The sequence below is a fragment of the Dipodomys merriami genome, unplaced genomic scaffold (genome assembly GCF_024711535.1).
Source record: "Dipodomys merriami isolate MVZ:Mamm:240054 unplaced genomic scaffold, mDipMer1.0.p SCAF_81, whole genome shotgun sequence".
In the NCBI taxonomy this organism is placed as follows: Eukaryota; Metazoa; Chordata; class Mammalia; order Rodentia; family Heteromyidae; genus Dipodomys; species Dipodomys merriami.
Window position 1 is genome coordinate 977,433 of NW_027206413.1, and position 112,568 is coordinate 1,090,000.

The following is a 112,568-nucleotide window of genomic DNA, read 5'->3' on the forward strand; positions in this document are numbered from 1 at the left end:
CAAAGTACATTACATGCATGTATGCAAGTATCACAAGGAAACCTTACAGATAGCTAATAAGCTAGTGAAGATGAAGTTTAGCTTGTGAGGCAGCAGCTACTCTGAGGGATGGTTCTCCGACGTTGCCATTGTCCACGTGCCCTGGTGGCTTGTCCCGTGCGTCCACGGAGCCTGTGGCACGGCTGCTCTGGGCGGAAATGGAAGGAGCGACAGTGCGATAAACACAGTGCTTATCAGACATGCTGGGACCACAGAGGCGTTGGTGAGGGCTGCAGTTCTCATCTTTGGAGAATTCTCATTCTCTCGTTTGGACCCAAGGGAGTCTTAGGGGATCTATAACCGCAGCCAGAGACCTGGATGTATGAAGACTTCCATCTCCGTGGGCTTCAGTCGGTCCCATCTCCTCACCCACTCCCCCTGCAGAGGCCCTCCCTCCCCTTGGCCTGTGCCTAGGAGTTCTGCCTTCGACAAGCGGGGAGGAAGAAGAAGCAGGGAAGAAGATGCAGCCTTTGCTGACGTTCGGTGGTTCACTGGAGACAAGAGTCTTAAGACCTTTCGTGCCCTGGCTGGCTGCAAATTGTGATCCCCAGATCTCAGCCTCCTGAGTAGTTAGGACTACAGGCATGAGCCACCTTCCCAGCCCACACTTCACTTGATGAAGCTATGCAGCTGCAAAGTCTGCAGAGGTCCAGTACATTATGGTCTGGGCAACAGTGGTGTATGGAGCGAATGTGTGTGTAAGTGTTTGTGTTGGTACAGCCCATTAGATAGAAGCTTTAGTTCAGTTCCTCCTCTGAGAAGGCACTCTGTTGTGTTCAGGAGTCCTGATATACCTTTAGTTCTCCTAAAACAGAATAAATAAAAGCGGGTACTCACTGAAGTGAATTGTGCTGAGAACTGTTGACCTACAATATTTTCAGTGAGAGCCACCCAATATTGGAGAGGCTGCAAGGCCCAGGAAATACTCCTCAAAGGTCTTACATTCATATACATATTTTTACATGATTTCCAAACAAGACCATGTATGTATTCACATGTTCCCAATGAAAGGCAAGAAGGAAGATGTCCATCTTAGAAGTTTCAATAGGGAGCTCTTTCTACCCCTAGAGGGTTATGAGCTACTACTCTTTAATAACACAGTGAGCTTATGAATCTATGCAATACAGAAATGTTATCTTTGGTTGCGAAATTTTTGTTTGTCTTACATGAATATTTTAATTAGTTATGTTTTCTTACATTTCTTCATTAAAGTACATTTGCAGAAAATGGAAGACCCACCTCAAGCCTCTCTTGACCTCTGAAAGGTCTCTGCTATACAGACCTACTTGAAAGGAATATTCTAGGTTAGTAAGTGGCTGATTGTAATACTCTATAGGTTACTGGTAATTTCTGAAAGTATGGGCAACTGAGGACACTGAGGATGGATTTTAAATTATTATCTCCATTTTTAAGTTGATTCATGACAATGCATGTTTACGAGGTACAGTGTGACTCACTGATACTTTCAGGGCATGTGAATGCCCTGAAACGCACTTTCTGTTTGCCCTAGCCAGACTTGAACTGGTATCCTATAGATTTCAGCCTCCGGAGTAGTTAAGATCAGAGGCATGAATCTTTGTGCCTGGATAAGAATAGAAATGGTCATTCAGGTATTAACTACCTAAAAAGGATGTAAATGTAAGCACGTATTTGTTCATCTCTAGCCTCACCTCCTAGGCTGTAAATTCTGTGGCGGTAGAGAAAGTGTCTGTCATACAGCACAGAGGCCAGTGCATAGAGTTTAATATGCATGTTGCATGCTTGAATAAAAATAGACCTACTATCATTACTTTTAAAGTACATATTTTGGCCACCAGAGATTCTGACTTGGCAATAATAATAGAAAACCCAGCCACTCAGAGGGCAGAGGGCAGAGAGCAGAGGCCAGTACTGCAGGGCTGTGGGGGACAGAGAGGACATTACTTCATTTCTTGTTAAAGAGACTTGAGTGGCTTCCAACACTTTGTTATTCCCAGGCACTACAGAGCAAGCCAAATGAATGGAAAAAGAATTATTCCCTTGAAAAGCTATTATTAAACACCAACAAAGGGCTCTCTTTTTATTCAGATAGCTACAAATTAATTTTTATAGAAAAAAGTGCTTAGTTCCACATGGATTTGCAAACAAAGAAAAACTTCTTGAGGTCTGAACATTGCCCAAGTGTACAAGGCCAGCGGTAGGAGCGTCCCCTTGTAATTAAGTGTGTTTGAACACGTGCTTTTGTAGTAAATCCCCAGGCTGAAAGATGGCCTGGCCGCCTGGATTCTTGCCACGTTCCTGCCAAGGCCCTCTGGCGGCCTGTGCCACCAGCCGGCCCCCCGTAAGTTGAGCATCCTGACTCCGCCGATTAGTTATGTGCTGGCTATTCTCGGGTTTGAACTCCAGATCTTGTGCTTGCCAGGCAGAGGCTTTACTTTCTGAGCCCGGCCCACACAGTCCTTTCTGTGGTTGTTACTTTTGGATATGTCTCTTGTTGCTGGCAGTCTGGACTGCCCTCTCCTAGTTGTACTATTGCATAGCTACTCTGTGCCACGGCTGTTTGGCTTATGAGTTTGATCTGGGATCCTTCCAATTTTCTGCCTGGCCTGGCCTCCTTGTGTCGTCCTCCTGACTAGCCGGGAATTATGGGCATGAGCCCCAGTACCTGGCTCCAGCGGCCTCACTTTGACCCCTGCCTTTTGGCTTTTCTTCCCCTCTTAGAAAGTCTGACTCCTGCTCCCTTTAGTCCGGCAGGGAGATCTGGTCAGTGGATGACTTGTGACTTTCTAGTGCCTAGCTAATTACTTTCAGCAATCAAGTAAAATTCTATGTCTTTGTGGGGTTTGCTTTGAGCACGTGTGTGCACACGCGTGCACACACACACACACACAAACCAGAAATTTAGTCTCTTACTTTGAAATATGTAGTGTATTACCATTGACTATAGTCACTGTTGTACAATAGATCTCCAAACCTGCAATGTCTTACCTTTGATGATCAGTTTCCGATTCCTGTTCTGCTCCCATGACGCCATCTTCCTCTTTTTCTGGTCTCTGCGCTCAGCTCTTAGGTTCTATGTGTGAGTGTGACCACTTGGTGTTTGTCCTTCTGCACTGTCTCATTTTGCTTTTCCTCATGTCCTCCGTATTTATCCATGTGGTAACAATCACAATATTCCATCCTTTTAAACAAGGAATGCTATGTCCGCATATACCTCACATTTCTTTATTCATCCATCTACCGATGCCTGTACAGGTTGTTTTCAAATCCTGGCTGTAGTAAAAAATGCGGAGGTAAACGCATTGGCGGAGTGATTTTAATTTGTTTGGATCTATACCCAGAAGTGGGAATTCTACTTTGGGAGTTTTGATGAACCTTCATACTCATTTCCATAATTGATATTCTCAAAACAATTGGCAACAGTTCTTTTCACCTCTCTAACCCTTGGTATTTGTCATCATTTCAATAGAACTCATCCTAACACACGTGAGGTGCTATTTTGTGGGTTTTACTTGCATTTCCTTAATGATTAGTGGTGTTGAGAGTTTCTTCATTGATCACTTATCTATAGTTTACTTTCCTGCCTTCCTTCCCTCCCTCTCTTTCTCCTTCCCTATCTCTCTTAGTACATAGCCACGGGTGGTCTTAAGTTCACGGGCCTCCTGTCTCAGCCTCTCGGTGCAGGATTATGGACACTTCAGGCTCATTCCTTCAGTCTCTTGGAGGCAACAGTATGGTTGGATCTTAATTTTTTTTTGACAGTCCAGGGGTTTGAACTCAGGGCCTGGGCACTGTCCCTGAGCTTCTTTTGCTGAAGGCTAGCACTCTACCACTTGAGCCACAGTACCACGTCTGGCTTTTTCTGTGTATGTGGTGCTGAAGATTCGAACCCAGGGCTTCATGCATGCTAGGCAAGCACTCTACCACTGAGCCACCTGCCCAGCCCCAAGATCTCCATGTTTTTAAACCCACCAATCCTCTGCATCTTAATCTATGTGTATCCAAAGTAACCATTGATAGATGGTTTGCTCCTGCCACTTATTTTTTTAATTTTCAGATTGTCCTATGGGGTCCATGCTCTTTTTTTCCCCCTTTGTTGTCTTCTTTGGTGGTTAGAGTTGTTTCTGTTGTGGGATGCTTTTAGTCCTTTTTTATAATACATAAAATTGTGATAGATCTTTTTATGGCTACTATGAATAAATACCTCATACTTGTCTTGCGCACCTCACCTTCCGATTCCGCCTTTCTACACGCCAAACAATCTACTGCTTCTAGAATGCTTTTGTTCTCCCAGTAACGCACCCCCTGCAGAGCGGGGAGTGAGACGGGGACAGCCTCCGTGGCCCGGAGCTGCCTGACATCCTTCCAACTTGCCCAGCCATCCTGCCTTCCTTTTTTCCTTCCCTCAGAATGAAGGCACTGCCGTGTGGGCAGAGACGAGACTGAGTGTGAGGCTTGGGTTGGTGAAGGGTGTGCTTGGATCGGTAGTTGTCTTGGGAGGAGCAGATTCACTTCTGGGAAGATAGTTATGGTAAGATTCAGCCAACACTGTTGGCTGGGGAGGCTGGCAGTCTCTTTTATCTGCTCTATACATTTAAAATCATAACTGTCAAACTTTTAATAAGAAAAGATAACAAGGGAAAAGTTTGGATTTATTCTGTTTCCTCAGAAGTTCAATTTACAGTGTAATATTAAATTCTGGGCACAATTTTAGCTACTATTGAAGTTTTAAAATGTCTTTCTATCCAACTCAAAGGCCATTGTTAATGCTGATGTGTTTCCTTTGCTGAGACACGTTAGTGATTTTTGTTTCCTTGTTGAGAGTTTAGGGAAAGTGCATGTTTTCAGAGCTGGCCAGGTCGGACGGTCTCTAGGTGAGGGAGTAGGAGGTACTGCCGGAACATGCCTTGTAAGGGAAATCTCCAGTAGCCGAACTCGCTCGCAGAGGTCTTGAGAATATCATATTGTAAATATTCTGCCTACTGCCTACTTTATTTAGCCTTGAAGTGCATACTTCAAGCAGTGTTTAAAGGAGAAAAGACATCATGTCCAAATGTTTCAGGAGATGATTTAAGTGAGACATAAAGAACACAATTCTGATTATGAAGTGTTAGTGGGACCTAAAGAGAATGATTAATGATGAGCTTAGATCATGTGACTCTTGAGGAAGCTTCTTTAAAAGGCTAGAAACAACTCGGCTGCCCGGGTCAACATCTATGGTATATGAGCCAATGACCTTCATTAAGAAAGTAAGAGGTTTAAGTAGCAGCGTCCCTGCCTGGCTATGGACGGTAATTCCCAGAAGCCCCAGAGGGAATAACGCTCAGCTCAACACCAGAAAAAGAGCAACTAGCAGAACAGGGAGAGCCAGGAGCCCGAGCGGCCTTGCGAACAGGCAGGGCTTCCAGGGCCCTCGAACGGCCCGCGTGGCCGTGGGTTTCAGTGTCCGGTCCCACTGGGTCAGGATGGCGTGCCTGGCGCCCGGCCACTTCCCTGGGCCCACCAGCCGAAACTGGTAGGGGCTGCAAGGGCCAAAGAAGACTTCCAGGGCCAGCCTGGGATCTGTGAGAAACAGCCACGGAACGCTGGGCTTTGCCCCGACGAAGGCGGCCAGCTCGTCCATGTACGTGATGTAGTCTGTCTGTATGGTCTCGCCTTTGCCAAACCTGGAGGAGGGAGAGGACGCACACTGTGAGGTCACCGTTCGCTCAGGGCCCGGGACAGAGACCCACTTCTGCTCTGTCAGTGACATGGGTTCAAGGTCGACGGAGGGAGGAGAGTATTACTGCCTGCGAATCCTCTACTCTGAACTGTTATCAAAGAAAGCTCTTTGGATCTTATGTGGAATTTCCACCACATTTCAGGGAATTGATAGAACTTTTTTTTTTTTAATCTCTGTTAACAGATGGATAAATTGTCCCTTGCTCAAGTCATGGCCACTGAGCTCATCAGTGGGAGAGTAGAATCCAGTGTTCCGGATTTGTTGTGCGCTCACTGAGGCATGTTCACTACTGGCACTGTTTGAAGTCATGTTTGCATCTCAGGTTTCTGGGTAGAGAATAGAAAGTCTACCTTCACAGCTCCCCAACTCCTTTGCTGACTCGTCATCTCTGGGTCTCCTGTGATGTGTGTACTTGCAGGGGACACGGTGGGGTAAAGGTAATTCTGTAATCGAGACCCTAGTCCTTCTCTGTCCCCCGCATCGTGCACTCAACAGGACTTCACGCAGTATCAGGTGCGGATATTTCTTGATGGCTGGATGTGACTCCTAGCTGTCACCCTAATGCCTTTATTTGGCCCAATTTTACACAAAAATGGAGCCAACTTCTGATTTTTCTATGCTAATCCTAGACTTCTACCACAAGGGTAGTCTTACCATTTGAGTTTTTTCCCCATTTTCTCATTAATATCATCCATCATATCTTTCACAGAAGGCAAAGTACAAGTTCCTGAAAAAGAAGGATGGACGTGAGGACAGTTAATACATTTGCGATAGTAATATCCTCTCACGCTTCTTTCCTAATGAGCAATAGCAATATTTTCAACTTTCGTCACTATCGGAAAAATAAAATCTTGAGCAAATAAACAAGTGATTATTTGGAGACAGATATACAATTCTATTTTTAATCTTCTCAGAATTGATACTTGTCACAGTTATAAAAAAATGTTAGGTAAAATAACTTTGTACTGTGTTCTTAAAGCAGTTACCTGAAGTTTAGTATCCGTTTCGGGGATTCTATTCTACTCCATCATGTTTTAAAGACATTAATTTAATAAGTCATAACAAAATAAAAGGGAATTGGCAAGGTATTTTGAAGATTTGAGAGACGGTAAGAAAGAATTTTGCTTTGCCAGAGAAAGGAATTTCGAGAAGATAAGATGTAGGATTTATGAGCCTCGTGTTTGTCTATGGAGGGCCAATCATTCTTGGATGTGACGGAGACACATGAGGAGCCTCAAGATGGAAGAGACACTTTGAGGGTTGCTTCAGGATTTTAGGCTGATGTAGGTTTACAGAGATTTCTGAAACACAGACCCCAAAAACGTTTATGTGGCCAGAGATGCTTCAAACTTGTGATGATTTCTTTGGCATTCCCTTGGAGCCATTTTACGTGAGATTAGAACTTATAGCCAAGGTACGATTGCTCAAGTGACTTACATAATTCCCCGATTCCTGCAATCATTGGACAGCTTTTGTAGAGAAGGCCTAGTTCCAGATCCTGGAACCTATCTTTCCTTAGGCAGGAAAACAGTTTGAGAAGAAAAAGAATGTTGGCAATCGTCCACCAGCTGCTGCCATGCGCTGCTGTCTGTGATAGTTCCCCTTGGTCCTAGGACTCTGTTTTATTTTTACAAAGCTAGATTGTTTTGTTCTCTGTCCCATTTCTCCCAGGACTGCAGCTGCCTTGGACATTGATTAGTTATCAATTGCCTCGTTTCCTTTTCCAGAGCTGACAACACTTGTCCTCATGGACAGTGAGTGTCCCACCCTTTCATTCCAGTCTCCTTGGGCTCAAACCCTGGGGATCGGAACCCTGAGAGGGGTCCCCTGCTCCCCGCTTCCTGGCTGTGCCTCTCTGGCCAGCCTCCCCTCTGAGGTCTGCACATCTCTGCCTGGAGGAAGAAAAGGAGATTCAGGGAGACCACTATGTGCAGGACCATGCTGGTGCCCAGAACGTACACTGTCCGGGTCTGTGTTCCACCGTACAATGAGGAATCTTTAAAGCCCCAGCAAGTCAGAGTTGGAACTAGAAGCCTTAGACATGGCTTCCAAAGAGACCAAGCCTCTTCAGACTCTCTGATCCAGAAGGTTTATAACTTAAGGTTTAACTAAACTTTGTGCAATAAATTTAACATCTGTATTTTTTCTTTGATCCTGACCCTAGGTAGTCTTATGATCAATATCTGTCCGCAATTCACAGCTACACTGAAACGTCACAGTGAATCGGACTTCAGTGCCATTGCTGGAAGATGCTGTTTTTCTTGCCTCAGCCCAAGCAAATTTAGTGCTCCCTTTCCCTTTTCAGAATGTAAGAAGTCACTGTCTTGTATCTTATAGACTGACATGGACTATACCCAATACATTCCCATCCTGATTGTCCTTAGCTAATACATGGCAGGGAAGAAACATGTACCAGAAAAAAATCACAGAAAGCCTATTTTCAATGACTGTGGATATTGCAGTTGGCATCCAGTTGGCATCCTGGCTTGGCATTACTTTATCTTCTCAACTTTCAAACACTATAATTCTGCTCAGTTTTGTAATCACAATTTTACCAAGTTGTCTCACGTAGAAGATGGAAATGTCTGGTGCTTTGTAGTTCAAGGAATCATCTTGGACAGTTATCAGCACTAAGGAATTGTAAGTGGCAGAAAAGTGATAAAATCTCCCCTAATAATATCTCACTATTATATATGATAACCAGCATGACCTGCTATAAATTGCTTATAAAATATAACACCACCCTGCATCTTGCATATACATTTTCTAATTTGGGGAAGGGAAGGGAAATAACAAAATGCTGGACAAGGATACAGGTTGACCCGTTGTAACAATGAGACGTATAAGACACTATGTTGAAAACGAACTTTACAACTTTGGGGCTAGGGGAGGGGAGAGTCGGGAGGTGGGAGGGAAGGGATGGTAGAGGAAAACAAAGGAGGAGGTAACAATGCTCGATAGGAAATGGACTCATGACCTTACTCATGTAACTGTAACCCCTCTGAACAGCATCTTTACAATAACATACTAAAACATATATTAAAATTTAAAAAATAACAATATAACACCAAAGAATATAGAGTTATAGGTTCTCAAAACTGGATGGTTCTGTTTTTTCATAGTTACTGATTTTTAATATGTTTTTTACAGTTACATGATAGGGTGTTGAGTGCATTTCCTATCCAGCACCCTCCCCTCCTCTGGTTTTCTCCTGCCTTCCCTTGGGGCAGGGCGGGTGCAGCTGGATGGGGGGAGGGGCGGGTGCAGCTGGTTGGGCCTCTTGGGGGGAGGGGCGGGTGCAGCTGGATGGGGGGAGGGGCGGGTGCCGCTGGATGGGGGGAGGGGCGGGTGCAGCTGGATGGGGGGAGGGGCGGGTGCAGCTGGATGGGGGGAGGGGCGGGTGCCGCTGGATGGGCCTCTTGCAAGAGGACTGTTGCTTCACCCAGGCTCAGGCAGCCTCCTCACGAGCCCCCTGGGCCAGCGGCCTGTTCTCACCTTTGATTACTTGCGCTGCCCAGCGGGCCTGGAGGTCTGTGGTGGGGATGGCAGCCCCCAGAGACTGAACAAGGCCAATCACAGCCATCGTGGCCTTCTCTAGCTGGGGTGGGAAGATGCCTTTAAACAAGGTGATCTCATTGTTTCTGCTTTGGAGGATGGAATCGCCAAGAAAGGGGTAGGCGTTGCTGTAGCCTGTAGCAAAGATGACACCGTCGATGGCCTCAAACACGGTCCCGTCTTCAAATACAGCCGAGGTCTCCGTGAACTCCTTCACGTTGGGCTTCACAGACACAGTACCACACAGGATGCGGGCTGGGAGCTCATCATTGAACACGGGCTCTTTCCTCAGGGCTCTGTGTGGACGAGAGTGAGAATGATTACAACACTGTCTAATTGATATATACATATAATATATATATATATATATATATATATATGCAGATTATTAAGGAAGGAAAAAGCTACCAAGATGTTTCTCAGTGAGCCACAGAGAATCACCAATCAAACTGGAAACACAACTGATGCATGAGAACATGGTGAGCATCATTTGTCCTTTCTCTGTTTTCTCTAACTTCTCTCTCTCCTGTCATTGGGCTCCTTCCACATTTCATATAAACACCCATGCCTAGTCCCTTATGAAAGCCAAACTCAGGGAAAATCCTAACATAAGAATATCCTGTAGTTGAGTATTTTTTTTCTTTGCGCACTTTCACCTGTAAGCATCTAGATCCTCTGGACCTTACTTTTCTCATACTTAACCTGCTCATAGTGATATGATGAATTTTGCAGTCCCCAGACAATACTGAGTCCTTAAGAATGCTATCTGCTATTCTTGATAAACTATACTCCCGTAATATGCTAAACCTAAATAGGAGGAAGAAAGTGAGAGGCGGGCAGCTCGGTCTGGGCTCACGGAGGGGTGAAGTGTGTCTCCCTGCCTGTAACAGCACCCGCAGGTGACGGGAGGCGTACCCAGCAACTGCAGAAGGCCCCAAGGTTCTGGTCCTTCAAGTTACATCCAGAGTCTGTCCGCTTCTGCTTCTGAAAGTTTTATTTTTCTCGCTGAGTAGTTGTACAAAGGACTTGCCACTCACCGAAGTAGTATCTGAATCTGAATCTGATCATTCTCTCCCAGCCCTCCAGCCTCACCCCTTCCCTCAAGTTTTGTAGAATATTCCTCGAATTTGATACCGACATTTCCCCTCTCCCTCCTCTGCTGGCTGATTGCTACTGATCTGAGTCCAAACAACTCACCTCTGCCGTCCGGAATTTTGACAATACTTTTAAAAGTTAATGTTGCTGTTGTTTTAATTTCTACTCATTCCCTGGGTCCCTACACTCAAGGACGACATGGCGGCCACAGCAGCTTAGAGAGATCACCCATACCGCTTCCACGTCCGGGTGTCTGTGGCTTCTTACTGCTTCTAGAGTAGAAGCAAGGCTCCTGGCAACGTTCACCAGGCCCAGCACTGCCTAGCTGTTTTCCCGCCTCTGAGGTATCTGTTTTCCGCCTGCTGCTTGCCTCGGGTCTCTTTTCCAGAGAGAGAGCCCCTTGGCAGTCACACTAGCCGTGCCCTTGAAGAGAGGATGGCTTCCCTCAGTTCCCTGGAAACCCTTCCCCAGACGCCCCTCCTCCCCCCAGGCCTTTGCTCTGAGGACTGCTGAAAACTGTCCTGAGGATGACTTGCTGCCTTTCCTGCCTGTCTCCTCCCAGCACCCCCCCCCACACCCCTTAGACCTTCCGCCTTCTTCAGTAGTCTTTCCTGCTTAGATCATAGGTTCCATGGGGATGTCTGCTTGTTTCCTTATTGCTCTGCCTACAGGACCTAACATATAATGAGCAATGGAACTAATATTTGTTGAGTTAATGATTGCACTCAGAAGGAAAAAGTTGGGATCTTTATCTCATATCCTAGTCATTTCTTACAGAGTGGGCGTAGGGGGAGATAGAGGAGAAAGGGAAAAGGAAACTAAAGACACAGGCTTGTAGCAGTGGTGGTTCAGCACCAGGATGATGAGACTCTTGCTTTGCTTAATTCAACCTGGCAATGCATTAATGGGAGGGGGCAGAAAAATGCCCGAAGAACTAGGGGCTCTGGAATACACAGGTCTTGATTTGCTTTGAATGTAGCTTCTTTCTAGATGTGGGATTTTGGCAAAGTTACTAACTACATTGACCCTCAGTTTTCTCATCTCTAAAACAAGTGTTCGAATTGAGCCCTCTTCATAGTTGTGAGCAAAAAGTGAGGTCACAGTGTTCAGAGTCTTGGTAGACGCCGGACAGAGGCTGTGCGACCCATGACGTGCGTCAGACAGGTTTGCTACTGTTGCTCTGCGTCTAATTGCTGAGCTATTAGATAATATTCCACTCTGCTGAGGTGTTTTATGACTTTCCACCTGTGCAACTTGGGAGGACGTGCAGAAATCACCTCTAATATTTGTAGTTCTGTATCCTTTGATACAGGAGAGGCGATTACTACACAGAGACTTTGCTTTAGGATTGCACTCAAGCTAAGGTCGCTGACATGGAGATGAGCACCAGCAGGCTTAGCCTGTTGGGCTCTGCCTTACCCATTCAAAGGCATCAAGCCATAGTTCTCGTGTTTGTATCTTGCATTCATCTGTCTCATGTACCACCAGTCGGAGATGGCTGTTGGCAAGTTGTTCTTGAGGAAGGTTTGAAATCGCGTGATCGTCACCATGTCCCAAGGAAAGCCGTTGTCCCAGACGCGGCTCATCACCCATGATCCACTTCTGGAGCTGATGATGACCTTCAGAAACACCAATTCCACCGTGAAAGGGGTGACTGCTCACACTGGATGCCGGAAGAGGCTCCTCACACTCACCCCCTTCAGGAAGGGGCTGATCACCCCGGCTCTTGGGAGCGTTGCCATTGTGAGGTCCAGGGGAGAGGAGAGAAGAAGAAAGGAGAGAGGAAGGGTGGGTGAGTGCAGTCGTACGGCTCAGTGTACACAGGTGACAATGTTAGCACACACGCATGCGCGTGTGCATGGGGGTGGAGTCGGGCGGGTGGAGGAAAATGACAGAAGCGCTGGCACTGGTCAGGATGTGCTGTACTCACACAGTGGCAGTGCATCGAGACCCCTTAGCACAACTACATGAAAGGTTAGTTAAGACAAGACAAATGATTAAAGAGAAACGTCGTTTGGGTGGAAGAGCTGAGCATTTCTCAAAGCCTTGAGCCCTTTTCTGGGTGCTGCGGACCTCCCAGGCTCATACTCTTGCTCCACTCAGAATAATTCCAAAGAACGTTTTCAGTGTAAGGCTAAAGGACGCTTCCTTCTCCTCCTGTAGAGCATGGATGCCGACAGGATAGGGGACTGACCACTGACTCTAGTCATCTTCCTTTAGTGGTTATCTTACTATGGCTGTCTGCAAAGACTTGACTCTGATCTCCTTCAGTTCTCTAATAGCGTTTCCTCACTTCTAACACAGGAGGGAATCAGATCCTCATGCATCTCACTTGCATGAGGACTCAACGTGAATGTGGGCAACGCAGCTAACCCTGCCTAGCCTGGAGCATGTGTTCAATCAACGCCCATTCCCTTCCTCTCTGCTATAAGACATAGTTTTTCAGCATTTCTTTATGTTTTCTTTTTAAAAAAAACAAATTTAAATAGAATATATTTGTGTATAAGGGAAGCTAGCTAAATAAGAAAGGACTGCAGTGCCAATTAATTAACCTCAAAGTCTTAGACACTAGTCTTCTTGCTTCTAACAAGTTTTCATCGTATCCTTACTTGGTACAAGGAGTATTTACGTGATTTATCTTTCTTTATAGAGAATCCAAATTCTTTAGCCTGTTACCAAGGGCCTTACACAGATTTTGTAAGCTGACATCAATCTTTCTTTCCTGACTCTGATTTTGGAATCAGAAAAATATGAATCTCAGTTCTCTAACATTTCTCTGGCTCAAATGCTAACTCCCTGTCTGATTTTCAAGAAAACAGTTGGCATTTCAGTCCCTCGGTTATCACTTCTATAGAATGAACATAATAAAATGAATTGCTTTCTTCTCATCATCGAAGGAGCTTATTTATATTAAGGTAGTTGAGAAAAGTATTAATGCATTTTACAAATTGTTCTTATGAAGAATATGCACTTCAACTATGCAGTGCCGGTTCATACCTTCATGCTTTGCTGATACCGTTTTCCCTTCACAGACAACTTGGGCCCTTCCTCACCTTTATGATTTATAGTTACCTTTTAAAGACTGGCTCAGTTTCCCCTTTGTGAGGCTTGGGTCTATAATCATTTAGACATTTGGTGTCTGAATTGCTCTCATTTATTCTTTATTCCAATAATAGCTCAAATACTACTGTGATGCATTACCCTAACTCTTTCTTAACTAGATCTCACTACTTCCTGAGAGACTGGAGTTTCTTTGTGTGTCTCCCTATCGAGTATGATGTATTGACAGAGTAACAGGAATACCTTTTCCTATCGTGTGTCCTAGCATCTCCTTTGTTTCCATTGCACATAACATCACGGCATGAGGTTGGACATGCATTGGGGATGCCCAGGAGACCTGCTGAGGGTGAGCTGTGCATCAATGGGCGCAGCATCTGGAAACACGATTCCTAAAGTTTGACTTCTGAGCAGTCAACCTCTAAAGAATCTTCCAAAGCTCTAAAGGTCCTGCACTGCCTCTCTAGCCTTCTCAGCCTCTCTACATTTCTCAGCCTCTCTAGCCTTCTCAGCTACTCTGGCCTTCTCAGCCTCTCTACATCTCTCAGCTTCTCTTCATCTCTCAGCCTCTCTACATTTCTCAGCCTCTCTGGCCTTCTAAGTTCTCATCTCCTCACTCTCAACCCTACCGAGCTGCAACCGAAAAGCCCTCTTTTAGTTTTTGCAGACACTAGGCTTCTTACTTTAAGACCAGCTGCCTGGAGCCATCTCCTGATACTGTGCCTTTCTCAGCGTATGGTTTGCAGCCTACATACCAACCATCAGCTCCAATGTGAAAAGTAGAAAGACTTCTACTACCCACACGCTTTCAACAAATACTCATAGAATGGATGTCTGCACAAATGAGTTAGTATGTGGATTTACACATGACTGCTTAAGTCAAGTTTAAACGGGAACAAAGTAGGTTCCATTTTATCTGTCTGATGGGTGAGTAACCCGAGACTCAGAGCAACTGAAAACTTGCTGCTGGCTCTCAAAATCGAAACCATAACCTTTGAAGGTCCAGAGCAGACTGTTGGAAGACAACAGTCCCACGTAGTTACCTCGTCCCACCCCATCGCATGTGACACCTGGCCAATGCAAACACCCTTCTATTGCCTGAAGATTGTCTACTGGGGATGTGCGGTGCCGCACCTGCTCGGCGGTGTGGCTGAGTTCGGTGGCAATGTCACAGCCCGAGTTCCCCAGACCGATCACCAGGACTCGCTTCCCCCTCCACACGCCTGGCTCCTTGTAGTCCCTGCTGTGGATGCACTTGCCCTTAAAACGTTGCAGTCCTGAGAGAAAAGAAGGAAGGGCGTGCATTGGCTGGATTTCCATTAAGAAAGCCCACCACATTTCAGAGATGGGCTTGTGGCTGAGTCACATAAATAAGGAAATTAACACCTCAAATAGCTAACGTATGACAGAAATGTGTTTGAATTTACATGACATACTTTAAAAAAGACAGGGCCATGATTTGGTATGGTTTAAATACATTCTCAAAAGGATATGTTCTAGAAGCTTAGTTCCCAGTATGGATGGATGGATGGATGGATGGATGGATAGATAGATAGATAGATAGATAACTATATAGTTATAGATAACTATATAGTTATCTATCTATCTATCTATAGAGTTATATAGATATATCATGTAATCCCCCCTTTCCATCCATGCTGATACCCTGTCCGTTTTTTCTACAGCCAGGGTGCACTGAGAAAGGCAAGCTCCCCATAAGTGCAAGCCAAATAAATCTCTTTATAACATACCCAGCCTTGGTGTCTATTATAGTAACATGAAAGAGACTAATTCAGACATCATCAATATATGCATTCTTGTCAGACACCAGCCTAAGTTTAAGCCACACCTGGAAAGGACTCCTTTGGTAGGTTAGGGTACACGTGATGCCCAGAACAGATCATTACAGCATCAAAGACAGATGATTCTTTTTTGCCATCCTTTTCAGTGGTAACGTCCCATTGGCCAGTAATTGAGAAATCATCACGTTTACTTATTCTGGTTACAAATGTCTAAGAGAAATAAAGAAAGAAAACTGGGCTGATAGGTCCATTTGGCTTAAGAAAAAGAATTCATTAGTAAGGTACATTTTTACCTATTCATAATTACCTTTAAATAAATAAAAGCATTAACTTATACACTATAATATATTATAGCATATATAATTGTAAGTAATGATGTACATCATATGATATGATATATAATATGCTATAATATAATTATATGATATGCTATATATAGTGTATATTATAATTCTCTAAATCTTGGATTAGAGAAGCCACACTTAAAATGTGAGCAAATTATGTAACTGTAACTCCTCTGTACAGTATTTTTACAATAAAACCATATTAAAAATGTGAGCAAATAAGAATGGGACACTGGAAAGGAAGATTAGGAATAGTGGAACAGACACGATTCTCCTCACTGACATGCCAACTGCGTGTGTTGATGGCGTCTTACCTCAAATCGTATGTATTTCAGAAGGTTCTTCTCTCTGGCAAAGGTAGTGATATATTCCTGGAGCTTACTATTGTGCATGAAGTTGGGGAAGTCATCCGGATATGGGAAGTCAGGAAAACACATCATCTCTTTGGAGGAGTTGGTGAAGACTGATTGGTAAATGCTAGCTCTGCCCTCTTCTGCATGGTCCTGGGGTGAACAGGTTCAGATGGAAGAACTTGTGAATGAGGGCATCGTTTCTGCTCAGGACCAGTGCCAAGTGGTAAATGACTGAGTGGCTTTTATGCATACCAAAGACATACATCAATTAATTTCACTCAAACAATTGATGCTTATCTGCGTAGCTTGTCAAGGGAGTTTAGAATATAAAATAACATGCTTTTTTCCTGAGAGAAAACAATTTCTTTCTGTTTTTAGAGTATTGGAACTTGAGTGAGGGCCTCTTGATTATGCTCTACCAGTTGGCTTTTGATTCCAGTCCTTTTGTTTTTAGGTTGTTTTCAGATAGGGTCTCACATAGCTGGGATTATAGGTGTGCATTTCCATCCCTGGCCTAGTAAACCATTTCCTCATGTCCTTTTCAGAAATATGCCATTAGGACCCTTTAATCCCCCCCCCCACCTCAGACAGTTAAATATGTGAAGGATATGTCCTACAGCTCACCTTTGTGTGATTTCCATGTATCATTTCGGAAACATTTCTGGTCAATTTATAAACGCAAATAATGAGAGATGGTTGCCAGCTACTTCTAGGATTTGCAAATGTGTCAGTATTAAAACTTAATTTAAGCTTAAAATGAGGCTTAGGATTTCTGTCAGAACACGGATGAACAAACACAACAGTGATGCTCACTAGACACTGTATGGAAAATGAGCTGGGTGTCTTGTGTCTGGGGACGGGAGGGAAAGTCTGGGAGAGAGTGACGGAAGGGGAGACATGGAAAGGAAGCGTACTCATTACTCATGTAACTGTGACCCTCGGTGTGTCAACTCCACAATAAAAAAAGTCATATAACCAATTTGAACCAAGCACATTAAATTTTTAAGTATTGCCACCTTTTGGACATTTATGCAGATAACAAAATTACGACTTCCAGAAATGTAAAAATCCATGACTTGGTTATATATAGTAACTCCAGGAAGCTATGGAATGATGCTAATAAAATTGTACAGGAGATAGTAAGTGATCAGAAAAAAGAAAAAAGGGAAGGGAGCCGAGGGCTTTAAAAACATACACGTAGCTTCTCCTCTCAGAAAATTTGCTTTCGGTGATGAGGAACTTTGAATACTCTCCAAATAATCCGAAGGTTCAACCAAGTTTGGCCGTCACGGTGTGCAGCAAAAGAAACAGAAGAAGCTAATGAAGAAGCTAACGCGGTGCAGTTACTGTGCAGAAGCACATCTTTGGACAAGTCTGTTGAGGCTGTGAGCTCGTCAGTGCAGATGATGAGGAGAGGGCCAGGTTGGTGTGGACGCCTGTAATCTCCGAGGAAGGGAGGGTTCTTTGAGCCATAGAGCAAGCTCAAGGCCATCTCAACTATGAAGCAAGATTGTCTCAAAAAAACTTTTTTTTTCTTAACAAAAAAACTGGTGAAAAGACTAGAAGATATCGAATGGGCAGAAATCTCGTTGGGCAGGGATGACATTGTTCAGAGCTGTTAGGCACACACATGACGTGCCCGATTGAAACTCCTCTGTGCCACTATTTAAAGATATTAAAAATATAAAAAAAAGATTTCAGAGGAGAAACAAGCCATCTGGTTAGACGCACAATGAAGAAGATGAATGGTAATGCAGCTTTCTTGAATTGCCAAGATCCCTCCTGACAAGACCGCAAGTCTGGGTGAAGTGTCTTTCATAACCACCCCTCGGCCGCAATCCATTGACCTGCCTGGATCTCAGCCTGATGGCCATGGTGCAAGACCAGACCGCAGGCCCACCACTCCAAGAGCCTCATTTGGGTTTATGAAACTCCAAGCGGTCAGCACGCCCAGGATACAGAGTTTTCGTGCAGAATCAGGGTAGTTTCGTCATGGCAAAGCCCACTGTGGTTGCAGCTCGATCGTGACAAAGCAGTACCGGGGCATGAGCTTCTTGGTTTGTTTTAGAAAGCCATGGGAAACAGAACTCGACCACGCATCTTCAGTCTGTACACTTAAGAAGGGAGCTGAAGGCATTGGTAGCTTTTAGTGAGTTTAGGAAGTGTGGCAGGAATGCCATCGATACAGGAGGGAGGGGTGTGAAGGAACGAATTGGTACAGATGGAGCATCTCACTTTGGGAGCTCCACCATGACACAAGTGGGAAATTCCACAGCTGGCATCCCAGGCCGGGTCACCTGCAGCCACACTGTCACTACTGTATAAAGCTCCCCTCAGACTGCGAGGAAAACATAAACAAGCTTTATGCGTAGACTTGGATTTCATCGCCAAGATATCGCCTTATGTGACATAAATATTCCAAAATCTGAAAACCACTGGCCCTACCTACTGCACATAACACTCAACTTGTAGATAGAAAAATCCAGAGAAAGCAAAAAAAAAAAAAGATAGGCAGAAAGCCTTCGTTCATAAAATCTCATGCCCAAATCTGTCATTTACTGGTTCATTGTTTATGTTGCTGCTGAGAAAGGAAGACATCTGGTCTCCATCTTCCACCGCCTCAGAAAGCACTTTGATCTGTGAGCAAAGGCGGGAAACGTCCTTCTCTTTCAACCAGGGTTGAAGTAAGAACTAGATGGACACAAGGAAATCCTGTAGGAAATAGCTACAAAATATAAAGTAACTTCCCCCTAGTTTGTGACATGTCCAAACAAAGATCTCAGTGAGAGCTAACAGGAATGGAAAGAATGTAGAAACTAAAGGTCCTGGCAGTACATTATAAAGCAATGTACTCTTCTAACACATCACACAATGTGAATACTAAGTCCGTGACTGCACATCCCAGTTCTGTTTGAGAAACACTGCCCTTCCCAATGGTCGTTTGTGGACTATCGTCTCCCTCTTGCTGGAGACACGTTTAAGGACACTGGGAATAACCCAGTGTTAATTTCTTGTGGCTGCGGTGATAAGTTGCTTGGAATTGAGAGCCTAAGACCGGGAATGTGTTCTCCCTTGCCTATGGAAGCCAGGTGTTGGAACTCAGAACGACGCCCCGTCGAAGGCAGCCGCCAGGTTCATTCCCAGAGGCTCTGTGCGGAGAATCTGTTCCTTGCTTCTCTAGCTTCCGATGAATGTCAGCCTTTGCTTGGTTTTTGTTTTCTCTTTTGAGCCATTGAGATGTTGGTGTTCTTTGGCTTCTGGTTCCATCATCCACTTTGAGAGTCATAGCATGGCATCTTCAAATCCCTTTTGTTCTGATACAATCATCACATCATGTCCTCTTTTTACCCCTCTTTTAAATCTCCATCTGCTTCCTTCTTATAAAGGGATGTATTATGGACAAGCTGGCTAATCCAAGATAGTGTCTTCCTCTCAGGATTTTAAAGTAAATCACAGCTAAGGACATCTTTGGTTTCCTACAGGGTGGCTCATGCAGTTTCCGGGGCTTAGGGAGTGGTTAATGGATACACACATGCGTGTCTCCTGGGCAGAGTCCTCATTTTGCTTTTAGTTTTGTGTTTGTGTGCTGGTACTGGGACTTGAAATCAGGGTTTTGCACTCTCACAGATGACTCTCCACCACGTGAACCATGTCACCAGTCCAACATTCTGTTGGTTAATTGGCGATGGAGTCTTGAAGACTTTTCTGCTTGGGCTAGCTTTGAACCATGATCCTCTCATAGCTAGGATTACAGGTATGAGCCACCAGCCTCAGATGAGTCTGTATTATAAATATCCACTGTCAAATTGGCATCAGAAAACGATGAAGCTTGCAACTCTCACTAAGTATGCAGTGTTGTAAGACTGAGCCAATACCTGAAGGTTTCAATTAAATACTTTTTGGCAACATTTTATTGTACAAATCTTTGAGTTACTGTGGGGGTAGGTAGTCCGATACACATAGATAGCACACAGTGATCAGATCAAAATAGTGAAAATGTTCATCTTCTTAAACTTTTCAAAACCATTTAATTACTACATAATACATAATAATTGTACTTGTCTGGGGGTATAGAGTGATATTTCAAATTTCAGTACGTACCTACAAATCAAGATAATGAAGCCTCCCATCTCCTTCCCGTCACTTTGTGTTTGGAGACTTCCAGCTCCTCTTCTAGTTACTTATGAAATATATGTTGTTATTCTAGAACACTGGCACTTCTTCCTTCTGCTTAGTTGCATTTGAGTTCCTATTCTCTAACCTACTACCTACTCCTCTCCCAATCATCCACTTTCTGCTCTCTAGTAATTACTCTTACAGATCTTAAATACTCACGTGTGAGAGAGCGCATTCAGAATTTGTCTGTCTGTGTCTGTGTCTGGTTAACAGAATAGCCTCCAATACAATCCCATCTATGTTTGCTACAAATGATGGAATATTATTCTTTTTCAAGGTTCAATGATATTCCATTATGAATATATTTGTTGGCTATTTCAATTTCTCCTTTTAAGACACGTATTTTCATTAACCTTTTCTAACTGGGTATTTTTGGTTATTGAGTCTTTGAAGTTCCGAATACATTATGGATACGAATCCCTTAGTAGATGCGTAGTCTGCAGTTTTTATTTCCTGTTCTGTGAATTGTGGCTGCACTCTGTAGCTTTCCTCTGCGCAGCAGATTCATTTCACATAATCCCATCTTTGTGTTTTTTGTTTGTATTTCCCGAGCTTCGAAGTCCTAGGGACAAAAGCAACAACTCTGCGGCTCAGCCAGGAGCTTCCTCCCGCATAGTTGAGTATGCGCTTTTCCTGGGCAACACTAGACCCATTTATGGCTCCCTCCAGCCTCCAGCCTCCAGGGGTTTCCTGTGAGGCAGCTGTCACCGCAGGAGGCAGCAGGACTCGCCAGGTCTCAGAGGTTATAAAAGTCACCCGAGACAATGCCGGCACTTCTCTCCTGTGAGGAGGGGTCTTGCTGGCCCCTTTATTGTCAATACATCTTCTTTGTTCTTTGTACCTGGATGTCTACGTGGTTTTCTGGCAAAGTTTACTCTAACACTGCCTATGCTTGAAATATTTCCCCTGTATTTTCTTCTAGTAGTTTGAACTGGTCTTCTATTAGCAGCTCCAGGTCTTACATTTATGTCTTTGATCCGTTATAAATTTATTTTTGTACAGGGTGAAAGAGATAGGGGTCAAGTTCCATCTTCTGCATGTAAATATCCGGTTTTCTCATACCACTTACTCAAGAGGCAGTGTTTCTTTCAGAAACTTGCCAGGTGACTGTGAAAGAAACTGGGAATAGCTGCAAAAATAAAGCCAATCCCAGCGCTGGTGGCTATGCCTGTAATCCTAGCTACTCCTGAGGCCGAGGTCTGAAGACTATGATTCATACCCCAGGTTATTTTATCTCCAATTAACCACCAACAAGTCAAAAGTGGGGGTGTAGCTCAAGTGGTAGAGTGAAAAAGCAAAGGATAGCACCTTGTCCCTGAATTGAAGTTCTAGTAGTGGCAAACAAATAACAAAATCAAGCCAAAACAAACCTTGGGAATAAATTTAGTCAAGGACCCGTAGGGGCTACTACAGTGGGTATGATCCAACTTCCATCAAAGAGATCTGACTCCAAAAATAAAGAGGCCTCTTGTGTTCACAGATGGGAGGAATGAATGTTAATATGTTCACTCCAGCAATCCCCATTAAAACAACAGCATTCATTACAAAACCGGGAAGAAATTCTAAATTCATGTGGAAACACCAGGGACCCTTGAAGAGCCTCTGCAAAATGTAACAAAATCGATAAAGGTAGATGACTTTAAAATGTGCCACCAAGCTTGAGTAATCGAAGTTGGATGGTACTGCCACAAAAGTAGACAGACCAGATGGAAGAGAGTCCAGAGTCCAGAAATAACTCTGCGCGTTTGTCACCTGATGACAAAAATGCAGAATAAAATAAAATAAACCCGTAATACCACCACCACCACCAACAACAACAACACATCTGAAACTTCAAAGCCTTTGGTCTGAGTCAGCAAGAGGACCTTGTCAAAGTCACGACTTCGGAGTGACTCCTGTCCCTTTATTATAGGCAATGGCTCTGATCTGCGGCAGCTCTTGGCAATGATTCTTCAGAGGTGTACTTTGTTCACTGGGATTTTTTGAAGCCAGCCTGTGCCTGCATGCACATTTAACTTGCAGGGAGGTTGGTTTTCAACCAGCTCCTGATGTTCTACAGTGTGGATTTCAACTCAAGGAGGGGTCATGGCTGCCGGGCAGCAGGTGGGCGCCAGGCCCAGGGAGCCTGCTTTCCCGCTGCCCTCTCCCTCCCCGTGGGCCCCAGAGCTGCCTACTCACTGAGAACTTCCACAGGCCCCCGACGTCCGCGCTCCTCTCGAAGCAGGTGGGCTCCAGACCCTCCTCCACACAGCTCCTGATGGAGGCCAGGCCGCTGACGCCGGCTCCCACGATGGCCACCCGCTTGCCCATGTTGCCTGTGCAAAGGCCCAGAGAGCATTTCCAGCAGCAGTCTTGCCCACACTTTAATTTGAGACTGATTTTGGGTTAGAGAAGAGTGTCCCGTCGTACCCAAGGAAAAGAACATTAATTCAGTACTCAAATTACATGTTGCATGCTGCTGATACGTAAAGAGAATATTTTCTCCCCTCCCAAAAATGGACCATTTTGTTTTCACTTAGCCCTCTAAGAGATTCACAGGAGCCCTCTACCCTACCTCCCCACCCCGCACCGTGCATGTTTGAGCATACAAATGGAAATGTGTATACATAAAGAATGGCTCCTCCAGTCTCTTTGAGGACTGGCTTCAGAATGAAAATCTGAAGATGCTTAAGTTTCCCTTATGCCTTCTATTTGCATCTAATCCAAGCGCATCTACCTTTAATTTTTAAAAAGGTTTTTTGGTGGTACCAGAGTTTGAACTCTGTTCAAACTTGTTAGCTAAGCACTCCACCACTTGAACCGCGCCCTGGCCCTTTGTGTCTCGTTGTCTGTTTCTCACGTCGCGTCTTGTGTTTTGCTAGAGCTGGCCTGGAGCCGTGGTCCTCTTCCCCTCACTCCTGCCTCCCTGTGGCTCTAAGTGTGTGCCAGCACGACTGGCATGGTTTTTGAGATAGAGTTTCACTCACTTTTCCTGGACTGGCCTCAGACCGTGATCCTCTCATTTCTGCCTTCTGTGTAGGCCTGGTTCTCCTGTACTTTAAGTCGCCTCTAGATCACTTATAGTTCCTAATGGAATATAAATGCTATGTAAACAGTCATTCACTATATTATTTAGACAGTAAGGGCAAGAAAAATGTTGTGTGCATTCAGTGCAGATTGAACCTTTGGAGGCCGAATCGTATTTTCCATTCATGATTGATCCACAGATTCTGAGGGCTACCTCCACACACACACACACACACATCTCTATATATACTCTACCTGACATCATATTATGAATATTTCTATTTCAGTATGCCTGGTAGTCATTTCCTTTCTTTTGTTAATAGAAGTAAAACCATTGCCTTAAAGCAATTTTTCCCATTTCCTAGTATTTTCTTGGTCCTGAGACTGCTTTTAGCATCTACTACTACTACTCTATTTTTTTTTAAAGATAAAGTCACAAAGCAATGAAAGAAAGAGATTAAGAAGGGGAGACAAGAAGGGAAGGAGAGAGCAGCAGACAGAAAGAGGTACTTGTGTGCTGAGAATCATTGTCTATGAAAAGTTCCTAAATTACACGTTATTCCCATTCCAGCCACATTAATAGGAAAAACATCACATTCTCTTCTTACCATCCCACCTCCTCTTTCCTCTTAGCCTGCAAATGTCACTCTTGTTTGGAATCCTACCTTTTCTTCACCTTTCTTTATTCTGAGTGCCCAGGCTGAATCTTGAAGGAGGTTTGAAAGAAAAAGGTGCTCTACTGAGTCCACATTTGAAAGGATTATTGCAAAAAGGGAGGAGCTGTTCTTAAAGAGGTAGCCATTTCTTAGCCCTCTAAGGAGAGAGCACACCCCGGTAGGAGGTGGGGCTAAGGGCCAGACCTCACCTTCTCCCAGCTCCTCCTCTCCATTGGTCCCAATGAACACGGTCTGCTGTTACACTGGTCCACCCACTCCTGAGAGCCAGGCAGTGTCTGGAGGTGACACTGTGATTCTTCTCCATTATTCTACTGTGCTGTTTCAAAGCAGGAACAGGGACACTCATGGAGATGGCCACATCCAGATGCAGAGATGGTTTGCCATGACAGGGCTTGGTGGTCTGAATCAACACAGGGAACCATGACTCCCCCACCAGGAACAACCTCCCCCCCCCCCCGGCTTTAAAAGGGGCAAAGAAACCCAAGACCTTTCACAACCCCTCCCGCAGCTACTGTCACGAGACCGGCTGGGACACAGCCTTGCCCCGGTGACGGTGAACACTAAGGTCCTGTAGTCTTAAAGAAGGCAATGAAACATTTAAACAACTAAGTAGTATGGAGACAGCCAGAGTGTCCATCCATGATGAGTGGATAAGGAAAGTCTCCCTCACACACATCCACACACGCCTTAACCACGAAGAAGAACAGTCATGTCATTTGCAGGAAAATAGATGGAACTGGAGATCATCATGTCCAGTCACATAAAAAGAAACAAAAAGAGCTTAGGCAATACTGATAAAGTTGGAGAAAACCTGGGTCACACAGTTGTTTGGCAGGCAGTTGTGCAATGAGATCAGCAGTTTGTCCCACTTTCTTTTAACCCCTAAAATCCCAGGTGGCCCCATGTACTCTGCAGTCAGCATGCTGTTCATAGGGCTTAGAGGAAGCCAGCGACGGCCCGTGCGTGCTTCTCGGTAAACGTGCTTTTGTAGGGTGAGGCCTAGGAACCAGCCCAGGAGATCACATGGACTAGGTCACATCGTGTAGCACCCCGATTTCCCAACAAGACACCCCAACACTCCGTCAATTAGGCTAGGAGTCTTTATTGCCGCCGCCACTGCCCTCACCCTACCAACACAGTAAAGACCAGCAATAAAGACATCGCTCAGGTTATTAAAGGCAAGGTCCCTGGGGAGGGGGCACCACTCGCAGGGGTCTGTGGGAGTTCGCTGATCCACAAAGAAGCAAGTTACAGAAGCACAGCTGGCAGGTAGGGATTAAAGATGGCGATGACCATTCCAGTCATTCCGATAACCAAGGCCCCAAGTCACAGGGCAAAGTCCTTATCCCAGAGCTTCCACCAAAGCAGCAAGTGAGTGAAACAGCGATTGCGGTCTCCATACAAAAAGAAGTATGTCCTCAAAGCAAAGACCCCATTCCAAACTTCTCACCAATCACACCCCAAATCAGACAACCGTCCAGGTTTCCTGGCTCTTTCTGAGTTTCACTGTTATATACCAAATTCCAGTAACCTGGTGATTAACTCCCTAATATACCCAGGCCCTCACCTCTGGACTTTTCCTTTTGATGACTCTCCGGGAGTCTTTCTCTACGGGGAGATCCCGCCTTTCAAGGTCTGCTCTCTTCTTCCTCACTTTGCCAGTTTCAGCAAGTGCCATTCCTAGGGTCTGTGTGTATGTTTCTCAGATTACCTGGGGCTTATTCGTCCCAGTCAAATTTCATTCTTCCTTGGCCTAATTAATACCCTAGTGGTTTAAAGTAACCTGGTTCTAACGTAGAACAAAGGGAGTTTGTTGCCAGCAGGGCTGACAGGCCAGCTCTCTCACAGGAGAGGGGGAAATGGTGCCAGGCTGTGTTCAGAGGCGCCCTTATACAGTCCTGGGAGAGAGGCAGGGGTAGTCTGTGAAGGCCTTGCCGCTCCCCTCTTGGCCGGATCTAAAGATGGAACAGGAAGAATTGACCCCACCCAGTGGTCCCAGGCCCATACAGACGCCAGGCAAAATCCAAGGCGTGTGTGAACTTGTTTGAAGTGCAGGCCGGGCAGCCCACCGAAGCCCAGCTGTAAACATTCCTCTGGGGGCCCATGTGAAAGGCCCCCACCTCCCTTGACCTGGTGGCTTTTTCATTCACCTCTGCCTCCTTGCTCGGACCTCCTAAAAACCCAGCTCCTGGCAGAAGGAGAGGTAATATAGAAAGCAAAATTTCTCACGTTAAAATTTTTGCTTGTGACCAAATCAGCCCAACAGGTAACATTTATTGTTCAATATAGTCCAGGAATGTTGCCATGTTTGTGATCATAGTTTCCTCATTTCATCCTGCTTTTACTTTTAGGCAGGGCTTCTAGTCATCACCCCCAACCCCACCCCCGTGTACACGTGTGTAACTGAACCTGAATTAGGTGAAAACTCTCCCCAAATTGGAACCTGTAGGTCAGAGTGAATATTCAATCCCTATTTCCCTCAGTCCAGAACTTCTCCTAAGCATCACACCAGTTCATCAGTCTTTATTTCCAGGGGGGATGAAATTAATTAATAGCTTTCACTTTTCTTTTTTTCCAAGACCAGAACTCCAACTCTTCAATGATAAATTCTTATATATGCCTACATTTCTGCTTTAGAGAGCCTCAAAATCCCCGTTTTCTATTAGGTCCCTTTAGGGCATAATCTCTGAGCCCACCTTCATTTCATACATAGTTATTTATAGTTATACATGCATTTGTATGCTTATTTGTTCAATGTTATTTTTGCAATACATAGTAAATGCCATGAGCAAGGGCATATTTCACTTGAAGTTGTACTTCTGGGAATGTCTGGCAGGAAATATTTGGTAAATATTAACTCAATAATAAATGTAAGAAATTCAGGGCAGGAATCTGTGTGGAAGTGGAGTTGAACCTGGGTGCTCTTCTGATGACCCAGGGGTTACCATATTTTTTTGGTCTGTGACCAGTTCTTGATTAAGGATGACAATACACCTGAAGACATTTTTTCATTTTAACTAGGGATCTTTTTTATTTTTTCAACAAATAAAGAGATCATGAATGTAACCAATATAAAAGGCTTTTAATAATCAGGATCTTCATACGAATGAATGTAAGGTAATATAGCCACAAAGTATGAAAACCTCATCGTGAACCAAATCAGAGTGGAAACAACAGAGCTGACTAAAAGTTGGGTAGGTTCAATCAAAGTATAGATTTAAACCTCTGGACTTCCAATGACAAGCTATGTGTCTTGGAAAATTATTCCAGTGTATTCTGGTCCTCTTCCTCTTTCTCCTCCTCTTTCTCTTCATCCTCTTCTCTCTGTCTCTGCCTGTCTGTCTGTCTCTGGTTTCTTTATTTATTCAAAGGGTATTAAATTACCTTCAGAAGGTTTCTATGTAGATTGTTAGAAATAAATTTCTTCGCTCTTGCGAGGAGCTTAACAAATGTTCACCATTGTATGCAGCTTAGACATAGAACATACTCTGGAGATGAGAGTGGAAAACTCAGAGGCGCTTCAGAGCTAGGGATGTATTTATTATGATCAGAGCCTAACAAAACATTCAAAGCATTTTATAAACCAACATTAATTTCCTGACAGAATAGTGTTTTAAAGAAATACGTTCCTGCTTAGTAGAAACCTCATCAGCATTTGAAATTCCTGTGGATTTCTCTTCAGTGTCTGGTTTCTGTCAGGATTATTTTATAGATGTTTTCAGCAAATGCATCTGCAAAGTGATTGATGTGTTCTGAGTAAGGAAGGAGCTGAAATACTCCCAGATTCCTTGACATTATGCAATGACTTATGTAATTAACACTGTATGTATTTGGGGTCATGTGTATTTATGACTTAAAAAAATCTTTTTGTGAAGCATCTTGTGAAATCTTTCCTGGTTTGTTTATCGCAAAGGATGCCATCTTTATTGTAGCTATTCTAAGTCTACACAAGTCCTTCTTTTTGGGATTTTTCTCAATCCTATTAAGAGAGAATGCTTTTAGTTACAGAAAAATGACATTTTGTATTTGTGATTGGAGAAAATGAGAATAACAGACATGACACTGTATAGAACCTAAAAATAGGACCTAAAAATATCAGGAGTTAAATTCTGTCACATTGGGTCATAGCTTAGTGATTCTGGTCTCACAAATATATTTCTAATCATATATTAATATTATAGGGCTTCAGATACCATGTTTTTAAGAATATCCAAAAATAATAACCATTATTCTTCCCAGATACAGAGTCCTGGTTCACTCTGACTGTGTCCATGTCTTGGAATCTACTCCAACTCCTCACCTGAGTGTCTGGGTGCTCCACACTGAGAAATCACCCAAGTGTCCAGCCAGGCGCATAAGAGGGGGAGATAGGTCTGCCATAACACCAAGAGTTCACAACTCGCTGCAACAGCAAAGCTGACTTTTTAATACCTGAGTGCCACCCTGCAGGAGCAATAAAGCGCAACATGAAAAATTGTTAATGTTTCTTCTGCTTATCATCCATTAATGAGAACTTTAACCCAAATCTAGCCTCCCAACTGGAGTAGTTTCTGGTCATGTGACCTGTGGGGACAGTCAACAATGGAGTGCTTTCCTCTGTCTTGAAATTGTTTCTTAGTCCTACCTCATATGGTTCACTACCACTGCACTCCGTGTTTAGAAATTACACATCCTCTCCCTTTGAAAAAGAAAGGAACTCGCTTCTCGTTATGCACAGGTGTGCCAACAGTGCATCTGCAGCTTTAGAAAGTGGGTCCATAGATTTGGGCTTCAATACCCCAACTGGCTTTTAATCTGGTGCCATTTACTACATGTAATAAGAGCACAGGGTGATCTTCCCTGCACCTCTGAACACCAGAGCAGCCAGGACCTGATGGTAGATACTTTCTCGTTAGTCTAAGGCCACCTAAGGTCACCAAGCAGGAGCTCACGGGAGCGCCTGCCGGAGCCTGGCCGTCTCTGGCACGCCTTCCATAGAGGAAGGTAGACCGTCGCCTGCCAGGCCAGGTCTGGAGGACCAGGGGCTGAGGCAGGAGGCCAGGCTGGGTCCGTCTTCCCGATGCTAGGCGGAGTGGGACTGTGGCCTGTCACTTTTTAAAATGGAAGTAAATTTCGCATCACATCACATCAATCACTTTCCTGTATTGTTATTGTTATTGTAAAGGTGATGTACAGAGGGGTTACAGTTAAAATCAATCATTTTAAAGTGTAAGATCCAGTGGTATGTAGTACCCTTAGAATGTCATTTGTCTAGTTCCAGAAGGTTCTCATCATTTCAAAAGCCCTTCTGCCCATTCTCTGCTCCGCCCGGTCGTGCCCCAGGCAACCTCTAATCTCCCCATGCCTGCAGATTTAACTGCTCAGGACATTTCTTACAGTTTGTGGCTTTCCACCAAGGATGATATTTTCAAGGTTCATGGGTAGGGACGCTGTCCCTTGTATAACTACATGCATTTGGTCTGCATCCACTTATCTGAAAGTAGATATCTGAATTGTTTCAACTTAAAAAAAATTACTCTTGTGAGAGATACTGTCTGAGGCCAAAGGAACTCTAGGCAGGTTCTGGGAAGAGCCAAACTGGCGGTATTCCAGGCTTCATTCTCAAGTATCCTAATGTAAATGACCCAGAGTAAAGACTGTTTATTGGGATTAAAAACACACCGACCAAAACAAAACCTCTGAAACACAAAGCCAGTCCAAGTGCTTTTGATATGAAAACTGGCTTGATGCTCAGTGGGAAACGATATTCATGAACAGGAGTGTTTTGTGAACTGGACAATGTGAGGTTACCTTTCTGTCCCCAAGGTATGCAAAGGTTTAGCCAGTCTTGCTGAGCTTTATGCTTTTCATCTGTAAAATGGGAACAGGATTAGTATCCAACAAGTAAGATTGTGGAGAAGAACCAGTCCGAGGATGCTCAGGTTTTTTTCACTTCATATTGCTTTGTTTGAGGGTGAATAGGCTTAGTGTGCTCAGTTGGGGCTTGAACCAAATAAAGTAAAAATAATTCAGAGGTCCTGGGGAAGTCAAGGAAATACAGAACAAGGAAATGGGAGAAAGAGGAGAGAGAAGAAGGAGATGATGAAGGAGGTTATTGCATGGGTCGGTAGTGAGAGAGCACTTCAGATCATTGAAGAATTTATAACCCAGAACAAACTGACTGCCTCCGGACGCCAGTAGGGAACATTACGACTGACCATGAAATCTCCATGTCAGAATTTCACATCCATTAGCGTTTAACCCTCCCTCAGGCCTCAGCTCTTCCCAAACCTCCATTCCTACACACAGTTATACTGACAGACCCCTCAGTTCTCTTCTCCACTTTTACTGTCTTAATATGGCCACCAACAACACATTTATCCTCCCTTTCCCTCCCTCTCAAGCCCATCACCTCCTATGCCAAAGTCTCTAGCAGCATGCCTTCTGGCGGGTTAGAGAGGAACAGCACACTGTGTCACTGGACGTTCCCCTCGGAACAAGAGCCCTGCCCATACCACCTAGATAGCTCTACTGCTATTTAGAAAAAGCTCAGTAACTTCTTGATTGACTTGACTCCAAAAGTCTCTCAGCAGCAACATTTCATTTCTATACTCAACTCTCCATATCTGTAGATTTCCAGAGGAGATACATATTTCTATCTATCTACCTACCTACCTATCTACCTATCATCTATTTATCATCTATCTGTATCTTATACGAATGCTTTTCTACACTTGAGCACCAACTCTCCTCCCATACTGAGGGATGACCGTATGTCTCTTCAATCGACTTGATGGGCTTGTGATACAGAGAGGCTGCAGACTTTTCCGATGTATATGTTTTAATAGAGAATTAAGAAAGGATAGTTAAATGTTCTAGCATTCTTCAGAAAAACATCGACAAATGAACTCAGGTTATCAAGGGGGGATTCCTTGCTCTTCTGTGGTCTGCCCCAGTGTGTGACTGCTCTAACCGAACCTCTAGCTGCACAGGAGAATCTCTCATTCTCTAGATAATGATGTCATCATCATTATCTTCTGCAAAGCCTTCTTTGTCACTCTTCATCTCTTTAGTGTCACTGTCACTATCTGTTAGGTCCATGTTCCAGTTATAAAGGGGCTTCAATCTTTTGGTGTAGATAAACCTAAAAATTCTCCGAAAGTTTTTCTTGATAGTGGAGGAGGTCATTTTGTAGGCGATTTCTGTTAGAATGTGGTGGGTCATCTCTGCCAGGTCCCGAGTAATGGGGTCTTCATCCCAGCGCAGTTTGTCGATCACTGTAACAAGGAGAGGGGTCCTGGGTGACCGAAGCAGCTCCAGCCCTGAGCCCCCCTGCCACCTGGCAGAGTGAGCCTGCCTTCTCCTGTTGCCCACTCTTCTCGGACTATTAGCAACCCATTCAAGGAAACCTGGGAGGACTCACTAAATGCCTGCCTGCACCTGTTATGTTCTGAGCATTCTGCTCAGCAGCAAAAACATGTATTTATTCACAGAAAGGCCCCTAAATATATACACATTATATATCACACAATATACATCACATTAGTCAATAATGAAAAAGTTGGAAGAGATCTAAATGTTTATCAGTAGGGAACATCTTACATCTTAAAAGTTATGCTGATCATACAATGACCTCATACACATACTTTAATATACTGAAGTAGGCACGTAGCCTGTGGTATGGGGAGATGTCTGTGACACACAGGCAAGGTTACTGTCCACTACAGTGGGAATTCTCCAGGGAAAAAGGTTTTGGCCTCTTTGATGCTGTAGCCCCAGCCGTGAGAATGGCGCTATCATACAGGAGAGGCTAGAAAACGATGTGCTGATGGGGACTCTGCAGATCCCAAGGGCTGTGGGATGCAAGGTCTCCGACAATCACAGGATTAATGGACTAAGAGAAGCAGAGTGGAACAGTAAGAACCAATCCTCCCCCCAACCAGCCACCGCCATTACCACCCTCATTCCGTCCTGCATCCTTATACGGGTCTCATATGTGACTAAAGGCACAAATCACTAATCTGTTTTAACCTATATATAAAGAGTCCCTGATTACCTTCACACTCACCTTCAAACATGACTGCCATTTCATCTTTGAGTAGGAAATATTCACCCAATTTTGCCAAGTATCCTATGATTGAAGTAAAATGAAAGTTATCTCAAAACAGGTGAAAATGTGGTATGCGGTGTTGCGTACCTGCTGTGCTTTCTTTAAAGCAAAGGTAGCTCTAGATTATCCTTGAGCCATCTTTTCATGCCTAAAGTTATCTCGATGATTCATCGCAATGTATGTGTGTCAATGGATAACTACAAAGTGATTTGTAAAATGTTTTGATTTTTTATGCAAAAAGAAAATAAAGTTTGTGCATTTTGTGTGTCTCCACCTTGTGTTCTTCAGTAAATGTTTACATGTTTTCTTCGTTGATAAACATTTCAAGGTTTATTTTATGTCTCCCCTGTTGTCCTTCCTTTTCTCTTTTATTTCCTCTTGCCATGTCTTTCTCATTCGTGTTCTTCTGTCTTTTTCAGGAGTTCTTCCTTCCTTCCTTCCTTGGTTTCTACCTTCTTTCTCTCCCTTCTGAGGTTCTTCCCCCCATCCTTCCTTTTCCTATTTTTTTACTCCCCATTTCTTCCTTATTCCCTTTCTTCTTTTTTATCTACTGTAAATGGGAACTGTTATTCTAGTGTATTTTTAATGTGTTGATTGCTTCTGTGTAAGAAAGTTATTGATTTAAATAATTTTAAATGATTTTTAATAGTTTAAATAATTCATTTTAAAATTAACAATGTATGTACAAAGGACTATATAGAATAGATGTAAATTTTAAATCATTGCAGCAAACTGAGTATATACTCATGCTCCCTGTAAAAACTTGCTTATCTTTTACTCCTCTTTGGAGTTTTCATTTTCAAAATATTTATGTGTATTTCTATATTTTTCATACTTGAAATCTTATTTTTCCATGTGCTCTTATTGTCCTACCTTATATTTCTATAAGCTTTTTTATTCTACTTCGGAAATTTATTTTCAGAAGTTTTGGATTCACAGACATATTTATCATGATTTTCATCTGCTCTGTAGAAATTTCTAAGTTTCATCTTTCATTTTCTCTCTGGATGTACCTTTATAGAAAGTTTATACTAGTTCCCTTTAAAAATTATTAACTTAGGGATCTCACAATTAAAAACCAAGATTTATTTCTGGAAAGCTCCAGGATAGAATTTAAAATAGTAGGGATCTTACTTTTAACTTTGAAATAAATGCTATGACAGGGCTTTCTGTGTATGTGTGTGCCTATGTCTCTCTGCTCCTCTATACAGATTGTGAGTTCTAGTGACCATCATTGTTCAATTTGTCATCTCCCCTGATCGATAGTCACCTTTACAAATATGACGTGATCATGTGACACTGTTGCTCACTTGAGATCCCATGTGACTAATGGGGTGGATGGAAAATCCTCCTACCGAGCTGGGAACTCACTAACAATCCCTCGTTCCAAAATGAGGGATTTAAAATTGTAAATCTTCAGTGAGCATCTTATGGGGAAATGCTTTGGTTAGATTTTTTGAAAAATCAAATACGTTAGCTGCACTCCCCTAGAAATCTTCCTCGAAGCCCTGTGCCTGCACTTTTGAAAACTTTACTGGATTTGCTAGTTCTTTCTCCTTTGTTATCCCAGTTTTGTTGAAGCTGATGATGGTGTATATTTTTTGGATTGGAATTTTTGAGGAGTAAGAGAGCGAGTAGTGGTGTGTACAGTTAAAATATGAAATCTGTCATGTTGTATATTTTTGGTGTAACAATTTAGTCTGACTCACTGTGTATTATAAAAGTAAACTTATTCTTATCACATATGCTAATCTCTACTTTTCATAGATAGCACCAAGTGTATATCATAAGTACACAAAATTTATAAATTTCAAATGAATGTTTCTAACTTTCACCCTATTCTGAACTGTTAGAGACAAATTAAGAAATAGAAGAATTAAATTTACTTACCAACTAAAATAACTGCTCCTCTCCTCAGATAGACTCGGGAACTTCCCATGAACCCTAAGGTGTCAGATATTAAATCTGTAATTTGGTTTTCATTAGAAGCAACCTGAAAAAGAAAAGTAGGAAAACATCATCTCTCAATTGTTGAAAAGGTGTATTTGCTGCTTCCAAGGAGACTTTAGGACATAAGAACTTAATTGCTTATGCTAAATCAGGATGAATTTTTAGACTTTTTATGTGTGGACTATGTACACTGCTGGCCACTTGCAAAGACTAATCTGCTTATGATTTGACAATCCTACATCAAACAAATATCACGACTTTGATCATCAAAGTGGTATTTCTAACTGAGCTTAGCATTCTTCCTTCCCTACTTGTCTACCATTGTCCATGCTGGCTTTCAGAGGGCCAACTCATAAAGTGGTGGCAAAATCATTCCAACCTTCCTTTGGTGGTCTGGAACGCTCTTCCTAATTTTACATCCATCCAAGTTTCCAAGTATGTGGATTGAAGGAAGGGAAGATGAATGGCCAAGATTGAGGGAGAAGAAATATGACATCCCAATGGTCTCTCATATTTCGAGCCCTTGATATAATGAGCCACCTTCCCCCCCTCACACCTTTCATAACTTTGAATGTTCTTGTGCACTATCTGTAACTCGTATGGTAGGAAAAGACAGAAGGTGACTTACAAGATTATTACAGATGTTGATGACCACCAGCTCAAAATTGTAATTCTCGTCTTTAAGTAAATATGATATTGACCACTTCAGTTGGGAGGCACAGATATCTAGTGTGTATTTGCATGCCTGTGAGATAAGAACATGTCAGTGAACATCATCTGATTTTACATTAAACCTTTCTTTTTTCTTAAAGAAAAACAAGACCAGTGGTCTTACTTTGACTACTCTCTGTTCCTTATCTTCCAGAAACAAGATTAGGGGCACTAGGCCTCCAAGGATCACGTGGCTCAGCATCCATGTGTACTGACTCATATCTCTAAGTAGTTCTCCAAAGTGTCGAATGGCCATGCTCCGAATGCCTCCATTACTCTGGAACACACACACACACACACACACACACACACAAGAAAGAAGGCCGCGTTTGAGCATGATTGTACAGCTTTCTATCCAGCAGCATGTGGGTACGCTCTATCAGGTTCATGCTCACACACATGGAATCATTACAATTTACCTTTACGAAAGAACTTCTTACTTATTTATGCATTGTTTGTTTGGCAGTACCAGGGTTGGAACTTGCTTAGCCAGCTGCTCTGACTGCTGAGCTATTACTCCAGTCTTGTTTGTTTTGCTTATGTTTTGAGATAAGAGCTGGCTTTGCAGTGACATTCTGCCTACACCAGGCTTCCTGTTGTAGCTGAGGTAACAGATGTACACCTTTGTGGCAAGGGGTCTTGCCCATTTTCCTGCCTGAGCTGGCCTTGAACTGTGATCATCCAAAATTTAGCCTCCCAGGTAGCTAGAATTATGTGTATAAGCCAGAGGCCTCCAACTCTTCTTCTTCTCTTTCTTCTTCATTTTTTTGGATAACAGAATAACAAGACATTGTTATTGTCTGTTCGGTCACGTGTATGGATACAGGTATGGGGTACTCTCCAGGAAGAGCCTCTGCTCAACTTCTGAGGAAAGAGAGGCTGACTGTTCCTTTAAGGGTGAGGGAAACACTGTGTATCTTGTTTTTGATGACTGTGGATCTATGGAACTTCATCAACATATTAAAAACTAGAGATATCTTTATTTATTTATTTATTTATTTATTTATTTATTTATGTGAAAATACCATACAGAGGGGTTACAATTACATGGGCAAGGTAATGAGTAAATTTCTTATCGAGCATTATTGTCTCCTCCTTTGTTTCCCCTTCCCATCCCTTCCCATCTCCTCCCCCCCCAATAGATTATATCATATACTAATAAAGGTCAATAAAGGTGGTTTAACACTAAGCAAAGAATAAGAACTTTCTTGATTTTGATTTTAACTTAAGTTTCGCTTGTACAGCACTCACAATAGACATGACATAAAAGAAACCTAAACCTAAGTGCTCATTAATAGAAGGATGGATGAGTAATACATAAAGTAGCACTTGAATCCAGCCAGTCCTGAACAATATATAGCCCCGAAGCTAAAATTTGTCTTTTTCCAAAGACAGAGATTTTTCTTTGATTCTCCTTTCTTATGAACAAACTTTTCTAGAATTTAGTTGCTTTAAAATAAAAGACCTGGAGCTGGGAAGGTGGCTCTGTGGTAGAGCGTTTGCCTTGCATGCATGCGGCCCTGGATTCGATTCCTCAGCACCACATAAGCAGAAGAAACTGGAAGTGGTGCTGTGGCTCAAGTGGTAGAACGCTAGCCTTGAGCTGAAGAGCTCAGGAACAGCACCCAGGCCCAGAGTTCAGGCCTCATGACCGACAAAATAATAATAATAATAATGATAAAAAGATCTGGCAAATATCATCTCCCCTGCCTCAAAGAAAAGATGGCTATGGGTTACTCTGGGACATAAAGTCATCCCCTCAGCTGGACTTCAGCTGTGACAGGAACCTAATGGGCGTGTGTACGGAACTGTCCGACTCACATGATCCATCAGAGGACAGTAGCTGGAGGCTATGTTGGTGCACAGCGAGGAATAGGTCACCTTGTCCAACCTGCCGAGCAGCCTTCGGAGGGTGAGCAAAGCCCGGATGACCACTGTCTTCTCTTTGGAAAGGAAGGCCTCGAGGATGGATGTGATCAGGCTGCAGGCGCTCTCTATCTACACACGAGAGGAGCGGAGTGGTGAGGCTGGAAGCTGTCGAGGGGGCTCGGGGTGAGGCTGGGCTAGCCCTGGCTCGTTTGCCAGATTGTGACAAGCTTGGTAAACCCTTGCTTAAAAGTTGTGTTAAGTGAGGTCAGGCTCAGGGAGACAATGGCTACGTGTTTTCCCTCTTATGTGGAAGCTGGAATTAATTCACAAATAGATAAGTAAATGCTTTGGGAGGTGGGCAAGTGTGCGCAAACGACTCAGGAGAGAACTCAAGCGGTATAATTTCTTAGAAAAGTGAAATCAAAGTTCAGCAAAATAAACACCAGCGAATGGGTACTTGCAAGGTGGGTTGGGATCCCGAGGAAGGAGGGAGGTCAAGGAGTGAAGAAACGGGCAGGAGCAGGTAGTCGGGAATGGGATGCATACTGTACAAAACTGAGAGAAAGGGGGGCGGGTGGGGGAGGGGCGGGGGAGAGGTGGGAAGGCGCTGTTGGTCACTGGCGCTGCGTTCGTGAGCCGCTTTGTCTCGCGGCAACTTCTTTGTACAACCTCTTAAATGTAATAAAAATATTTTTAAAATGGTTATTGAAGTCTCAAATACATACATTGTAAATGATGAAAGTCAAGTTAGTATTTTGGGAGCCTGTTACTCTCTCACGCATTCAAGGGGTGTTGGTATATCATGTTTGTATGGTGGGTTACTGTGCTTTTCTGCACAGCTCCATCTTTAGGAAAGTGTGTGTATACTGGTCCTGAGGATTAAACTCAGGGCCTGGACACTTGTCCTTGAGCTTTTTTGTTCAAGGCTGGTGCTGTACCACTTCAGCCAAAGCTCTACTTCTGTTTTTGGGGGGTTTTTTTGGTGGTCAATTGGAGTTAAGAATCTCATTGACTTTCCTGTCCTGGCTGGCTTCCAACTGTTGTCCTCAGACCTCAGTCCCTGAGTAGCTAGGATTACAAGTATAAGCCACTGGTGCCTGGCTTCATATTAGTTTTCAATTAGCCATGGTGGGAATATTTACAGTGGAAGATTGGCCTCATTTCCAGATATCTGGTTGCTAAGTATTTACCAACACACCACTGACCTTTCAGTGTGGCCTGTAAGTTAGATGGCAGTGCATGTTTAGACCACAGAACTAATGTCAACTCGTGGAAGTCAGCTTCAGATCAGAGTCAAGGAGAGTTGAAGGTGAAGAAAAGCAAAAAGACATCAAAGAAGAGAAAGGCCACAATTTTTTCAATGAAAGGAAATGAATAAGGTTATTTTTAAAACAATAACATTATGGGGAAGATAAACATGGAGTTAAGGACTCCATCAGTGCCCAATTCTGCCTCTGTCGAGCTGGAAAGTTGCTACTAACCGTAGTGACGCGTCTACCGGCTTCACCCCACTGTGTTCTTGTCCCTCTCCTAGCTAGCCACCACATAGGTGTTAGTAACATGGGAAACGGTTTCATACAAAACAATAAATAACATAGTGCTTACTTAAAAAAACAGCAAATGTACGCAGCTAACAATGTACGCAGCCTGATTTAAAGCAGATAAGACCATGACTCATGCCATGCTAAATGCAAAAATGAATATTCATTGATAGGCTTTCAGCTTTTGGAGATTATGTTCAACAGATTAGCAGTGAGTAACAGTGTATAGAACATCTACAAATTACAAAACAGAGGGGCATGTGGAAATTCCATCACCTTGGATAGCGAGAAATACTCAGGTGAGTTAGTTAGAAACAATGTAAGGCAGTGATTCTCAACTTTAGTCGATATTAGTGTTACCCACAGACTTGTAAAAGCTCACACTGGTAGGCCCCACCCCAGAATACCTGATTCTATACACTAGGGATGATTTTGACGTTGGCAGTTAAACCATTTTTTAAGCATCACTGATATCAAATATTCCATAAGTGCTCATGGTTGGTATGTCTTTGAGAAGGGTAAGGCCACTAGAGAGCAGAATGTTCAGTAAAGACTGATTTAAAGAGGTCACTGAAAAAGGGAAAAAATACATGAATATGTAGAAATGATGGAGGAAAATCAAACAAGTGGAAGAAAATGCTAGCTTGTGTACTATGAGCTAGAATTAATGAGTACACAGGTGCGTATTAGAGGAGAAATGGACTGATGTGTATTTGGTTTGGGCTATAAGTAGTATATTTGTGTAGGGTCAAGATGGTAAATTCTGAATGCCATGAGATTTTTGTGGAAAAGAGTACGAGATGATAAAGCCATTGGTATTGATTTTCATCTTCTTTGTTCAACTCAGTTTGAAAATTGAAAAAAAAAAGTAAGGCTTATACATTGTTTCAGCTCTATAGAAAGTGCAAAACACCGTTTTAGTTGTGAAAACATTGAGCAATATCAGAATATAATTGTGTGGTGCTGAGGGACAGAAGCTACACTTACTTCATTTATAACTGGTGCCATGCTGGCGATTTTCTGAAGGCTCAGTTTGCTAACTTCAGGGTTGGAATCATTAACCCAGTCTCTGAAGAGAACCAAAAATTCTTCTGGGAATGGGTCCTTGAAGAAGTTATTCAGAAGCTGAAAGAAAACAGTTAATAAGTTAATGAGAGGAGTCGGATCTTCATGGCATGATTTCTGCTTGTTCTAAAAGTGAAGACATGTAACTTGAGATGGGTGGGGTTGGGCTAAGATGGAATGATGGAAGGTGACAAGATGCATTGTACTCAGAGATGGATATGTTTAGTTGAAATCTCTTGTACAACTACTTCATTGTAGTCAGATTGGAGGGTTTCTTGACATGAAGGTCTCAGGTTACCTGGGTTACTAAGAGCATCTCACTTAGGGCCTTGGACCTAAAGTAGGAGTCATGTCTGCTACACTTATTTTCAAAGTTTCCAGGCTAACTGCGATTACCCACTGTCAGATACTCTACCACCTGGAAATATCCCTAAGCGTCTAAGATAAATGGCGGGGTTTGTTTTTTTTTTTTGCCTATTCATTTCTATCTGGGTCCAGCAGAGAGACCCCAGCCATCTGGTTTGTAGCAGAATTAACAACAACGCTTTGTGAATTCCCTCCCTAGCTCCACCCACACTGAAGAGCAGAAAACACTTCCAAGTGCATTTTATGAGACACCATTGCTTTCATGCCAAAGCTAGAGAAGGACACTGAGAGAAGAGAAAAGCCGTAGGCCTACATCTTTAACAAACATACACGCAAAACCTTTTAAATACATCCTAGCTAACAGAACTGAGCAGTCTACTGAGAGACCACGCTCCATGTGCCTGGCAGACAAGGATGACGCAACCTGTGAAACTTAAAAGACAGATGCATCCTGCGACCAGAATGAGGAATAGAGAGACAGGGTCATTTCCAAAGTGTGAAAATAACTTGACAAAGTCAACATTCTTCATGTCCACGACTCTCAAAACTACATATGGAAGGACATACCTCGCTCTACTGCCATTCCATACTCAGTGATGAACTCTTGAACGCTTTGACCCTAAAATCAGGAACGATCATTCCCACTGTCCCATTCAGCACTTTCATTACAGTGTTGCAAACCCTCGACAAGGCGTATAGACAAGAAGAAAGAAGTAACAGGCATCTCAATCAGAGCAGAAAAGGTAAAATTTTCTCTGTTTGCAGATGACATGAACATATATATCAAAAAACACTAAAGAATTCATTAAAAAGGCTACTGAAAAACAAACAAGTTGTAGTTTATACGATCAACACACGACAACCAGTTTCATTTCTATATACACAATAAAGTATCCTAAAAAGATCAGGAAAACAATCTCATTTACAATAGGGACTGCAAAGTAAAATAATAAGGTAAAAACTTAGACAAGGTAGTGAAACAATTGTATTGAAAACTATCAATTGTTGATGAATGAGTTTGAAGAAGGCATATATGAATGGAAGTATATCCTCTCTTCATGGATTAGAAGAATTTTCAATATTGAAATGTCTACAGCAGCTAAAGTTGAGTACAGATTCAGGATAATATATAGAATCAATATTCTAATGGCATTTTTGCAGAATGGAAAAACATCCAAAACATTCACATAGATCTACAAATGGTTCTGAATAACCAAAGCAATGTTGTGAAAGAAGAATATATCTGAGACTTATTTTTGTCAGTTGTGGGGCTTGAACTCAGGGCCTGGTCACTGTCCCTACACTCTTCAGCTCAAAGCTAGCACTCTTATCACTTGACCCACAGCACCACTTCCAGTTTTCTGGCAGTTAATTGGAGATAAGAGTCTTCAGGACCTTCCTGCCCAGGCTGACTTTGAACTGAGATCCTCAGATCTCCGCCTCCTGAGTAGGTAGGATTACAGATGTGAGCCATCAGAGCTGGAAACTATGACCTTTTCTAATTTAAAAAAAACCTACTAAAATGACAGTATCAAAACAGTATGATGCTGACATGAAAACAAACACAAAGATGAATAAAACAAGAACAGAAAGCCCAGAAATGAAGCTACCTATCTATGGCCCACTAGCAAGATTACACATGGAGAAAAGATAAATAAAAATGTCATTAAATGGGAAAAGCAGGACATCCACATGCAAAGAATGAAACTGGATCCTTACTTGGCTCCAGATACAAAATAAAGTCAAAAGAGATTAAATATAAGATTTGATTGTATAAAATTCCTAGAAGAAAACAGGGAAAACACTCCCTTAAATTGATCTTGCCATAGATTTTTATTTTATTTTTTTAGTATATGACATCAAGAACTCAAGCAGCCAAAGCAAAAGCTTAGCCTAGGCTGGCCTTGAATCACAATCCTCCCAATCCCAGCCTCTCAAGTAGCTAGGATTTTTCCAACTGATTGTCCAACTGATCACTTGTATTTTGGTATGCAAAAGGATTTCCTCAGTTCAGTTGACTCTAAGTTATATGACTCCATGCTTTCATTTTTAGTTACCTGGGAAATTCCTTTTTGTTCTTGTATGGATGGATGGATGTGATTATGTATGTGTTTATTTAATCTTTCGGTAGTTGTACAAAGAGGTTTCTATTCAACATGGCACTTTACGAGGGCGGTGCATCTTGATGAATGTCGGCTTTTCATCATTGCTCATCTATCCCCACCTGACCCTCAAGCTAACTGGATCCATTTTTACACATGCACAGTGAATATTATACCTGCATTTACCCAGGAGGGAAATTTCTTTTTATTCTCCATGATAATGTGATGTATCTTCTAGATCCCAGATGCACTGCTATTTTTGGCAAACTCAATTATCCTAGATGTTTTAATGAGCATACAGAAACATACGAACTGGTACTATAAAAATAATTTATATTTCTGCAAAGTTATACTTTGCTCCCAGAAAGCCATAATCCAGCCGCTCCTCCCCTCCAGCCTTTGCCTCAATTTAATGCTCTTTAAATTCTCTTGGTGAGAACACATAGGAGAGGGCGGGGGGAAGAGGGAGAGAGGAGAGAGTACAGGGTAGAGTTCGATTAAGTAAGAAAATGTTGTTCACATTTTCCCATTAAAACTTACTTCAGTGAGGAATATTATTGTGATGATACTGTCTTCTGACCTTCTAGGACCTTCCACTGAGGTCTTGTAGAGATAATGTAAGGTCTCCGGAAACTGTGGAAAATTATGTTCACTGAGAGTTCTACGGAAAACAAAGAACAGGATTAGCAAAGAATGAAGTATGTTCTGCATTAGCAAATACCGATAGTGATAAAGGGACCTCATTAACCTCCTACTTGCTCCTGCCCCAATGAAAAAGAAACGCTGTTCCCTAATCTGTACTCCACTGAAGCCCACTGTGGTTTCTAGACACACGCTGGGGAATTAGATATGATCGCGTCTTCCTGCAGTATTTCTTTTCTTAATGTTACCTCTCTTTCTTGTCTTTCTCATCCTTTGCTGTATGATGAAAGGCCTGTCCTAAGATTCCATCAATACTTGACTAAAAGGAGAAGAAATAAATATCTTAAATATTCCAGACTCACTGCAAGATACTGTGAAGATCATGAGTCACCTTTGTGATTTTACATCAAGTTTGTCCTTTTCTTTTTCCAGTACAGGGGATTAAATTTAGGGCCTTCTACTTGCCACTGAAGAACTCCACCACTTGAAACACACCTCCTGCCCCAAGCTCTTTCTATGAATAGTATAGTGAAGAAGAGAGTTTGGGACTATTAGGGTAGGTCAGGACAAGAGACAGTGACTCTGATTCATAAAGCCATTTCCAAATACTCAGGGAGGGGACGGGTTTCACATTTGTTCTGTTGATGGGCCTACATCAGGTTAGGTTGTTAGAGGTGGAGTTGGGAAGGATGGAACAACAAAGTTTCCATTTTAAGACTCCAGGTTGCTCTTCTAAAACCATAGTGTGCATAAAGAATCATATAGACTATACGGGCAACTTGATAATAGGAGATTCTGAATTTTTACTTCTAAGGTGATATAGTAGTTTTCTTGGTCTTTTGAGAAAGAATACCCAAAAGTACTAAAAGCTTCTTGCAGGACAAATACATACCCCAAAATTTAAATAGTAAGAGGTATTCTTGCAATGGGTGTAAAATAAGATGTCACTTTTAAAAGGAGCAAGAACCAGTGGGCTAGAAAGACAGCACTTTGTGGGTCAGTCACAACTTCAAGTTTCTGTCGTATTACCAAGGCCCTATATCTTGATTTTTGATCAGAAAAAAAATCTGATCCTATAGTCAGAACTCTGGTATTCACTAAAAGGATAATTAAAAAACTATCTTTTCAATATAAGGAAAAGGAAAGCTCTCTTCCAGTATGCTTTCCAACATTCCCCTCTTACAGCAGGAGCATGCCAGTGGCTCATGGCTGTCATCTTAGCTACTCAGGAGGCTGAGATCTGAGGATTGTGGTTCAAAACCAGCCAACCAAGAAAGTCTGTGACACTCTTAATATCCAACTAACCACAGAAAAAGCGGCAAGTGGCACTGTGGCTCAAGTGGTAGTCTTGGGCAAAAGGAGCCCAAGTAGTCTTGAGCAAAAGGGGCCCAGGGACAGAGCCCAGGCCCAGAGTTCAAGCCCCAGGACAGGCAAAAAAAAAGCAAAAAGCAAGAGAACATCTAGAATTGTTGGATATCAGCAGATTAGAAATCCTTTTACATCAGAGGAGAAAACCACAAAACAGATTTACTATTAGTGTTTTGGGTCTGGAAGAGAACCCTGTTCTATGGACATTGAGTAGCTGAATATCTACATCAGCAGGTGACAAGAAAGGGCAAGTTATCCCAAAACAAAGCACTTTAAGATGAGTAAGAAATAGAAATCAAGTGGGAATCAGATCATTAAGGTGTTTACAAGTTGGCATCGATGCTGATGTGGTTCCCACATGGCCTGCCTGAAGGTAGGATAGAGACCAGGAGAGTTGCACAGAGCCCCGTCCTTACTTGGCAATGAGGTAGACCCCATGATGGTGAAACAGTACTTGGGAAAACTGGTTCCAGCAATTCTTTTTCTTGAGAGCAAGATCCACTTCCTGCAGTCCAGAACAGTTCAGCAAAACTCGCAGGGCATCCCGGGCAAAGCTGAGGTCCCAGAGAAGAAGCAGCATCAGGAGACTGTGAACTTTACCTAGCAAGTACACATCACCTGCCTTTTCATATGATTTTGGACAGGATAGAGTTTCAGAGAAACATATTTCAGAGACTTGATCCTGTCAGGTGTTTTGTTTAATTTCCCTTGATGAATAGTATGTGGGATATGAAGTTGGAGTGTCGGGAATAAAATTTAGGGTTAATCATTTAACAGCTAACTAGTTAGCTTGTTTGCAAGAGATGCCTTTGCCATGCGATGATGTGCTCAAAGCATCAGTTTTCTTGGGTGGGTGCCATAGATCAGTAAGACAGTTCTTACTGATTCGGCAGCAATTTGGTGGATGTCTGCTCAAAGCACAGGGAGTTGACGTGCATTGTAATAGAACTTTATGCTGCAGACCTCTGCACCTGGCTTAGTCACTCCAGAGTAGGCTCACATTTTGACTGAGGTTTTTCTTCTACTCTTGTGGGCCTGAGGAAATGACTAAAGCTTGCTCTGTGCAGACAGAGGACTTAGGTCCATGGGTCCACACAAATCACCTTCTCAACTGTGAAACAGCTTTCTAGTTCACAACACACTATTATACACCACTTTGATGCATACGTGCAAAGTTCTGAGAGGTCGCTGTCAGAGGAGAAGTAAATGGCAGAGCCTGAATGTGTCTGGCTTTAGCGCCAGCCTCTCTCCCCTCTCTCATTGGTCTGTCAGTGAGTGTCGTGTTCCAAGTTTCTTTCTATGATGCACAAAGCCCTTAGGGAAGGTGCCAATGGGCAGGCACACGGGAAACTTATTTTTCTGATGACATTCTACCCTTTAGAGGAAAGAAAGGTGGTACAGTCCATGAATGCACAGTGCAGAGGAAGGGTAAAGAATCCCACAGGAAGGCGGGGGGTGGCTGGCTGTGTGTCTCTCACTCAGTCGGAAGTAAGCAGCACTTGCTCACAGAGGTCTGTCCTGCGGCAGCACTCGGAGCTGGCTGGTGTAGAACAGCTGGAGCATGAGGGCCATCAGCAGCTGGGGGAAAAACTGGGCCACTGCTTTCTTATAAGACCCCACAGGCAGGAACGTGCACAGGGCCTGGGACGCCTGCAAGGCAAGGGAAAGGGAATTAAGAAGGTCACCACGTCCCTATGCATACCTAATCTTAAGAAGCCGTTCCTCCCTCCTGGCCCTCAGCGGGGAAGGGGCCTCAGCTCCTCACGCAAAATCACCCACTCAATAACAGCTGCTGTGGTAGTTGGGAACGAGTGACCGTGGCAAGTATTCTTTACTAAGGGGCTTCCAAAACACACTAGTAGCCCTTGTTCTTCTAGCCAACCCAGCACCCCAAGGTTTCCTGGCCATGAGGAATTGTTGTACTAGTCACCCACGTCCTCTCTGTACTCGCCCCCAGGAAAGTAGGATAGTGAAAGGGAGGAGGGCCAGGTCAGTCAACGATCATTTGACCGACACCCCACACACTCCTGCGATTCCCAAGACCTCACCCTTATGAAGAAGTACCATTTCCCCCCTATTCTTCTTCTAAAAGACCGGGATTTATTCTGGGCACGGAAAGTCAACGATGATGGAGATGAGAGCGATTAGGCCCTAGCTTAACTACAAGAGTCTCTATGCTGGGTGGGCTGTTGACTTCCTCTCTAGTGTCATCTCCCACACTTCGCTCTTGCTCTGCGTTCACTGGCCCCCCAGGGAAGCCTTGGTCTCTGCAGAAATGTTGCCCCTCTGTCTCCCAAAGGTCGATGTCAGGCCCCTCCCCCTCACACAGCCGCAGCTTTGGAACAGAGGCACCCACGTCCATGATGCTGCCTTGGCCCAATTCCCCAAGGCATCCCTGTAACTGGGCTTCTGCCCTACAACACACTCGTTTGTTCCTGGGCTTTGCGCAGCGCATTAGCACTAGGATCAGGGCCAAGCCCCCGTAACCCTGGGCTGGGCGCGTGTCAGTCAGTAGGACTGAGTCTGCGCAGCAAGAAACTCCATGACCCAGGAGACCACTGAGAAGAAAGACCCCTCGTGTGGGTTACCGCCACGGGCATCATGTTGGTGGCATCGAGAGAGAAGCGTCTTCTTTCCATCTGGGTCTCCTCCATCTCCCCAGGCTTCCCTTTGAGGATCAACAAGATGGTGCTGAGCACGTCGGGGGCGACGCTGGACTCGTAGCCTGCCGCTTCCCACATCAGGATCACCGTGCTGCGGACACAGAGGCCACCACCTTAGGGGAGCCGCGCCGGAAAGACAGCGTTAAAAAGCCCAACACAAATCAAGGTTCACTTTCCAAACAATCCTAAGTGTATCGTCCTTGCAAACCAAGGATTTGAATAGCATCGTGTACAGCATACAGTTTGCACGTTCATTTCCTGCTGCAACTGAAATACCTCTCCAGCTCAGTGTCAGCACCGACCAATTCTCTGCACCCTGTCCTCTCTACTTCTCCACTCAGTGACCTTGTTAACACTGGAATAGTAACAATTAAAGATTATACAAGTTTAAGCCCTAAATAAATAAAATCATGAACAAAAAATTCTGAGCTCAAATGCATGAAATAGTTTGCCAAATGTCACATGTATCTATCATCTATGTATGTATGGATGTATCTGTCTGCCTACCTGCCTACCTATCTACCCACACACCCAGCTCTGTCTGTCTCTTGTCTGTTCACTCATCCATCCATGTACCCACTTGACAGTACTGAGGAGTGAACTCAGGGCCCATACTTGCTAGAAAGCTATTTTAACAGTTGAGCCATTCTCCCAGTATTTCCACTTTTAGATCATTTCTCTGTCCGGTCCCTAGAAGTCCAGTGCATGCCGCCTCACATGGCTGAGTTCTTCCCTCTTGACTTTGAATGTTCTATCTTCTTTCCTTTCCATACTTTCCCTCCTGATTATCCTTACTGCCATCTACCTGAACAACCATTGCACATCTCTAGGTCAATATACTGCTGATACTTTGTCCAGCTTGCTTGGCTCTGATGTCTATTGCTTGGACTTCCCTCAAAAAATAGATAAGCCAACGCTGTGGAACCTGTGACTGAACTGTTCTTATTGGCAGGGCTCCCGAGGACCTTGTGGGCATCAACACTCACATGCCAGCTTGCATTTTCTTACCTTCTTGTTGATCAGATGGTTTCCTGTTTCTCTAACTTTAACCTAACTCCAGATCCTGGCATTTTCCATCCCTCATCTGTAAGGCCCTTAGAAACTTCTTTACACTGTTAACTCTAAGCGTGTCTTCATTCTCTACCTCCACACCACATACTGTTTCTACTATTTTTTATCATATGTCTATATGAGTATATTTCTTCCAAAAATGACAACCACCACAAAATCGAGGGCCATAATACTTTACATGCTTGAATGAGAAAACACTTGAGTCTCATGAAGTTCTTTTAAAATTCTTTGTGAGTTCAAACTTCCCCTTGACAGTTTTTCAGATAGAAAAGGAAGTTACATAAATTGTTTAGAACTTCGTTGATTTCACAGCCCTTTCAGAAGCAGTAGTAACTCATTAGGTGTATGACAGCTTAATAAGTAAAAGAATATGTTCCTATTTTACAGATAAGGAAATTAAGCATCAGGGATTTTTAATCAAAAACTTGCCTCATGTTACAGAGACTGTAAGGGTCAAGGCTGGAACATTGTTTTGATTTGAAAGGCTGTCCACTTATACTGAACTTTGTAGTATTGATGTGACCCCTTCCTTTCCAATGGACAAGCTAGAAGTGGAGTGCTGTGCTTTTTCTAAGCTCTGACAGTGTGCCCATTACAGCCCTGCTGGCCCACAGGCACGCATTAGTATTTCTTCTTAAATATATTTTTTGTTTGTCATGGGGCTTGAACTCTGGGCCTGGGTTCTGTTCCTGAACTCTTCAGCTCAAGGTGAATGCTCTACCGCTTGAGCCACAGCGCCACTTCTGGTTTTCTGGTGGTTAATTGGAGATCAGAGTCTCACGGACTTTCCTGCATGGGCTGGCTTTGAACTATGATCCTCAGATCTCAGTCTCCTGAGAGGCTAAGATTACAAGTGTAAACCATGGTTGCCCAGCCTTAAGTATTTCTTTTGATCTTGGATTATGGGCTTCTGATTGGCAGGGAAAAGGAGACTCCCAATTATATGTACCATTTTTTCAAATATTTATTTTATTGTTAAAATACTGTATCTCTCCTCCCTAAATAAGAAAAAAAGAAAACATTCTATGTTTGTTTTTTTCCCCTCAAGAAAAATGAGTAAATTTACAAATGACAAGAAAAACAAGAGAATCCATTATCACTTTGAAGAGAGTTTGTTCTTTAGGATAGGTAACAAAACTGGTTATATAATAGCAACACATCAGTACTTTGGGGGTCAAGCATGGTATGGAGATATGAATGGGGTCTTATCCAGCCTTACAATTATGCTACTGGATACAAAAGAGATCTCTTTCAGAAGATGTAAGTCAGGCCTGAGTGTGACAGATGAAGGTCCGAGCCCCTGCCGTCTGCAGTGGTGCCTGTGAACAGACCTGTGTAAGGGCAGGATTGGGGAGCCTTACTTGTCTGCTGGGAGCGGGTAGTCCATGAGTTGAAAGATGACTTTCTTGGGTGACGTGCGTGTCAGCAAGGTGATAACCCGCAGGAGAGCATGTTTCATGGTGTGGGAAAAGTTGTGACTGATTTGCTGATAAATGTCATCCACAATCTTAGATACCTGGAGGAGAAATTCCATATGTCAGCCAGAGTCTGATGTCACCCTTAAATGGAAGCATTTCTTGAATGTGAGACTTCAGTCTCTCTTAGAATAACCAAAGGAGCAATTAATACAAATAAATACTAGCAGAAATTATATTTACATGTATCACAAAATACAAAATATTTATTTAGATAAGGAATAGAGCCATGTATTAACAGATACTGGTAAAATTCCCATTTACAATGTGTTTTGGGAAGCTAAATTTCCTTAAATACTTATAAGCTTAATTAAGGAAAACCTGCTTGCAACTCAGATCTTTAGAGGAGTCCAAACAATTGAGCAAAATAACAGTGGAAGCATTTGCTTCAATTAAAAAAAATTAAATAGTTGAATCTGTAGATTAAAAGAATCTGTATAGGGCTAGGAAGGTGGCTCAGTGGTAGAGCGCTTGCCTTGCATGCCTGAGGCCCTGGGTTCGATTCCTCAGCACCACAGAAGCAAAAAGAAAAAAGCCGGAAGTGGTGCTGTGGTTCAAGTGGTGGAGTGCTTGCCTTGAGCTGAAGAGCTGAGGGACAGCGCCCAGGCCCAGAGTTCAGGCCCCACGACCGGACCCAAAAAAAAAAAAAAAAAAAAAGAATCTATATATTAAAAACTAAGAGGAATAACCCAGAATGTATAGACTGAGCCAAAAATCTTAATGATTCATACATATTATGTTATATTATTTTCCTTTTTATTCTTTCTTGAACAAGGAAAGTTCTATCTAGACTTGGAGTTTATGTTAAATCAATGATACAACAGAAACAAAAAGAAAAGCTGTGTTAAATAGCCAAGATCTTCCTGCACCAGTTGTTCCCCAATATAAACTCAAAACGAGATATTAAGCTGCTGTTGTTCTTTATGGGCTGTTCACTCTGGGGACTGGGGATGCTTTGTGCAGTGGCCTTTCTGTTGAAAATCGACACACCTCTACTACAAGCCAGAAGGGCTGCCAGGAGTTCACCTGTAAGAACGACAATCTCTTAATTCCCAAGGGCTTGATGTACTACATATACAGTGTAGAGGATTTTCAGGGCTATTTTTAACAGTGCACGGTATTTTTCAGAATAATTGGCTTTAGAGTCTCGTATTCTTTGAGGGGGGAATGATTGTAATTGTTTGTGGGGTGTTGGGTGAGGAGTGGTTTAATGGACAAATGCCGCTTCTTCTTCCGTTTCTGTGTGGTTAGTGACGGACCGTAACGTAGTTGAATGTATCTGTCTTCCCTGTTTGGCCTTTTCTTCTTCTCTAAGGCATCATCTTGTATTCCTCTGAGTGCCTTTTCCTGTTGGGTCAGAGGAGAATTCCGCTTAGCCGGAGATGACTGCGGACTTCCTGTTTTCCCCTCTGGTTGTGTTTGCCCTACTGAGTGTTGCTGTCTGTGGCAGCATTGAGAATCTTCAGTGAGGTGTCACGTCTCCTTTCCTGCTTTTCATGTGAAGTAAGCTCTCGCTGACTTTTAGCCACAATTCACAGCTGGGTCAGGAGATGGACTGAGCAGTCAGCTCTAGGCCGCCACCAGGGCTGCATTCCTGGGCTTGGGCCTTGGGTCTTAGGCAGTCATAGGTCAGGGACTGCGGGCCTAGTCCCTGCCCGAAGGGTGAATTCCACCCCTCTGCTGTGGTCTCTGCTGTTCTGAGATGAAGAAGGCCCTTGCTGGGTGTAGACCTCTTGACCTTGAATTTCACAGCCTCCGGAACGATAAGAAATGAACCTCCAAGAGCGCTCAGGTATTCTAGTGTAGCGACACAAAAACAGACTAAGAGACCCACCTTTTCCGTCTTTCCTTACCCACCATTAAGCTGAAGGTAAATAACGCTTATTAGTAGACTATGTGAAAGTTAGGAAGTGAAATAAAAGACAGTTGAGGTAGTTTTGTGTGTTTCTGTTCCTCTAGGTAGACTGAAGTGTGTGTGTGTGTGTGTGTGTGTGTATTCATGTATAAGTTATAAAATACAAATTGCATTATTTTGATGATCTACATTATGAGTTAAATATCATTGTATTTATACTTACAACTAGAATATGACCAGCCAGATGTGTGATAATTCTAATTTTTAATTGCCTCTATTTATAAAGACATTAATAACAAATAAGCACACAATGAGTAATTGAGAATGAGAGACTATAGAGAAAAGGAACAAAAAGCTTCATAAGCATACTTTGCTTTTTTATATTTCATTTTTGCACTGGCCTCACAAATTATATAGTTAGCCCCACATCAAACTAAGTGTTGTTGAAAATGTTCCTTAATTGCTATACAGGGGATTTCAATCACAACTGTGCTTTCTTAAGGTTATCTTTAAAAAAAAAAAAGAAAGAAAGAAAAAGCAAAGCAAATATGGCACGATATTATGACAGGTGAGACTTTTCTATATGCTTGAAGTATCTTGCCAGAGTGACATAATAGTGACATATTATAGTGACATAATAAAGAAAGGCAAGAAATGGACACACAGCAAACCACTTCAGAGAGAAAAGGTGGCCTTCTCATCGTGCAGTGCGCGCCTCACCTTAGTGACCTTCTGGGCGTGAGACTCCAGCGTTAGCTTCAGGATGGCTGCCGCCTCAAATGCAGTCACATGACTAGGTGAAGACAGTTTCTTCAGGAGACTCCACACGAAGTCAGTCAGCAAGGAAGGCATTAAGTACTGTCCTACACTCTGCAACCGAGAGAGATAGGGCCTCAGGTCTCATACACCAGCATAAAAAGGACAACAGCTGAACTTTGAGAGGGATGCAAGGGTACACAAATGTATTAACTGAAAGGGAGAGTCAAGGGAGAAATCAAACAATGCAATTCCTTAGAAAGGCAAAGTCAAAGTTCGACTGAACAAACACCAGGAAGCAGGTAGAGTACTCACAGGGGTGGAGTGGGGTCAAGGCGAGAGGAGCAGATGAATGGAGAAGAGAAGGGGGAAGAGAAGGCAGTCAAGACTTCAATGTGCATCCTACCAAATTAAGCAAAGCCAGGGTAGGGGTAGGCTGAGAGGTACTGGGTGGAATGTTGGGAGGGGTGATATTGAGTAAGATGCGTTGTATACATAAACTGCTTTGTTTAATGGAAACTCCTTTGTGCGGCTGAAGATAATAAAAGAATAATAAAAAAAGACAACTAAACTCAGACATTGTAGGGGATGCTCAAGAGCCAAGCAAGAACACTAGATTTTCATGAACCATACTTCATAAAGTCCTTTCAGTGATTAAACGCAAATAAAAATACTTAAAACGACGTCTGTAATCCTAGACTGAATATGTTTAGTTTTTCTTCCAACTTTAAAACAACTTTGCTGTCAAGAATTATTATGAACATCTTCAGCTTTTGTGAGTTTGTTCAGATCAAAAATAAGTATGGCTATTGGAAGATTCAGGGGTGGTGGGAGAGAAAGCCAAGGGAAGTTAAGGATGTGAACTTTTTCTTTGAGGGAGATGAAAAAGCAGGAGGGAAGGGAATTCTATATTTCATGACTAGGGTATCAGAGCTGCAGTGAAAAGAAAGCCTTTTTAAAGTTCGAGGAGTATTCATAGATCATACAATTTGAACACATGTAAGTATGAATCTAGAAGAGATGAATGAGCCACATTTCTTCTTTTGTCTTCATAAGAAAAACATTATCTTTCCATGAAGAGATGATACCCAAGGTAATTAATAAAAGCTTTTCTGCATATTCTTTAAAGGAATGGAGTATTGCTCTTTTATGGTCATGACCTCTCCCACTGAGGGTGAGGGAGATTAATCTTAGAAAGCTATAGAAGAAAATGAAGAGGATAATAAAGGTTTGGTGAAGTAGACTGAAGATGATAGTTTTCTTGAGGAAAGTTAGCTTTGATTTAAGAAAATAAAATTTTAAATATCATATAATTGGGAAAGGAGAATATTCTCTTTTGGATAATTGCTGACTCAACAGAATTTTTACTCTAATGTCTGTCTGATAATTGAAGAAGCAATTATTGGTAGAATAGCTAACACAAGAAGATTCTATCATGTGAGGCTATACACGTGACAATAGTATCAATGAAAATTGTCTCAAAGGGTAGTTTGCTTCATCAGCTATGGTCTATATATAGCTCTCCAGAAGCAAGTTTCTATGTCTGATTAACACTGAATTCAGATGAGAGAGAACACCAAGATGGGGCGGGGGGGGGGGGGGGGGGATAAGCCTCATGAAACACTGGAAAAGGCCAGTTCATGTTACGCTACATGCTCAGCCTTCCACCATCCCCACACTTCGGTCATGGGGGAGAAACACTGCCTTTATCTGTGCAGTTTGGTGGAGGAAGCCCTCAGCCTTCCCACCATGAGGGACCAGGAGGCCCGGGGGCCACCCTCACAGTTTTGTGAGCTACTGGCTTCCACGTGGAGGACTAGGAGTCCATCCGCTTGACAGTTCAACCGGGCCTGGCACTGAATAACTCCAAGAGCCGCTGAATCAAACCTAAGTACTTTGAAGAAATGGAGAGGGGATGGAGAGCTATAGAGAGCCTCATGATTCTCCCAAAGATTAGGACAGTATAAAGTCATTTAGTACTCATGCTTATCATGTAAACGCTTTTTTATTAACTAGCTCTTTTAAACAAAAAAAAAAAAAACCCACATCATAATGTCATTCTGATACTATGATAGTATTGGGAAGACTGAAAATGGTTAAATGGTTAGCCTTACTGATTTTGCTAGATAATCAGAAATCCTCTCCACTATTTGTTAGGATAGGGACATGCCCAGTAGCCTGGCCTGGCTTTTGACTTGAAACCCTTCTGCCTCCAGTCCCAAACGCTGAATGACAAGAATGAAGGCTATGAAACTCCCCATTTTTAGGGAACTATATATGAATTAAACAAAAACAAGTTTAACTAGGAAATACCTACCTCATTTATAAGTTACACCATTAAATGAGATCATAGAAACTGCTCTATGGGTAGCAGTAGACGAATTTTACAAATAGGAGTGAAATCCAGGGACAAGGTATTGTACTTCCCTGTTGCCTCACGAAAATTTTTAACTATACGCAAGATACTTAAGAACGTAAGCTTTGCTTAAAATAAGTCACTGCGAAGAGTAATAACATGTATGAAACCGAAACTACGGGGAGAAAAGTAAGGTAAGATACCTGAGCAATTTTAGTTTTGAATTGATTCATGGTTTGGGATAGGACTTGTGTATCTAAAGAAAGCAGAAAGTCGTGACTTCCAGGTCCGTCATTCTTGGTACTTTTTGTGGTATTCGTGCCTGCTGTGTAAAGGAAAAGGTTTTCAGGATTATTTGATTACTAGTTCCATCTAGGACAGGGGAAGACTTTGTTCCAGCCTTCACTTGAAAGCTTGAAAAGCCTCAAGGCCATAGTTAATGAAAGACAAGATAGCGGAATTGGGACAGATTAGGTAAGCTAAGTAGAAAAGATAACTAAACAGGCTACATGAGATTTTGGGATGGAAATAGAGAATTAGTAAAAACTGCTGGTGAGCACTCATAAAGCCAGTAAACCAAAGCAGTTTAGTTTAAAGCATTACATCTCTTGGTAATTATACTAAGGTTCTGTGGGTTTTCAGCTTTAGGAGATGCTGATAAAAGACAAGTAGCTCTTTGAACTATTCTTTTAATTATTCTATAAATCTAAAATTATCTCAAAATACAAAGTCAAGGAACTGTGTTTCCCCAAAGTCATTTAAGTAGACTATAGGAAACTAGTGGTTTGAGAGAGCACAAACATGTCACAACTTTGAAATGTATGATGATATTGAAATTAGTTATGATCCGGACAGAAATCCTTTTACTCTCTTACTGTACACTCTTCAAAGCACACCTCAGAACCAGTGAGTTAGTGGTTGGTGGCTTTTGTGTCTTGATACTTATTCAGTATCTGGGACCATTTATCACAGCAAGTATACCTTCAAGTTGATGTTTTGCTGCTCATGTTTGTTGATTTTGCATTTTTGTTATCTTTATGTGATAGCATCCATTCTTTTTACAACCATGCATCAATAGCTTCAGAGAGTTGTAGGGGTATAAAATTTGAGACAGAAATGTTAATGAATTGGGGCTGGGAAGGTGGTTCAGTGGTAGAGCGCTTGCCTTGCATGCACGAGGCCCTGGGTTTGATTCCTCAGCACCACATAAGCAAAAAGAAAAATAGCCAGAAGTGGCGCTGTGGCTCAAGTGGTAGAGTGCTAGCCTTGAGCTGAAGAGCTGAGGGACAGCGCCCAGGCCCAGAGTTCAGGCCCCACGACTGGACCCCAAAAAAATGTTAATGAATTAGCTCAGAATTGCTAACACAATGTAAACTGAGAAGAGTAATCCATTAAAAGGAAAAATCACAAGAAGCATGTACTATTGAAAAGCTGAATTTTTAACAATTTGTTTGATGAAACTATAAGGAGGCGCAGCAAGAACTATGATGCTTGTTTAGTGACATTTCCACAGAGGGTTTCAGGACATATTTAGTAAACTGAGTGTATGGATTAAAAAAAATTACTACCACAGACTTTGTGTCCAGAAACCTAGACTTAAATGCTAAAGAGCTGTGTAAATTTGGAAAGTAAATTAAATTCTAAAAGCCTCAATTTGCTCACTAATAATGCTGAAGTAATGAAACAGCAGTGGTAAAGATTAAAATAAACAAAAACAATACTTAGAACAAATACGAAAGTTTCAATAAGCATCTAACAAGAAGAGATATTGTTATTGCTCTCCTTGTTATTGCCACTGCATTATTGTGACAAATTAGAAAAATTACCTGTAACAAGGTACATTAAGTAAAAAATTTTAAATGCAAAAAAAGAATTTTGTTTGTTCAGTAGCTAAATAAAAATATAATTTACCCATAATATTGCAAGTAGACAAGTAAAAAATGAACATATATATTGCTTAAAACTGCCCCATCTTTTTTAACCTCTCAAACTTGCTCTCTCTATTTGTCTCTGAGGTGCTATTGGCCTACTTCCTGTATCTCCTTTCTGTCAAATTTGAGTCTTCTTATTTTATTTAAATGAAAAAGCATATCCTCTTTTGAATGAGACTTTAGTCTGCAGAACTATTGCAATGGGTCACTGCTCTTGTCTGGATCAATAGTTCATTCCTTTTTGCTGATGAATACTATTTTACTATATATATATATCACAAGCCATTCACCCCCTTGACAGACATTCATATTGTTTTCAGTTTGGGTTGTTACAAATTAAAGAACATCATCATTTATAAACATATATGATGATATAAACATCATCATATATAAGTTTTCATATGGAGATTTTTTTCTTAGGTAGATAGCAACTTCTACAATGATTAGATCATGTTGGTCAATGTTTAAACTTTTAGGATACTGCCAGATTAAATTTCCTGAGCAACATCAAAGTATTGGAGTTCCAGTTGCTCTATATCTTTAACAACACATTTGTGGTCATTTGTTTCAATTTTAGGCATTTTAATGCATTTGTATTGGTATCTCATTGCAGTTTTAATTTACATTTCTTTTTTTTTTTTTTTTTTTTTGGTTGGTCGTGGGGCTTGAACTCTGGGCCTGGGCGCTGTCCCTCAGCTCTTCAGCTCAAGGCTAGCACTCTACTGCTTGAGCTACAGAGCTACTTCTCGTTTTCTGGTGGTTTATTGGAGATAGGAGTCTCACAGTCTCTCCTGCCCGGGCTGGCTTTGAACCGTGATCCTCAGATCTCAGCCTCCTGAGTAGCTAGGATTACAGGTGTGAGCCACCTGGCTTAATTTACATTTCTTTAATGATTATATATGAACATCATTTGGTGTACTTTGTAAAATGACTATTCACATTTATTTTAACTCTATTTTGGTGGTCTATTCTCTTACTGAGTTTTACATGTCCTCTGCAAATTAGAGGTATGAGACTTTCATCACATATGTAATTAGCAAGTATTTTCTCCTAGTGTATGGCTCAGCTATTAACTGCACCTTCCAAAATAGCAGAAAGATTTATCTTTTTAAATTTGTGTTACTATTGTATCTAAGAAATCTTTTCCTTATGCAAAGCCCAATCCTAAAGATTTTTTTTCTAGGTTCAGTTTACATTTAATTTTGTTATTTTGAATTAACTTTTTAAATCTATTTTAAAATATGAGATTTAAAAATATACCCCATAAATAAAATATTTCTGAGATACAATATGAAATTTCAACACAGGTATACAGTGTTTCAGGTAACTGGCATTTTAGACCCTCAGGCGTTCATCATATCTTGTATAAGAACTTTCAAAATTGGCTGTTCTAGGTATTTTCAATTACTCATTAATTGTCAGCCATAGTTCTCCTACTCTGAAAAAGCACATTAGGAGATATTGTTAGTGCATTTTGTATCCATTAACCTTTTGGTCTCTATGTTCCTACCACCCTTTCTCAGCTTTGGTAACTACTGTTCTATTGAGTGAAAATGTGTAGTATATTAGGTATGGATCAAAGCGATTTTTTGCTTTTATGCTGAAATTAAATTGAATTTTGACAAAGGCATCTTCTGCACTAATTGAGAGGATCGTGTGGTTTTTCTCCTTGTTGTGTTGTTTATATGTGTTGAAGCTTCTATGGATCCCTGTAATGAAACCAATTTTCTCATGGCATTTGACCTATTTTATGTGTTGTTTAATTAGGTTTACAAGTATTTTGTTGGATTCTTTTGGCTCTATGTTCATCAAAGATACTGTTTTACAATTTTTTCCTATTTGTTTTGTGCTTATCCAGTTGTGATATAAGCATAATGCTAGCTTCCTAGAATTAGCTTGGTAGTATGTTGACTGTACGTTTGTCTTAGACAGTCTTTGTTATATTTATTATATTTTCCTTGGGTGGGAGATCTTATATTACCATTTCAGTTTTACTGCTCCTTATGCATCCATTCCTGCCAGATTCTCCAATTTATTGGCGCAAAGGTTTATAAAATGTTCCCTCACAAAATTCTGATCTTTGCTGTTTCTGTTGTGATTTCCCCTTTTTCATCTCTAATTTTATTTATTCAGGTGAGTTCTTTTCTTCTCTTGATTAGGTTTTCTAAGGCCTGTCCATTTTGTTACATTTTTCACAGAACTGACCTTTTATTTTGTTGGTTTTTAGTTTTTAGTCTCTTAATTAATTTTTGATCTAATTTTTTTATTGTGAAAATACCGCACAGAGGGGTTACAATTACATGGGCAAGGTAATTAGTACATTTCTTATCAAGCATTGTTGCCTCCTCCTTTGTTTCCCCTTCCCATCCCTTCCCATCTCCCCCTCCCCATTCCACCTCCCCCCCCTACCGGCCAAAGTTGTAAAGTTCGTTTTTTGACATAGCGACTTGTACATCTCATTGTTGCAATGGGCCCACTTGTATCCCCATTTAAACAACGTTTTTCCCTTCCCCTCCACAAATTATACCAACATCAAATACAGTGAAAACAGGGGTTATACCGTGGGGGAGGGACATACAAAGCAACAAAGAAATCATCTTATAAATATGTTAGAAACAATCGCAAGAAAGAAAAAAAACATTTGAATACTTATCTTGGGGTTCATTTTGCCTAACATCAACTTATCTGACCATTTCTACTTGTCTCAGACATACACTAGTTATTGCAAATAAGGGAAACCATGGGACCTATGTTTCTTGGGCCTGGCTACTTCACTTAATATAATTTTTCCAAGTCTTTCCATTTCCTAACAAATGGGGTGATGTCATTCTTTCTGATGGAGGCATAGAATTCAATTGTATATATATACCACATTTTCTTGATCCACTCATCTACTGAGGGGCATCTGGGTTGGTTCTATATCTTAGCTATGGTAAATAATGCTGTGATAAACATAGTTGTGCTGGTAGCTTTAGTATGTTCTTGTTTGTGAGCATTTGGGTAAATGCCCAAAAGTGGGATTGCTGGGTCATAGGGGAGCTTTATGTGGAGTCTTCTGAGGAACCTCCATACTACTTTCCAAAGTGGTTGAACAAGTTTACATTCCCACCAACAATGCAGTAAGGTTCCCTTCTGTCTACATCCCCTCCAGCATCTCTTGTTATTAGAGTTCTTGATTATAGCCATTATAACTGGGGTGAGGTGGTATCTCAGTGTTGTTTTTGATTTGCATTCCTTTTATGGCTAGGGAGGTTGAGCATTTCTTCATGTGTCTATTGGTCATCCTTCTTTCCTCTTCAGAGAAGTTTCTCTTTAAGTCTTTAGCCCACTTATTTATTGGGCAGTTGATCTAATTTTTATTATTTCTTTCCCTCTACTAGTTTTGGGTTTGTCCTGTTTCTGTTTTCCTGGGAGCTTGAGGTGCGTCATCTGAGTATTGATTGGAGATGTCTAATTTGTTGGCCTGGGCACGCGTAGCTAGACACGTTATTCTGCCTTTGCCCTGTCCCAGAGGGGCTGACATTTCATGTGTTTATTTATGTTGAATTCCAGAAACAGCCACACACTGATCACTCAGCAAGATATTGTTCAGTTTCTGGGATTCTGAATATTTTCTGTGATGGCTTTTGCTGTTGAGCTACAATTTTATTCCACTGTGCTCTGACAGGATACAGGGAGTAATTTTGACTTGCTTGAATTTGCAGAGATAAACCTGCCTTTAAAAATGTCCTATGGGTACATTTTATTTTTCCTCTCCCTCCCTGGCTCCACATGGCATGCCTGACCCCACCATTCACACCAAACTAACGTAAGTGTTTGAACTGACTATACTGTTACAAGCGTTTCTTCACAATGCCAAAACTACTGTTTTGAAACCACATTTTAGAAATGGGAGCTATAGCTCTTGAGATAGGACGAAGAAATCCACAGGCATAGTAGTTCGGAGGCTAGTCAGATAATTATTGACATATTCATGGTAACTTTGAGAAATCAAGGCAGACCATTCTCACCGTTCTGCTGCTTCGCAATGCTGAGAAGGTAGTACATTGCCGAGGATGCTTGCTGTATGATTGACGGGTCAGTGTGACAGCACAGCAGAGACAGCTCTGCCGCCAGGACTCCTGAACATGGAACATCAACGCTCGCCTATTGGAGAAACAGAGGGGAGACTGTTTCCTGTGCAGAGCCAACAGTAAATGTCAATATTCGTCTTATCAAAACTGCATCTGAGGGTAGGCCTCATGGTTTTAAAAGTCTATACTTAAATCTTGTTTCTGTAATTCCAATTTGCTGGAGATGAACAAATGCCATTTTGTAACATTTACTATGGGAATGGGAACATGACAGAAAGTTCCTAGAAAAAGTATCTGAAAACAATATAGTGACTCAATTAATGTTAGTTTCTATTCATTAAATCACTCTGCAATTTACAGGCAGCAAAATCCTTGGATCTGGGGGGAGGAGACTAGATTGGTGTGTGGATATCCAAAATTTTTGTTGTTCCACTTTTATGTCAAACTTTTTACATAAAGCTGTAAAATCAGTGACGTGCCATTTTTTTTCCTTTTAGAATTTATTCCCAGAAAAATCTAATTTTTTTTTTGTTGTGAAAATACCATACAGAGGGGTTACAATTACATGGGCAAGGTAATGAGTACATTTCTTATCAAGCATTGTTGCCTCCTCCTTTGTTTCCCCTTCCCATCCCTTCCCATACTCCCCTTGCTCCCCCACCTGATCCCCCCCAAAGTTGTAAAGTTCGTTTTTCGACATAACGACTTGTACATCTCATTGTTGCAATGGGTCCACCTGTATCCCTATTTAAACTATTTGTTTTTTTTCCCTTCCCCTCCACAAATTATACCATCAAATACAGTGAAAGCAGGGGTTATACCGTGGGGGAGGGGAGAAATCTACTTTCTTAAGTGTGTGTGTGTATATTGTAGGCCTGTGGGAAGCTTGTTTTTAATCCACTAAAACTTATTTATTGTCTTTCCTCCATTACCTCCAGTGACAACCATTTATAAAGGACATACATTTAAAAAGAAAGCTAACTTATGCGTAGTGCCAGTGTCTATTACCCTAGCTATGGTTGGAAGTCAGTCCAGGCAGGAAAGTTCCTGAGACTTATCTCTCCAATTAACTGCCAAAAAGCCAGAAGTGGAGCTGTGGCTTAAGTAGTAAACTAGCTTTGAACACAATTGCTTAGGGACAGCACCCAGACCCTGAATTCAAACACACACACACCTAACTTAGCGAAACTTGTATTTCCTTGACTAAGGTAAGTGGTAGGTTCTAGATTTGATTCAATGTTTTCAAAAGTGCTCATGTACCGCCACCTGGTGGCATGTAGTGCCACATTGCAGAAGAGAGCAACAGGGTAATCCACCTAGCTTCTGGAACCAATCCAGAACTGGGAACCCTAGCCAACACGTAGGAAGGCCTCCTGTTACACACGTGAACTTGCACACTTATTCTTTCATAGTTGAAACCCAGGCTATACTAGAATGACCCATATTCCAGCATAAGATAGAGAGAAGGTAGGTGATTGAAGAGGAAACTGCATACGATCTTCCCAGTTATCTGAGTTCAGCACATTAGAATATCAGTGCTCTCCATTTTTTTTTTTTTTTTTTGGTCGGTTGTGGGGCTTGAACTATGGGCTTTGAGTGCTGTCCCTCAGCTCTTCAGCCCAAGGCAAGTGCTCTACCACTTGAGCCACAGCGCCACTTCCGGTTTTCTAGTGGTTTATTGGAGATAAAGAGTTTCACGGACTTTCCTGTCCGGACTGGCTTTGAACCGCGATCCTCAGATCTCAGCCTCCTGAGTCACTAGGATTACAGGCGTGAGCCACTGGTCACTAGGATTACAGGTGTGAGCCACTGGTGCCAGGCAGTGCGCTCTAATTTTACTGTAGAGATCTTTCACCTTCTTATCTTTCACATAATACCTATTTCAATGCTCAAAAGAGAGACTTGAGCGGCTTGCATAAATCTTTTGACTTGTTAAAAGAATCTCTTCTAAAATGCCTTGAGATTCTGTACAAATAAATATCTGGAAGGTTTGTAGTACAAAATTTGTAAAAAAGAGACGAGATTAAGTGTAATTCACCACTAATGTTTGTGAGTTCTGATAACTGTTTTCATTTTCACTTGATCCTAGCAAGTTTTTACTTCCCCGTTTATTTCTTCAATTTATTCTTTTTTTTCTTTGATTATTTTACTTTAGAATTAGCATATATTTGTCATATATGGGATTTCACTGTGACTTTTTTTATTGTGAAAATACTGTACATAGGGGTTACAATTACATGGGCAAGATAGTGCGTACCTTTCTTATCAAGCATTGTAGCCTCCTCCTTTGTTTACCCTTCCCATCCCTTCCCAGCCTCCCCCTCACCCCCCCACCCAATTCTCCCCCCCACCAAAGTTGTAAAGTTCGTTTTTGACATGACAACTTGTACTTAAGAATGAATTATTCAGTCTCCCATGTATTTATTTTTGTGCACTTTCTTTCATTACTGATATCTAGTTTTATTCCACTGTGGTCTGATAAGACATAGGAAATTATTTACATTTTCATATTCTTGTTAAGACTTGCTGTATGTCCTCAGATACTATGTATTTCGGAGAAAGTGAGCAAATCCGCAAAGAAAAGCATGTCTTCTGCAGATGCTGGTTGGCATATTCTGTAGCTGTCTGTTAAGTCTGTTAGTACAATACCATTGTTTCAATCTGATGTTTATTTGCTGACTTTTTGAGTGGATGTTCTATTGGTGAGAGTGGGGTATTAAAATCCTCCACTACTATTGTATTGGAGTGTATTGGTGTTTTTACATCTAGTAGTGTTTACCTACTAGAATCCTGCACTGACAGTTGTCATATGGTTATAATTGTTATCTCTATTGATTGCTCTGTTTATTGATATGAAGTGACTGTCTTTTCTGATTTTGATCTGCTTGACTAAGCCTATGTTTGTCTTTGCCAGTCAGGTGCATTTCTTGTGGGTAACAAATGGCCAGGTCTTCTTTTATAATTCAATCCACCAGTTTCTGTCTTACTTAGAGAATGGAGAACATTAGCATTCAGGTTTGTTAAAGTTACGCACTTCATGATATTTTGTTGGTTTCATAGTGTTTTTCTTTAATCTTTGCTTATCTACTTACACAGGGATATTTATCCATTTCTGTATTTTGTGGTTCTTTTCTCTTGTGTGTGTGGGAATCCTTTACTGGTTTAATCTTCATAATTACTTTAGTTGTATCATGGGAATTTTTTTTTCATTTGTCCTTCAATTATAAAAGACAGCATTGCTGGATATGGCAATCCAAGTTGGCAGTTAGTTTCTTGCTAGGCTTGAAATACTTTATTCCACGCCCTTTATGCTTTCAAAGTTTGTTTTCAGAATCTGCTATTATTCTGATAGGTTGCATTTATAGGCGACTTTCTGCTTTTCCTTCCAGCTTTCACTCTTCTCCCTAATGTTTAAATGATAATATGACATGGAGAGATCCTCTTAGTCTTGTCCTAAAAGTGTCCTATATGTGATTAACAATAAGAAAGTGTTGCGTTTGGCAGGGTCCTGTTGCCTTGGTTTTGAGCGTCTGACCATTTTGCACCTGGGGCTGAGTAGTTGGCTCAGCATTGTAAGCACCTGCTCTCGGCAGTGACATATTCTCGGTGGGCAGGCAGGACGATGCAGTGGTGGGACTGGGGTGCTATTTCTCATCACTGCACTGGGGAGACGACTCAGGAGCCCAGAATTAGCTCTTGTCTCCAGAGCACCAGGTCTGGTCCCCAACACTGATACGATCAGGCTAACCAGACAGGAGTCTTTTGTAGAAGTCTGTGATCAGCTCCTGGCGTGCTTTCATAAACAAGCTTTCTCGTCGGTGGGGTGGGTAGACAGGTTCCCAGAGACAGCTAACATCCGAGCCTGGGCTGACCTCCACATGCGTCTGGGAGTGGGTGGGAGCAGAGACAGAGCCCTGAGTTCTGAACTGACTGTTGGAGCACTAGGGATCGATTATTTCAGTCTTCTTCCAGGAGAAGCCTGTGATTCAGGAGGTTGGATTCAGGGTCCTCGGGGCCCCGGTGGAAGTCATGTGAGTTGGGCCTTTACACTTGTCACGAGCACACACTGGGGTGTGTGCACTCTTGGTGCCCTTTGACCTGGCCAGCAATGTGCTCCCCTGAAGTCATGTGACTGGCAGCGCTGAGCTGGGGCCTTAGCCTCTGTTAGCAGCCAGGAGGCTGGCCTTGGAGTCTGGGAAACCCACGGCTCCCAGGCTTTGCCTCCATCCTGACCCCAGGACAGTGGGACGGGTGGCCCATCCGGGAGAGGGGGCCTCGGTCCTCTGCACACGTCACGGATCGACATCCCCACGGCCTGGGCTTCTTCGTGGGACCTGCGGCGCAGACTCCTTCCCTCTCCCAGTCACCTCGTCCAGGCTGAGCTGCGGGTCCTCAGACTCGCGGGCCGCCGATGCTCCTGGTTCTCAAGTCTTCAATCTCAGGCACTGTCTTGCCATGACTCTCCATGCCCAGGGACGGAGCCGGCCACCAGGCTAGCCTCCATGGCGCAGCAGCGTCTCCGTACATCTCCACGGGCCTCAACGGCACAGCAGCGCCTCCACGCGTCTCCATGCACCTCCACGGCACAGCAGCATCTCCGCGCATCTCCAAGGCGCAGCAGCGTCCCCACGAGCCTCCACGCGTCTCGTCTCCCTAGTGCAGCAGCGTCTCCAGAACGCAGCAGCGCCTCCACGCGTCTCCATACACCTCCACGGCACAGCAGCATCTCCGTGAATCTCCACGCATCTCCAAGGCACAGCAGTGTCCCCACAAGCCTCCACGCGTCTCCCTAGTGCAGCAGGGGCTCCAGAGCGCAGCAGCACCTCCACGCGTCTCCACGGCACAGCAGCATCTCCAGGGCGCAGCAGCAGCGCCTCCGTGCGTCTCCACGGCACAGCAGTGTCTCCAGGGCACAGCAGCGCCTCCACGCATCTCCAGGGCACAGCAGCAGTGCCTCCGTGCATCACCAGGGCGGCTCCACGCGCCTCCAGGGGGCAGCAGCAGCGCCTCCACGCGTCTCCACGGCACAGCAGTGTCTCCAGGGCGCAGCAGCGCCTCCGCGCGTCTCCACGGCACAGCAGCAGCGCCTCCGCGCGTCTCCACGGCACAGCAGCATCTCCAGGGCGCAGCAGCAGCGCCTCCACGGCACAGCAGTGTCTCCAGGGTGCAGCAGCGCCTCCATGCGTCTCCACGGCACAGCAGTGTCTCCAGGGGGCAGCAGCGCCTCCGCGCGTCTCCACGGCACAGCAGCAGCGCCTCCGCGCGTCTCCACGCGCCTCCACGGCACAGCAGTGTCTCCAGGGCGCAGCAGCGCCTCCGCGTGTCTCCAGGGCTCAGCAGCAGCGTCTCCACGCGTCTCCAGGGCGCAGCAGCAGCGCCTCCGCGCGTCTCCAGGGCGCAGCAGCAGCGCCTCCGCGCGTCTCCAGGGCGCAGCAGCAGCGCCTCCACGCATCTCCAGGGCGCAGCAGCAGCAGCAGCGCCTCCGCGCGTCTCCAGGGCGCAGCAGCAGCGCCTCCGTGCGTCTCCAGGGCGCAGCAGCAGCGCCTCCGCGCGTCTCCAGGGCGCAGCAGCAGCGCCTCCGCGCGTCTCCAGGGCGCAGCAGCAGCGCCTCCGCGCGTCTCCAGGGCGCAGCAGCAGCGCCTCCGTGCGTCTCCAGGGCACAGCAGCAGCGCCTCCGCGCGTCTCCAGGGCGGCTCCACGCGCCTCCACGGCGTCGCTGGGGCCCCAGGCCTCATTTGCGATCTCACCCGCACTCCCGCCGTCTCCGCCATGTGGGACAGGCTGGGGCTCTGGGCTCCTCTCCTCCCGCACCTTCGGTGACCCCAACGGCCTCCTCCGTCCTGGCCTCAGAACGCAGGCTCTCCTTTGCTACCGAACTTGCCTTCACTGGAGAGTTAGTGGCCTAGCTTTAAAATGAGGAAACAATAGGGAAATGTGGAGAATGGATGAAGCAGGCCAGGATGGAACATTGGAAAGGTCTCGAGTAAAATTCACGGCGGTCAACGGAGCCCTAGAAAACGCAGGTTGGGACACACACCCGATTTTATAAAACACAGTGCTTCCCAATTGCTTAAGCAACTCAATTTCTGAGAACTCTATGGCATCTGAATCTGCTGAATCTGATGGGCTCAAAGTCGTGCAGAATATTGGCTCCTTTTTAGAAATCTCCATTGAAGAATACAACTAATGCCAGGTAGACCATCTAGTGCTCCCAAGACCCTAAGCATGCCGCGCAGTACTTCGGACAGGCCCTCGGCAGGGTCAGTGGCATTACTGTAGTCTCCGACTTACGTGTCCCCTGGCTTTCTTGGATGCAAAGCTTAATACCCTGCTGATGATCACCATCACTCTTTCTTGAAAATACAAATTATCTTCATCCATCCACTTCATCATTTCCTATTGGGAATACAAAAGTCATCTTAGAATGTGGCATTGTTATTTCTTGCTTTTTTTTTTCCCCCTGCCAGTCCTGGGGCTTCAACCTCAGGGAATGGGCACTGACCATTCTTCTTTTTGGCTCAAGTCTAATACTGTACCACTTGAGCCCAGCATCATTTCCAGCTTTTTCTGTGGTACTGAGGACTCGAACCCAGGGCTTCATACATGCTAGGAAAGCACTCTACCACTAAGCCACATTCCCAGTCCACATTTTTATTTCTTAACATTCCCTTCTATTCTCCAATTTGATCAATCTTGGGATCCCTGTGGTTTCCCATGAAAATCCACAAGTTATCTAATTTTATCTCAGAAATTAGCAATTCTCAAATAACTAATATTCTACTTTTCCTATTATAGTAACTCCATCTATATTTTAAATTAATTACAGTTAATGCGTTACTAATATTTATTACAATGGCCATTTGTCAGATCAGACATCACAAAAAGCCTAGTAGGATGTGTAATGATCTGATAACCAGCTGCTTTTGTGCTTTTTTCCTAAGACATACTCTCCTAAAAAACAAATGAAAAAGATAGCATCTACTTACTTTTCAGTTTTAAAGGAGAATTGAAATTTTTTTTTTTTTTTTTTTTGGGTCCGGTCGTGGGGCCTGAACTCTGGGCCTGGGCACTGTCCCTCAGCTCTTCAGCTCAAGGCTAGTGCTCTACCACTTGAGCCACAGTGCCACTTCCGGCTTTTTTCTTTTTGCTTATGTGGTGCTGGGAATCGAACCCAGGGCCTCAGGCATGCAAGGCAAGCGCTCTACCACTGAGCCAACTTCCCAGCCCTGAGAATTGAAATTTTATCTTATAAAATTGTCTTTTTCTTGGCTTCAGCTTTCATTAGTTTTATATTTTTTTCATTAAATTCATTTTATTTTTGTTATCTTTAAATAGTTGTACAAAGGGTTTCAGCATTTCAACTTATGATTACAATGCATACTTGGTTAAAAATGTCTTGCTCATTTGTATTTAAATCTGTCACACTGCACCCTCTATTTGTCCTAAAACCTAAGATCAGAGTATATATGCCAATGATTGGGGGCAAATCTTGTTGCACTGACTTCCCCTATGTGGCATACTGTTCATTTATACCACCCATTTTCAGAATATCTGAGATTAGGAAATACATAACGAACAGATTTATTTCTTACAATTCAGCCAGGTATGAAATCCAAGGGGTAAGAGCTCTCATTTGCTGAGGGTTTTCTTGCTGCGTTCATGACAGAGGGGAGCAGAGAGAACAGAGGAAAGACAGAAAAGGAAGGGGCCAATTTCATCTTTCTTTTACAGTATCTACTTCTATGACAGTGTCTTCAATCCATTCATCATGGAAGAATCCTTGAGATATAATCAGTTCTCAGAGATACCCCTTTAACCTGTTGCACTGGGGATTCATTCCAAATATGAATTTGGGGGGAGATAATCAAACTTAAGCAAGAACAGAACCCCCACAGGGTTCCCTCCCTTTGGTGGGGATTGTGAGGCAGCAAGTGTACAGGCTCTGTTGTTTAGACAGATAATAAGGTAGTTAAGGACAATAGTATTCTTCACCCACATGATGTTCACCAATATATTGTCGCAGAAAATTTATATATATATATATATAATTTTTATTTGTTGGTCGTGGGGCTTGAACTCTGGGCTTGGGCGCTGTCCCTGCGCTCTTCAGCTCAAGGTGAGCACTCTATCACTTGAGCCACAGTGCCACTTCCAGTTTTCTAGTGGTTTATTGGAGATGAGAGCCTCATGGACTTTTCTGCCTGGGCTGGCTTTGAACCACGATCCTCAGATCTCAGCCTCCTGAGCTAGGATTACAGTGAGTGAGCCACAGGCACCTGGCTAATACCTAAAAGTATATTTTTGTAAGTCAATGTAAGTGATTTTATTTTGTGAGTAATCCTACTTTACTGGAAGTATAAAAAACAATTCTGTCATCTAATCCTAGAAGAAGATACAAATCCAGCAAATGAGAAGTGAAGCATGCATGCTTCATGTTTGCAATAAGTAGCATTGTTTCTTTTTCATTCACCTTTAAGATCTGTAGTTTGTAGAGGTCTTTAGATACTAAAATCAGAAGAGTGTCCTCATACATGTTGAAAATGCTCATATAAACACTCTGAAATACAAAACACAACAAATAAAATTTTACCTAATACATGCAGTTTGGGCATCTAGATGTCCTAAGTTCTTCCCATAAACTACAGGTAAGACAAGAGAAAAATGGCTATATGTTAAGACCTCATCCAGTTTCATAGGCAAGGAATTGTTTTTCCAGCTTCTAAGTTAAGTGCACTATGTCACAGTGTTGAGGAAATAGAGACAAAACATATTGCCAATCTTAGTGTAGGACTCTTCTTTCTTCCATCTCTCTCTTTCTGTCTCCCTCTGTACTGTACTTTTAGTAAACTCCTTGCCCTTGTAAACTAATAAGCCATTAACAAAAAATCTTCACACATTTGTTCCTATAAACACTACGTAATCTAGTATTCACAGGATGATCTAGTGTATAGATCAGTGCTAGAAAATGTTATTTACCTAAGAAAAATGAAGGAGTAGGCAGTAAATATTACAACCTACCGAGACACATTCTGTATGTGTGCCATGATATATAGGAATGCCTCGTCCAGATTTAAGGAACAAAAGATCTTACCTCCAGTTCCTCCTTGTCCTCAGCATTTGTCCCCCTTGTTTTCACTACTTCAAGGCTTGGAATAGCAAAGGCCTTTCTAAATGATGACTCTATTATGCTCAATTGAGATTCATACTGAACTAAAGGGTCTATAAAACTGATAAGAACAAAGTATAATCATTAAATTAGTAAGAGCTCAAATGTAACCTAACTTTATTGGCTCTTATTTTTGTAATAGAAGAATGTATACCAGAAAGTGAGGCCCAGATCTGGCTTTAAATAATTCCCTTAACAACAATGATTTTAATATGAAATAATAAATGTCTTTATAAATATAACCCATAAGTCAGCATTTATTTCTCCATGAATTATGCTTCTAAAATTATGACTGGCTACATTTCAGCCAAGTTTCCTACCCATGTAAAGTTTTAGATAGTTGAAGTGTTGCTGCCAGTTTCTGTACTTGATGATATTGTATTTCCCCATTTTAAGATTTTTTTCTATTTCAACCTCAAGTTGATGGTAAAAGAAAACCTTCCCATCATCAGCTAAGATTATCTGCTTATTCATGCAATAGAAAAAAGACTGAGACATGGGAAAGAAATAATAATTGCTAATACTGGATGATGGAATGTGAAGTGATTTAATTATTTCTCACTTACAAAAAGATATAATATTTTAAGGATATTTAATTAGTGAGACAAGAGAGCACTGCATTTTGCATACCTGGAGTTCATGGCCAGGATCATGGACTGGTGACACAGCAGGTCTGAGAATGTATCTAGTAGGCTGTTAGCTATACTCTCCTAGGTATCATAAACAAAAGCCCAGAAAGAATGAATGATTACAGACTTGTGAAACTCAGAAAAGCATACTAGGTTTCTCTTACAAGAAACAAAGAAAGCAAATCAGAATATAAGCTGAAGAATTAGTAGAAGAATTGAGACTGGAAAAATGATAACTTAATCCACATTATTGGGTTAGCTAGATAGTGACCTTTTACAGCCAAAGACAGTGATTCTACAATTAGCATTTTCAGACAGCATTTGTGAGGGTTATTTTTTTTTATCAGGAGTGGGTATTGTTGTGCCTCACTATAAGAGTATAGTCAGTTTGTATATTCTTTTTTTTTTTTTGTCGGTCGTGGGTCTTGAACTCTGGGCCTGGGTGCTATATATTTTAATAATCACATTCAGTCCATTCCTCTTTCTCAGAATAAAAGATTACTATATATCTGATGGCAGCTTTTCCCTGTGTTGTGTGTTAATTTGGACTTGGATTAAAAAAAAAGAGCAATAGTATTTTTAAAGATTCCAATAAATTTTGAAAACTGAGACGATACTGTATTGCACACTTCATGAACAATGAAAAATCAGAGTCTCTGCCTTCTGGTGGTGAAGTACAAGAAAATTGTCCAAAGCGATACAGAAGATAAATGAGAAAGGAGAGATGCGAAGGAGACAGTGGCCTCCACTGAGAGGCTGGGGGAGTGCGGCTGCAGTTTGTTGAGAAGGATTTCCATGGTAAGGACATCTTATAGAAAGATCAAGAGATGGGGGTAGGGCGAGGGAGAAGGAAAAGTAAACTTTTTGATTAACTGAAGGCCATTTATTTTTATGGTACTTGGATTTGAACTCGGGCTCTGTGCTTGTTAGGTAAGCATTACTATCACTTGAGCCATGCCTCCACCTATTTTTGATCTGGTACTTTTAGAGATAGTGTTTCAGTTTCCCTCTAAGCCAGCGTGCACCTTGGTTCTCTTATTAATGCTTCTTGCCACAGCTAGGATGGCAAGAATGTGCCATAACACCCTTTCTTGGTTGGGTGGGGTCTTGCACACTCTTTTGCCTGGTGTGGCCTCCAACTACAATCCACCCTACCTAGGCCTCATCATTGGTAAGATTATGCCATGGACCTTCAGTGTCCAGGTTAGCTGAAAGTCATTTTTAAGGACTGAAGGAGGTAAGAAGGCAATGCTTCATGGGAAGACAAAGTAAAAAATAATTTTCAGCCACATTACCTTTTATTTCCCCCAACCCCACATATAATTTAAGTGTTAAGTGTAACATCCTTGTAATGGAACTGGTGAACAAGGTCTCTTGGTTTCCTAAGAGATTTCAATGGCACTATGTCTTCATAGAATTTCACATACCATGCGGTGCCATTTCACACAGTTGTGCAGAGTCTGGAAGTGACCTGACAGCCAGAAAGAAGGAGCGTCATTAAAAAGCAATGGACACACCGTTCCTCACCTCAGTCAGAACTTATCCCTAAACCCGAGGCTAGCATAACTGTTATTATTTGTTTATTATTTATTTATGTTAGGGATACTTGAGATTGAACTCGGGGCCTCATGCTAGGCATGTCCAGTTCTTTTTAGTTTGTTTTTCAGGTAAGGTCTCTTACTTTTTCCTTGGGCCTATTTTGACTGCTGTCCTTTTACATGTATCTCCTCAGTAGCTGGTATTATAAGTATACACCATCAGGCCTGGTTTCTAGAAGCTAGTATTACTTTGGTGATGAAGCCTAATGAGGGTGGATATATATATATATATATATATATATATATATATATATATATATATATATACACACACACACACACACATATATATTAGCACAACATAACACACTATAGACAAGTGCATTATGACTATTCTGAACACTTAATAAAACAGAATATGGCCCCTAGCCAAATAACATTTGTTCCAGAGGCTAATAGTTCATTGAAAGAGAACCTACAATGAATTCTTAACATGCTTTGTTATAAAGAGAAAACTTACATATTCATTTTCACTTGAGGCAAGCTTTTCTTTTTTTCAGACATAATTGTAGGATTTAATAATTGTAGAAATCCAAAATGATCAGCATCAAATCTCAAAGTCAAAGTGAATTCTCACGTGCATGCTGGCCTGACTAGGCGCTGAGCTGCCTCAACCAATCAAGGAACTATGAAAAGTAGCATGAATTCTGCACTATTGTATCTCATCATAAGTACTATGTGTTTAGTGTCAATACAGTATTTGTCACCATGATGCTGGAGCTTGGAGGAAGACTAAAAGAATGTGTAGTGATTCTGAGAAAGGTACACACCTACACAGCAGAGCTACAGTAGCAGGAGGAGAGGACAAAGTCCTTCCTTCCAGTATCAGACAGTTGTAATGGCAGACCTATCTAGGGCTTAAAAGCTGAACCCTGCCCTCTGTCTTAACTGAGAGGTCCTTGATCTTTCCAGGGAGGAGCTTGAAACTGGGAGTTCCTAGCAATGAGCACCAAGATGTGGTCACTTCTGATCCTTCATCCAGCTATTTCAGCAAGAGAATGCTTCCTGTGGCAGCTAAGAGAATGGGCAGCTATCTTTTTTGTGCTACGCTTCATGCTTCACTCTGCCATGCTTTTCTGCTCCGCGAGTTACTGTTTCCTTTCATCCCTTCCCTTCTGATGCAGGTCTAGGATGGAGAGACTAAACCTGTTTTATGAAGTTGCATTTTCAGGCTGCCTTTGAGGTATTCAGTCACACCAAGTAAAACGGCGCAGTCACAAGCAATGCAGCTGTGCAATCAGGTAGTGCTCTAACACTAGGAGCCAGGGCAGCTGCCATTTTGTGATGCCACATAGGCTGGGGCAGGACACCACAGGAGAGGTCCAAGACCCTGGTGTGATGGGTCTTTTTGTGATGGAGGAGATCTCTGTGTGTCATGCATCTGTCTACTGATTCTGGTGTGAGTTCTGTTCTTAGGGGACACAAAGGCAAACAAATGGCATTGGAGGGAGAAAAGCACACAGAAGTGGGAGTTGGCTTCTGCCTCAGAGTAGCTGGGGAGACCACAGGCAAGTCAGGGAAGGCCTCAGTTTCTCTGCTTGAGGCAAGCTTTTCTCTTAAGATTTCAAATCTATTCTTCACAATAATAATTAATATACACACATATGTATAGCTAATATCTTAATGTGATAAACAGAAATCCAGCTCTCTGAAGAGGGTATTACTGGAATATAAGCAATCATTAGAAAACAGCATGTACATTAAAATTGTTAGTTTCTATTTTCTTGAATTGTGATGAGAGCATATTTCTTCTCTATATATTTTTGAAATTTATAAATATTTCTGGCCTATGTTATTTTTGTACATGTACAATGGATATTAGGGATAAAGTATATATTCCTTGTTTTCATGGATAAAAGTTGATATATAGCACTCTCTCTCTTTCACACACACACATTCTGCATGCCTTTTTCTAATATACCTTAAAACCTTACCTATTTTTGAGGTCCTTAAGGACATGCTGATAGAGGTGAATTAAAGTCTTCTACCAATGCTACAAAAGAAGATTATATATTACCACACCGAGCAGTAATTTTCTTAAGAGTTTTGTTTTATTCTACCAGTTTTGATGCGACTATTCTGGTTGACGGGGAGATTGTGTTAATTTTCGACCCCTATGTCAAATTACCAAGGACTGAATTACTTAAAATCCCCCCCTCCACTTTTTCACTTCATAGTTTCTGCAGTCAGGTTTAGTCTTACTGTAGGCACATTTTCTGCTTACATCTCTTTCACCCAGCTCTTTGCAAACCACAGGCGTCTATTCAGGCCTCTCCTCCTGCCTCTTGGCAGGCCTCAGGCCTCTCTCAGGCCCCTCCTCCGGCCTCTCCCAGCCTCTCCCCAGGCCTGTCTCAGGCCTCTCCCCAGTCCTCTCCCAGCCTCTCCCCAGGCCTCTCCGGAGGCTCCTCCCAGCCTCTCCCTAGGCCTCTCCGCAGTCTCCTCCCAGCTTCTCCCCAGGCTTCTCGCAGACCTCTCCCCAGGCCTCTCCGAACCTCCCCGCAGGCCCCTCCCAGCCTCTCCCCAGGCTTCTCGCAGACGTCTCCCAAGGCCTCTTCGCAGGCCCCTCCCAGCCTCTCCCCAGGCCTCTCCGAAGGCTCCTCCCAGCCTCTCCCCAGGCTTCTCGCAGACCTCTCCCCAGGCCTCTTCGCAGGCCCCTCCCAGCCTCTCCCCAGGCCTCTCCGCAGTCTCCTCCCAGCCTCTCCCCAGGCTTCTCGCAGACCTCTCCCCAGGCCTCTCCGAACCTCCCCGCAGGCCCCTCCCAGCCTCTCAAAGGCCTTCAGGCTGGGCGCTGGTTCTCCCGGTCGTCTCCAGCTGTGGGCAGCTGGTGGCGGGACTTACGGGCTTGCGAAGCCGGTGAGGTGGTGCGCGCGCCCACCGTCCGCGGTTAGTCCGTGAACAAAGCAGCTGCAGCGGCAGGGGATGGACAGGAGTGGGGACCGGAGGCCGCGGCTGCCCGGAGGCTCACCGGGCGGCCCCCCCGCTCACCTGTGTCTGTCTGTGACTTCTGATGAGACGGCGGGGGCACCGGAAGCGGCGCCGCCTGCTCGCCAGCGGTGCGCAAGGAGCGACCCGAACCGCCTCCAGGGTCCGTGCGGGCCGGAAGCGTCTCCAGGGTCCGTGCGGGCCGGAACCGCCTCCAGGGTCCGTGCGGGCCGGAAGCGCCTCCAGGGTCCGTGCGGGCCGGAAGCGCCTCCAGGGTCCGTGCGGGCCGGAAGTGTCTCCAGGGTCCTTGTGGGCCGGAAGTGTCTCCAGGGTCCGTGCGGGCCGGAAGCGCCTCCAGGGGTCCGTGCGGGCCGGAAGTGCCTCCAGGGTCCGTTCGGGCGGGAACTCGTCTGCAGGGGTCCGTGCGGGCCGGAACTCGTCTCCAGGGGTCCTCGGGACCGGATGTGACACCGCCGGATGCGCGCCCAGGCCCGCGGGAGGGCGGGCTTCCGGTCCTTCCCGCCGGCGTGGAGCCGCCCCAGTGGAGGCCGTCAGCGCCCCCGGTGGCCGATCCCGAGATGACGGGCGGCGGTGGACGCGGAGCCGGCCCTGTCCCTGCCGAGGGCGGTGGTGGCGTGCGGTGCGCCGCGCGGGGTGCGGGCCAAGCGTGGGTCTGAGCGGGCGGAGCGCGTCCGCGCGCATCCGGGTCCTGCGGAGGCCGGCCGCTCTCACGGGGCGCCGGCCGCACCGGGCAGCGCCAGGGCCAGGGCCGAGGCCTCCGCGCGGCCCGCATTGCCCGGAAGGCTTTGGACCCACGGTTCTTCCGGCCTTCGCCAAGCTGTGCGCGTGCGCGGCATCTCTTCAGCGCTTTCAAGCTCAGTCTGAAGGGAGAGGTGAGGATCTTCTCCGGGGCCTGCTCGCCCCGGCCCGTCCGTGCGCGTGCGCGTGCGCGTGCGCGTGCGCAGTCTGCTGGATTTCAGGATTCGATCCGAGCCTCCGGAGCCCTGTGGCCACATCCTCCCCTCCGGCTCCTCGAAGTTTTCTCGCTGGCCACGTCGGTACTATGACCCGAGGCACACACGAGTGAAAATTGGCTGCTGAAGTTTCCAGAACAAACGCTTCCGAGGTTGGACTGTGTGTACCGAGATCGCGGCGGTTTCCAGGAGCCCCTCCAGGCGGCCGCCGCCCCCCAGGGTGGATCTTCGGAGGATCCGAGCTGGGCGGGGAGGGCGGGGTGGGGGGGAAGGGGAGGGGGAGAGGGGAGGGCGGGGAGGGGGGGCGCGGACGCCCATCCAGGATCCTGCCCGGATCGGCGCCTCCTCGCACGTGAACAAGCCCGGGACCGTCTTCCCCGGCCTGGTTGGAGCTCTGCGAGATGGAGCTCTGATCTGCTGCCCTCGCTTGGTGATGTGATGGAGCTCTGATCTGCTGCCCTCGCTTGGTGATGTGATGGAGCTCTACTGCCCTCGCTTGGTGATGTGATGGAGCTCTGATCTGCTGCCCTTGCTTGGTGATGTGATGGAGCTCTGATCTGCTGCCCTGCTTGGTGATGTGATGGAGCTCTGCCCAACTGCCCTCGCTTGGTGATGTGATGGAGCTCTGCCCAACTGCCCTCGCTTGGTGATGTGATGGAGCTCTACTGCCCTCGCTTGGTGATGTGATGGAGCTCTGATCTACTGCCCTCGCTTGGTGATGTGATGGAGCTCTGATCTGCTGCCCTGCTTGGTGATGTGATGGAGCTCTGATCTGCTGCCCTCGCTTGGTGATGTGATGGAGCTCTACTGCCCTCGCTTGGTGATGTGATGGAGCTCTGATCTGCTGCCCTTGCTTGGTGATGTGATGGAGCTCTGATCTGCTGCCCTCGCTTGGTGATGTGATGGGGTTCTGCCCTACTGCCCTCGCTTGGCGAAGGCCCCACCAGACTGTGCTGAGCTCATCCAGAACGTTGATGCTGACAGGAAGAACTCCAATAGACAAACAGTGATCCCCCTTCATACAAGGGGACTTAGAAGCCAAGACTTAGAGTTATGTAAGATTATGTATTTACACGTACTATATGGTATGTATTTAAACACATAGCTATTAGAAAATAATCGTTAAGAAAATTGTAGAACAATTCTTATAAGTTAATGATATTTATATAATTAAGTATAGAAGTATATAGCAAGTATAATATATAAACAGAATTATATAACACAACTTTTAAGGATAACTATATACTACACTTATATAATATAAATATAAGCACAATATAATATTTTCTAGATGAAGTAGATAATATATAGTTTATATAATTTTATATAAAATACTTATATAAGTGATATCTAATTTCATTCACTTATAATTAAATGATGCTTGTTTTTGGCTGTAGTGTTTTTGTATGTATATATTGGTCCTGGGGCTTGAAATCAGGGCCTAGGTGCTATCCTTGAGCTTTTTTGCTTAAGCCTAGTTCTCTGTCACTTGATCCACTGCTCCATTTCTGGGGTTTTGGTGTTTAATTGGAGATAAGAGTCTCATGGACTTTCCTGCCCTGGTTGGTTTTAAACTGAGATCCTCAGCTCTCAACCACTTGAGAAGCTAGGATTACAAATATGAGCCAGTGCCACCTGGCATAAAGTAGTATTTTTGATATGGAGCAAATAATTTTAAAAATAGACTGAAGACAAATACTTCATGAATGATACTATTGTGGAGAGAGGACTGGAAAGAAGAAAAAAGTCATAAGGTCAAATCTTTCCATAATATTTTTATTAAAGAAAAATCTTGATACAGGACTGTTTTCCTATGTTGTTTTCAGTATTTAAAATTTAAGAAGAAAGTCAAAATGGATTGACTCCCTCTCTGACTAGTCTTTTATGACCTATGAGTAGAAAGAAGAGGTAAAACAGTAAGAGAAACAACTGCTTAACCACAGTAGGGTCTGTCATACAATGGTTTTGAAATGGCTTCCAAACATGGAATGTTAAATTCTGGTTTTCATTTTACTTTTAAATAAGAACTTGGAGCCAAATAGAGAAATGTGAATCGTGGCTTCTTCATATCTGAAAATCTCTGTAGTGTTTCTTTTCCCTGGCCAGCAACTGGAAACTGTTGGCATCATTTCTCATCCATCCTGTGTTGGTTTTTAACACCTCCCTAGTTCTCAGAGAAGAGAAGGAAGTCGTTTTATAACCACAACCACTTCAAAGAACACATAGTCTCTCTTCCAGAGACTTGTGACATCCCATCGATGAAGTGGGAACCCAAAATGTCAGTCACCTTTTACAAGTAGGAAGTGGGAAATCTGAATTGCTCTGATAAGAAGTAATTATTCTCATATGACTGTTTAGCCATGATAAAGATGAAAACCTCTAGCCTACCCACCCCAGCCTGTTACAAACCATCAAAGCCAACGTGCCCTCATTATAACATGAGCCACTAGGTGTCACTCAAGATAAATCTTGCATGCGTTGCACAGGATTTATAAGGAGAGGAACAGAAAAGGAATTCATGTTAATGGGGAATATATTTTCCACCCTTACAAGAAACAATGTAAAATGACCAACGCAGTGGCTCTGCGTTGATGGTTTCAGACTTGCAGCGTTGTGTTTCTGTACAGGGTAGTGGCTGAAGTCAGTTTTTGAAAGAAAAATAATGAAATAAAAAAAAATCTTCAAGAAGTATGTCATGATTATGACTCTGGAATAGGGTTAAAATTCTTATTTTAACTCAAAATTTCCAGAACTCCTCTTGGAAATTATGTCTAAAATTTCAAAAGTTTCTCTTAGTAGTAATGAGCTAGATGATTCGAATCTTTAGACAGGACTGGAGATATGAAAAAATTTTAAATGTATCCATCACTTGCTGTGATGTTTCTTTTCTATATTTTTGAAAAACCACAACGGATATAAATTTGATATATTTTTGTAAAGTGAATAGAATGAGTCAAGGAAAGAAACTTGCCTCTCTGTACTTCCTTTCTATTGTTTCCTTGCTTTTTTTTTTTTTTTTTGGTTGTGTGTCTTGAATTCAGGGCCTTGGTGCTATCCTTGTGCTTTTGTGCTCAAAGCTCAAAGCTCTACCACTTGAGCCACAGTGTCACTTCCAGTTTTCTGGTGGTTAGTTGGAAATAAGAGTCTCACGGATTTTCCTGCTTGGGTGGGCTGGCTTTGAACAGTGATCCTCAGTTTTCAGCCTCCTAAGTAGCTAGGATTACAGGTATAAGCCACTAGTGCCTGGCTCTTTTTTTTTTTTTTTTGTCAGTCATGGGGCTTGAACTCTGGGCCTGGGCGCTGTCCCTCAGCTCTTCAACTCAAGGTGAGCGCTCCACCTCTTGAGCCACAGCGCCACTTCCAGTTTTTTGAGTAGTTTATTGGAGATAAGAGTCTCACAGACTTTCCTGCCCAGGCTGGCTTTGAACCACAATCCTCAGATCTCAGCCTCCCGAGTAGCTAGGATGACAGGCGTGAGCCACCGGTGCCCAACTGGCTCTTTTTGTTTTTTTGTTTTTAAACGTAATCTTCACCAGAAAAAAATTGTGATGTAGCTTTTATAGTCATTGACTTACACAAACAATACTTGTGGGATATAATCACAAATGATACTGACTTTTATTTCTTACTTTCCTTTTAAACTGTAGTATAAAATAGGAAAACATGTATATGTCCTGGGATAAAAACCTTGGCATACCTATATGACAGTTTGGGTTTCTTGTTGCTACCTGAAAGCCCTGTAGTAGAACAATTTAAAAAAATCTTTCCAGTTTCATAGAGTACCGTGCTATTTGTCACTCAGACTCACTACTCTTCCTTTCCCAGGCCAGGGCTGGCGGCGTCTAGGAGGGACATGCAGAACTGCTCTCCCTCGCTTGGGATGGGAGAGAAGAGGAGAGCTGGGGAGCAGTGAATGTCTTCCTTTGAGTGGCACTTTTGGAGGCATGCAAATATTTCTCTAGAAACATTTGCCTGCAGTGTCTCCAGACATAAGCTGTGCATTTTCTTACAGCTGACCATTCTCCTGATATTTTTCTATCAACGTTCAGGTCCTTAAATGAAGGCCATCTAGTAAACGATGTGATATTTTCTTTTTCCTATAGAAATCGAATTCCATTTTTTCTTAAGGTAAGAGCACACACATTTGGAATAGATTACATTTCCCAACCTCTTTTTGTTTCCATGATCCATGAGCCAGTGAAGCCTCCCGCAATGGAGCGGCTGCTTCTGCTTCCCCTCTCCCCTTCCCCCCTCCCCCTTCCCGCTCACTGCAGTGAGCACCTGCATGTTGCAGACTCACAGTGAGGGCCAGCTTGTGCTGCAGGCCTCGGGTCATAGCATTGGCCGCCAGCCCTCCACAGCCCACTTCCAGACTCTGCACCTGGGTGATCAATATCTAACCTGTTATTTAAAGCTTTTATTGCTTGTAGACCTGACAGACCAGTGTTACTAAATAAGACTTAATTTTAGCAACATTTCTGGTATAATGAAGATTAGAAAAATATACTTATTCATGCCTCTGGCTTTTGGCTACCTTACATGAATAGCACAATCTCCTTGTGGAAGTTGAAATTTGGGAGGTCCGGCCCACAAGAGGGCGCACTCATCCACTCCTACTAGACAATTTTCATCCCAAGTCCCAATACGCAAGTATGCATTTTGTTCTGTGCCTTTCTTTTTTATATATTTTTTATTTTACAAAGTTACTTTTTTAAACTTTCCTATCAGCCACATGACTGATCTTTCAATAATCAGGATTTTCACAAAATTTGTTCTTTTAACTTTTAAAATTTTATTGTACAGGTGGTATACAGAGGGGTTACAGTTACATAAGGAATGTAATGAGTATGTTTCTTATCAAGTAGTGTTTCCCCTTCCCTCATTTTTTCCTACGTTCCCTCCCCTCTCTAGTGCACTTTTCTCCATTAGCTTTCATATACTTTTACTATACTTATGTATATATGTATGCATATGTGCTTGTATAGTATCACCTCGATGTTTATCAGTTTTATACTCATATACTCACGTATATTAATGCTTAATATACTTATATAGAATGAGCTTCTTATATGCTTCATACATGCTATGACACTTATACATACATACATTTATCTATGTGCTCAGTGTTCTATTAATTCTGACCCACAGTTTATGACTGATTTCCTCACAAACTTCAAACTCTGCTGTATGCTCAAAGGCACTAGACGCTGTTATTTCCTCATTAAATTTACATGCACTTCCTATAGCAAATATCTTTGAGCTGGATTCTTGATGTTGTAAAATAAGAATGATCTATTTTATTTTGAACATAAAAGGTGAAATGGACAGTTTCCTTAGTTCAAGATTATTCTTTCATATATTTTGTGTAAGTCTTTGGTACTGATTGTATTTATTTCAGAATAAATGAGCAGATAGCCAACATTAGTTTGGACAACATTAAAAATAACCAATCAGAAAAATGTGGTATATGGACACAGTGGAAATCTATGCTTCCTTCAGAATGAATGACACCACCCAATTTGTAAGGAAATGAGAAGGCTTGGGGAAAAAAATGCATTAAGCTCAGTAAGTCAGACCCAAAGAAACATAGGCTACATGATTTCCCTCATTTGTAATCATTAGAATGTGTCTATAAATCTACAAGTAGACCCAATGTATAGTAAAAGGCAAAAACTACACCTGGACATGATAAATTAAACAGAACTCTGAACATTCTCATAGTGCAAGCAACAGGATATTCTTAGGAGAGGATCACAAGGCTCAATAGCGATGTGTGTAACATCATATAAAATGATGCTTGTCAAAATGAACAAGAAATGGAAATAAAAAGTTTTTAAATTTTACTTTTTGTGTTTTTCTCCTTTTCTTTTGTCACTTTTCAATTTCTGTACATTTTGTCTTATATGTGGGTTTATCTTATTTGGAGAGAGGAAGGCGAAGCACAGCAATGGTGGGAACTAATTCAGTAATAATTCTCCCTAGACACTATGTTGGAAATGAACTTGTGAGGGAGAGGGGTTGAGAGGTTAAAAAGGGGAAGAGAGTGAAGGAAGAGGCGATAATGCTAAGAAAGTAATGTGCTCAATACCTGATTTATGTAATTAACCCCTCTGTAATCACCTCACAAAAAATTAAAATAAAAATCAAAAAAGAATATATACAACTTGGAAAACAGCAAAAAGTAAAAAAAAAACAATCAGTCATTGATACTTATGACTTAATTTTCCAATGTAAGAGTTTCTATGGCTGTGATTTTATGTTATGTGTGTATGGTACCATGTGTCTGTTAGAAAGTTACTTCTTGGTTTGTTTATAGAATATATTTTGATGCTCTTTATGGTAAAAGTCAAGAAGGCACATACTAACAGGAGAGCCATCCTTCTGTACTGAATTAGGACACAGGAGGGAGTAGGAAGGCAATGGAGGGGTAGGAGAAGAAGAAAAGGGGAAGGCATTCAGGAATTGCATTCTTTTTCCTCCAAGTTTTTTTCAAATGTTCCATGCTCTGTTTTTAATATGACTTGCTCTTTCCAAAACTTCTGTTGGAATTTAATCCCCAGTGGGAGTTAGTAAGTTGGTGGAAAGTTAATTGGGCTATAATGTTTGGAGGTGGGACTTTTAGGAACTGATTAGGGTTTTAAAAACAACAACAACAACAAAAGTAGCAAGATACCAGGTGCTGGTAGCTCACGCCGATAATCCTAGCTATTCACAAGACCAAGATCTGAGGATCAGGGTTTGAAGCCAGGCTTAGCCGGAAAGTTCTTGAGATTCTTCTCTCCAATTACGTACCAAAAACAAAAACAAAAATGCTGGAAGTGGAGCTGTGGCTCAAGTGGTAGAGCAGTAGCCTTGAGCACAAAAGCCCCAAGACAGCATCCAGGCCCTGAGTTTAAGCCCCAGCACCAGCACAGTAACTTGAAGCCCTTATGGTTGAAAATTGGTGGCTTTATAAAAAGAGGAAGAAAGATAAAAACAATCTCCCTCTCTTTGTGTCCCTCCTTCCTTCTTTCTCTCTCCTCTCCTACCTCTTTCCTTCCCTCTGTCCCTCTCTCTCTTTCCCTCTTGTCTCTTTCCCTCCTTCCCTCCCCCTTCTTACACACACACACACACACACACACACACACACACACACACACACACACACACACACACACACACACACACACACACACACACCCCTATGCACACAGGTTGCGTTTCTGTCCATGTGGTGGACTATCTATCCTCCATTAGATATGGACTCCCAACCTCAGAACTGAGAGTCTAACCAAACCTCTTTACTTTCTGACTTACCAAGTTTGTGGTAGAAGAGCAGTAGGAAATAGACTAGTCCATCTACATTTCCTGTGTTCACAAATTATTCTAAGAAGTTGATTTCTCTTCACAATTTCCCCCTTTTTCCTCGTATGTTAGAATAGAAAAAGACACCATCACCATGAGTAGGAACTAGGCGGCCCAGCAGTATAAAAGTTTTCATGGCAAGTGCTTTGCCATGTTGAGAGATGCTAGAACTTTCCTCAGAATAAAGATCCTTTGTCCTGTGGTTTCCCACTCCACCCCAACCCCAAATTCAGGGAGAAGCGCTCTTGAGGGCTGTCTCATTTGAGTAAGTGAGGAGTATGGTTCTTTTAGGTCTATTCCCTATGATTCTCAGCAAATCACCAGCAAAGATTGACCATCAGGAAACAGTAGACGTGTCTACAGATCTCCATGCCTAGTGCCCCGTCCACTGTCCCTGTCCATAGGTCTTGTGAGCACATCCCTGGAAGATGTTCTAGCAGACTGTCTGGATAAGGAGACACAGTTTCTTCCACCTGCTCTTCCTCACTTGACACCTCCCGTAGCTTGTCAATCACTACCCTCCAGAATATTCTCACCACCCCCACCCCCCAGATCCAAGCTTCTATCTCTCTTTGTAGCTTGGAAAATTATGATCTTGGCAAGACTTGTTTTTTTTTTTTTCTTTCTTTTCGGAGTTGTGCACGGTGATCTTTCTTGGTGCACACGAATAAATTGCCATCTCTTTTTCTCCCAGTCATCAGATGGTAGTCCATTTTCTTTCAGCAAAACTTCAGACAGTGAGTGGAAGGCTTTCCTTTCCCACATGCCCTTACTATTCCAGACATTCTAACCCGGGCAGAGTCATCCCAGACATGGAAGACTTCCCAGGAAACCCACCGAATACTGAGACATAGTAAATCTTCATTGCTGCAAGAAATTAAATGTTGCTGTGATTTGTTACAGCACAGAGTCTACCTGACACACATTGTTACCGAAGCCCGCAGTGACTGCTTTCTCTCCATGACTGCTAGGATTTGGGAAATGAATGGTTTGACCTTCAATCCGAGAAGTGATACTAATGAGCCAGCAGATGAAAGACCAATGGTACCTGCCTTTGCCTCGCGGTCGTCCACACTGTTACTTCTAAGAAAATACGCTTTATTACAGATAGAAGCTGCTTCCTGCTAATTTTGAGACTGAACATAATTCCACGCAGCCTGCGGGATCCACGGAGCAGAGACCTCAGAGTTCAGGAGCTCCGTGAGCCCTGCTGCTCCCCACTGCTTCCCTTCCTCGGCTATTCGTGTGACTCTCTGACACCTCGAGTGTAGACTGGGAAGGAAGATAGGACCTTATTTAATTAACTGAATAGCACCATACTTCAGGATAAAGGAAAGGCAATTATCAGGGTCTTTTTTAGGGCCTAAAGAGAAAAGGCAGGCGTTCAAACAGCTTCCGAGTGGCGCAAAAACAAGTTGTCATTTCTTGCCCTATATTGTGATTGCTTCTTAAGAGCCTCAGCTGGAGGTATTTTCTTCTATTCAATGCTTTATCTTCCCTCCATCTTCTAGGAACGTGGAATTGTACTCAGTCCCTCCATGCTCCCCACGCCTGCCTCCCACCTGTCTTCCACCTTTCCTGTAACTGAAACTTTACTTCCTAAGGCTGGCTGAGGATCTCCACTATTAGCCTGTCCAGAGGTAGGGTGGTGTGTGTGAGTGTGTGTGTGTGTGTGTGTGTGTGTGTGACACTGTACATGGATCTCCATGTCTCTATTGGACACTTTGGATTTGTTACCCCAAGTGCTGTGTAGATGACCATCCCAAACTGCATTTATCTTTAAGGACAAAGATGTCTATCGACTCTAAGTTTCTCTTTGGGTGTGCCAGCCAATGCTGATGGGATCTAAGGTGACTGTCAGACAATATGCATTTTTAATAGTCCCACCTCTGGTCTGAATGACACATCCCCCAGCACCATGACAGTGGACAACTGCCATGGATGAGAACTGGGCCAAAGCAGAAGAGTGAAGAGCAATGGCACCAAATCCCTGGAAAGTCTTCCCATTCCCAGAAGTCATGAAAATCCCCTTAATTATCATACCCACTCCTCTGTTAGTTAGTTTACTCTATGTATTTTCTCTTAACCCTCATGGAGTAAGAAATTGATTGATGAGTTTTTATCTCCTACGTCTCCTATTCTTGGTCAAGAAAAAAAAATTCAATTCTCAGTTGCAAAGAGAAAGTTACTGTTGACATACTTCAAGTAGAAATTCAGATTCTCTGTCTCTGTCTCTGTCTCTGTCTCTGTCTCTGTCTCTGTCTCTCTCTCTCTCTCTCTCTCTCTCTCTCAAATAAGCTAAGAATCTTCTTAGCTCTCCTATGCATTCTTTTCTTTTGAATCCTGTTTTGTCAGCAGGAATGCATCAGGGTTATTACACTCTAGGGCAGAGTTTTCAAAGTGCCCTACGCAGATCCCGGAGGTCCTTGAGATCTCACCACGAGGCCTGTGGCAGCAAAAGTATTTTTATAAGAATGTACTGGTGAGATAAAAGCGTTGGTGGATCAAATTGCCAGTCCTTTAGCTGAATCAATACGCAGTAGTCACAGTTTTATTTATAGCCACATACAAAGTACAAACAAATAGAAAGCAGACAAATGACAGCAACAGATAAAATCAGACGCACCTTAAATGTGCTGTATAATGAAATGGGAAGTACATAAACACTCCTGCTACAGGATGAGATCCGGTGGTTTTACATTTTCGAGGAGAAACACTTGTGCAGTTGCTTGAGTTGTGAGCTGAACTGCCCGCGTTATTCATGACACATCTTTTATTACTTGAAGGAAGTAACAGACTGTGGTTTTTCAGACTGAGATATTTGGCAATTTCTCAAACATGAATGAGATGAATCTGTCACTGCAGGGACAAGAAGTCTCCATTGCTGATGATAAAAATTAAAGTTCAAGAGAAAATTTGAATCTTGGAAAGTTTTATTCACCCCCACATCTTTGGAGGCTTTCCAATGCTGACTTTGTGCTGCTGAAAACTCAGTGGTGCTGTGGATAAGTGTGAGTTTATGTCTACATTTGGAAAGTCGGAATAGCATGGTAAGCTAGCGATGTTCCAAACTACCAATGTATGACATGAGTGACAGATGGCCTCAAAGTGCAAGACAGACAGAGTATGGAAAGTTATGGCTTCAAGATGCGCGTTGCAACTAGCCTTTAATAAATTACTGCGTAGAGTCTTTTAGTAGCAAAGAGTAGCCACAGACATCCCAGAAAGAACATTTGGAAAGATCTTGGTGTCAGGGGAACTAAGAATAGTTCAATAATGACTAAAACAGTGGTTGTCTTGTGAGTCTATCAGGTAGCTAGAAATGTTTTTAAGACCCTAACCCATTTTTGTGAAAATCACTGCTTAATTTGGAAAATGCTTTCTTTGTGGAAGTGATCTCCGAGTAGAGTAACTTCATCATAGTTCTCTTTCCTATCAAGTTACTGGATAAGAAAGTAAAATAATGATGATAATAATGGTTAGTTCATAGACCTTTGTAAAGGCCCACTTGTTCAAGACTGCCTTTAAAGAATCCTGTTTTAAGTGAAGATTTCGATTTTTAAATTTCCCTGTAAGCATTTCTACAGTTGAGCCTCTGAAATGTCCCAAGAAAACCTGGCCTATGAAAATATGACTTGGTCTACGACTTTGACATACTCCGTACCTCCCAAGTGTCTTGATGCTGCCACTGGGAAGAAAATGCTTCATTTGGATGTTCCCATGAGCAGGTATGACACCATCAAATGGAACAAACACTGTTGTCATTTCGAGGCAAATGAATGGTGCTTTAGATGCCTCCAAACAGACCTCAAAAGTGGCCCATGCCTCTGTTGTTATTGAGTTACTGAGAATGACCATGCACAGGATCCTTATTAGCCATGAGTAGTCAGGGGTCTCATTAGCTATGCGTGTTCAAGTAAGGAAGACACCAGTGACTGACCAATAATAGGCATTTCTCCTGAAGGGCTGACCTACAAACTCATCAGAAACTTGACTCTCTGAACAAAAGATGAGTGAGGGAAGATGATTTTGTGTCCTGCTGGCCAAGGACTTCTGTCAAGCGATCTGTTCCAACCCTTATTCACACTGCACTGACTTCTTTCTATTTCCTATTGTTAGGATCACTTGCCAGATCTCAGAATAAGATACCTTCTGGTTCTAGTCATAATTGGCTTCGTGGGTGGAGGGAATCTTGAAATCTGGATTCCAGAGGCTGTTTAATTGCCAGTTGTGTATTTGTTTTTAAGCAGATTACCTGACCTCTCTAGGATTTGGGTTTCTCTTTACTGAAAGAAAAGGAAAGAGCCAGGCACCGGTGGCTCACACCTGTAATGCTAGCTGCTCAGGAGGCTGAGATCTGAGGCTTATGTCTTGAAGCCAGCCTGGGCAGGAAAGTTCATTGTGATTCTTATCTCAAATTAACCACCAAAAAGCTGGAAGTAGAGCTGTGGCTCAAGTGGAAGAGAGCTAGCTTTGAGCAAAAGTTCAGGGACAGTGCCCAGATCCTGAGTTCAAGCCCTACAACTGGCACAATATAAATATAAATATATTAAAAAATATATAAATATATATACAATATAAATATAAAATAAGGGGAAGAGTTGATTATACAAGTTATGAAAGTCCACAATAAAAAAAAAATCTGTGCTAGGATTGTTTCCTGGTCTTCAAAGGAAGCAAGTCAATGTCTCCTTTCATGCTTTTTTTTACCCTTGCAGACTTATCTAAAAGTTAGATTTTACTGTATCTGCATATAAATGGGACTTGGAGTAAGAATAATTTTACAGGTATTTCCAGGACTATTGAAATTCATCACATTAACACTCACTATCTGTCCATTTATTTCTTTTTATGTCGTAAATATCACTCCGTTTAAGTGCTGTTGTATTGAGCCCTCTACTGGAATATTCCCATTAGTTTTCCATCTAATGATTTTAGTGCCTATTGATGTTCATTGATTATTCCCATTGCTTCTTTAGAGTTTTCAAAGCAGTGATTTCATTCACTAGTGTTCTGACTTAATAAAGAAATCTCTTCTTATGAACTGTTTAGCTCAGCAAAGGGCTGCTGCATCTTTTTGCCCATTATTCGTGGTAAGTCTGACAGCTGTGTCTGTCCTTTGGTTTCTGAAGCAATGTATAGTCTAAATTAGCTACCATAGATGCATTTGTTTATTTTAGGGAGCGGCAGTTGATAAGATGCAGAGAATGATGAATTACTGTAATTGACATGCCACTCTTTCAACAACTCATTAGCTATTCCAACTTCGAGAGCTGGTTAGCTTAATTCTCATAGTAAATATTTAAGTTTTCACTCTGATTTGGACTGAATTACTCACTTTTGATTTGTACATTCAAGAATGTATCCTGAGCATTTACTGTGCACAATGTGGCATGAAAATAATCCATAGTTATTGCTATCTTGGGACTCACTGCACTGGGTAGGAAAAAAAAGTAGACAATTACACCAATACATGAACTCCATTACAATTATTATTTGCATGTCATTTATGTCACGTATGTGTTACAATCATATACCATGCAGGGAATGTAATCATATGTAAGTGCGATAATCACTTATCAGAGAAATTTCAGACGTTGTGGCAAATCAAGGAATCAGTCCTACATCTTGGCTTCTTTAAAAATCTTCATTCCTGAATCCTCAGCCTTTTAGGCCGCCAGCAAGCACTAAAGACTTAGTTATTTATGAGCCTCACCAAATGACCAGTTAGCTAGCTTGAAGGAGCTTTACTAAAACTTGCTGGAGAATACTGCTTCTACTTGTCTTCATGATTACTGCATCTCCACGAGTGATTAGCGGTTATGAAATGTCACTTGCTCTTCACTTGACTATTGAAGGAAGCAGTGACCAGTGCCTGTAATGAATTACAGTGATTGACATGTGTCTTTCCACTGTACTGGGAAAGGACCCGAGAAACACACTGTTCACTGGCTCTTTATTTCAAAGCTGAGAGTATGGAGGTTTGAAATGAGAAATGATGCTAACACTTCCTAATCGGAACTGGATATCTATTTGGCCAATTATATAATTGGCAAAGACGTATTCAGTTGTTATGTTTTAGCAACATCCTCATCATTTCTATAGATAAGCTCTATTATTTAGGGCCAAATCAATGGTTTTTTTTTTTTACTATAGAGAGAAGATATCAGGATTTTAAAAGGAAGCCAAGACAGTTCTAGAGTTCAGTGATCTTTTAGTCTTCCTTCATATTTGACAATTTCCTTCTCTCACTGGAGAAAGAAATACATGATGTGTTGTTAGGAATTGAGGATGGCAAACAAAGCTAAGCAAAGAATGGCATGTGTAACACAGAACTAACAGAAGGTTTCCACACATATATATGTGTGTATATAATATATATGAAACAAAGTGCATTAGAAAATCACGTTGCTCCATCTCTGAAGCTCAGATCTTTTTTCTTCCACCCTCAAAGAGAGACAAACGAAGCATCTCTGTGACAACTGACAAAGGGTTGAATTTTTCACTGAGAATCTTCTCAGTATCCCAGATCAGGATTGTCTGTGGATTTCCAGAATGACCTGACAGAGCCAATTTCATTTTTATTCCCAACTACTTATAAAAAATTTGATTTTTAAAAATAGACAAAATCAGGAGGAAATGTTCCACGTGGCTCCAAGGAGAAATGAGCAACTATGGAATGCTTTCATTGTGGCTGGACATTTTATTGAACAGCGCTGTGGTCAAGAATGAGCAGAAAATCATTGTTTTATTGACAGTAAAATTTGAAAAACAAACAGGCAAATCATCCTCAACACCAACACCACCAACAACAGAGCGTCTTTTCTCAGGTTATCGGAGAAGCCTGTTCCTCTGGCATGTATCCCTCTCTACCTGTTAAATGAACCCTGAGGCTGATCTCGTGAGTTTTGGTAAATCCCTCCTTAATGTTATTTTTAAGTATTAAAGTTGTTTCAGTAATTATTTTATCTGATGTTATGGAATAAACAAAACTCAGATCTTCACCACCAAGAGTTTCTTCAGCATGACTAATTTTTCTCTAACTGGCCATAGCTTCTAGTTTTCATCCCTGGTCAGAAAAGATGATTTAAGACTTGTCCTAAGAGGAGAAACTCATTGTTGTGACTGCCACTGACATTTTATATTTAATTTGTAATTAAATGAAGATGGCCAAAAATTTAAGTAAATGAAGTTTAATGTCATATCAATTGTTTATTATGCAAGCCATTTCCTCCCAAGTTTCAGAACATTGTCATCAGCCCGTACATAGCTCTCCTCCTTCTACACCGTCTGTCCCTGCTGCCACCCATGGTACCGCCCGGGGACCCATTATTCTGGTTTCTTTCAAGAGAGAGTAGTTATAGCTGGTGTAGAACAAGTGAATAAGAGTTAAACCACAGTGAATGAAATCGAACAGTATGCATTCTTTTATGTCTGCTTTCGTTAACTCTTTGGTTGATTTTGAAGTTCAGGCATATTGTTGAACGCAGTTTCCATTGGGCAGGTCTCACTCATCTGCTAATGTGGGTGCTCTTGGAGGATAATGTTTAGTTTTGTCACAAATATGAATAAAGTGCTGTGACTATTCCAGTGTTTGATATTTCTGGAGTAAGCACTTAAGGGGGGAATAGCTAGGTCATAGGTACTTTCTTCCCTTTTCCATTTTAAGGGTTATTATAAGGTGATGTGCAGAGGGTCACAGTTACATGAGTCAGGTGGTGAGTACATTTCCTTTTGGACAGTGTCACCCCCTCCCTCATTCTCTCCGAGTTTTTCTCCTCCTCACTTCCCTCCCCTCAAAGTTGTGTAGTTCGTTTCCAACATAGTGTGTTGGTTCACTGCATTGGTTCACCCTTTGTCCCACTGGGCTTCCCCCTCCCCTCCCCAGATCAGACAAGAAACTTTGTTTCTTTTCTTTCCTTTTTGCTTTGGCTTGTTCCCTTCTGTCACTGTTCTTGATATCTGCGCCCTTTGTCTTAGATATTTACTTCCTAATAGACTCAGAATAAGAACAAGAACTGAGTAGCATCAGATACAAATGCTTATGTCTAGCAAAGGAAGCAAGTGTCAGATAAAACAGCCTATGAATGGGAAGGAATCTAGCCAGCTATTCATTTAACAAAGAGTTCATTTGCAGAATATATACAGCACTTCATTCAATACCCAAGCAATAAATAATCCAATCATTAGTTGTACAAATGAACTGAACAGTTCTCAGCAAAAGTAAAAAATGGCTGATATAGAGAGGGTGTTTAATATATTTAACCATAAAGGAAGTGCAGACCCAAACTACATTCAGATTCCATCTCAACAAGTCAGAATAGCTGCCATCAAGAAAGCAAACAAAAATACTGGTGAGTATGTCAGCAAAATGGACCTTGATGCACCATTGGCGGGAATGTACATGACTGCAGCCAGCTAGGATGGTGCTTCCTCAAAATCTAGAAGCCCAGGTACCATATGATCTTGTGCTACTATTCCTGGAATATACCCAAGGGAATCGCAGTCCGTATGCAATCAGCTGCAAGCGCATGCTCATTGCAGCACTGTTCACATCACCTGAGCTATGAAAACCACCTAGGTGCCCATCAGTGGATAAACAGAGAACAAATAGGAGAGTAGAATCAAAGCAAATGGAGGACAATTGGAGTTAGGGTGGAGGACAGGAGGGGATGATGAGGGTTGGATAAGATTGAAGTATACTGTACATGTGTATAAAAATGTCATAGCATTGCAGCATTACTCACCATAGCTAAGATATGGAAGCAACCCAGATGCCCCTCAGTAGATGAATGGATCAAGAAAGTGTGGTACACACACACACACACACACACACACACACACACAAAATGGAATTCTATGCTTCTATCAGAAAGAATGACATCACCCCAATCATAAGGAAATGGAAAAACTTGGAAGAAATCATATTAAGTGAGATAAGCCAAACCCAAAGGAACATGGGCTCTGTGGTGTCCCTCATTTGTAATAATTAGTATATGTCCTAGCAGAGGATCACAATAGCTCAATAGCTAAGCACATATGCCCATATAAAATGATGCTAATTGAAATGAACTCAAGATATGGAAACAACAGGTCCTTTTTTGGTCTTTGACCTTGTTGTCATCAATGTACTGTATCACGTCCATTCTTTTTTTATTTTATTTCATTTTTCTTTTTCCTTTGGGTTGTCCCTGGTAATCACTGTCTTTGAATTTGGTCCCCTGCATCTTGTATATACATTTGTCTGGTCTGGGGAAAGGAAGGGGAATAACAAAATGGTGAAACAAGACACAGGATGAACCAATGCAACAAGGATACTCACAAGACTCTATGTTGGAAATGAACTTTACAACTTTGGGGGTGGGAGGGAGAGCAGGAGAGGGAAGGGATAGTGGGAGAAAAATGAAGGTGTGGGTAACAATGTTTGACAAGAAATGTACTCATTGACCTTACATATATAACTGTAACCCCTCTGTACAGCGCCTTTACAATAAAAAGTATTAAAAAAAGAAAATGTCACAGCAAACCCCTTTATTTTATACAATTAAAAAACAACCATGGACCACAGTAACAAACTTTTCCTGGCATGAAGTATAAATTAAATTAACAGTTTGGGAGGAAATTCTGTATACTAGGAAACAATGGTTAAGCATTATTTTTAAATTACTGTTAACTTGCCAAATTTAAAAATACTTTTTAAAGCATATATTTCCCATATTTGGGCATATGATCTGAGTTACCAGGGAGGAAAAGAAGAAGACAATGAAGCAATGACAACAATGTTCTAGAACAGTTTGTGAGGCCTAAGTATATTTAGTTCTGTGAAATTACTATTTAGAGAAACAGGAGTAATGACAGATGCATCATATATGGTAAAAGCAAAGAACTATAGGATCCACTGGAGATTTGTTGCTTAAAACATTCACTAGTCAAAACCATTCAACCAAGTGATTTTCTAAAAGAAATTAAGAGCTTCTGTTTGGAAAACAGAACCTGGAAAGTTTTGAGCCAATTAAAAAAATTAAACAATACCTAATCATTGGAGCAATGTTAGTTGCATACCGTAAGTACATTAATTCCTAAATAAGTAAAAATAATGTAAGTAACAAAAATAGGATTAAAGAGCTAATAATACTTTGGATGATAAAGAGAGACAATTTATGTTAAAATTGGAAATGCAGTTTGAAAATTTGACCAATTATCTTTCTTCGTTTTATGTTCCTAGGGATTTGAAAAAAGTGACAGTTCAAGGCAGCAATCTATTTGTTTCTTTCCTTTTTAATATATACTTATGCGTTAGCTATTTTATTTAGGCATGATCTAAATTACAAAATTAATTCCATCTCTATTCGCTGACATTCTGTATAATTTTATTATATTGAAATAGTATTAATTACTACTCTTTCTCCTGGGGCTAAGTTTTCTTTTGCTTGCTTCCATAAGTGTCATACTATTACATCCTTTGAAATTATTAAATTTAATATTTTCATTATTTGTTATAAATATGGTTTTATTATCTTTATGTCACGTGTTACTTAAAAGTATTTAAAAATTGGACTACTATAACTTTTTGTTATTGACTTTTTATAGCTATCTTTTTGTTATTGATTTTTTGTTTACTTTTAACTATGTGTTTAATTTTTATATTCTTGGAAATGAAGATGTGAACAATCTACATAAAGACAGAAATATGGACATGAGACCAAGGTTGGGAGTGTGTGTATTCTGACTCCCTGCTTATTACTGGTTTACTTTGACGGAAGCCATACCTTTATGAGCTTCCCATCTGTGCTGGGAACTATGTTTTGGGGCATCTGTATTGGTGACTGGTATTTCTTCTTAGGGGATTGCCACTTATTTTGTTATATGGCCTCATACTTTATTCATATTAACTGTTTTGTTCTGCCTATGTTATCTGGTATTAGCTGTATCAAATAAGCCTGGTTTTTGTTAGACTTAATATGCCTTATCTTTGCTAACTTTATTTTCAACTTGCATAGTTTAATTTCAATTATAAAAAGCATGTAGCTAGATCTTATTCTTTATTTTATTCAAACAGTTCACCTGTCTTTTGATAGGTAGTTTAATTGCATTCACATGTTTAAGTAGTAAGATATAGATTTATTCCTCTTATTTTCTGCTTACCACTATTTCATTGTTCTGCTTTTCCTTTCTCTGGTTTTCTGTTTGATTAATAGAATTTAATATTCGCTTTTCTTCTATTAGTTTAGAAACTAAGTATTTCAATACCATTAGTACTTGCCCTAAATATTTTTTGTTGTTGTTTTACTGTATTTAATAAGCTCTAAATTTTTGGTAAAATATTTGCATTCTACCCTTGAATAATTATCATTTATTTGAAAAACGCTTTTAATTTTCTATAAGCTTTATCTTTTTTGTTGTTGTTGTTCATGAGGCCTGAACTTTGGGCCTGGGCGCTGTCCCTCAGCTCTTCAGCTCAAGGTGAGCACTCTACCACTTGAGCTACAGCACCACTTCTGGTTTTCTGGTGGCTATTGGAGATAAGAGTCTCATGGAAGCAGGGCGCTGGTGGCTCACGCCTGTAATCCTAGCTACTCAGGAGGCTGAGATCTGAGGATCACAGTTCAAAGCCAGCCTGGGCAGGAAAGACTGTGAGACTCCTATTTCCAATAACCACCAGAAAACCGGAAGTGGCACTGTAGCTCAAGTGGTAGAGCGCTCGCCTTGAGCTGAAGAGCTGAGGGACAGCGCCCAGGCCCAGAGTTCAAGCCCCACGACCGACAAAAAAAAAAAAAAAAAAAAAAAGAGTCTCATGGACTTTCCTGCCTGGGCTGGCTTTGAACCGCAATTCTCAGATCTCAGTCTCCTGAGTAGCTAGGATTATAGGTGTGAGCCACCGGCACCCAGCTAAGCTTTATCATATTTTAACCTGCAAAAATAGGTCTATCGTTGTTCAGATCCTGGGGCAGGAGCTCAGGGCCTGGACCTTGTCCTTCAGTTTTTTTTCATTCAAGGCTGGCCCTCTACACTTGTGCTACTTCTAGCTTTGGGTGATTAATTGGAGATACGAGTCTCATGGCTGACTGAATCACAACCCTTAGATCTCAGCCTCCTGAGTAGTTGGAATTACAGGCATGAGGCACCGGTCATTATTTTGTAAGTCACATTAGATAACACAGTAGCACAGTTTATTAATTTTCATACATACTCTTGCTTCTTATATTCCCGTGGGCTTCCTTACTTCCAGGCTTTTCCCAATATTCACAGGGTGTAGAGCTGAATATGAGTTTAGGCCTACTTACTATATTATCTATTCGAAGCTTTCTACGTATAACCTGTAAGCTGTTAAATAAATCTCTCTCCATCTTGAGCTTACTGGATTTCCAAGGCAGGAAGTGATGCCCTGTCACAGCCTTGGTTTTCAGTGTCAGTCATCCACGCTGCTGTCACGGATGCTCTGTCTCACGGAGCAAAGAGCCTCCCACGTCCATTTGTCATTTGCTCCCTCGTTTATCCAATCTCCTTCTATAACACCACAGACGACAACCTCTTGAGCCTAGAGGTGTGACCACTGGTAGCACCTCAAACTCTTGGGATAACACAAGGATCTAGAAGAGAGCTTAGGGCGGTGTTGGCAGGGTGGTCTAGTATTCTACACATCTACACTAGAAAGGCAGGTTCCATTTAAACTCAAGGCTTCTGTGATGGGAATTGCACAACAAAAATGGAGGCAGAAAGAAAATCGCCAGGGGACGAGGGTTTGGAGAGCTGGCTGACCTGAATGGTCATGCCATAAAGCATACCCCCCTCTAGCTGTTGTAGTGAGAGATTGTGCATGGGGTAAGCTGAGTGTAATTCCTGGTTTGAATAAGAGGTTAGCTCAATAGAAAGTCCTGGGTACAAAACATACGTGATCACTTTGAACATGCTGCTCCCGTGGTCTTCGCTTGCTCCTAACAAAAGCTGCCTTGAATCTCGGTGTCACTGTGGCAGGCAGCTGCTCCAGACACGTGCCTCACTTTCATCGATACTCATCCATGTCGGCACTGGTTATTTCTCAATTGTAAAGTGGGAATGAGAGTCTGCATCTCAAAGGGTCTTTAAAGGGGCAAAGCTCCACACAGTGCTTGGCACACAGGAAACACTGGTTAGATGGTAACCTGACTACCTTCGTTGCTGTTGACTTTGGCTCTACGCTGATGCTCATTTTCTTTGAGAGAGCTCTTTTCCCAGGTGTGTGTGGAAGGGTGGGTGATGTGATGATCTCTGGCTAGAGATGCATGCCATTTACTTCTCGGGATGGAACTCACCACCCCGAGGAGTCATGATTGCTACTTCCACACGACACATGCCGAAGTGAGAAATAAATTAGAACCATGCTAAGGCAGAGTTAGTGCCTGTGGTTTGGTCATAATTCATTAGTCTGCTCGGATCCAGAAATGAGGAACAGCCACTGCAGAAAGGGCGTGGAGACGCGGAGTCCATCTCCAGGTTGCAGGACTTCCTCTCGGAAGCCACTGGGTGCAAGCCACCGTCCACCGCCTCGGTTCTCCTGCCCAACCTTCCACCACTCCCTCCAGCGTCCCCTCTGCTACGCCACCCTGTCTACTCCCAGGGGACGTTCCCCCGGGAATTCCCCACTGATTTCTAGAAAGTTTTGTGATGGGACTAATTTATGAAAGTTGAAAGGATTTTGTTCCGTGTCTACTGTGAATAATCAGATGGAGAGAGCCTGGGACGGAAGGGTGGCTTTCTTTACTTCAAGCCTGCCAAATCCATCCGACCTGATAGGGTCATGTTTCAATGACAGTGTGTGTGTGTGTGTGTGTGTGTGTGTGTGTGTGTGTGTGTGTGTGTGTGTGTGCGTGTGTGCGTGTGTGCGTGCGTGTGCGTCTGTGTGTGTGCGTGTGCATGCGTGTGTATACATTACTGAATCGCATGATTCTTGGGAGACAAGGAGAATATATGTTTTTGGATGGAACTCATGAGATCTAAAAACCACAGACATCCAAGCTTTTGAAAACCGAGCTTGAAGGATATAGCTGTTATTAAAGACCCAGTCAATATAAAATTCCAGAAACTTCAAGGGAGAGATGAAGAGGAGAAATGTCATGCCCAAAATGATACTACTAATGTTTTTAGCAATCTTAAATATGTGACCATGAAACGCTTGTGTCTGGCATGCTAGAGGCAAGACTTTCCACAGGACACAGTCGGAGGAGGCAGCAGAGGGTATATTGACTTTAAGACCATCTTTGCCACATGTGGGCATTTATTAACAGATTGGTCCTCCAAGGTGATTATTTCTGTACCTAGGCCCCAGCTCCTCATTTAGACATAAGAGGTTGGTAATATCTGCTTCCCAGGTTTTGTTTGTTTCGAGGATTAGAGGAGCTGATGTATATAGAACATTCATCACAGTGAATGGCGCTTAGTAAAAGCTCAGTAAAAGGATGGGTTTATTAGATGGTGGCCAACACACACAGGCTTGCTGTGTTAAATTAATCAAATATGTATTAAACACTGTTTGTTCCAGACACTGTATGTGTAGGCAACAAAATGAAAAAGAGCTAAGTCCTTGCTCTTATTTAATCTTCAAGAAGTTTACAGTCAATATATTGTGTCTATAGACCATTTTGATTTTGAATCTCAGACACTTAACATCAAATGACATAAGAGCAGAATCTATGTCTTATATCAATGTAAAAAATTCAACAAATACTCACTGAGAGCCTGTCTTTGGTTGACACTGTTTCTGGGTGTTTGGGACACGTGAGTGGGTACAGCAGCCAAGACTGCCTTTAAAGACTGACTGAATGAATGAATGAATGAATGAATGAGTGGGTGAAGCTACATAATCACAGTCTTTATAGATTTGCCACAAGCCTGACATCTAAAACAAAAAAACAAAGGAAAAAAGAAAAACAGACAGTTCCCAGGCCCTGGGATCAGGAGCCAGAACTGGCACTTTATATATTTAAATCTCTTAGAGGGCTTGAACTGAGGGACTGGGCACTGTCTTTGAGTTCTTTTGCTCAAGGCTAGTGCTCTACCACTTTGAGCCACAGCGCCACTTCCGGTTTTCTGGTGGTTTATTGGAGATAAGAGTTTCATGGACTTGGGCTGGCTTTGAACCCCAATCCTCAGATCTCAGCTTTGTGAGAAGTTAGGATTACAGGTGTGAGCCAGTAGCACCTAGCACACATTTCCCCCCTTATAAACCGTTTTGTTTTGTTTTTTTGACTTGCAAATCAAAAGTTTTCTTGAAGAACAAAGTGGATCAGAAATAACGGTCTCCTGGGCAGCAGGCTGTAGCCTGCAAGGCCACCAAGCGTCTCACAGCTTGTGTGAGGGACTTGTGAGTGTGTGGTCTGAGAGGGTGGCTGAGGCCTTTGGCAAACTGATTGCCACATGCATGCAGCTAAGGACTCCGCCTTCCACCAAAGGGCTGCGTGGCTCTAGCCAAGAAGGAAGTCTCAGGGAAGGAGGGGCGCGCAGGGCTCTGCTTGCTCCCGCCTGGAGGTGTGTGTCTCCCATGGGGGAGGATCTACTTGAGATAGGGGATGTGTCCCTCCCTCATCAAGAAAGCTGCCAGCCTTCACAATTGGAACATAAACAGGCCAGCAGGTTCTGATTAATCCAAATTGGAGCTATTCAAACAGTCACAAAAAGAGATCTTTTCCCCTGAAGGAATTTACATGTGAAGAGAGACTTAAGATGGGAAATAAACATTTCTGTAATGATTAAAGTTAATTGGCTTGAAAGGATGCCTCTGAAAGCAATGCTTTCTGGTTTTAGCTCCAATCTATTTCGGGACAAGCCTGTTTTTCATAAGATTGGTAACTGCAAACAGATACCGGCCTTTCATTGGAAACAGATGGCACAGGACATAATTAAACAAGCATGCGCTGGCATCTCAAATAACTGCTTTCAATTACAGCATTTCAAGAGTATTAAGGGGAAATATTTTAAACAAGACCACTGCAAAAATAGATTTTGTCATTAACTTTGAAATAATATTTGACTTAAGGCTGAAATTTCCATGTGCCAGGTCTGTATCTCACAGGCTAGTGCTGATTGGTGTGGGAGAAATTGAATCATTATGGTGCTATCGTTCAGCAGAGTGAAAAAATATAAGTTTAAGAAGATGCATTTTTTTTCCTTTGGTAAAACTTATATCTTATTTCTAACTCAAATTTCAATTCTATTCCATAGCTTCTAGGAGCTTTTGAGGTGAAATCATTTCAGTGCTAAACCCAAGGTGATCTTTCACCAATGTGTGTGTGTGTGTATGTGTGTGTGTGTGTGTGCGTGCAGCCAGTGGGCACAGCCTTAAGCATGTTCCTTTGTCATAACCCACATCCTAAGAATATACCAAGCAAGTTTATGGTAGAACGGATATGGAAAGGCCTTACGGGAGACAGCGTGCAATACTGCCAAATTGCCTGTGTTGATGCATTTTTAATCTGTGGGTTTGCTTTCCTTCGTTTTCATCATTAGGTAATTTTAATGGATATTATCATAGACTTAACATACCTATACAGCGCTAACAATTTACAAAATACTTCATCTGTATGTAATGATCTTATGGATCATTTGGAGTGATACTTGAGTGAAATATTTACTGCCCTCAGTAAAGCTTACTGAGTACCTAACACCTGGCAGGCATTATCTGCCCCCTAACGAGAAGTTCACTTACTTGTTTATGATTGCATGAAGATGTGAGCAGATTATTATAATACATGAGGTAAGTGCCAGAGAAAGGTAGTCATGGTGTCATACCGACAGCAAACAGAGGTACATAACCCAACTTGAATCTTAATTTTAGAGATAGAAAAGCGAAGCAATAGTACAATGTGAAGATAGTGACTTGAGCACTTGTGCTTTTTCTAATGAATCAAAGGCTCCTCATGGTGCTAGCGATGGTCAGCCAGATATAATGTTGATTGATTCCTTAGGACCAGCTTATTGACTGCTTATCCTATGTTAATGAACAGGATATTTATCTTGGACTGTGTGTCCACACAAACACACATTACATGCACACATATCCATGGAGGAGGAGACTGACAGAACACACGGGTGGCATGCTTCTTCTTGCCATCAGGGGGCAGTCACGGTGATGGTCGAGTCAGGCCTGAGCCTGCCTGGCTCTCACCCATAGTCTGCATGTTCCTGAGGACAAGGTTGGGTCATGGTGAATAAGAAACCAAGAGCTAGCCAATCCTTACCTCCGTTTCCTCTCCACATAGATAGTGAGCATATTGTTGCTATTGGATTTGGTGGAATTTGTTTTTACTAGAAACAAGCCCTTAAAAGGGCAGCAGTTTCCTTCAGAGTGTACCCAATGTTCAAACTGTCTTTAAAGATGTTCTGATCCATCTCACCCAATAATTGGCTTTTCTCATTTTTGGATATCCTTCATAAATAGCTTTCAGAAAAGTATATCTGTATGTATGCTCATAAATCAATTATATGCATATTATATATACACGTATATACAGTATATGTATATATAGTATATATATAGAGTATGTGTATATACGTGTATATACACATACTATATATAATTGATACACACACATATATATATAATTTATAGGTATGAATTGACGCAATACCAGTGGTATTGTGTCATTTTTATGTTAGTACCATCCTTCAAGAAGAGCTCTGTGTAGATTTGTTCCTAAAGAATGAAAATGAAAGATGATGCCAAGAGTAATCACACTCATGATAAACACGCAGGGGGGACGCTTTCCAGTTTGGGGCACAAAGGGAAGGAAGGTCAAAGTCTACCCTATGAAGAAGGGAAAGGTATTGGAGGCTTTGAACTTGGTGTTATTATAAAAATGTGAAGAAAGAAACCCCTTTCAATAAGTCCTGTTTTCAGAAGATAGGATTTTCACCCGAGGCACGGATTTGCCTGGTAGGCCACGTTGATGTTCACCCCTCTTCTGCCCACTTCCTTGCGTGCTACCGGCCGGTGGAACGTATTGCCTAGTTTCTTAGACTGTAGACTTGGCTTTGACACTGGCTTTTAAACTTGGTAGGCAGGAGTGACATCGGGCCCATGCCAGGCCTAGGCCGCAAGCAGCCTTCCATGTCTCCTCATGTCTCCTTTTGCCTCTGCTCTCCCGATGAGTCCATGTGCCTTGGCTAGCTCTCAGACCCCAACCCAGTGAGAGATGTGTGGAGCTGAGCTGGCCGGTTTGGGGACCTGCAGGGAGAAGCAGGGCCATGTGCAGAGCTGAAACAGGTCAACCTCGCTCAGTTCAGTCTTGGCCCTGCCCTGCCCACTTGTGAAAACTGACGATGGTTCTTTCAAGCCACCGAGGTCTGGAGGATGGGTTATTCAAATGCATTTTCAAATGCTAATTAATAGTTATCGGAAAGAAATTTGGGTGGGCGGTAGAGCTAGAGTCCGATTCATCCTGGCTGCCTTTCCCTGTCTCTCCACAACCTCTCAACAGAAGCAGCGCTAGAGCGAATGGCCAGCCAGCTTCAGGATGAGGGAAAACTCAGTTCTTGCTTGCTGGACCAGAAACTGAGCTTTGTAAAAATCCAGAGCCAATCCACCCAGGTTGGCGTTGTAATATCTGCGTCACAGATATCACAGCGTCTGACTGTAATTAAGCAGAGAAAGATCTAAGGCAAGTAAATTAACTTAGGAAGACCTATGTTTTGTATATGCTAAAATAGCCTGTAAGCTCCTAGATTATAAAACAGAACCCCAGTCTTCCTTTTTGCCCACCTCCTTGTTAGGGTAACACAAGAATTTAATAAACTCTAATAAAGGACTTGTTGTTAAAGATTCCTGGGTTAGAAGTGCTGCGTTTCAAAATCTGGATAAATCCAACGTTCCATTTGTACTTTCCTTCTCAAATCACTCTGGGATTGATCAAAAGCTTCCTAATTCCTTCTTACGAAGCTTTCTTCCCCGGAAAATATTGGATTTATGTCATGTGAGTTTTAGAGGCATTTGCTACATTTTGAGTGCTGAGAACTCCAGGCCTCTACCTCCTCCAGAGCCAGCTTCCCGGACATGAAACTACGTCTGCAAGCGTCAGTTGGGGGTATGAGATTGGTGGCCAGAGTGTTGTTCTCATCTATTCCTTCCATCGGTGATATTTATCTTTTCTTTCATCCCATTTTTATCTCAGAAAAATCCACGTAGACTTGAGGTGGGAGCTAGATATCTAAGTCGTAAGGCCCTGTTAGAACACAGGGCCTGCACCGAGGATTTACATCTGGAAAACAATCACAGCTGGAATCTTACCTGGATACTATGTGTGTGGTTTTGCTTATCATCATCATCATCATCATCATCATCATTTCTCATTAACATCTCTTGAGGTAGCATCTGTTATTAATCCAGCGAGGTGAGCCAGTTTCGTGACTGAGGAACTGAGGTGGGAAAGAACCTGGGTCTACTGTTCCTTGGTCCTTGCTTTTCGTGACCTTGCGAGGCTTGTTGGATAAGCGCATGGTGTTTAGACAACCTCTCCACAGACCATCTCTCCTTTCTATGTGCGTTTTCACAATTCGAGGGCAGTCCCAGTCTTATTTATTTCAAGTTTGTTTTGATAGACCATCCAGAAACGCAAGTTTCCAAACGTAGCAAGAGGTGAACCTGCTCATTTCCCACTTACCCTCTCTTCTGATGGCTCCGCTTCAGGACCATCCTTTACAAACCTGAGAACATTCTAGAAATACAGAACAATCTAATTTGTTACCAAATACTTCAAAGGGGAACAGAATTTAAAAAACTACCCAAACAAGCTCCTCTGTCCTACTGTGTTTTATTGTAGGTACTGGTTAAAAAATAAATCTGACGGTCAATTTCGATCCTCTCTCCTTCCTTTCTGGAAGGAAGAGAACATTCCTTGGAGACTTACCTGGAGGCAGGAGGGTAGCTCAGTGTCTCCGTCTCCCGTAGTCTTCACCAGGCAGACCATGGGTCCTGCCGACGGCATGCGTCATGGAGTTGGGAAAGAGAGCCCGCCCCCATCATTCAAAAGAAGACTGTGAGGAAAGCACCCTCTGTTCTCTTCAGAGATGCTCGGGAGATGTTTTTCCCCTCTGGTAAATGCCACAAAGGAGACATTTCTCATGAAATGTGAACTGGATGGAGGGGTGGAGGGAAGGCCGCTGGGAACAGCCACGGAGAGAGTGTGGAGCCGGGGCCCGTTATGACCAGACACCCCGGGTCAAAGCAGAGGTTGCACACATGCATGTGAGAGATTCTGGAAGCAACAGTGGACATGGAACGAGGGGAACAAAGAGCCAATGCTTAGAGAGAAGCAGTTCCTACCATACAAAACCTGCCATAGCGTCCCACGCCGTTGAACGGGAAATACACTCATCTTAGACATCTCCTCGAAGCTATATTGAACACTTGGACACCTTCTATGCGAGAGTATGGCTTTTCTTTGACTTTCACCTCAAACAGTTTACAACATTCTCAGATTCTTTTTTAAAAAGGAACTCAGGTAGACACATAGAAGTCCTCGCTCAGATAGCAGAAGCCAGACCGGCTGTCATGGTCAGAAGAGGAAATGTAACATTTGGATCTCAGATTTCAGATTTCAGAGATCAATCACCTGAATAGAATCGGGGAGGATGACAGTTTCTGCCAGAAGCTGCACACATCCCAGGTGGAGCCCCCTCTCACCGCCCCCAAGTGTCTGCAAGCATCCAGTGTCTGCAGCAAACAGCACTTTGGGGGGCATGGGGTGCTGAGGGGTGAGAATAAAAGAGGAGCAGCTCTGGGACAGGGTCCACTCTTCTCCGTCAAATTTGTGTTCCACAGAGCCACGTGTTGCCTTTGCTTGTGTGATTTGAGAATAGCCTTTCCCATAAAATAGGATCCCCAATACTTACCTACAAGCCCTTTTGAAGATTACAGATTTATTTAGAAATGTCTTGCTGTTGGTAGTCATCTGATGCACAGCAGCTATTGTTACTTAAAAGGTCACAGCTCCTTTACAGCAGAAATGGAGCCTCATGAATCTTTCCATTCATTGTCTTTAGCACAATGCCTGTCACATATTAGGTATAATAAATCCTCATTGCATGGATGAATAACTAAAAACGCTTGTCCAGTGCTCTAGTCTGTGGCTCTAATTGCCATCAGATGGAGCCTTTGCCTGATTTAGGAGATAGTTTTTCTCCTACAGGACTCATTGAGCTCCAACCTTTGACTTGAGAGGGTCTCTGCAAAACAGCAAAACTACGATAGACATAAATTGGCTGTCAGAGGAACATAGCTATTAATGACACACACAGATGCCACCTAAATGTTGGATCTACCTTCGGACTTTGGACTAAGTCTTATATTCCAGCGCCATTATGTCTGACAAGTCACTTTGAAACAGTTAGTTACCTCTTTGAAGATAATTTCCTCATTCATAAATAATCATCTTAACAGTCAATGTGAAGATCAGATGAGACAGCATACGTATATAGCGCTTGACATTTAATAGGCATGACAAGGTTTGAAACTGAGTCTACGACTTAAGGACTCGGGCTCCTTCTATTACATTTGATTTCCAAAAGCTTTTAAGCTCACTGACGAGTGGAATCATATCTCATTCAGGATTACCCTGTGTGCGCTGTGTAATGCAGAGCGCAGAGTAGATGTGTAATCAATGCTTGTAGGGCTGACATGCTTCCTACGGTTACTCAGACTATGAGCGGACCAAGAACAATTTCTCCAGGAAAATGTGACTTGAGGCACTAGAAACTATAATTTACACACACACACACACACACACACACACACACACACACACACACACAAGGCACAGGAGAGAAAGGCTCATGGCCTTTTAATATTATTAGAGTGGTTTGTCCACAAAACACCAATAGAAGTAATGTGATTTTATTTTAATAACGCTTTAGGGTCAGGTGACAGTGGCTCACATCTGTAACTCTACCTACTCAGGAGGCTGAGATTTAAAGATCCTGGTTTGAAGTCAGCCAGAGGCAGGAAAGTCTGGGGGAAATGGCACTGTGGCTTAAGGCTAGCCTTGGGCAAAAGAAACTCAGGGACAGAGCTCAGGCCCAGAGTTCAAGCCTCAGGACTGGCAGAAGATAAAATAAAGTAAATAAAAATGCTGTAGGCAGATTGAATACTGTAGGATGGACTAGCTGTATGTAACATAAAGCCAACGACAAGATTAGGTACATTTAGTGGTCCACATGTCTGGAAGTGAATATGAGGACTACTTTATCCATCAATAGTGCAATCAAGAATCCAGAGTCTTTCTATCCTCATGGCAATGTTGGCTTCGCTTGGATAGCAGTTATTCTCCATTAGAAAGTGTGTTGCATGTTTCTCACAGTACTGAGGACAGACATCATTTTTATCAAACCAACGTTCCTGCCTCTTACCTGGTTAATCGTCAGCAGAGAAAATGCCATGCACTGATAGGCTTAGATTGTGGATCATGGCGGGATTAGGGATAGAGTGACGGCCAATTGGAGTGGAGTAAGGATGGGGACTCAGCCACCATAGAGCCAGTTAATACTGTTATGTGTGTAGGGGAAAAAAACGTGGGTGTTTGGGCGGGATGATATAGTTGGTTTGCTCGATAAACAGCTGACAAAATAGTTTTCTGATTAGCCAGTTAGAGAGGCGACAGACATCTTCCCTCCATTTGTTGTGCCAGCAAACGGTGTTGGTGCTCCTCCATCTGGCTTTTATGCCAAAACAACACACATCATTTCACATGCACGTATCATGTGAATCATATATTTATACAAAGGTCTTACACCTAGCTACAAGGTTCTTAAAGCTGCACCGCATCCAGGTTTCTGGCTTCAACGTGTAACACAGGGCTGGCATCTACTAGTGAAACATCAGTTGGTAATCGCTTCAGGAAGAGATTTCAAACCTTCACATCTGTGAAAAGCAAACTTTCTGAAAATATACATGTCTTATCTAAATTGCTAGTGGTCTTCAATCCCTTATCTGTAGAAGGTCCTGGCATGGCGATGGCGTTCTGAGTGTACATGTACTTTGTGATAGTGGCCACGTTTCTCCCAAGGAGAAGTCAGACCATTCTGAGAATGGGCAGGCATGGGAGTCGATTGCTTGGTGTATGAGACTCAGGGCTCCGTTCTTCCTGCGGGCACTGATGGCTGGTCCTTGCTGGTTGTGACCTGGCATGAACTTGGCATATCCGGGCAGTTTCTGGGTCAGATTCCAAGACAACTAGAAACAAAGCTGAAGGAAGGTTCATGAGCCAATATGGTAAAATGGGATGGGGGCGGGGGGAAGATGTCTGATCAGCTTGAGCAATCTGTAGCTCAGGATTCTTTCAGACCGAGAATCTATAAAAGCAGAAGTTGCTGGAGCTGCTGACTCACGCCTGTAATCCTTGCCACTCTGGAGGCTGAGATGTGAGGATCAGGGTTCAAAGCCAGCCTGGGCAGGAAAATCTATAAGACCCTTATCTACAGTTAACCACCAAAAAGCTGGAAGTAGAGTTGTGGCTCAAGCAGTAGAGTGCTAGCCTTGAACACAAAAGCTCAGAACAGCACCCAGGTCATGCCCTAGGACTGGCATTAAAAAAAAATCAAAAGCAGAAGTCATTAAGTCATATACATAGTACAAAACAACCTGCAAGACAGCAAAGTGGGGGGGACAAGAAAATATTACATCTAGGAATTAATTATGGAAAGCACACCCTCCGCTACCTGTGTAACCTAGCCTGACAGGCGCGATGAATATGCCCTCTGTTCTATTAGAACTCCATCCTTACATCCCCCAATTTGCCCCAACTCCATACAACCCCAGCTTGCTGAAATTTTGGAATTTTATTATTAGTACTATATTTGTAAATATAAAAATTATTTATCATTCTTAATATGACCACTCAGACATAAAGTACTGTTAGCATACCGGTATATATATACATATGTATATACCTTATTTATATATATATATACTAGCACATATATATATATGTGTGTGTGTGTGTGTGTATATATATATATATATATATATCTTTCTATCTTTCTACCTTTCACAAATTTACAAAGTCTTTCACATGTTATTCCTAGAATAATACATGTGTACATATATAAATGCATACAACAAAGGTCTGGAAGGAAGTATAAAAACATGTTTACTGTGGCAGGGAGGAGATTGTAACTTTTATATTTCATTCCACTCTCATCTGGGTTATTGTTTTAAAGCACAAAGAAATATTTAGGTATATTTGTAAAAATCTGTAGAAGGAAAAGAATGAAATGTCTACCTTGTGGTACAAAAACCAATAGTAGGCACCCAGCTTCTGTGCTAGGCAAATTTCCATGCTGTGAATGTGTCTGACACAAATTACCACAAAGGAGGACAGGTTTATTTGGGGTCATGCTTCCAGAGGTTGGAGTCTGGGAGAGGTTTGCTGTGTGGGTTTTGGGGCCTGCGGTCTGTCTGTAAGGTGTGGGGTTGGGGCCTGCGGTCTGTCCGTAGGGTCTGGGTTTGGGGCCTGCGGTCTGTCTGTACGGTCTGGATTTGGGGCCTGCGGTCTGTCTATAAGGTCTGGGTTTGGGGCCTGAGGCCCGTCTGTAGGGTCCGGGTTTGGGGCCTGCGGTCTGTCTGTAAGGTATGGGTTTGGGGCCTGCGGTCTGTCTGTAAAGTGTGGGTTTGGGGCCTGCAGTCTGTAGGGTCTGGATTTGGGGCCTGCGGTCTGTCTATAAGGTCTGGGTTTGGGGCCTGAGGCCTGTCTGTAGGGTCCGGGTTTGGGGCCTGCGGTCTGTCTGTAAGGTGTGGGCTTGGGGCCTGCGGTCTGTCTGTAAGGTGTGGGTTTGGGGCCTGCGGTCTGTCTGTAGGGTCCGGGTTTGGGGCCTGCGGTCTGTCTATAAGGTATAAGGATGGGCTGGTGAAGATGTTACTTCATGGTGTCCGGGAAGTGGAGAAAGCAGGGGTCAGTGAGACATCTTCAAACTTCATCACCTCCTTGTAGCACTGCTGGCTGGAGACCAAGCCGTTACACGGAGTGCTGAATGGTAAACTCAAAATGTACAAGAGTGGCTTAGCAGAGCAGAGTAGTTCAGAACTGAGAGAATACTCTCCATCCACCCTTTACCTACGCACAACGTCCAAATGCACGCTGGATCCTTTTCCACCGAAAACTACACCCAGTCCCTGACTTCAAGGAGCGAAGGGAGCCAGATGATGAATAGACAGAGAAGCAGATGGATGTGGTGCATTTGTGCAGCAGAACACATCAGTGACATGCCAGAGAGAGAGATAGCAGGATGCGTGTGGCGGGCAGAGCTACTCAAGTGTGGAGGTGACCAGAGAAGGTCCTGTGTGAGCCAAGTTGAGATGGGGGGAGGAGAAGTCTGAAGACACAGACAGCGGCAGCGTCGCTTGTCCTCAGGCCGCAGTGACCTTGACAGAGTGAGACAGGCAAGGAGGGACAGAGGAGGGAGCGCAGGGCCAAGACGGGCTTTCCCGGTCAGCCGCAGCGCCCCTGAGCGCAGTGCCGCTGCCTGAACTTGTGCCTAAAGGATGCTTTGCTGGCTTCTGTACAGCTTGAGTAGGTGCAGTGGAGACAGAGAACCGAGCTGATGCTTTCATTTCTAGTCTGGGCACTGATAAAGACTATGGATAACAGAGAGAAATCTTAGAGATCCCTGAGAAGCCCTGTTCTGGCTGCCACGTTTGGAGCTGGGAGAAACGCATGGTATTCACACAGCCCAAACATTTCTCTATCATTCACTCAGTAAACCACTGTCCCCTAGTGCCCTCAAAACCGGCGATTTGGACTGGGAAAAGGTGGCTCAGAGGTAGAGCGCTTGCCTTGCATGCCTGAGACCCTGGGTTCAATTCCTCAGCACCACATAAGCAAAAAGAAAAAAGCCGGAAGTGGTGCTGTGGCTCAAGTGGTAGAGCGCTAGCCTTGAGCTGAAGAGCTGAGGGACAGCGCCCAGGCCCAGAGTTCAGGCCCCATGACCGGACCCCCCCCAACCCCCCCCCCCAGCGATGTATAGTTATGGGTTCCCTAAGATCTCCTTTGGATCGTTCCTCTCACTCCCATTACGCTCTGTAAGTGCGCTGGATATCCACGAGGCAGATGGGACAGGTGACATGGCGGCTGCGACATCGCTAAGCCTGGTGATGGCGTCGGAGGCCCCTCGGCTGGCTTTCAGGCTTTGGGAGGAAAGCTCCCCCGTCATGTCCACAGAGGAGAGTCAAACCACCATTGCTGGCGTCCACCGAGGCAGGGGCGTGCAACCGTACTACCGACCTGAAGACTAGAACGTGGAAAGAAGTGGTTGTGTACTCCTGATTCCTCATAGGCTGGCTTGCTTCTGATGCCCCTCTGGCTTTTCCCTGTCTCTAACTCGGCTTCCTCGAGCTAACCATGCTGGTCTTTGCACCTGGAGGTGTCTGACCCACACGCTTCTCCTTTCCAGTGTATGGGCATTGCCTATGCCCTGCGCACAGAGGATCAGCGCCGCTCTTCTCTTGGTCGGCAGCATGGCAGGGTGGTATCTGAAGCCAGCAAGTCAGTGCCAGGATGAAGCAGAGACATCTTGTTCCTTGAGAGCTCCATGGCTGCTTGATCCGTTTTGTTTTTAGTCCTGTGAGTCTTCTTTGACATTCTGACTCTCCCTGTTTACTTTTTATTCCTTTTTAGGTTTCTGTACGTGGGATTCCAGCACGCAATTCCAGGCTTTTTCTTCTACACCAAAGCCCAGGCAAAACGAACGTTTTATAGTTGTTGTTGTTGTTTTAGAGTTTAAACTCAAGGTCTCACACTTGCTAAGCAGGTACTCTACCTCTTGAGCCATGCCTCTAGTCCTTTTGTGCTTTTATTATTTTCCAGATAGGGTCTTATGTTTTTATGGAGGAGACATTACTTCTACTTGACTCAGATGATTGTTTTTAGCAAGCCAGCGAATGTCTGTGGGGCTTCAGGCTTGGCCTCCTGCTTTTGGCCTCTCTCTAGCTGGGATTATAAGAGCAAATCACCACACCCAGAAGGTCTGTGGAGATTGAGGTCTCACTAACATTTCCCCCTGGCTGGCTTCAAACCAAGATCCTCCAAGCTCGGCCTTCTAAGGAGTAGGATTTGTTAACTGTCTCAAAAGGAAAGTTTTGGTTTTCCAAGTGGGGGAGTCAGACGTAACGTCATGACAGACAGAGAGTGTTAAAGTCTGGTTTGTCTTTGTTGAAAGCCTCTCAGAGGTTTATGGCCATGCCACAATTACAAGGGAGACCTGCAAAGCACCGAGACATCACAGGCCTACTTTGGGCTGGATGGTCAACACAATCACCTGATTTGCTACCAGTAATTATCTCCCCTTCAGGAAGATGTGCCCCTGATGTTTGTGACCACCACTCATACGTACGAGCTCAAAGCCTTGACCTCACAGACACAGAGAGGACAACGGGCCTTCCGTTGCCCAATATGGAGCCGCCACTGTGAGCGCTGTGCTGCAGTCAGGCAGCGGGGGAGGGCGTGGAGTCCTCTCACTGCAGAGGTGATGAGGGTCTGGGGCGGTGGGTGTGGCGATCCCCTGCTTGGTGCTTCGGCCATGCATTGATGTATCGGCCCCACGCATGTGTACTCACATTATGTTATAGACCAGACCGAAGGGACTGTGACTCACTTAAAGTAAAACAAACTTAAAACTGTGGGGATGGCTCTGCTCAGTTAAGACAGAGGCTGGCTGCTGCTGTTTGACTATCAGCTGTTCCATGAAAATGGAACGTGTGCACAGAGAGGAAGAATGCCGTAGAAAATGCCAAGGCAGACGACAAAGCCTTGCAAAGATGCGGGAGAAAAACAAAATCCGCCGCGGGTTTTAAAACACAGACTTTCAACGCTCTGTGCCGAATGAGGACAGTTCACCTGGCTTATTACAAAGGGGGCTTCTTGCCAAGGGGTCGTTTTCATTTCTCGGTCTCTGTCACCTCTCGATCAAACACCTTGTGCCACTCAGGAGGGGCACAGTGAACCCTCCTCCAAACAAAACACCACAAACAGCATCAGTGGAATTGTCTCTTCGATCCAACAGGCGGCAGTGTTGCTTCACGAATGGCATCAGAAACAAGAAGCTGAGCAGTCACCATTGATTTTTAATTTAACTTTTTTGTATTATTTTAAGTAGTTGCACAAAGGAGCTGCCATTCAACACAATGTACATTGTGTCTTGATCCCTCCCTCCCGCCCACCCCTCCCCCTCTGTTAGTTTTTTGTAATCTATACCTTGAGTTCTTGACCGGTTGTCTCCCTTCTCCTCCTCTTTGTCTGCTTCTCTACGCTGGACCCCTGGCAAGTGCCCCTCCTGATGTTTACTCTGCAAACGCTGGCGCTGCTTTTCTAAGGACTTTCACTATTTGAGTTCACCCTTGAAACCACCATATCTCCAGTCATACATTTGTAAATGCTCGCGTCTCGCCTGGCATATTTTTATAGGCCAATCCCACCTGTTCCCACAGACAGGACGGCAGGAGAAGCACAGAGAGCCTACGTCTCCAAGGCGCGCGTGGCCAGCCTTCGTGCTCCCGGCCGCCTTCGTCAGTGATAAGAACCAAGGCGCTTTCCCCTTTTGGTTTCTCTTGATGAACTGGAAACGAATGTGTTGTTTTCTCTTTACTTCTCTCAGTGACCACTTTGACCATAATTCGTACCACTTGCATTTATGAATTAACTAAACCCTGAGGCCTGAAGACAGCAGCATTTACAGAATCGGGCTTCTGTGCTCACAATGCAAAATCAGAAAGGGCGAGAGCCACACCACCACCACCTAGACAGTATCTTTACTTTCTGAGGTTGTTGCAGTCTAATGAGTAAGAGGAGGCCTATATAGCCCACGGTGATAACGTACCAGGACGTGGCTAAATGAGGTAAGTCAGAAGAACAGATCTCTGACACGCAGAGTGGGAGTGGTGGATGGGGGGGGCATGGAGGATGGAGGAAAGTTCACTGCCAGAGACAGGCAAGCAGGGGCAGCAGGTGCGCATGCTCTACCGCACAACCCAGTGACTGCGGTTGACAAGGATACACTCAATAGAGCGGCAGTGGGGGATGTGGAATATTCTCACCATAGAGGAAAATATACACATTTGAGAAGATGGAAATGTTAAGTGCACAGATTTGATTATAATTATTAAACATCACATACATCTACACATAGTACCCCCATAAGTATGCACAGTTAGGAAGCACCAATTTTAAGTAAAAGAAAACCACCTAAAATACAACCACACTTGAAAGGATCATTTAGTGAGCCCTTTCTGTATGCCAGGCTCTCTTCTAGGCATGAATCCAGGTCGCAGGGAGTGGACACTAGTGTTCTCATTGTCTTATTGTTGAGCCCAGGGAGACCCGAGCATGCAGAGCAGGCATGCTGTGGCGGTGGGGCTTTGAGTTCAAGCCATGCGACTTCTCAAGCGGTAAGAGCGATGGCCAGGCACTGTCGATTTATGCCAACTCATTGCTTTGCTGACACTTTGAAGTAGGGATCAGCCATTCTCTTTAGATTACTTTGGTTTCCTGCACGTGCTTAGCTTGTAGGCAATGAAGGTAGCACAAAATACCAGTGCATTTACCTTTCAGCTACTCCAAAAGAAGCTTAGCATGTTTGCAAACTCGAGTTGGTCAATTTAATGTGAGACAAGTAAGCTCTAGAAGACTAGCAATTTGTTAAACAGTTTGAAAGATTGCAACTTTTTACAACTTTTTAAACAAAGTACGCTGTTACATTTTAGGCAGAGTTTCCGTACAAGTTAAAAACATGTGATCACAAATATTTACTGTGTTCTCTTCAGCTACGGGGGAGGGGCCACTTGACCCGCAGGAATCCTGAAATCTTGTCCATCTTGATTTTCCACAATACCACCATGCCTTTTAGACAGTTGAGAGGTACTCACTGAAAATGTGGGAATAATGCATCACACACATCTCCCACATAACGAACGAAAAGTAGGTGATTTTTTTTTCTGTTCATAAGAAAACAAATCGTAAACTCCAACCATCTACAGGAAAGTTGGGAAAGTTTGGGTGCAGAAGATAAAAATTCCACAGGAAAATGGGATGAAGGGTAGAAAGTAAAACTTCAAAGAGAGAAGTCGGGGCTCGCCAAGCTAGCAAGAATCAGAAAATATATTGATCATATGTAGAAATTTACCAAGCCTCTTACACCGCTCATTGCATCACCTCACACGCGTTTTTGCTCACGGCTGAGGAACGGCCGTTGTGACCCGTGGCTATTCTTGCCACGGGTAGTTGTTAACGCCACG

At 43.0% G+C, this 112,568-nt stretch overlaps 2 protein-coding genes and 1 long non-coding RNA gene across 8 annotated transcripts; 1 reads left to right on the forward strand and 2 right to left on the reverse strand.

Moving 5' to 3' along the window:
- Positions 1 to 4,355: 4,355 nt before the first annotated feature.
- Positions 4,356 to 6,588, forward strand: LOC138819681 (uncharacterized). The gene is made up of 3 exons (XR_011369571.1): positions 4,356 to 4,549; positions 5,924 to 6,017; positions 6,450 to 6,588. It is a non-coding gene; the product is annotated as an uncharacterized lncRNA (long non-coding RNA).
- On the reverse strand, positions 4,653 to 23,934 carry LOC138819680 (flavin-containing monooxygenase 3-like). 2 transcript variants are annotated; one of them, XM_070011173.1, is made up of 9 exons: positions 23,794 to 23,934; positions 22,301 to 22,437; positions 15,908 to 16,096; positions 15,297 to 15,459; positions 14,582 to 14,724; positions 11,810 to 12,009; positions 9,236 to 9,591; positions 6,395 to 6,467; positions 4,653 to 5,684 (listed from the first exon to the last, which is right to left on the reverse strand). In XM_070011173.1, the coding sequence occupies exons 2-9, from the start codon at positions 22,430 to 22,432 to the stop codon at positions 5,342 to 5,344; spliced, it is 1,599 nt and encodes a 532-aa protein (XP_069867274.1). In that variant the 5' UTR covers positions 22,433 to 22,437; positions 23,794 to 23,934; the 3' UTR covers positions 4,653 to 5,341. The 2 variants fall into 2 exon arrangements, with proteins under 2 accessions (XP_069867274.1, XP_069867276.1); XM_070011175.1 differs by having other exon boundaries at positions 22,301 to 22,496.
- A 6,685-nt stretch (positions 23,935 to 30,619) lies between these two features.
- Positions 30,620 to 74,210, reverse strand: LOC138819725 (maestro heat-like repeat-containing protein family member 9). Of its 5 annotated transcripts, none has more exons than XM_070011274.1 (22): positions 74,067 to 74,208; positions 73,016 to 73,074; positions 70,911 to 70,954; positions 69,485 to 69,564; positions 68,780 to 68,915; positions 68,159 to 68,245; positions 65,980 to 66,084; positions 59,626 to 59,761; positions 53,888 to 54,006; positions 51,293 to 51,442; positions 48,604 to 48,758; positions 46,097 to 46,262; positions 45,016 to 45,158; positions 43,925 to 44,062; positions 42,039 to 42,159; positions 38,953 to 39,090; positions 36,377 to 36,553; positions 34,680 to 34,832; positions 34,473 to 34,589; positions 33,785 to 33,887; positions 31,853 to 31,915; positions 30,620 to 31,061 (listed from the first exon to the last, which is right to left on the reverse strand). In XM_070011274.1, the coding sequence occupies exons 2-22, from the start codon at positions 73,038 to 73,040 to the stop codon at positions 30,793 to 30,795; spliced, it is 2,625 nt and encodes an 874-aa protein (XP_069867375.1). In that variant the 5' UTR covers positions 73,041 to 73,074; positions 74,067 to 74,208; the 3' UTR covers positions 30,620 to 30,792. The 5 variants fall into 5 exon arrangements, with proteins under 5 accessions (XP_069867375.1, XP_069867372.1, XP_069867373.1 ...); XM_070011271.1 differs by having other exon boundaries at positions 53,888 to 54,009; positions 74,067 to 74,207; XM_070011272.1 differs by lacking the exon at positions 74,067 to 74,208 and adding an exon at positions 73,920 to 73,938 and having other exon boundaries at positions 53,888 to 54,009.
- Between the last annotated feature and the right edge of the window lie 38,358 nt (positions 74,211 to 112,568).

Coding starts and splice junctions, on each gene's coding strand:
- LOC138819680 (XM_070011173.1), bottom strand. CDS start 22,432: ATGGGCAAGCGGGTGGCCATCGTGGGAGCCGGCGTCAGCGGCCTGGCC. Junction 16,097..22,300: donor GGGGCCTGTGGAAGTTCTCA/GTGAGTAGGCAG, acceptor TGTTCACCCCAG/GACCATGCAGAAGAGGGCAG. Junction 6,468..9,235: donor GGCAGCGCAAGTAATCAAAG/GTGAGAACAGGC, acceptor CTTCTTTTTCAG/GAACTTGTACTTTGCCTTCT.
- LOC138819725 (XM_070011271.1), bottom strand. CDS start 73,040: ATGTCCTTAAGGACCTCAAAAATAG. Junction 66,085..68,158: donor ACAAACTACAGATCTTAAAG/GTGAATGAAAAA, acceptor TATTCCCAATAG/GAAATGATGAAGTGGATGGA. Junction 31,916..33,784: donor AGGAGCAGTTATTTTAGTTG/GTAAGTAAATTT, acceptor CTTCAATCATAG/GATACTTGGCAAAATTGGGT.